A 144,179-nucleotide genomic window follows, 5' to 3' on the forward strand; every position below is an offset into this window, starting at 1 on the left:
TTTTAGCCACGTCATTGTGCCCAGGTTCCTTCGATTCTTGCTTTGTCTGTGTCTTATTCTCCAGCTAAAAGCAATTCTCCTCCTGTTTAAATCTGCATAGTGTAAGTTGATTTCTCTTGTTTGCAATCAGTTGCAATCCATTTCCCTAAGGTTTAATTAAACATTAGGGATTTTAGCTCTGCTTTATGCAAAAAAAAATTTATCTTGGCAATTCTCTGAAAAATCTGCATTAGAAGTCCAGGGAAGAGAAGGTTGGGGAATTCTGAGAAGTGAAAGTTTAATTGGGAGATTGAGAATGTGGCTTGCTGGTGAGACATTAAGTTGAGGGAGAACCCATCTTGGAATTTCCCACTTTTCTTTTCCAACTAGCTTCCTCATTATTTCCCTTCTTATTGTCAAAAACTCGGGGGGTACTAAAATACCAAGATTCAGAGTGGAGGAAAGGAAAGGCAGTCATAGGCAAAGAAAGGAAAGGGAACCCAAGTTGCCCATTAGGGAATAAAAGCAAGCTGTTATGGTCACTCCTGGAGATAGACTTTCACATGCAAGAGGGCAGTCCTGGGTATGTATGAGTAGAGAACTATACAGGAAGCTAAAATACATTATTACCCATGAGCATTTATCTGAGTATAATTTATTATTATTAAATAACATAAATAATTAAAATTATTATTACAGTATTTTGTCGACACACTGTGATATCCAGTTTAATGCTTCCCAATCAAGAGCTAGATTAACAGTATAAATTCTCCTGGTTGATTCATCCAGATGGTACTCAATTTCTATACCCCAAGTACAAAGATGCAGGTTTGTTAGGGCAAACACTCATTAAATTCCATTGTTGCTTTCTTCTTTGAAACATTATGTTTTGACACTTCAACTGTCCTCGTTTCACAAGAGATTTCAGACTAAATGTTTTGTGTATAAATCTAGTGCAATATGTTGAAAACTTTAATTCACACCCCAAATATCACTGGGCTACCAAATCTGCACTGGATTAATGCACATGTGTAAATGTGATGACTCTTTATGCTTGCTTCTAAGCTAAATGAGCACAAATATGTTCTTGTAGCAAATAAGTGCTTTTGAAATATCTAATGAAACAAACATGAAATACCAATAAATTCACAAAAAAGCAGAAAAAAAAAGATGCTGTAACAAATAATTTCATTTCAACTTTGACTAATTTATCTCAGGCAGTGGACATATAGGTACAATTAATATAAATATTGTTTTAATATCTAAATATCAATTTTAATATTTAAAAAATTTGGAAAGGTAATATTTACTGGCATTCATCTCATGAGTTTCTATTTAAGAAAAATACAGTCTTAGAAATACTTATTTTCTTAGAAAATTTTCTTTTCCTAAGACTTTTCTTCACCTGCATTGTTATAATGAGATATAGATGTAAGGCACAGATTTTGTTCATGTGGATTTTCATGCAGTAGAGATTTTGAACAGTATGAATAAATTATCAAAAAGTATCACCTGTCGTTTCGGACTTGAGTATAATTAAGGCTGTTCTGCCTATGTTTGCCGCTGTTCTGAGATGTGAAGAGACAGAATTCTTGGGGACATCATCTAGTTTATTCAGTAAAGTATTAAACTTTGGAAAGAATAATTCTTGCTCATGAACCAAATGCTAAAGGTAGCTCCCAGAAACTGACAGATAAACTTATCTTCACAAATAGTCACATAATCAAAAATGAGAAGGAAAATACTTAAAAATTTTAAAGTAAGAACAAATAGTTTTAATCTTTGATCCAACTGATAAAAAATAATTAAGCATTTGTCACATTTAAAGATCTTCATAGGTTTTTGAGTGCTACCTGTTTTAGGAATGGTAAGCGCAGAATCTAAGCCTGTTTAGAGTTAAGAAAAATGAAAATGAAGTAAATTCTGTTTCTAGAAGAGTCATAAATTAACTTTGGAAATTATTTCAGGAGATTAATTACCTGTGTGGCTATGGCTAACCAGCTTCTCTGGGTCTGCTTTTCCTCATTTGTGAGTCCTGAGCCAGTTGGTGTTACCCTAATACCTGATAAGACTAAACAATACCTGATAATATAATGCAAAGAAAGAAAGAATGGATCATATTTACTAGAAACTTAGGATGTGCTACACAGTGTTGTTCTTTATGTTGTCTCATTTAAGGTCCATAGTAGTCTTGGTGGTAGGTGTCTAATGTAAAACACAAAGAAGCCAAGTAACTTTGCCATGTGACACAAAGCCTAGGTGAAACCCAGGTTGTATCCCCTACGCTTTGGTATGAGAAAGTTCAGAAAAGCTCACTTCAAATATTACTTCCTTTAAAAAGATTCCTCTGACTCTCCCAAGCAGCTCAAGAAATCTTTCCTTTTGCCCCTCAATACACTTTATTATTTCATCCATTATATAAACCATCATACTAGTTGCTTCCTTCCTGTCCATCTCTCTTTCCTGAGAGGGGACTGTGATATTTCATGTTGTATCCCCAGAATCTATCAATATATGCTACACAGTAGGTACTAAATGTATATCCATTTAAATAAATGAATGGCATATTTAACATTTTTCTATGGAAATAAAAGGTAGTAGGCTGACCATCAATTTAAATAAAATAAGACAGTCACCCAATACCAATAACTTGGCTCTGCTTTGATGAGCAGAGCAGACAGGAGTTCGATTGAGCACTGGCATGAGGAGTGCTGCTACATAGTCCAACTTGGCCAGTCCAAACCATACATGAGTGAAATCAACAGCAGAGCAATGTGTTTCTCTTCTTAAGAGCTGCCTAGTATAGTAAGACATAGCTAACCTGAGTGCTCCTGTGTCTGCATCCTGACAGGCGTGGACTTCTTTCTCAAGATGAAAGGTTTGTTTGGAAATGTCCTCACTTGCTGAGCAAAATGGTTCACCAATGTCAAGTGTCCCTTATTAATTCTCTTAGAATTTATACTTTCTTGTAAATGCATCTTCTTCAAGAAGAGCCAATCTTCCCTCAGTAGATGAAATGCATTTGAGTGAAGCATGCAATTTTGCTGCTCCAGCTAAAGTTGCTTGTACTCACAGAATTACCATTAGGGTGGATAAAATAATAATGTTTAATTAAATTACTTTATAATGATAATATATTTATAATTATACATATTAAGAATAATCATATTTAGGTGAGAAGTTAAACAATACATAAGAAACAAATTGCTTAATAGCTTGGTAATTTATCTTACTTATTAATGTATTTGGAATATACAGGAAAGAAAAAAAGATAATATAATGGCAAACCTACAGCTTTCATTGACTCAAGGCTTTCATTGTTTCATATTGTCATATTTCAACAATATGAAAAAGATAATGGACTTTAGTTTCATTAATAACATTTCTGATCCTTCACTGAATAGTTTACATTTTACAAAGTAGGTTCTGATACATTAACTCCTTAAAACTTTACAGCTGCCTCCTATGGAAGTTTTATTCTTAGTTACAGGAAAAAAAAAAAAAAGAAAATCCATTGAATAATGGAGTCAGCATATATGATACAGCATTATGTTAATATTCTTAAAAGCTTTAAAAAAGTAAAGAGCAGGATTTTCATAAAATAGTTAGTTTTTCAAAGAAAGTGAAAAGAAAAATAAATTTTACCATAGATGCTAAATAATTATATAGCAAAAAGGAGCAGGACTAAGTGTAGGTAGTTATGAAAGTAATTTTGTTATATAACACTCAATAATAACATTTTCATTGGAATAGTTTTTAAATAGATTTCCTATTCATTCAAAGCTAATTCCTTTATATAATATTCTCTTTATTCTGGAAAAAAGGAAAACTGACAATCTTTTGGAATTACAATATAATATAAGTACTAATCTCTCTGTACATCAAAAATTTAACAGCTAGTACACAGAGTTGTGGGTACTTCTTGAAAGCAATAAAAATGGTTTTGAGAGGGAAAAGTAAGAGTATACCTAATTTTTAGTGATAAGGAAATCCTGTGAAGAAGACTTCTGCTTCTGGTTAAGATAGACTAATATGATTGGATTAAATCTCACATCTGAAACAACTTAAAAACTGGACAAAGTATATCAAAAAATGATTTTCAAGACATTGGATATCCAGCAATGAAGAACAGTAATCCTTGAGTTATAAGGAGTAAATGAGATGAGCCCAATAGTTGTGCCAGCTTATTGACTGGAAAGAGTTCCAGGGCACAGAATGAGAAGGGAGAGCAAGGTGGAATCTGGCAGTCTCTCTGAGTTGAAGAGATGGAGCTCAGAATCCTGGGAGACCAACATGGTTAGAGGTTGCAAGGCATAGTATCAGGGAGGAGAAAGATGCCAAGAGTAACTCTGAATCTGTAGAGGGTAGTACTTAAAATTTCAGCTGAGTTCAGATCAGTGAATGCATGTGAATAAAGTATTGAGGTTGGGGAATGAGCCAATCAAAAGGATATGAGGGAGCAATATGCAAAGCTTACTCAGGGCCAGGAATACTTCCTATTTTGACTATCCAGAGTGGAAAATCTCATTATTCACAGGGCATTGGGTAGAGAAAGTGTTTTATCTCAGTAGTGGGGCAAACTTAGCACTAAAATAATCTTTGCTCTAGTTCTGCCTAACAAGGCTTAAAACAGGTTTCCAAAAAATCAAACTTTATTTGTGTTTCCTAACTGCATCCCAGAAAATAGGTTAATACTTAAAGAAATACAAAAATATTCAGCACTAAATAAGTTAAACTCACAATGTCTAGCATCCAATCAAAAATTACCAGGTATGCAAAGAAAAAGGAAAATATGACTGATTTTCAAGAGATAAATCAATCCATTGAAATTGATACAGAAATTACATAAGTGATGGAATTAATAAGGATGAGTTAAACAATAACTATAATTGCATTCCATATATTCAAGAAATTAAAAGACAGGCTGAGTATGTTAAGTAAAAACATAGAATATATAAACATTATTAATGTTTATATTAATATCAAAGTAGATTTAAGAGGAAAGAATATTATCAAGGTCATTTAATATGATAAAAGTATTGATGCATTGAGAGGACATAACAATGCTCAATGTTTATTCATCTACTAACAGAGTTTTAAAACACATGAAGTGCAAATTGATAGAATCACAAGGAGATATAGATAAATGCACAAATATAAAGATTTCAACACCCATCTTCAATAAATTGTAGGACAATTAGTCAGAAAATCCGTTATGCCATAGAAGATGTGAATAACACTGTCAATCAACTTGACCTAATTGACATTTATAGAACTCTCCATCTACCAATAACAGAGGATACATTATTTTCAAGTGTCCTTGGAACATTCATAGATCATATTCTGGGTCATAAATCGAGTCTTAGTAAATTTAAAATCATACTAAGTGTGTTCTCTAACCACAATGGAATTAAATTTGAAATCAGTAAGGGAAAGGTATCTGGAAAATCTCCAAATATGTAGAAACTAAACAACAACTTTATAAAATACCCATGAGTCAAAGAATAAAAAGGGATCAGAAAGTATTTTAAATAGGAGGAAACTAAAAACACAACATTTCAAAATTTGTGAGATGCGCTAAAGCAGTACTTAGTAGAAAATCAAGGCCCTGAGTTCCACCTTAAGAAACTAATAAAGAAGACCAAATCAAACTTCAAAGAAACGGAATAAAGAAAATAATAAACATCAGATAGGAATTCATATATAGGCTCATCTGGATAATCCAGGATAATCTCCCCCATATCAAGATCCTTAACTTAATGACATCTGCAAAATCCCTTTACTATGTAAGGTAGCATAGTCACAGGTCCTGGGTATTGGGGACTTGGACATCTTTGGTGGGCCATAATTGTGTCTACCACAATATGTAATACTATGCACAACTTTATACCAACAAATTAGGCAATTTAGATGAAATGGACACATTCATTTAAAAAACAATCTACAAAGGCATAATGAATAAAAATAGATAATCTAAGTAAACCTATATCTACTAAAGACATTGAGTAGTTGTAGTTATGAAACTTCTCATAAAGAAACTTCCAGGGCAATATCACTTTACTGAAGAATTCTATCAAACATGTAAGAACAATAACCAGAAAACTGAAAAAAAAAATACTTCCTAACTCATCCCATGAGGAAGGTATTACCCTGATACCAAAACTGATAAAGAAACTATAAGGAAAGAAAGGAAGGTAGAGACCACTATTGCTCATGGACAAAGGTGAAGAAATTCCTTACAAAACATTAGAAAATCAAATTCAGAAATACATACAAAGGAAAATATATCATGACTAAGTGAAGCTTATCCTAGGAATGCAGTGTTGGTTTTTACGTAAGAAAATCAATGAAAGTAGATTTAAAAACAAAGGCCATAAGATCATCTCAATACATGCAAAAAAGCACTTGACAAAATCTTTTTTTTTTTACTGAATTACCATTTTATACCTATCATATTGGCAAAACAATTTTTCATATATAAATCAGGTTCTTATTAGTCATCAATTTTATACACATCAGTGTATACACGTCAATCCCAATCGTCCAATTCATCACACCACCACCCCCAGCTCCCTATCGCTTTCCCCTCTTGGTGTCCATACATTTCTTCTCTACATCTGTGTCTCAATTTCTGCCATGCAAACCGGTTCATCTGTACCATTATTCTAGGTTCCACATACGCATTAATATATGATATTTGTTTTTCTCTTTTTGACTTACTTCACTCTGTATGACAGTCTCTAGATCCATCCACATCTCAACAAATAACCCAATTTCATTCCTATTTATAGCTGAGTAATATTCCATTGTATATATGTACCACAACTTCTTTATCCATTTGTCTGGCAATGGGCATTTAGGTTGCTTCCATGACCTGGCTATTGTAAATAGTGCTGCAATGAACACTGGGGTGCAAGTATCTTTTTTAATTATGGTGTTCTCTGGGTATATGCCCAGTAATGGGATTGCTGGATCATATGGTAATTCTATTTTTAGTTTTTTAAGGAACCTCCATACTGTTCTCCATAGTGGCTGTATCAATTTACATTCCCACCAACAGTGCAAGAGGGTTCCCTTTTCTCCACACCCTCTCCAGCATTTGTTGTTTGTAGATGTTCTGATGATGCCCATTCTAACTGGTGTGAGGTAATACCTCATTGTAGTTTTGATTTGCATTTCTCTAATAATTAGTGATGTTGAGCATCTTTTCATGTGCTTCTTGGCCATCTGTATGTCTTCTTTGGAAAAATGTCTATTTAGGTCTTCTGCCCATTTTTGGATTGGGTTGTTTGTATTTTTGATATTCAGCTGCACGAGCTGTTGATATATTTTGGAGATTAATCCTTTTTACGTTGATTCGTTTGCAAATATTTTCTCCCATTCTGAGGGTAGTCTTTTCATTTTGTTTATGGTTTCCTTTGCTATGCAAAAGCTTTGAAGTTTCATTAGGTCCCATTTGTTTATTTTTGTTTTTATTTCCATTACACTAGGAGGTGGATAAAAAAAGATCTTGCTGTGATTTATGTCAAAGAGTGTTCTTCCTATGTTTTCCTCTAAGAATTTTATAATGCCTGGTCTTACATTTAGGTCTGTAATCCATTTTGAGTTTATTTTTGTGTATGGTGTTAAGGAGTGTTCTACTTTCATTCTTTTACATGTAGCTGTCCAGTTTTCCCAGCACCACCTATTGAGGAGACTGTCTTCATTACTGTAGCTTTGTAGTATAGTCTGAACTCAGGGATTCCTCCAGCTCCGTTTTTCCCCTCAAGACTGCTTTGGCTATTCGGGGTCCTTTGTGTCTCCATACAAATTTTAAGATTTTTTGTTCTAGTTCCGTAAAAAATGCCATTATGATTTCATAGGGATTGCATTGAATCTATAGATTGCTTTGGGTAGTATGGTCATTTTCACAATATTGATTGTTCCAATCGAAGAACATGATATATCTCTCCATCTGTTGGTATCATCTTTAATTTCTTTCATCAGTGTCTTATAGTTTTCTGCATACAGGTCTTTTGTCTCCCTAGGTAGGTTTATTCCTAGGTATTTTATTCTTTTTGTTGCAGTGGTAAATGGGAGTGTTTCCTTAATTTCTCTTTCACACTTTTCGTCATTAGTGTATAGGAATGCAAGAGATTTTTATGCATTAATTTTGTATCCTGCAACTTTACCAAATTCATTGATTAGCTCTAGTAGTTTTCTGGTGGCTTCTTTAGGATTCTCTATGTATAATATCATGTCATCTGCAAACAGTGACAGTTTTACTTCTTCTTTTCCAATTTGTATTCCTTTTATTTCTTTTTCTTCTCTGATTGCCATGGTTAGGACTTCCAAAACTATGTTGAATAATAATGGTGAGAGTGGGCATCCTTGTCTTGTTCCTGACCTTAGAGGAAATGCTTCCAGTTTTTCACCATTGAGAATGATGTTTGCTGTGGGTTTGTTGTATATGGCCTTTATTATGTTGAGGTAGGTTCCCTCTATGCCCACTTTCTGGAGAGTTTTTATCATAAATTTGTGTTGAATTTTGTCAAAAGCTTTTTCTGCATCTATTGAGATGATCATATGCTTTTTATTCTTCAGTTTGTTAATATGGTGTATCACATTGATTGATTTGCGTATATTGATGAATCCTTGCATCCCTGGGATAAGTCTCACTTGATCATGGTGTATGATCCTTTTAATGTGTTGTTGGATTCTGTTTGCTAGTATTTTGTTGAGGAGTTTTGCATCTATGTTCATCGATGATATTGGTCTGTAATTTTCTTTTTTTCTAGTATCTTTGTCTGGTTTTGTTATCAGGGTGATGGTGGCCTCTAGAATGAGTTTGGGAGTGTTGCTTCCTCTTCAATTTTTTGGAAGAGTTTGAGAAGGATGGGTGTTAGCTCTTGTCTAAATGTTTGATAGAATTCACCTGTGAAGCCATCTGATCCTGGACTTTTGTTTGTTGGAAGATTTTTAATCACATTTTCAATTTCATTACTTGTGATTGGTCTGTTCATATTTTTTATTTCTTCCTGGTTCAGTCTTGGAAGGTTATAACTTTCTAAGAATTTGTCCATTTCTTCCAGGTTGTCCATTTTGTTGGCCCAGAGTTGCTTGTAGTAGTCTCTTAGGATGCTTTGTATTTGTGTGGTGTCTGTTGTAACTTCTCCTTTTTCATTTCTAATTTTATTGATTTCAGTCCTCGCCCTCTCTTTCTTGATGAGTCTGGCTAGTGGTTTATCAATTTTGTTTATCTTCTCAAAGAACCAGCTGTTAGTTTTATTGATCTTTGCTACTGTTTTCTTTGTTTCTATTTCATTTATTTCTGCTCTGATCTTTATGATTTCTTTCGTCCTGCTATCTTTGGGTTTTCTTTGTTCTTCTTTCTTAGTTCCTTTAGGTGTAAGTTTAGATTGTTTATTTGAGATTTTCCTTGTTTCTTGAGGTAGGCTTGTATAGCTATAAACTTCCCTCTTAGAACTGCTTTTGCTGCACCTATAGGTTTTGGATCGTCATGTTTTCATTGTCATTTGTCTCTAGGTGTTTTTTGATGTCCTGTTTGATTTCTTCAGTGATCTCTTGGTTATTTAGTAACATATTGTTTAGCCTCCATGTATTTGTGTTTTTTATGTTTTTTTCCCTGTAATTCATTTCTAATCTCATAGCGTTGTGGTCAGAAAAGATACTTGATATGATTTCAGTTTTCTTAAATTTACTGAGGCTTGATTTGTGACCCAAAATGTGATCTATCCTGGGGAATGTTCCATGAGCACTTGAGAAGAAGATGTAATCTGCTGTTTTTGGATGGAATGTCCTATAAATATCAATTAAATCTATCTGGTCTATTGCATCATTTAAAGCTTGTGTTTCCTTATTAATTTTCTGTTTGGATGATCTGTCCATTGGTGTAAGTGAGGTGTTAAAGTTCCCCACTATTATTGTGTTACTGTCGATTTCCTCTTTTATAGTTGTTCGCAGTTGCCTTATGTATTGAGGTGCTCCTATGTTGGGTGCATATATATTTACAATTGTTATATCTTCTTGTTGGATTGATCCCTTGATCATTATGTAGTTCCCTTCCTTGTCTCTTGTAACATTCTTTATTTTAAAGTCTATTTTATCTGATATGAGTATTGCTACTCCAGCTTTCTTTTGATTTCCATTTGCATGGAATATCTTTTTCCATCCCCTCACTTTCAGTCTGTATGTGTCCCTAGGTCTGAAGTGGGTCTCTTTTAGACAGCGTATATATGGGTCTTGTTTTTGTATCCATTCAGTAAGCCTGTGTCTTTTGGTTGGAACACTTAATTTATTCACGTTTAAGGTAATTATTGATATGTATGTTCCTATGACCATTTTCTTAATTGTTTTGTTTTTGTTTTTGTAGATCCTTTTCTTCTCTTGTGTTTCCCACTTAGAGAAGTTCCTTTAGCATTTGTTGTAGAGCTGCTTTGGTGGTGCTGAATTCTCTTAGCTTTTGCTTGTCTGTAAAGCTTTTGATTTCTCCATCGAATCTGAATGAGATCCTTGCTGGGTAGAGTAATCTTGGTTTTAGTTTCTTCCCTTTCATCACTTTAAGTATATCATGCCACTCCCTTCTGGCTTGTAGAGTTTCTGCTGAGAAATCAGCTGTTATCCTTATGGGAGTTCCCTTGTATGTTATATGTTTTTCCCTTGCTTCTTTGCCATTTAATTACTATGTGTCTCAGCATGTTTCTCCTTGGGTTTATCCTGTATGGGACTCTCAGCACTTCCTGGTCTTGGGTGGCTATTTCCTTTCCCATGTTAAGGAAGTTTTCAACTATAATCTCTTCAAATATTTTCTCGGGTCCTTTCTCTCTCTCTTCGCCTTCTGGGACCCCTATAATGTGAATGTTGGTGCATTTAATGTTGTCCCAGAGGTCTCTTAGGCTGTCTTCATTTCTTTTCATTCTTTTTTTCTTTATTCTGTTCCACAGCAGTGAATTCCACCATTCTGTCTTCCAGGTCATTTATCCATTCTTCTGCCTCAGTTATTCTGCTATTGATTCCTTCTACTGTAGTTTTCATTTCAGTTATTGTATTGTTCATCTCTGTTTGTTTGCTCTTTAATTCTTTAGGTCTTTGTTAAACATTTCTTGCATCTTCTCGATCTTTGCCTCCATTCTTTTTCCGAGGTCCTGAATCACCTTCACTATCATTATTCTGAATTGTTTTTCTGGAAGGTTGCCTATCTGCACTTCATTTAGTTGTTTTCCTGGGGTTTTATCCTGTTCCTTCAGCTGGTACATAGCCCTCGGCCATTTCATCTAGTCTATCTTTCTGTGAATGTGGTTTTTGTTCCACAGGCTGCAGGATTGTAGTTCTTCTTGCTTCTGCTGTCTGCCCTCAGGTGTATGAGGGATCTAAGAGGCTTGAGCACGTTTTTGGATAGGACGGACTGGTAGTGGGTAGAGCTGACTGTTGCTCTGGTGGGCAGAGCTCAGTAAAACTTTAATCTGCTTGTCTGCTGATGTGTGGGGCTGGGTTCCCTCCCTGTTGGTTGTTTGGCCTGAGGCAACCCAACACTGGAGCCTACCTGGGCTCTTTGGTGGAGCTAATGACAGACTCTGGGAGGGCTCATGCCAAGGAGTACTTCCAAGAACTTCTGCTGCCAGTGTCCTTGTCCCCATGGTGAGCCACAGCCACCCCCACCTCTGCAGGAGACCCTCCAACACTAGCAGGTAGGTCTGTTTCAGTTTCCCCTGGGGTCACTGCTGCTTCCCCTGGGTCCCGATGTGCACACTACTTTGTGTGTGCCCTCTAAGAGTGGAGTCTCTGTTTCCCCCATTCCTGTCAGATTCCTGTAATCAAATCCCACTAGGCTTCAAAGTCTGATTCTCTAGGAGTTCCTCCTCCCATTGCCATGCCCGCAAGTTGGGAAGCCTGACGTGGGGCTCAGAATCTTTACTCCAGTGGGTGGACTTCTGTGGTGTAAGTGTTCTCCAGTTTGTGAGTCACCCACCCCGCTGTATGAGATTTGATTTTATTGTGATTGCACCCCTCCTACCACCTCATTGTGACTTCTCCCTTGTCTTTGGGCGTTGGGTATCTTTTTTGGTGAGTTCCAGTGTCTTCCTGTTGATGATTGTTCAGCAGTTAGTTGTGATTCTGGTGTTCTTGCAAGAGGGAGTGAGAGCACGTCCTTCTACTCCACCATCTTGGTTCTCCTCCCACTTGACAAAATCTAACATCCCTCCGGATAAAAGCTTGCGCTGAACTAGATGTAGATGAGAATTTCCTCAACTTGGTGAAAGGTAGCAATCAAAAATCTACAGTTAACATCACACTTAATGGTGAAAGACTTAAATGTTATCTTCCTAATATCAGAAATGAGACAGAGTTGTCCTCTCACCACTTCTATCAAATATTGTACTTCAAATTCTTGGTAGCACAGCAAAGTAAAACCAAAGAAATAATAAAGGCATCCAAACTGGAAAAGAAGAAGTAAATCTATGTTTATTCATTGATGACATGATTATCTGTACGGAAAACCCAGTGGAATGTGCAAAAAAGTTATTGTAACTAATAAATGAGTTTAGCAACAGTTCCAGGGTATTAGATTAACATATGCAAATTGATGGTATTTCTTTATACCAGCAAAGAAAAGTCAGATATTGAAAAATTTTATAAATACTGTATATAGTAATATCAAGATTATCAAATGCTTATATAAATCTGACAAAAGCTGAGCTGTAACTGTGCAACAAAAACTACCAACATAATGTTGACAGATGTTAAAGAAGACTGAATAAATGGAGGGATATATTGTGTTACTGGATTCAAAGATCAGTATTGTTAAGATGTCTATTCTCTCCAAATTATTCTATAGATCCAGTGCATTTGAATAAAAATCTCACAGTCTTTATTTGTAGAAACTGACAGACTTATTCTAAATTTCAAATGGAAATGCAAATGATATAGAAAAGCCAAAGCAACTTTGAAAACGAAAATTAATGTTTGAGGATTAATGATGTATTTTAAGATTATAGCTAGAGTAATGAAGATACTGAAAAAATTCTGTACCGGTACACAAATAGATCAATGGAACATAATAGAGATTACAAAAATAGAACCATTCATATATAGACAACTGATTTTCAACAAAGTTGCAAAAGAAATTCAGTGTAGAAAGAAGTCTTTTTAACAAATGGTGCTGGAATAGATATCAGTATACCCAAAAAATGAAGTTAAATCCATACCCTGCACTGTATAAATTATTAACTCAAATGGATCATAAATATAAAACCTAAAACTCGTATTTGTCAAGTAGAAAGTATAGGAGGAAACTTGTTTTGTGAAACCTCAGGCAAAAGACTTTTAAATGGGGTGTAAAAGGCATGAACCATAAAAGAAAAAAATGGTAAATAAGACTTAAACAGAATAAAGTACTTTGAAAGACATTCTTAAGAAATCTGAGGGGGAAAAGCAGACAAACTGAAGCCCAGGAGAAAATATTTGCAAAGCACATATTGATAAGGACCTTTTGTCCAGAATATATATAAAAAGAGCTCTCAAAACTCTATAAGAAAACAAAAAAAATCCATGCAAAATAGGCAAATGATTTGGATAGACATTTAAGCTGTATGAAGGCAAATTAGCACTTGAAAAGTAGCTCATTATTACTCATTAGGGATATAAAGTCAAAACCACAGTGAGATATTTCTACACAGATATTAGAATGTCTAAAATGAAAATGTTTTAGCTTACTAAGTGTTGATCAGGCTGTAGAGCAACTGAAACTCTCATTCACTGTTAATGAGAATAAAAAGTTGTCCTAGCACTTTGGAAAACGTTTTGGGAGTTTCTTTGAAAGTTAGATAGATCCTTACCCTATGACTCAGCTATTCTACCCCCAGCTATTTATTCAAGAAAATTGAAAGAATATGTCCAGGCAAATATTTGTACAATAATGTTCATAGCAGCTTTACTTATAATGACCAAACACTGGGAAAACACTAAAATTTCATTAAAAGGTGTATGGATAAACAAGTTGTAGTATATCCATTCAATGTAGTACTACTTATCAATATAAAGAAATAAACCACTTCTTTTTGTTTTTAATTGGGGTATAGTTCTTTTACAATGTTGTGTTAGTTTCTACTGTACAGCGAAGTGGAGTTCCCTGTGCTATACACCAGGTTCTCATTAGTTATCTATTTTATACATATTAGTGTATATATGTCAATCCCAAGCCATTTCTACTTGTAGCAAAATAAGTTAATCTAAAAATAATTATGCTGAGTGAAAGAAAACAGACCAAACAAAAGTGCACATTATATGATTCATTTACATGGAATTCTAGAAAATGCAAATTAATATATAATGATAGAAGGAACTGTCAGGATTTGCTTGGGGACAGGGGTAGGGCAGGTGTGGTGGGGAGTGGCAGGAAGGAGGGATTCAAAGGAGGACACTTTGAGGGTTGATGATGTGTTCATTATCTTGACTGTGGTGATGATTTCTTAGGCATATACATATGTCAAGACATTAAATTTTACACTTTGAGTTTGTACTGTTTCTAATTATTATATATTATACTTCAGTAAAGTTGTTTGAAAAATAAGATATTCTCAAGAAACTCTCTGAGTCACCTAAAGAGCATTTAAATTTGAATAATAATAATATTTATTATTGATATTAGACAGTGAAAGAATATACATACATGCACACACATATATATGTATACACACATAAGCTAATTCTGAATTATTTACCTTGTCATGAAGTTAGAAGAAACAAAAAGAACCCATATATTACTTGTGAATGCCTCAGTTGTAGATACTTCTGTATATGCATGTTGATGAACCTCTATTTTTAGTCTAGTGAATAAGCATGCTTTTACTTATTTTTCCAAAATCTTTTGCAACCAAGTCTGAGCAGGTGTCAAACAGTTCATTAAAGCACATCAGAAAACAATCTACTGGCTTTGCTTAAAGCAGAAGAGGAGCTGCTGAAGCAAGTAGGATAGTAAATGGGTGGGTTAGCCTTCGACCGGTGGTTTAAATAAACCCTAGCAAGAAAATAATTTGTATTTTCTAGTCCTTTTATTCTATCTTCTAAAATCTGTTGAACCAGTCTTTTAACCCTCAAATGCATTTTTAAATAATTAAGTTGCTTTAAGAAAAAAATCCTCATTCATATTTCCTAATCCCTTCCTCATTCTGGCTCCATAATGAAGCTCCAGTAATCCCTATATTTACTCCACCCTTCTCCTAATCTAGTGTGAGGAAATATACCAAGCGTTGAGCCTGGGAAGAAAAATGTTGGACTCTTTGAAAAGTTTCCATTTTGCTAAATGAGGTCCCTGCCTCCTCCTGCACCTTCCCCTGCTCCACTTGACCCTGTGCTAATGCTCCTGTTTTATATTAAAAGGATAGATTGACCTTTAAATTCTATTTGCAGCTTAATGTTGCCCTGCTCCCACAATTGGGTCTGCCCCTTCCCTGCCTCTGGCAGCAATACTGCTGGATTAATTGTCTTACACACATTCTAGTATTTGTCTGACAGCCTCTGGAAGGTACAAGGGCAAGCTTGAGGTATTGGTAGCAATACAGGGAGACGCAAAAGGCAAAACAAAACAAAACAAAAACAAAAAGCGGAAACATTAAAGAACTTCTCAATAGCTCAGCAAATCATCTTTTAGTAAATTAAATATTGGTGAATGTGTCACTCATCAAATTGACCTTTAGCACTGTGGTAGTTTAAGGATCCATCAAATGTAAGAGTCAGTGGGGGATGGCCAGTTGCAGGAGTTGAAAGACCCACCTACCAACCTGCTGATATTAGAGCCTGAGGACTTCTAGGGGAGAGGCCCAGCAGTGAGTGCCAGCAGTGACATTTCTGTCACATGTGGGCTGAGGGCCCCTCAGATATGAGGCAGAATCACTCATCAGTCTTCCAGTAGGTGCTCTCTGTTAAAGGAGGGCAGGCTGGTCCCCTTGGTGTTCTGCTGATTAAATGAAGCCAAGGAACTACTCAAGTTTCTTATATGCTTGAGGTGGGCCTACATCCCTCCCATTCCACCTGATACTACAATTGACCATTGTGGTTATGTGAATACAGGATTATCACATCATATATCCTAATCCTTTAGTCTTAATATTGAGGCTGGTGAAGGAGAGGTGCAACCAGTTAGGACTCTGTGGGGTAGTGATGGGAGGGAATGGTGCAGGCCAGGGTTCAGTCTTGGGAGAAAGGAAAAGAAGGCAGAAGTTTTCCTGGGGTATTAGCTTGGTCTCTAAACATCACCCAAGGAAACTCTTCTTTATTTAATGGAAGGTCCAGGTAGGATGGTTATGGAGATGTGAGAGCTATTGCTTATGCCTACCAAGACTCCTTGATGTGTATGGACCTGGAGAATGTATGCCTTATTGGCTATGGTTATCTATTTCTGATTTACCTACTTTGAGCCCTTTTATTTGCCATGCAGCTTCTCTAAATCTTGGCCTGCTATTAGAATAGCCTCAATGACATTGAAAAGGATAAAAAAATGTTACGATGAAGAATATGTACTTAGTAAATGCCTGGAGAGAATTAGACTATGCTAACTTTGTCCCACTAGGTGATACAGCACTGAGGTACCCCTCAGTTTACAATTTTCTCTGCATTTGTTATTGGCATAGGAGGGGGTACAATTTAGAGCTGTATAAGTACATGGAATTTTTGAAAAGGGCCCACCAAGAGAAGAATATGAATTAGAATTCTTTAGTCTTATCATGTGATCTTGGAAGCCAGAGGACATAAAGACCTGAGTGTGACAATCTGAGGATTTTTCATATCAGGGGGCTGAATTGGGCAACCTTCGCTAATATGAGTGTAAAGACTTACATGTAAGACTGCTGAGACCAAATTCCAGTGTACTTGGCGTTGAAGAGCAGGTAAGAAAACTATTTAGTTCACCTGGTCTAGATGACAAGGTCAGGTGGGTATCACCAGGTGACCCTGAAGCCCAGATTGTATGCTTAATTTCACTGGTGATCTACCAGTATTATGCCAGGGCGCAGGGAGAGCGCCATTCATAAGCTTCCCTGGTGAGAAATGACTTAATTAACATTCCCTGTAGAGCCTTGTCAAAGATGGTCCTGAGTTGCATGAGGCACTCCTGTGCCTAAGCTTTGACAAATTATGTGGTCAGATGGCAGCAGCGAGAGCTAACCGTGCTTCTGCCCTCCCCTGGGTAAATCCTCTAGCCAGAGGTTCTGTCAGCGTGTCATTGCCAGAACTCGTGTCTCTTGTATTCTGATCTTTAAACAAGGGTGTCAGTCACTGTGTTTATTCTGGTTCTCATTTTGTTGAACCTGAGCCACAGAAACTGGCATTGACTGTCTGTTGGAAACTCACAGCTGTGATGGAGTAGCAGGCTTTCTACATCTGTTATTGGGTATCTTTCATTAACAGTAAAATACATAATCAAATCTGTATTCTATTCATGAAATTTCCACATTGAGAAAGGTCCATATTAGGCCTTTTGTAATCTTTCTAAGGGTTCAAAAGCTGATTTAAAAAGTCGACAGGTTTTTCCTGTTGGCATGCATCAGAAATTCCTTGTCTGTAATCTTTAGGTTTTCATTTGGTATTATATTATGCAGTTCATGGATATCAACTATTAAACAAGGCAAAATTTGTATGTACCTCCTGTAGCAAATAAGAACACACATTCTTATAATAATTTGGAGAACAGTATCTCTTTGGAGTGTGGCCTGGATTTAGAGGCCACATTGCTGCCATATTTCTCAACTCTGAAAAGGTCTGTTAATTTAATTTAGCTTTTGTTTTAAATATGTTTTTCTAATTTACTGTATGATATAGGCTGGAAATTCAGTATCATCAAAATCATAAAACATATGAATTTTGAATTAAATAGTATCATGTAAAGTAAAAGAAAAGTTTACATTTGATAGGCATGAAACACTTCCATAATAGCGTTACAAGACAGAACAAAAACCTTTACAATATATAACATGAACTAACTTGTACGTATTTGTGTAAATATGATATGTATTCCCTGATATTTCCAATTTAATGAAAGCCATTAGTAACTGCTTTTGTACTTCCCAGATAATTTCATACACTGATGGTGAACATGCCAATGATACAGCTGATATGGAGGGTAAATTGGCAATATCTAGAAAAATCACAGATATGTTTACTCTTTCACTCAGCAATCTCATTTCTAGGAAGCTATCCCAAAGTTACACTGGCAAAAGTATATACTATGTGCACATGCTCATTAACTGTAACAATATTTGTAATGGCAAAAGACTGAAAACAAACCCATCAGCAGAGAGTGAGTTGAGTAGGTTGTGATAATAGCACACAATGGAGTATATGCAACCACACACACAAAAAATGAGGATTTCTGCATAATGACAGACTGTAATCACAGGGACACATTAGGTGGAGGAAGCAAGGTGCCGATCAGTGTATACGGTAAGCTACATTTCATCATCAATAGTGATGTGCTATTTCAGGACAACTAGGTATTATGTTTATCTTGATGTACTACAACCTAAAGTACATAGAATCACCTATAGTCTCCCCCAGAATGTTTAACCTGAGCCTCATCAAGCCCTTAGGTCTAATTCCCAGTTTATTTGGAATACAGGGGACAAAGGAACATGTTAAAGGAGACATGGGGAAGCATCAGACCAGTGCAGAAGTTGGGACACTCTGCAAGACCACTGGCCTTTAACTAGAAAATGTCTTGGCAAAAGATACAGTGGTTGTGATAAGGTCTATTCAGATTAAAAGAGAAAGAGCTTGAGTTGATTCTGGTTTAGACCAACCAACTCTAAAAAACATTTTGGAAGGAATCAACTATGGACTAAGTATTAGATAGTACTAAAGAATTATTGTTAATTTTATCTGATGTAATTATTGTATGGCGAGTAGGTAGGGAAACATCCTTTTTTCAGAGGTACCCAGAGGTATTTAGGGTAGAAATACTCTATGTTGTCTGTAATTTAAATACTTCAGGAAAAAAATAGTTGAAAAAATTGGGCAGAATGTTAACAATCATGAAACCTAGATGATGAGTATATTGGGGAGGATATTGTGAAACCAAGTCCCCTAAAACCAAGTTGCCTTGCCAAGTCTGTGATGAACCTTTCAATCAAAAACTTTATTTTCGGGCTCCCCTGGTGATGCAGTGGTTGAGAGTCCGCCTGCTGATGCAGGGGACACGGGTTCGTGCCCCGGTCCGGGAAGATCCCACAAGCCGCGGAGCGGCTGGGCCCGTGAGCCATGGCCGCTGAGCCTGCGCGTCCGGAGCCTGTGCTCCGCAACGGGAGAGGCCACAACAGTGAGAGGCCCACGTACCACAAACAAAACAAAACAAAACTTTATTTTCTTTCTTGCCCTGCCCTTGTTCCTCTCAGGATTGAGGAGTAGCAAAGAAAAGGGAGGATTGAAACTAAGTAGAACCCTGCAGGGCCTTCCTGGGTAAAAAAGCCCCTCCGTGTCCCCTCTATATTTGTAGAAAAAGGCTTTGGTCTTCTAGGCCTTCCCCAAGTTCCAAAGAGCAGACTCAAGCAGTTACTAATTAGAGAAGTGGGGGAATGCAGAAACACAGGAAAAGCAGTTAAGCAAGAAAAGTATGATAGCTTGAAAAATAGTTCAGCAATGAAAGAGTCCTAGTTCCTCCTGAAGGGATATGTATAATAATCTGATACATATCTTTGAGTTGTTCTGTAGAACCTAAGACCCTCACCCAGGTAGAGGATGGGGACTACACACTCACCACGGGCAGTAGACGCCAGACTGATCGGAATCAGAAGGCTGATAATTGAGATTTGCAAAACATCACCCTGTTACCTCACCACCAGCCCATCAAAGAAAGTCCATGAGCTGATCAGGTACCCTACAACCCTTACCCCTAAGGTCGACATTAAAAACCCTTCCCTGAAAGTCATCAGGGAGTTTGGGTCTTTTGAGCATGTTCTCCTTGCTTGGCGTCCTGCAATAAATACTGAAATTTCTCTCACCTCAACCAGGTGTCAGTAGATTGGCTTTGCTGCATTTGGGCAAGTGGACCCGAGTTTGGTTTGGAAGCAATATTTGTATTATTTCTATCTTTATGTATGTTTGAAACTTTTCACTTAATAAAAAGCTAAAAAATGAAACCTAAACAAAGAAACACCAACTGAGGTGTTGCCTGGTCCCATCCTCTCTTGGTCGATGACTGGGTACAGGCAAGAGCTGCAGCAGCTGCCTTGCTTTTCTAAGTGGAAGGCACAGGTTGAAGTCTGCAGAGTCATGCCAACTCTGGACCACCTACCTGCCCAGGGAGAAATGATTATTATAATTAAGGCTTTGGTGGAAATTTTTAATTTTAAGTGTTATAAATTTGCAGGATGTGTCAAGAAATAAGATATACACTCTGAATCTCAGAAGTCCCACTCTCCCTGCCCGTACCTTCTAGACTAAATCTTAGACCTTATCAGATATGCAAAAATAGGGGCCCATGGAACAACTCACTGCAATATTCAGTACATTGTTAATTCCTAATAAAAGCTGCCAAAGACTTTCTTCGATTTATCTCATTAATGATCAGATGACCTGCCTCCACATAGGTGGCTTATAAAATAGAAATGAGGCTTACGCTGAGGACTCAGAGTCAGTGATAAAACTTTATATAAACATCTTTTCCAAATAGTACATGTCACCAGCACTGAGGAAGGGGAAGTTATCATAAACAGAAGTATCCAGATGTATGCAAACTGTTTTTAAAAGCCATGAATAAAATATGAGTGTAAAATGTCTTGGCAGAATTCTGACTGGCATGACTTTCTAGGCATAGTTTGTATTCTGTGGCAAAAATGATAATTATATAGTTAATTTGTTTGGGAATTGTTCCCCAGACCATTATTACTGAATCACTTATTTGGTGCTATAAAAATTTTCTATTTCAGGAAGTGTTTGGTGTATCTAAGACATGTGGTAATGTTAATACCACCCAACTCTCTAACAGGAAGCCTCATCTTTAATGTTGAGTTCGCTTCATGAGTCCTTGTGAGGAATACTATCGTGGGCAATAATTGTTCATTAATACAAACAAACAGATTGTAGGATGAGTAAGCTTCCCATTAAAAACCGAACTCAGATCAGAGAGTAAAACAGTAATTAAAACCTGAACAAAACCCTGTTCTTGGACAGAATTTTAAAGTGGGTGAGTCTTACTTACAGTCAGCATTTCTCACTCTCATTTCACCATCTCTCTTCCTCATATACTCCATTCCACCCCAACCCTTTCCCCAAGTGCCAGCTGCAGTGTAGGAACTCAGTGCTTCTTGGCCCAGTGCAAACACCTGTTATGGTATTTTGGTGCCAATGTAGCATCATCTGGGGCCTTTCTAAACCTCTACCTTCTTCCCCAAACCTCCCATAATCCAAAATGTGACTGCGGTAGGATTTCATCAGAAAACATATGGACACAAGTAACTGATCTTCACAAAGTAAAAATTTTCAACTTACAGTGCTAAAATCCTATGGGCATAAGTCATGGCTCATCATATGATGCTTTGTTTCAGTTTTACTTTGATCTACTCACTAAACAATTCATCCCCAACGTAACTGAGGGTAAAGAGTGGGGTGGGAGTGGGTTAGAGAGGAAAGTCAAATCAGAAATGGGAAAGGGGTAGAGTAGAGCATATTTGGACTGAAAATAAAGCAAGATTTTCTTTTACATGGGGCTAATGTAGGAATACACACAATACTTCTAGCTGTCCCAAGATGATCATTGATTCCTTCTTTGTGGTGAGATTTCAGGCATGGAATTGGCCTTAGCCAATATAAATTTTGGCAACATATGTTTTTAGTTCTCCTAATAAATCAAACTGTCTCACATTTATGGTGCCAAATATTTTCTCAGCTCACTTATGTCAATAGTTGCTAAAAATTTTGTTCCATAGGTCCGTGATATGAAAAATCAGTGTAACACATGAGTTTTTCATGAAGTTAATTTTATTTATTCTCAAAGACTGTCTTTTATTTTAATGGTATTCCCTTCCTTCTTTAATGCTGAAATAAATTCTTCCCTTTATGAAATAGTGGTGACAGTAGATGGTAATTGTTTTAATGTGCTTAATGTTTTTAATTTTACACATTAAAAAGATGGCAAACCTATGTTTTGTTACTCATTTTCCAGTAGAGGTGGACAGATTTTACTTGTATTGGAATTCAAAAGTCTGAGACCAACTGCTCCATATTATATTCTCTGCTTCAAATATTGTTTTCTTGGAGGTGACTGATTCAGACTAGATCTAGGAGAGAAAAGCATAGAATGTCAAAGATGCTTTTCAAGCTGTAAACTAACTTCTCAGTTGTAAACTACTGGGTACTAATACTTTTCTTTAAATGGAAAGGTGTTTCTGAATTGAAAAGCCCAGAGTTTCCAAATAAATTTAGAAAGCATTTTCTTGATCTACACAAAAGGGTTTTAAGGGCTTGTCTTTCTTTTGGGCTCTTCACTGTGACTTCAAAGTAATCATTTTCAGATTATTAAACCAGTCTGCCTTGGAGTTATCAGTTTTTTCTTTATGAGGAAATCTGAGGTTAGCTAGAACCCAGTTGCAGAACATAAGACTGAAGGAGGAAAAGCTGACAAAGTGAGGCAATGCTTAATCATTTCAATATGTGCAATTAACCATTTATACACTTCTTAAAAGCAGAGAGCTGGGATGGTGGTATGTGAAAGAAAAAAATGTGTAATTAAACACCCCTCAGTTTATCTTCAGTAAAATTTCACCATTGTCTAAAATTTATTGTTATTTGCAATTACCTGTTTCGGCTCCTCTTTGCCCTCCCCCCTTTTGGAATCCTTAGTTTGAAGTTCTGTTCATTTTTTAAATTATTTCAATGGAAAAAAATTATTTTATGCTTTTAAAAAATATATGGTTGTGGGTATGGACTTAAGCTCCCACATCAATCAGTACTGGAAAATTTTATAAAAAGCACTATCAGGGCTTCCCTGGTGGCGCAGTGGTTGCGAGTCTGCCTGCTGATGCAGGGGACACGGGTTCGTGCCCCGGTCCGGGAAGATCCCACAAGCCGCGGAGCGGCTGGGCCTGTGAGCCATGGCCGCTGAGCCTGCGCGTCCAGAGCCTGTGCTCCGCAACGGGAGAGGCCACAGCAGTGAGAGGCCCTCGTACCGGGAAAAAAAAAAGCACTATGAAGGCACTCTAAGGATAGAATTCTAGTATAAATGTCAATACCAACCTACTGATACAAGTTTTCACAAATACTTTTTGTAGAACGGCAAACCAACTTTGTGATGTTTCATGAACAAAGAGTTCAAATATTCCTTGATCTGTCCAATTCATAAATATCTTTTTTGTTGTTGCCTGTCTCCCTGTTCCCTGCCTCCCCCCTGACCCCTACGGCAGTTTTGGGGTTTTTTCTTTAATTCTTCCCCTCGCCTCTCTAGCCTAGTTTCCTTTATTGACTATTTATTGAATGAATGAACTCCCCGACCCTGTTCCAGCAGCCTGGTTCCCCTCGACCCCATGCCATGCGACTTTCCCTCCTGGGAGTCCGATCGCAGCACACTCGCCGGGGGGCTGGACATGACGTGAGCCAAGGGAGGAGCCGGCGAGGGGGCCAGAGTCTCTCAAGCGGCCGCGGTCTGAGCAGGGGTTGGCTGGGAGCCTGGAGGCGGGCGGGAGGCGGGCAACAGCTCCGCCGTGGCTCGGAGGAGAGCTACACCGGCTTCAGAACTCTCGGAGCGGAGCCGCGGCCGGCGTAGAAGGCAACTCTTCCAGCGGGCGCGGCGGTCACCTGGGAGCCCCGCGGGGACCAAACGTGCCCGAGGGGAGCTCCCGGGCGCTGGGCTGCGGCTGCGGCGCGGGGCGGCGCGGCGGGGCCCGGATCCCACGAGACCTGGGACACCCGGGACGGAGGTGTGGCCGCGTCACCCTGCGCGGTTTGTGGTTGATCAAGCCGGGAAGCCGGTGCGTTTCTAAGCAGTCGCCACCCCAGCTTCTCTCAGCTCGAATTCAGCCTCCAAGTTGCAGGCACCGGAAAGACTACCTCGACGAGGAGGGCATCTGCCCCTGACTGTGGTGGGGTTTGCTCAGGGGCTTAGAAGGCACCGGGGACTGACCCAACCAGCCCGGGGAGGGCTGGCAGGCGCCTGAGAAAGCCGCAGGGCGTGGGCGGCCGTCGGGGTTCGGAGGCGAGGGGGCTGTGCTTGATTCATAGATCCCGAGGCCCTGAGCTTATCTCATGGGCTGTCTGCTCATCCACCAGGTGTCCCACGCCTGATCCCCGGCACTCCTTGGGGCGACTTCTGTGCAAACTTCTGATTCTGTTTCACAAGATTCCCTTCTTCCCGGAAAGTTTGGGACGAGCTGCAGGTGCTAGCCTTGCACGTTGCGGACCAGGTGTCTCTGAGGAGAGGTGCACCTAGAAGAGGGCAATGGCAGGGCCGGGATCAGAGCTGCCTTCTAGCCCTATGGCCCCCATGCTCTTGTCATGGCTAACAGGACTAGGGGCTGGAATGGTCTTCCTGAGCTTCATGCAGAAACTCCTGTACCCTTACTTCTGGGACGACTTCTGGTACCTGCTGAAGGTGGTACACTGTGGACTTCGGTTGGAGATGTACAGACTGCAAGGGGAGCTGGTCACTGTCCTGGATAAATTCCTGATGCATGTCAGGAAGCAGCCTCAGAAACCTTTCATCATCTATGAGGGAGACATCTACACCTATCAGGATGTGGACAAGAGGAGTAGTAGAGTGGCCCATGTCTTCCTGAACCATTCCACGCTGAAAAGGGGCGATACCGTGGCTCTGCTGATGAGCAATGAGCCCGATTTCATTCACGTGTGGTTCGGCCTGGCCAAGCTGGGCTGCGTGGTGGCCTTCCTCAACTCCAACATTCGCTACGTCTCCCTCCTGCATTGCATCCGCAGCTGTGAGCCCAGGGCCCTCGTGGTGGGTGCAGGTAGAGTATGGGGTGTGGTCGGCTTGTGCAGAATGGCAACCCTGCCTCCTACCCCTACCCCCTCATTTTTTTGTTAGAACCAATTCACAACTAATATTCTGGGTGTGTGATGAAGTGTGCATGTTAAGGGTACAAAATAGTTTCATAATTCTATGCGAATGGTTTAATTCCCCCTCTCCCACTTCAATCACTTACTCTGTTGTAAATTACTAATTATTAGCACAGCTTTTGAAGACTTCTGAAATCTCTGCTGCTTATTATTTTAGCGAAGGCGGGGGGGGGCAGGGGGGAGGGGTAGGGGCGCGCATTTTACCTTTCTTGATACCTTCAGTGAGTGCAAGAACGCAGAGATATAGAGTTTGGTAAGTTCTAAATTTTGTCAGATCTGACAAGATTATTTGACGAGGAGGAAAGTGATCCTGATTTCATTGTGGAACACCTACTGCCTCGAATAGTAACATTATCCGGGTTGACTGCCTTTGCAGAAAAAACATGTTTAATCGCAAGTGCATGAATGCCAGTCTTCATGTCTGCTCTTATTCTGCACTGCCTGCAAGCTAGGATTTGCCTGGCAAGGTTGGGCTCCCACCTCACAGCCAGTGGCGGGCTCTTGGCAGACTCTCAGCTTCTCTCTCTCCCTTCTCCCACCCCAACCTGTGCATCATTTTCTTTATTTCAGTAAGTGCTAACCTTCTTCCCGCTCCCCTTCGATTTAGGCTTTGCATAAATATACTGACAGTGAACTACAAAGAAAAGTCTTTGGTTGAGTGCCTAACTAATGAAGGACCTAGTAAGATGGGTTGCATAACAAAGTGGAAGTGCAGTATGAAAACTGATGCTTTGGTATAATCTAAGTGGTTTATGCTTATGCTTCTTGCATGGGGGTAGGAAGGTGGAGCATGAGGAGGATCATGGCAAGGACCTCAGTGAAAATATTTTAAGTATTTTAGGTTAATAGATATATACTGACACCTCATATAGAAGTTTTAGATTCACAGAGAAGTATGGGGGGAAAAATCTACATTTCTACACCAGTGGTGTCTAAAGTACAGTACCTTCCGTGTAACCTTTATTATATAATAATTGCACATCACATGAAAATGAATTAGGCAGTATATAGTAGAAAGGTTAGTTATTCAAGGCTTTCGCTTTTGCTTGTTCCAGTTGTCCTTCCAGCTCAGTTTGTGACATGATGAAATAGCTAAAATGCTTACTCTTTTTATTTTATGATGATATTTTTTTTCATAGAAAGGCATTTTATTTTAAATATAGCAGTGTGTACATGTCAATCCCAAACTCCCAATCTATCCCTTATTACTCTTAAGCACTGATTTTATCTTATGTTATAGGAGTGGAGAAGCCAGAAGGCCTCTATTGTGTATTTTTGTTCTTTTTCTTTTTTCCATTCAACAGTAATATCCTCCAAGATTGATATTCAGCTCCTCTTCACCTTGGAAGGAAGTTAACTAGTATGATAAAATTTCTCTGAACTGTAGCAATAAGTAGGATAAAGGAGTCACGCAGAATTTTGATAACATGGTGAAGCAATATTTACCTCTAGTGCAGGGGCAGTGATAATATGAATGCAGCAGGGAAAACTATCACAGTGCATCTCTGGATATATTCTGACATTTTAGTTGCTCATTCTAATTTAGATTGCAGTTTCTGGAGCAAATCTAAACTTTAAATTGTGCAAAAAATTAGTAAAGCCATAAAGTCCCTTTAGAAGAGCAAACTAGAAGGGCCACGATATCTCTGAAAAGATTTCTGTGGCCGTGATGTTGAGGCCAACCTGAGAAGCGTCCCATATCCTGTCTCCTGAGGGACTCGGCTTGAAGTGCATAGGGCTGGTTACCTCTCAAAACAGAGTTTTCAAACTTTTCTCTTGACCATGTTTTTGCCTAATTAGGACCAATTAATTTTGCAGTTTTACTTGCACCAGTTTTTGCTTTGCTTGCCAATAACTAATTGCATAGTTTCCTGGTTTTTACCACTACCAGTCAGGTTTTGTTGGAATTTTAAGCCAAAAACATTTAATTGCTCTGCTCAGTAAGTAGGTACCTGGAGAAATCAACCTTAAATCCTAGTAACAGTTCTTTTTAGCATGCCTCCAAAATACATAAACTGCTTATGTTTTTCAAAGGTAGGACAGTTCTATTTTTATTAATTACTAGTTTTGTTTTGTTTTGTAAAACAGCACGGCTTAGATCACGGTCACTTTTTTGTATTTGAAGCTCTTACCCTGAAAACTGTATTCTTGGCATCTTGCGTCTCATCCATGAACAATTTATATATATAGCTTTTAGAACTTTCCATTTCAGAGGTCTTAAATTCTCATTGGATGTTTCTAATGGAGATGTATTATGAAATCATTATATCCCCAGGGAGAGTGTATCAGGTGGAAAGACCAGTCAAGTGGTTTAGATCAAGATAAGCCAGACAGTCCCAGGTTTCACTTATGATCTGCCACTTCTTAGCTGTGTGATTGAAGATAAGTTTATCAGCTGCCCTGAGTCTCGCTTTACTCAGCTGTAAAATGGTGATAATACCATCTCCTTCACAGTGTAATTCTGAGGATTAAATGACAACTTTTGTAAAGTGACTAGCTGAGTGCCTAGTATGTACAAAGTAAATCCTTGGTGAATTAACATAATTGCTGTTATCATTATAGATTCATCGGGGGCTTTTACTAAGGGATCTCATTTGGATTTTGCTGCTACATTCTAATTTGGTGTTAGCTGTAAGAAAGACTAGTAAGTCGGACTATCTGTTTGGGATAGGACCTTTAACGTTTCACTTTGCTGTGTTTTAGCAAAATGTTGTTTTTCATAAATTATATAAAAACAGTGTCAAACAGGTTTTATAGGCAGGCCAGATATTGTCCAAGGTGGTCCATGGTGATAGGTGATGTTTTAATCATGGCAGGTGTCTGATAGTTCTGTCTGTATCAACTAAGCCACCAGGGAAATAGATGTTATTCTTGCTCTAATTGTCATTAACAGAAATACGAATGTTGCCATTTACTCAAGGCTGACTGTGTAAAAGGTACTCCCAGTGATTCTGAGAGGCAGGCACAGAGCTATATTTTGGAAACTGAAAGGGAAAGAAATTCATCTAGGGTGTCTAGGATGACACAGCTTAGTAGGTACAGAGCAGACTCAAAACCTGGTATCTGATGTTAAGACTCTGCTGTATTATACACTATAGCCCAATGGTTTCTGGCTCTGTTAATCCCCTTTTGATATAACCATGAAAAAAATTGCATTCCAGTTATATAAAAATAGTAAAATTAAAGTTGCCAATATTAAGACATCAGGTTTTTCATGCACAGATAACTAGAAAAAATTTAAATGTTTATAAAACTATTATTCCTATTTCTCATTCTGAAGATTCAAAAATAGTTGCAAAAAAGCTTTATATCTGTATAGTTTCATTTAGAAGATGTATCAGGTGGCATCCCAACGTTCCCTGGAAAATTTCAGCACTTACTGAAAATTAAATAGTCTTGTATTAAACCTAGTTCTTTACCCCCAATATTTCAACACTGATATTGCAAATAGTGCCTGCTGCCAAGATTATCATCCACCTAGATATGCTCTTCTCTTTACTTGGAACAAACAGAAAAATGTTGAGATGTTTGTGTATGGCTTTTAAAAGTTTTTGTAATTATATCCTTTGACATATTTAGCAATAATAAGAATAATGATAATAATAAATAATAATCTCTTCCATTTTTAAAGTACTGTGTAAATAACAAGCTGTTTTTAGACACATTATCTTATGTCATCCTCACCACAGCCATAGCCTGGTTTTAAAGATGAGGGAAGCATGGTTGGGAGTAGGCAAGTAATCTTGTTAAGCTCCTACTTCTAGGAGAGGCAGTATGGGAACTGGAGCCTGGATTTTCTGATGCTAAATCTCAAAACCTGTTGGGTATACCTTTGTCTTTGTCCTCATTTCTGCTCCTGCCCATTCCCTCATCTCCATCTTTTCCTTTCCTCTTCCCTTCACGTTCCACCCCTCCCTCTGCCCTGCTCCTTTTCCTTCTCTCTCTGTCATCTTCCATCCATTCGTCTACTTTGTTTCATCACTTTCCCACCAATCCTCTTGCCTCAGTCACTGTATGCTGTGGCTATCCCAGTGACTCAATGGAATGGTAAAGATCTGTTTGCCAATTCACGTATAGATATTTGTGTGGCTCTGAGGAATAGGCCAAGAACTCAGATGTAAGCTCTTAGAGAAGGAAGTTTGTTTTGTTTGCTGCTAAATTCTCAGAACTTAGTGTAAAGGAGATGCTCAATAAATATTTACTGCCTGGATGAATGAATAGGTGATTGAATGACCTAATGAAAAACTGTAAGGTACATCTGGGCATTCACTAACTGTTTACTTACTTGCCTATTTTTGCCCATGAATTGTCCCTCTGCTGTTCTTTTGATAGCTGATTTTGGCAGTAGATATATCAATGGAATTTCTGGTTGTGTTGTTTTATATCAATGTCGCTAAATGTTAGAATCATGACTCCCCAAAAGTCAAAGCATTTTAGACTTTGTAGTCTTTAGTGTTTAGACTAAACATCCACAGAATCTCAGATTTACTTGCACGTGTGTATTTTGCACTCTCTCCTTTCTCAATATATCACATATTAAATCATTATAAGTGGATAACTAAAAAATATATATTGATATTATCCAGAACCTTTTTACTTTATATTCAGTAGTAGTTTGTGTCTCCACATTCTCAGAAGGGTTTTGTGTTTTTGTTCACAAGAAGTACAATCCTATGTCAGCTCTCTAAACTTACAGTAATGCATGCAGCATTGCCCTGTTCGTTTTTATGATCTGTTGCATTCAGACTGTGCAGGGCAAATATTCCAGTTAACAATCAAGCCATTGTAATTCTCCAAATGACTTTCAACCATAAAGGCATCTTCTTTTCAAAGACCAAAAGGAAGAGGTAGAGGAAAAATAAGACCCTTTAAATTCTGTAGAAAGTTCTATAGAAAGTAATACATATTCAGATAGATAAGACATGGCTCGTGTGAACCTGTAGTATTGTATCCATGTACTATGATAGCCTCACATATCTATTTTAATTTTTATGTGTAGTAGAATGAATGGCTGTTTTGCAATTTTTTTTCCCGTTTTAGACTCAGCTCTGTCAAGGATTACCTCCATTCCAAAAGAAAATAACTGATTTTGATTGGAAGTTTAAGTGGCTTCCTGGTTTACTAGTTGGAAACGGTAGTGTTCTAAGCATGTGTTATTTTCTTCAGTGATCATGAGGATACCAACCCTGGGATTCTTATGTACAGTATATGTTGAACATGTGTTTGCTGTAAGGGAATGGTGCTTGAATACTGACAGGAGCAAAAACAATTTAAAGAGGGATTGTGCCTCCTCAGAGAAGTGGCAAGGCTGAATGGGAGAAACACACATCTGAGTAATAATTATTTACTGGCAATAGGAGATGTGTTGGAAATAATGTCAAATGAAGTATTCTACTTTTTATTTTCTTGCACAATTTTGCCAATAATAAATACACTGTCTACTCCCCAAAAGATGTGGGGACAGCTGAAAGTGAAAACCCATAAACCCATTTACAAACTTGTGTGCTCGTATTCAGGGCAGTTAATAAAGGTGCTTCAGGGAAGAATATGTTATCACAGTTGAAAGGCTTATGCCCCAGTGTACTTCCTAGGGTTATGATTATCAGTAAACTAATATTTGTAAAAATAGCTGGCACATTGTTGATGATGAAATTAGTTTCTGGCCTGATAAGAAGTATTGTTATCTACATCATGATGTACGTTGCTTTAGGACATTGCTTACTTAAGCATCAGTTTTCTTAGACACCATAGCTTACCCATGTGTTCTTTGAGAAACCTGTTGAGCTGCTGTTAAGCAGTAGGATGGTAATTATGAGCATGTGATGAGACCTACAACTTCACTTTGGTTTCTGTGTGAATATTGCTTTGCATTATGGAAAGCTCAAGTTAACCCTGTGCAGATGAATTTCATATTAGTTGTATTAACACATAAAAGTTTAAAGTTAAATGTTTGCCAGTGTTTTAAGAGCTACAAGCAATACATTTGAGATGACTATTAGTTTGTTTTATGTAGAATAAGATAATTTAAAAATAATTTTTGTAAGTCAGAAACACAAACATCATATGATATTACTTATATGTGGAATCTAACAAAATAATACAAATGGACTTATTTACAAAACAGAAACAGACTCACAGACATAGAAAACAAACTTATGGTTACCAAAGGGGAAAGGGGGGAGGGATATATTAGGAGTTTTGGATTAGCAGATACACACTACTATATATAAAATAGCTAAACAACAAGGTCACAGGAAACTACATTCAATGTCTTATAATAACCTATAATGAGAAAGGATATATAGGTATGTATAACTGAATCAGTTCTCTGTACACCAGAAACTAACACAACATTGTAAATCAACTATACCTCAATTTTTTTAAAAAGTTGGTGTTTTTTTTGTTTTTTTTTTTTTTTTTTTTTTTGCGGTACGCGGGCCTCTCACTGTTGTGGCCTCTCCCGTTATGGAGCACAGGCTCCGGACGTGCAGGCTCAGTGGCCATGGCTCATGGGCCTAGCCACTCCGCGGCATGTGGGATCCTCCCGGACCGGGGCACGAACCCGTGTCCCCTGCATCGGCAGGTGGACTCTCAACCACTGTGCCACCAGGGAAGCCAAAAAAAAAGAGTTTTTAATGCAGAATGAATAACATAATTCACACTAATGGCATATTAGAGGAATATATTACATTTTTACTCATTGATTTCATAGTCTTAGAAATGTGAATAAGAGGCATAATAATGATGTAGAAACAAGAAATTAATTTGTACAAACAGTACTAAAGGATTGTAAGCAGAGATCATAATTTACCTCTTTTTATGCTTGCAACTCCTCCTAACACAGTACCTTGCATATGCATATTTCCTGGAAGAATCTGTTGCTTTGAAAAGAGAGATTCAGTCTTCTCCTGTAGTGCAGACTTTGTTAAATCTCGTAGAATTGTCGTCTGTCTCATTTTCTTATGGTAATTTACTGATAAGACCTGCACCTACAGTGGATCCCATGGACAGAGCTCCATTCCATATCCAGCACCTATGGTGTGTGTGCCAGGCACAGTCAGTGAAAGGATGGAGTAGGACAGGCATCATTTTGAGGTGCTTACAGTTCTATGGGTTTCAATGGTAGGACACTTCACTAAAGAGTAAATCTTCATGAAACACAAACAAGTTTCCATGAAGTATTTAAACACATGCTATGTTGTGGTGGGACTTAATATTTAAAATTTACTTGCAAAATGACACTAAAACTTTCCATTTGATTAAGAAAGATTGACAGTGATAAGTAAATAATGATTCTTTATCCCGTACAAGACTTTTCAAATTTTTATTTCAATTTTCACTATCCTCATCCACACTTCCTACCACTATTGAAGAAATAATTTGGTTAGATAAAATTCTATTTGATAATTCTAAATGTCTCAGCTAAGTCAATTTAATTGTAATGTATGAAGGAGATTAAATTGTATCTCCTCTGATTCCTAGGAAATCCACTCACTTCCTTTTTCTTGTAAAAGTCATCACTCTGTAAGTACTCTGATTTTTTGGACTCTACAATTCTAACAAAGATTTAGGACCACAGTTAATCATATTGTAACTTTCTTTGTACTTATTTTGCCAATTTAGACACACATATTATTAAGAACACACAAAGTTTGTGCTGTGAATTTACAATTTCAGGTGAGAAATTTGAAATTAAGGTAATGAAATGGGTCAAGTCAGAGACTTAACCTTATATGTTCAGAATGCCCAGGAGAATCATTTAAACAAAATCTAGTGCTAAAAATTAAAAAGATACAAAATGCAGATGATGTGCTTGTCCTGCTTTTTCATTTATTTATGACTCGTCCTTCCCCTGGCATTCCTTGTAATTTTTCACTTCTCCTTCTCACCAAAGCAATCTGTATACAGCAGCATGCTGTGTATGCTCAGTACAAGTAGATTTTTCTCTGGAATCTTACAGGTTATTTTATTTGGATTTGTTAAAGAAATAAAAATTAACTCAGAAAATTTCAAGCCCCAGTTTGCCTCCCCAACCCTGATATTTCAACTCCTTATCATTTTTCTGTGTTTTCGCAGTTTTCTTGCAGGTTTTATTGTGAATTTCCTAGTCCTATTTGATGTATTTCTCTTGCTGCTTCTTTGTGAACAATTTGGGTTATAGATTTTGAGGTGGTAAATCATGAGTTTTTTTTCAAATGTTTTGTATTATAGTAGAACTAAGGGCTGACAGATGGCTTTTTGAAATAACGAGACAGTGATTTACATTTCGGGGAAGATGTTTAATGCATCACCCTGAATTCAGCTTCATAATAGAATATATCTGGCGATTATTTTTTATTTTTTGTTTAAAAATTATTTAAAAATGTAATTATTTAGATGGACAGGTTTTATTTACATGGACCTTATCATTCTGACCAGGGTATATTTTACATTTAATAATATTTTTTATCATTGATTTCTTTAATGAGGTAATATATAGATTTTAGAGTTAGGTTAGACTAACAGTTCTGTCCACCAACTTGTGACCTTGGTTGAATTAGTTTCCTAGGGCTGGTGTAATAAAATAACACAAACTGGGTAGCTTAAAATGACAGAAATTCATCCCCTCACAGATTTGGGGGCTAAAAGTACAAAATCAAAGTATCTGCAGGGCCATGCTCCCTCTGAAGGGTCTAAGAAAGTATCTTTCCTCACCTCTTCCTAGCTTCTGGTGGTTGCTGGTAATCTTTGGCATTCCTTACATTAACTCTAAAAGGCCACTGCTTAATATCCCCGTGGATGTTAATGTAGATTTTAAGATAAATAATATAGCACTCAGAAATCGCTTTTATCTTAGAAAAGTGTGATGTATTATAATACGAAAATAAAACTGGAGCACCCATGTAGAACATGAAAGTGGATCTTCACTGTTAAAGATCCATGTTGAAGGAAAGGAGTGTCACATTTTAAAAGAATTTAAAGAATATAAATACCTGTTTGTCTCTCTACTCTGGAAAAAAAAGTGATGCCTCGCTCGCTTCCACCTCATCCAAGGAATGCCGATGCTCTGCTTCTTTTGTACCTCATAGAGTGCTAGATACCTTCACGCTGAATATTTCCTTCTCCAGGACCTGCACCCACTCTCCATCTCCCTCCTTCTCTACCACTACCCTCCTCCTGGACAGACGACAGTTTCTCCTATATTAAAGATCAAATTAAGAAGGTCTAATTCAATCTCCCAGAGTGACTCAACACAGTCTCCCTTCCACAGTTGCTCGTTTGTTAATGTGTACAGTAGATGCTTCCCGAGAGAAGTATCCCTTTTCCTTTCTCCAGTCTGAATTTCAACCCAGACCCTTGACCTTGTGAGGACCCCTAAGCTCTTCAGTCCTGAAGACACCCGTGTTTCTGGCTTTTCTACTCCTCTGCCTTCTTTTTTGCTTGACGTGTGTTCTAGCCAGGCCTCGGATCCCACTGCTGCTGACACAGGCTCTGCTTTCAGCAGCCCGCTCTCACCTGCCATTGTCATAGCCTGCTGTGCACCGTGGATCCTACTGCCTTTTCTGGAAGGTGTTCTTTTTCTCCTTTTGCTTTCAAAGACCTTTTACCTTTAATTATTCTAATCCAGAGGAAAGAGCATCTCTGAATCTCCTCATTTAACTTTTCACTCTGAAATGGTCTCTAAGCCATAATCTTGTGAATCCAGTCAGGTGTTTCTCCTGGATCATTACATTATAGTAGAACTAAACAGTGACAGACAGATGGCTTTTTGGAATAATGAGCTACTGAGTTGTATTTCAAGGAGAATGTTTAGTGCAGTGTCCTGAATTTAAATGTAAAGCAAAGTACGAAAATAGAGTTTTATTTAAAAATTGGGAAAAAAACACAATCCGGATAATGGAATCTCCAAAGTTCAATTTGAATTGGGCTATTTGCATTGATTAAATCAGGTAATAACTAGATTTTCCTTTCTGCTGGTCATGTTGAAACATACTCATGAAATGGCTGGGATGTTACTTATCCAACATGAAAAGGAAGTAAGCGTTGTATTTACATATCATCCCTGTTCCAACATGCAAAAGAACACACAAGGTGAGTGCTTTGAGATTTATGTCTTATTTACTTACTCCTAACCCTTTGGCTTTCAGATTTGCTTGAAACTATAGAAGAGATCCTTCCGAGCCTCCCAGCAGATATCAGTGTTTGGGCAATGAAAGAGTCTGTTCCACAAGGCATAATTTCACTCAAAGAAAAACTGAGCACAGCATCTGACAGTCAGGTGCCACATAGCCACCATGCTGCCTCAAACCTCAAGACTCCTTATCTTTATATTTTCACTTCTGGAACAACAGGTAAGATCCATCTGTTCTTGAAACTTAAGAAGAATGCAGCGTATTTGCAAAGCAGCAGTTTCAGGCAAATCTCTGCCATTTGTAGTTGTAGCTGAGCAAAGAACTCATGTGCCCTTGACACAGAAAGCCAAACTCTGACAGTGGGAGTCTGCAGCCCAGTAAGGATTTATTGCAGGGTGCCCAGCCTCAGATCCACTCCAACTTGATCTTTGAGTTAGGGGTTTCTTAAAGGGGAAGAACAAAGAAGCTAGGGTTAATCATCAGCTTGTGACATTTCTGTGACATTTCTGTGACAGTTTCCGGGGAGTCAGGCTGTCTCTGGTTTACAACTCTCTGACCAGGTGGTTCATGGCTTGAGGGTCTGTGAGCTCATCTCACCCTGGAGAAACAACACATTAATGATATCTATAATAGCTCCTTTAGTACATTAACAATGTTATCCGCAAGAGCAATTTTAGTCATCTGACTCTGGTTGATTATTGTTCAGTTAGCCCAGAATTGAGGTCAGAGGGGACAAGAAAGGGAACGAAGCTTTGGATGTAGAGAGATTAGTCATAAAGTTGGTAAGAGAACTTGGTTTTAGGGGGGCTCGGTTTCATAGTCACCAGACATCTCAGCAAGCATGCATCCAAGAAGGCCTGGGGTTCTTGGATCTTTGAACTCCCAAACTTGGATGAGAAAGGTAATTGTTTTAACTTTAACTTGACAAGTCACCATGTTCACTTGGCCATTGTCTCATGTGGAAAGATTTTCTTCAAGTTTGGTAGTACAAATGGCGCAGGAAGGTGTGAAGACTTGACCCAACCCGGTTGCTCAGAGTGTGGAATTTGGCCAGCTTCTTTGGCAGGATCTTTGCTAGCTTCCCTTAGTTGCCTAATATATAAAATGAAAAGATTAGTTTAAATAGTTTCTAATTATCCTGCTGCATTAAAAAATCCATTAGTCTACTTTAAAACCATTTTCTTAATTCTTGTATAAAATGTTAAATCCTAAGCACAGTCCAAGCGTAGCTGCAATTTAAGCACCTGTAGCTGGCTCTCCTCGTTTTGCATAAATTGATTGGAACATGTGAGAAACAGGAAATCTTGAAGGCGTTGCAGGTTTGAGGAAGGATACAAAATAGAATCAAGTCACTAAACTTTCCCTTTTTTAGGTAAACAACAACACACACACACACAAAGAATGGGAAACTACCTGAGAATTCGAAAGAAATGTTAAACTTAATTGATTCTTAAGAAAAATTGAATGATATCTTTGGTAGTCTAAGTAAGCTTTTGTAATTAATTTGAAGATGACTGGGAGTTTGAATTAGAGGCATATTAAAAATATTGGTACTAATTTCTTATGCACAGGTAGTATTGTAAGCAAAACTACTGTTGCATTAGTAAAATTTTCTTACTTTTTTCTTTTCCTTTTTCCTATTTGGAGGCTAACAATGATCTCCTCTATACTGGAGAGTAGACTATGGTTTTCTTTTTGACTTTGTTTGCAGCAGCTTTGATAAATGAACTAGGAAATGCTAATATGTATCAAGTCGCCAGCATAAATTCAGACTGACTTTGGACTTTGAAAGAGACAATAAAATTTTGGAAATTATATGCTTTGAAAACTTCCAACGGAAGGTACTTGACAAATTTGTTTTTATTGTGTTTTCTTGTAAAAATAGAAAGTGACTCTGGTCTTCAAAACAATCTTTACCTCTCCCTGCTCCCTCCGACCCCCCTCCCCACCCCAAAAGAGAATAGTGTGGAGCAGACTATTAACATCTTTTGTTCTTGAAGATTAAAACCAGAGTGTTTGATACATTTGCACAACAGGCTGAAAGCAAAAGTGCTATTAATTTTTTCTGTTTGATATTTATTTGTATTAAAGTTATACAACACAGAGATGAAAAATTCTAATAGTTTTAAAAATTTTAGAGAAAAGTATCCTGCTTACCCCTCTATTTCTCCATCCTGAAACCAATTACATTCAGTATTTTTTAGATCTTTCCTTCTGTAATCACCTCCATTTATCTAAATAGATTTATGAATAGTATTTTACTGGATACTTAATAGGTACCTACTAAAAAGTATGTACTGCTTTTCCACAATGGAAGATGAGGATTTTATCTTCTTTCTTTACCACTCTCTCCCTCCACTCATTTCTTTCTCTCTGGTGCAGATACTTTCTCTCCCCAATATCACCCTAATATTGTTTCATCATAAATTTTTGTTTGATTGGTATCAGTATCATAACTTAGTAAGTACTATTTCTTGCTGAGCTCTATAGTATAACAAAATTATATTTATTTCCTTTCATGTAAAACTCTCCCCAACCTTGGATTAATCATTTGGTTTTGTTTGTTTGCTTGCTTAGTTTTCTATACACCTATAAATGGTTCGTACCCATCCCTTTATTAAAAAGTAACTCACCTTTAGATGTTGCAAAGCTAGTCTGTATTCTGTCAAGCCCACGTCTTGGCTGCACCCTTCCCAGAGCTTTCCTCCCTATGATTCCAGTCTTGACATGTTGCTCTCTTACTGTCCTGGGTTCATTCCTCACCATCACCCTGAGAATTCCCTTCAACTCTTTTCTTTTTTTCTGATCCCCTGATTCTTAGATTCTAAATTCATTTCCTTAGTTTGCTTTTCATTTTATCACTGCACTGCTTTCATTAGCTGCTTGATAAAGAGTATTTAGCAGGTATGTTTTAAGTCCTTATATGCCTGAAAGTGTCTTTTTCTACCCTTACACTGGTTTGTATAGAATTCTAGATTAGAAATGATGTTGATGCAGGGGCTTGAAGGCATTGCTTTTTTATCTTCTGTCTTCCAGTACACATATTGAGAAGTCTTTTGCTTTCTGATTTCTAATCCTTTACTTGCAACCTGGTATTGTTTTTCTTTCTTTCTTTTTGGGGATTTTTAGAATCTTTTATTAGCCTTCAGTAGTCTATGATATCATGATTATTTGTACTGGAACCAGTCTTACTTATCCATTTTGCTGGTAAATTTGTAAGCCTTTTAAATCTAGAAACTCATGTCTTGCAAGTCTAGGTACTTGAAAATTTTTTTTTAAAGGTGTCTACATATTCTTCTTTTTCCTTCTTTATTTCTATTCTTTCTGCCCATTCCCTCCTTCTATTATATTTGTTTGCTTGTTTGTTCTTTTATCTTTGGAACTCTAACTTTTTAAAGATTGGCCTCCTTGCACTTAGTTATTAATTTTCTAATCTTTTGTATCCTATTTTCCTTCTCTTACCTTTTGATTGACTTTTTTTTAAGTGCAAAACAATAAATTTTTATTTGTTCACAGTTAAACACAAGCAACTGCCTTGACATTTTAGAGCATTCTAGGAAGGACAGCAAACCCTTTTGATTCCAATTCCCATTCACTAAGATTGTACCATTTCCTCTTGCTGTTCACGTTTATGGCATCTGATGTGGATTGTTTGACATGCTTTTAAAATCAAGATGGGAAGGTGTAAACCTTTCGACAAGAGATGACTTTCTATAATTTAGCTTTTAGCAGTCAGCCAAAAAAAAATCTGTTTTTCACTGATGGGACCCCTTGATTTACTTTTTGAGAGATTTATCTTTTAACCCTTGTGTTCTCTTACTATTTCTCATTTTGTAACATGTTATTTTTGTATTATTGATACTTCATTGTCTCATATCTCTCAGAATATTAATATTTTTTGAAAATTTCTCCTCTCTACCTTGTCTCTATTTTCTCTGTCATCCTTTTATCTTTTGTTTTATGTTGCTCTCTGTCCTTTACCCTAGAGGATTTTCTCAAATATCTGGTGACCTTTGGCTGTGCATATTTAAAATGCAGCCACCAAAACACACACCCACAAAAACAAACCAAATCCTAACTAGAAGCTCTGTGTGATTGAGTGGGATTGTGGGCTGGTTAGTTTCATTGCTCACGACATTTTGTTGGGAGATTCGTGACTGTCAGTTTTTACTTCTGGGTGCCTTAGATTCCTCAGATAAAAATCTTGAAGGGAAAACTAGTCAAGTGTGAAAAGGGAGCTGAAGAAGGATGCAGACTTTCTTTTATTCTCCCTACTTGTTCAACCTCTCTTCTTCCTGGTGTTTCCAGAGGCTCATCTTTTTCCAGAGAATACACATCAGATCTTATAGCAGTGTGGAGGAAGCAGTCTGGGGCTGTAATTTTATTTTATTTTTTGCATTTTAAAATATCAAAAGCATTTATTGACATTCTTCCAAATTTGGATTGTGAATGATCTTATACAGGGAAAGTTATACAGATAGCATCTCCTGTTAGCTTGAAGTTCTGAGCAACATGGGGTCTTGTAGAGATCAGAGCAGAGCAACATACAGAATTAGGCATATAGTAGATGTCATGCTTTAGAAATACAAAGCTATCAAAGAATGTAACAAAATCATACTTTTTACTGACTAGGGCCCTTGGACTCTTTAATCAATAGAAATTGATTAAGTTCTGCTCAATAGAAATTGATAAGAGGTCAGATGAGGGATTCATGCTAGGCTTTATCGGGACTTGTGCTGCACATGAGGAAGTGAAAACAAGTAACAGGTGCCCTTACTCCCTGAGGAGGGACTGGTTCCTTAAATGGGGTGAGGGTGGGGGTGGATTGGTGGGTTGGGCTGGAGGGTGGCTTAGGTGTTCTGCCCACCCCCTGGGTGGTACTTTGTGCAGGGATCACGTGCAGTGCCCTGCTTTTGCTCTGGGCACCTCGGAAATAGCAGTTGAGCTGTGGCCTTTTTGTATTTTATTGTTCATAATTGCCTCAACTGTGCATGCGTGCAGTTATTTTTAGTCCCTTATAGTTTCTTTGTATTCTGTTGCTCAAGGTGAAGCAACTCCAATAAAGGATCCCAGGCGCCAGCTCCCAGCCTGTCTCACGTTGAGCCTTGTTAGAGGCTTCATTGACATTTTTTATTAAAAGCATCTCTCTTGTTCTCTCTCTCTAATATAAGCTGATGTTTTGCAACTCAAAACCCAGAGCTGAATTAAGTGATGATAATTGTAATGAACATGAGAATTAATATTAGTATGTCACCTATTATCATAAAAATCACTTGATTCTCACATAAAAATCTTATAATGTTGATAACGATGAAGGTGTTGGTGCAAGTTACGAAGTGATGTAAAGAAATGAGACTTGGAAAAGTTAGATGACGGCAGTAGAGTTTGCTCATAGGCCCTTTCAGGCAGGTTATAAGGGAGCATTTTGGATTATATTGAATCTTTCCTAATCATTTTACTACTATGAAGTTCTGTTTGCCCAAGCTCACCAAAATATTATATCCATGGACCCAGGAACAGACTTAGAATGTCTCTGAGTAAGGAAAGGATTGAGGTCAGTTTTTATACCATTCACATGTCTTTGACCTGGGAGATTCTGTGAGATCTTGATGAACAAGGGGTGATTCCCTTATCTATGACTCTGATGGAATTGCTTCTTAAACATAACTCCCACTTAGCTCCCTCTTTATAGTTCCATATTGATATTCCACCTGGGGGGGGTACCTGGTCATCAAGTTTCTGAGCCTCGCTGGGGTTCTGTGGGAGCAAACCAACTTTCTTCAAGGCTTCAGCTTCGGTTTCATCTTCTTGGGTCTGCTGTGTCAGTCACCAGTTGTCCATCTGCCTTTCCTTCCTTCCTTCCTTCCTTCCTTCCTTCCTTCCTTCCTTCCTTCCTTCCTTCCTTCCTTCCTTCCTCCCTCCCTCCCTCCCTCCCTCCCTCCCTCCCTCCTTCCCTCCTTCCCTCCCTCCCTCCCTCCGCCGGGTCTTCGTTGTGGCATGTGAATTCTTAGTTGCGGTATGCATGTGGGATCTAGTTCCCCGACGAACCTGGACCCCCTGCATTGGGAGTGCAGAGTCTTACCCACGGGACCACCAGGGAAGTCCCCATCTACCTTTCTAAAATTGTGTTGCTGTCATCTCCAATTCCATTCTTTTGGCCTATGTATGTGTTCAGTCTGCCAGCTTCTGGTTCTGTTGTTGCTCACTGAAATTGGTTAGGTGCCTGAAGATCTCTAGGAAAGGCTATTTAAGCCTGGTCAGAGCAGCCTTGCCTTCAGCCACTCCGGTAAGTAGTGGGAGGGGGAAAAAGACAGAAATGCCTTCCACGCTGCGCCTGGGGCCAGTTGCTATCACCATCTATGTCTCTATTTACTTTTGTCCCTCCTTCTCCTTAATCCTATGGATTCTTTCCTTTTTCCAAAATTATCCCCGAATTCCCCAGATTTTTTCATCCCTGCCCCTAAATTGGTTTTCTCTTGATATCATCTGTTCCTCCTTCTTCCTGCTAATCCCCAATTCACTGGACACAGCCTCACTCCCACCTTTATGCCTGGACCTTATCCCAGTGGTCTCCTCACATCTGCGGACATGTGGGGAGTTTCAATGCTAGGGATTCATAGAAGGTTAGAAGAACAAAGGACTTCAGAGACCATCTAAGGTAGCATTTCTCCAAGCATGTGGCACAGCATGTCCCTTCATGTCTACAAAGAAGGGAAATAAAAGTTGTAAAGGGGCTTTATGACCACATGAGCTTGAGAAACATCATTGAAAAAATAGTAACATTTCTGTACTGTTGGGCTTGTCGAAAGCTTTAATATGTTAATATGCTTTCTAACTCTTCCAAGAAGGGACTCTAACTTGCAGTTTTAACACACTTCATTTATTCTGTTGGTTCTTCTTTCCGTCTTTAAAACTTTAAACTCCATGAACCTTCTTTGATCACTTTCATTTGTTGGATAAGCTCCTATCTGTTGTCTCATTTATCAAAAAGTCTGAGTACCTTGAATGGTTTAATAATAAATTAATGAGATCATTATTCACTTAAAGCTAACCAAATTAGGAACGAAAACATGACTTATTCGCTCACTAAAGTGCTTTACAGGAGTGACATAAGCACACAGGTGGAAAATAACTAGATAAAGCATCCTTCTTTTTTCGACATACGTCCAACTGAAAAGTTATTTTTAAGGCTGGGTTGCCATGAGGTCAGGAACAATATGGAAAGTAGGGAATATGGTGACTGAAGAACAGTAGGTGGGAACTTCTCGGAAGCAGAAAATGCATAAATATTTGATTCTCTCAATGAAGAAGAGAAAGGCATTGCATTATCAAGAATCAAGGATGCTAGTCTCACTCAAAATCTTTATACATGGCTTTGAGAAGAAATTTTGGAGGGATTCCCAGTACATGTGGATGACAATAAACTCTTTTAGGGTGTGAGATGCCAAACTATCAGGAAAAGCCACAGAAACTTCTTTTGAAAAAATGTAATAAATGAGTTTTGGTTAGGATGGTAGGCAAGATCATGCCAATTTTGTGTATGAGATCTTCCAGTTAATGGAAATGGAGCACAAAGCCTGTCAGAAAATATCAAAGCAGGTGCAGCAGCAAGGCGGACTTGAGGCTCACCCTGGTGAGTGTCTGGAAGTCACCGTAGACTGGGGTTCATAGCTACATGTGCTGTCACCAAAAACCCATGACAACTTGGGCTTTATTCGGTAAATATGTTGAACCAGAGAAAGAATGATATATTTTTGGCATCTTTATAGCAGATATGGCTCTTTGAACCTTACAAGATCTCAGACTCTATGTAATTTTATAGTTTTAATCCTTCTGGGTAGATCTAAGATTCTAGAGATTAATTACAGTTGTAGCTGACATTTGTATGGCCCCTTTTACCAAGGATATAGACCATTTTGATGTATTTTTGTCTCAACTGCTGTTGTAGTTGATACCAGCATAGTATCTATTCTATTCTTTCTTTCTTTCTTTCTTTTCTTCTAGGTCTCCCAAAAGCAGCTGTGATTTGTCAGCTGCAGGCTATGAAGAGTTCTGCTGGATTATGGGCTTTTGGTTGTACTTCCAATGACATCATTTATATATCCCTTCCTCTGTATCATAGCGCAGGATCTCTCCTGGGAATTGGTGGATGTATTGAGTTAGGTAAGCTTTTATTTTCTGTTTCATAAGTTCTCAAAATGCCTAATGATTGGAACTTGCCTTCATTAAAGTGCAAAACTCTATCAGTAGAATTCAGAGTGATCGTGTGCATGTTATACAATTATAAAAAAATATTTATTAAAAGGACACAATTTCATCACATACTTCAGCATATGCCTGAAGTGGCAAGAGCAGTAATTTGGCCTTGTGGTTGGATCTGGCTGTAGACAGGGCTTCCCTCTCCATGTGGTTGCTCACCCTTGAGTGGTTGCCGCCCCTGCCCTTAAATGGTGGTAGGAGCCTTCCCAGAGGGTGAACTCAGAAGCTGTGTAGCTCTTAAGTCTTAGCCTCCTCGGAAGTAACATGGATCATTTCACCTGCACTTTGTTGATCAAAGCAAGTCAAAAGCCAGTTTAAATTCAAGATTTGAAGAATTGGGAAAGAGACCCCACTTCTTGAAGGGAAGGGTGGCAAATTCACACTGCAAAGGTAAGGGCGTAGGAGAAATTGTTGAGGCTATCTTTGCAAACAGTGTACCCCAGATACCCAAGAAGTCAGTTGGTAGAGCTGGTGACTCAGTAGATTCCATTCATAACCATGCTGAGATTATGTGTCTGTTACTAGTTAGCCCAGAAATAATATACAGAGATAATTCACCATTATTTATGTTTGTCTAAAATACTATAAAGTAATCTTATAGAATAGTATATTTCAAATATGATCAATGTCCACAATAAATAAAGATGAGGGTCAAGACATTAGTATTTTCCTTGGAACATATTCATATGACTTACATTGTTATTAAAATTAGGATGTTACAATTAGCAGTCATCAATGAACCTTTTTTGTTGGTGCTTTCATACTAACTCTACCTTACCAGCTCTCAATCTCAAACTATATTGAGACTGCTTAAAAGTTTTTAAAAATGAATACTATGTATATATTCAACGTTGAAAGCAAGTGAATATTCTTGGTTTCTGTGAAGAAGGATGACCTTATCTATATTCATGCTCTAATACTTGTAATTCTCCTACATATTTTGACTGCTTCTTTCATCCCATATATTGCAAAAAGTGTATCTACAGTCAGAATATAAAATTACAAGATGAATATTTTTTAAAGACTTATTGGACTGTAAGATTAATGTTTTCAAATGAGCTTGATATAAATGGCCACTGATGGATTATAAAAGCCTTGAAAGTGAGCAAAAGTGTTCTAGACAGAGCAACATCATTTGTGTTTTACGTTAATTCTGCCCTTGAATTTTTTTCCCTTTTGCCTTTTTATACCTTTTCTTGTAGGTGCTACTTGTGTGTTAAAGAAGAAATTTTCAGCAAGCCAATTTTGGAACGACTGCAAAAAGTATAATGTGACTGTGTTTCAGTACATTGGAGAACTTTGTCGCTACCTTTGCAAACAACCTAAGGTAAGAGTAATCGTTGTCAGAGAGAAAATGTAACTTCAGAAAGAAAAAGAAAATAATTGAGAGAAAATAGTTTTTGTTTGCTTATACTCCATTTTCTTCCAGAACATAGTTTAAGTGACTTACAAAGATGTATGCAAAACCCCAAGATAAAATGAGTATAAAACAAGTCAGAGAAAATAAAAGGAGAATATCAGGAATGTACTAATGTGTTTTATATTGAGGCAGGAGAAGACAGACTCGCAATCCAGTCCACTTCATGTTTAGACAGATTAAAATTTCTGTAAACATAGCATGCATCTGATTATGAAATTTTTTTGTGTTTACAGAAAGCAATTATTCCAAGGGTTGAATTAGATCATCTTTTAAAATGTTGGTCTTTAAATAACACACAAAAACTAATAACAATGATTATACTTGTTTTTCTATTTGTTTTCTTTTGAATAAGTGATTACATCAGAATATCTTTTTGTTTGGTTTTGCTGTAAACTTAAAAAGAAACTTTGCTTTGATTTGTACTTGTCTCCCTGCCACCTCAAGCAATCATTTCCATGAACTTTTGATAAATTGCCCCCTTCTGAAAATAGACCCGCAGAGACAGTTGCATTAGCCTAAAGCTTGTCTTTATTAGTTCGTTTGCTTTTTTGCCCTCAGAAGTTGTTGTCCTTTTCCTGGTCTCATTTGTATTTTGAGATGCTTATTTTTTCACTGTCTGATTGTCTAAGCATTCTTGAGGCTACAAGGAAGTTTCTCAGCCTGTAATCAAATCAAAACCAGCCGCCCTTGAAGGATGGTGACAGAGGTTGCCTTTCTTTACCCACAGCACAACTGAGACAAGGCTGGAGGCATTTAAATAAGACTTTATTAAAGATACGGAATTACACAGGAGAGATAACACAGAGAAGAATCTGAAACTGGATAATCTTATTTACAAAATGCCTGTAAATTTAAGCTTGGAGTTTGCCATGGAGAGACCTTCCATCTAACTCCTGACCTGCCTCCTTGTGGGAGAAGCCATCCTTCCTCTTTCTTTGGTCAGGAGTACTTCAAATAGCTAAAGATTCCCCACATCCTTAGCTAAGACAAGGAGTCCCAGAAAAGTGTTTTAGCTTTTTGACCTTTATTTTCCTCCAGGAGATTTTGCCAATATCAGAGTTGTGGTCTTACCTGAGGATTCCCAGTAGAATAATTATAATACCACAAGCTACATATTTTCTCTTATAGTTTTCATTGTATTCTTTGATGATACGATATCTGGACTATGTAATTTAAGGAATTAATGCCCTCCAGTAAAATGAAAGCCTCCTTCAGTATAGGACATAGTAAGCACTACCTAATGAACTTCTTCATGGCTTTTCTAGACCATGCCCCCAGCCATTCTTATTTCCTCTCATCCTTTATTAGCAACATTAACTTTTGCAAGATCATTTGCTCTGTAAGTATCTATTGAATGGTTGGATTCATGCATTAATTTTTTTCTGAAGTTTTACCACCTTAAACGATGCTGTACTTAGTAGCTTCATGTAGGGCCTCAGAAGTGAAGGTAGTCAAAGGGCATGGGTATTTTGGTGATTTTTTTATGGCATATTTCCAGACTGCTGTTCAGAGTGGTGGATGTGATTTAGAATCTCATCAACAATGTGGGAGTATGCCCACTGCACAGTCTCTTATCGATACTGAGTGGTATTAAAAATAGTGGTCTTCCAGTGTCCTTCATGGAAAACTAGACACTAGTTGTTTTTGTTTGTTTGTTTGTTTGTTTTGCCGTACGCGGGCCTTTCACTGTTGTGGCATCTCCCGTTGCGGAGCACAGGCTCCGGACGCGCAGGCTCAGCGGCCATGGCTCACGGGCCCAGACGCTCCGCGGCATGTGGGATCTTCTCGGACCAGGGCACGAACCCGTGTCCCCTGCATCGGCAGGCGGACTCTCAACCACTGCGCCACCAGGGAAGCCCGACACTAGTTGTTTTTGTTGTTGTTGTTGTCAGTCAATAACGCTTACATTTTACTTACGTGGGTAACACCTAAAACACGTTATGCTTTTTAAGCTTCCTCAAAAGTCCCTGTAGGATGGAGAACAGGGAGAATAGGCCAGTTTCCATGGCCCACCCTGTCAAATACGGTTGATGAAACCCAACTTGCTTGGGCTTCGTAGTGATATTCTGTTTGAACAAAGAATGTCCTATTTAAAAAAAAAAAAAAAACGAGGAAAAGATTTCTAATTTTATTTATAATTTTATAGACTAGAAACAAACATTTTTAATTTCTTTGTTATTTATAATTTTATAGACTAGAAACAAACATTTTAAATTTCTTTGTTAAGATTACTGGCAAGGTGGGATAGTTTTCTAGCTGTATTTCCCTTATAAAATACCTCTTCTGAGTCTTTTACTCATTTATCTCTTTGGCACATAATGTTTTATCTTATTCATTTGAGCTCTCATTTCATGTAATAAAGGAATTAACAGTTTGTCATATTTGCTACAAGTCTTTTTTCAAGGTGTTTTCCTTTGACATTTTAAAATGAAATGAAATAGTCTTTTCACCTCTCTGAATTTGTAATGCACTGATTTGGGGGAAATACTATAGCTGCAGAGAATTTGAGAGAACTGAGAATTGAAAGCAGAACTCCTGGTTGCTTTTAGTTATTAAGTATTCTAACTCTTAATTAAAGTTCTTTGAGGAAAGACTAGTGTTTGTGTAATAATCTCTAACCACTTACCTGAAGACAAGTTGAGGAGGAGAGAGAGAAATAAATATAGATTTGCCAAAGGAAAACTGAATGATTTTTTTTTAGCAGAGATGCGTTGTATTACCTAATCCTCCTTGTTGATTTCTCACAGAAAGAGTACAAACAGTTCTTGGCATTAAAGATTGGGAAAGGGAGAAAGTCATTTTGTTATGACATCTTATCCCTTCAAGGAGATCTTGCTTTCTTGCTGTCCAGTGTTCATTCCTTTCAGTGAACTTCCCCTGAAAGGAAGTGTCAGTGTCTGCTGTGCAGCCAACATAGCAGGGGGTTCAAGTAGGGCCACAGAGTGAACAAGTGACATGGTCCACATCCTCAGAGAAATTAAATTGCGTGTCTCATGAGTCATGGTTTGAAGCCCCATAGATATTTAATATAAATCTTTAAAAGAAAGCGAAACCACATATTCCCTAAGTATATCCAGAGTTGTTGTCAATCTCAGGTAAGTAATATATTCCAAAGGACATTTACCTGCAGGAAGAAGCCACAGTCTGAGTTGAGTGTTTGTATATAGCTGTATAAAAACATCCTAGGGTTGGTTTTCCCTGGCTGGAAGCACTTAGCACCCCCACCCAACCCCATCTTTTTTCTCTTTTTAAAAACTCCAGTTACAAAATTTCCTTTCGCATAAACACTGGATGTGCCTCAAACTGCTGGCAGCCACACTGTCCTTAAAAAAAAAAAAGCTGAGGTACTGGCTTCTCTTAGTCATGGAGTGTTGGGGTAATTATCCTCTTCCCCTGAGACTAGGAAGGCAGCTCTTTCCCCACTTTCCAATCTTCTATATTTTCTACATTACTGAAGACCATCCTACATTTTATGATTGGGTCTAGCTCTATATTTTCTTAATATTAATGCTGCATTTAATATCAATAGGTGAGGAATGTGGTGGAACTCTAGACATCAGTGATCCTCTGGGGGACTCTTGCTGCACAGTTTATCTTATTTAAATAGCTCTGCCGTACCTAGGGATTTACCTAGGAATAGGATCATGTCACTCATTCATTCATGCAAGTAATGTAGGTTTGAGTTGAAAGGGGCACAGAAGACAATCAAGACCCCTTTTCTCATGTAACTTACACTCTGGTTTGAGGAGAGAGAAAATAAGCCAGCAAACACATGAAGAAAAGTGATTACAGATAATGATAAATATTATGAAGAAACAAAACCAGCTGAGGTGATGGAGACCAATGAGTGGCGAGAGTGGGGCATTGCTAATTATAATAGATTGAATGGTCAGGGAAGACTTCATTGACATGGTGACCTGTGAGCTGAGGAATCGTTATGACAGGTGGGATCCAGCCGTGGAAAAGCTGGGGGACTGCAGTCTGGATGGAATAAACTGAAAACGGAGCAGCCCACAGAGGACATAGCCTGAGTGTTTAAAGAGAAGGAGCTGGGTCATCCATAGACCAGATCTTATGGGGCTCAGTAGACCCTGGAGGAGAAATTTGATTTTGTTCCCATCAGAGTATTTGGAAAAAGATGAAGGCAAACTGGAAAATACTATACCAATTTGGGATCTATTTTGAAGGAAAGATAACAAGACTTGTTAGTTCAAGAATAGGGAGTGAAGAGTGAAGAAATGGATAGAATCAAGGATGCGTCCCAGGTTTCTGGTTCAAATGTCTAGGCAAATTGCAAACCATTTGCTGAGATAAGGAAAACTGAGATTTGGGGAATGAAAATTAAATTTCTTTTGGACCTGTTAAGTTTGGTGTGTTAATTAGACATCCAGGGTAAGAAGTAAAATAGGCAGTTGGATGCAAGAATCTGGAGCCCAAAGAGTGCAAGGGATGGGACCTAATTAGCAAAGACCTATGTTATAATGCATAAGTATGATGCCTGTTTTTCAAGTTAACATTATAGTTTATCATTTACACTATATAGTTTGTCTATAGCTCTCAATGTGGAACACCCACGTTTTGACACTCAAGGCATAGCTTATATTCTTTAGTATATATTTGTATATATGTTTTCTATTAATTATATCCTGTTTCTTTATTCTATTTTCTTAAAATCTAAGATATTTATTGGGAGCCGGAAAGTATACTTATGATTCTGTATACTGTAGTGAAAATATATTAAAACTTCGACAAAACGGATTATGCTCAACTCCCATCATGAAAAGAGACATTTTTAAACACCTGAATGTTTGATGAATATTTATTAAATATTTTTCATTAAATATTATTCATTAAATTCCATATGGATTGTACTAAATTTGTCACTAGTAATGTTTAGACAGTCCTGCAGTGAACCCCTAAGTGTTTTTTGAGGGTAAAAAAATGAAAATGTTGAAATTGGTGACGTGAGATTTTTTTCAGACTTCAACATGAAAGGAACTTTCTTTCTCCAAAGAAAGTCTATCATTTCTTTCAAGCTTTAAGAGGTTTCCTTGTTATATTTAGATAAGATGTAAGGATAAAGACAATGCAACAGTACCAGAGAATAAAATTCCAGTAGGGGAGACTAAATGATGCTGACTTAACCTAAATCTCTTGAATTTGTTGTTTATTTGTTTTACCAGTTATATTTTGAATGGGTCTGAAGACAGGTAAAGGCTAAGTGCATTGGCATTACCTTGTCCCTGATTCAGGGCATTACCATTTATTCTTTTCTTTTCTAATTGAAAATGGATATTTTTAAAGCATTTGTTCTTTTTATCGTGTTTTCATTTGCTTAGTTTCTATATAACTTCAAGTGTTTTACCATTATGTTTTCCCCATTTCACATCTTGCGAAAGATGTAGTTTCTCAAAGCATTAAGCTGTGGAAACTTTTTCATCACACATAGTAACCTCTAAGGAATGCCGTTTTAAAACTATTGTGAATTTTAGTTGTTATTAAGATGTTCTGATTTAGTTTCATTACCATTGTTTTCTCGACAACACTCAAAACAATTGATTTTACCTCCAAGACCTAGTCGTTTAAAGATATTTTAAAATTTTTTCTTTTCCCCAAATATTTGAAGCATATTATTACATGGTTGAGAAAATCAACTCTCTTTTAAAACCCAGTTTTTCTTAAATAAATCAAAGATGTGTTTACTATTCTCACACTAAATATGAAAGCATTTAGAAAAGTCAGCAAGGCACCAGAACTTTCTTTTCTGCTTAGAAACTACAAATATAGAAATATGAGGGATGACAGAGGAGAAGGCCATGTGAAGACAGAGGCAGAGGTTGGAGTGATGCAGCCACAAGCCAAGGTCGCCTGGAGCTACCAGAAGCTGGAAGAGGCAAGCAAGGATTCTCCACTAGGACCTTCAGAGGGAAGATGGCCCTGCCAACAACCTTGACTTAAGATTCTGGCCTTCAGAACTTTGCTGATCATCTGAGCTGTGATCCTCAAACATGGTTCTTTGTCCCTCCTAACATCAAACAGTGAATTTCCTTGCTGCAGAGGGGAAATTGCACCTTTAAAGAGAAAATATCACAGGCTGCTTTCCACAATGCAGTTGCTGTGGTTATCTACAATAATAAATCCAAAGAGGAGCCAGTCACCATGACTCATCCAGGCACTTGACATATTATTGCTGTCATGATTACAGAATTGAGGGGTAAGGATATTTTGAGTTACCTGGAGAAAAACATCTCTACAAATGACAATAGCGGTTGGAACTCGAACGCTGCCAAAGAACTTCAGCTGTGGCTCTCTAGTCTTCATGTCAATATCCTTCATTATTTTGATGATTATTTCTTCAGCATGGCTTATATTCTACTTCATTCAGAATATCAGGTACACAAATGACGGGGACAGGAACCAGAAGAATTCCAACTAATAAATGATGAAGGGGACTTCCCTGGTGGTGCAGTGGTTAAGGATCAGCCTGCCAATGCAGGGGACACAGGTTCATTCCCTGGTCCAGTAAGATCCCACATGCCATGGAACAGCTAAGCCTGTGTACCACAACTAGTGAGCCTGTGCTCTAGAGCCCGTGAGCCACAACTACTGAGCCTCCTCACCACAACTCCTGAAACCTGTGCGCTCTAGGGCCGGTGTGCCACAACTACTGAGCCTGCGTGCTGCAACTACTGAAGCCTGTGTGCCTAGAGCCCGTCTTCCTCCACCACAAGAGAATCCACTGCAACGAGAAGCCCACGCACTGCACCCACTCGCTGCAGCTAGAGAAAGCCTGAGCGCAGCAACAAAGACCCAACGCAGCCAAATAAATAAATAAAGACAGAAGGAAAAAACAAAAAGAAATATGAGGGAGTAAGATAAAAAAAAAAAGCTATTAGCAACCTAAATGTCAGTAGAATTAGGAGGGAATTAATGTTTTGGAAAGTTTTAGAACTGCGTATATATTAAAGACTTTTTATAAGTGCCAATTTTAATACTTAATGATTCGTAGTTCGTGGGTAGTGGTACATATAAAGTATACATATCTTTTTCTGTCTATCTGCTTATACCTTTCTTGCTGTCATTTCCATTAAGAATACATATATCCTTTATTTATTAAATTTCCCTACAAATTTAGCTTTATGTGGAAAGCCATCAGATAGTGTGTTGGCTGTGGAATCAAAAGACAGGCTCAGTTTCAAGCTCTTGTTGTATGACTCTGCTGATCTTTTCTCTTTGAGCCATAGTTCCTGTCTTTATATAAATACCTACCTCTCCTAATTCGGCCTTTGATTCTCACCATCTGGTTATGAGATATATGTGAAAAAATGTAAACTGGTAAGCCAATACAAATGGAAGGATTTTATTTTTATGCAGAACATGGTAATGTTTTCCATGAATGTCATTATAAAATTAGAGTAATTTTTGTGGCGTTAAAAAATAATTGGCCTTTGACTAACAAAAATCATACAACGTTGATTGTAAAAGTCAATTTAGATCATGATTATTTTAAAATAAAACTTTTTAATAATGTTAAAATATTAACAATTTTATATTATACTTGTCACACAAAAACATTAGAAATAAGAATAAAATAAGAAACCCTGAAAACATTATACCTGTTTCCCCTTGGGGTATATCCTGCTGTTACTGTAAATGTGGTATGTTAGTAAGGTTTTCCTACATTGCAGACTGATTTAACATTTTAAAATATACCTTCAAGATTATTTATTTTACTGTTTATTTGCTGTTTTTCACATTGCCTATTCCTTTAATTGTGTGTTCCTGATACTCATGCTACGGACATGGGAAGTCAAGGTCAGAAATGGTTGATCTTTGCCCTTCCAGTAAGGCTTACCAGCAAATACAAGAATCTTTAGCAAATTATTACCAACTAGAATTTTCCAAAAGATGATTTTATTCCCAATGAAAAAAAGTAACAATGAATTTAAAGATGAGGGTTTTTTTTTCCAGTACCCGAGCCTCTCACTGTTGCAGCCTCTCCTGTTGCGGAGCACAGGCTCCGGATGTGCAGGCCCAGTGGCCATGGCTCACGGGCCCAGCCACTCCGCAGCATGTGGGATCTTCCTGGACTGGGGCACGAACCAGTGTCCCCTGCATCGGCAGGCGGACTCTCAACCACTGCGCCACCAGGGAAGCCCAAGATGAGGGTTTTAATTCCATCTTTTCCATTAATTCATCATGTGACATCAGGCAAAGCATTTAATTTCTTTGCCCCCTAGAGTTGGGGAGCTTGAAGTTCAAGCCTGTCTTTCCTGTCTTACAAGCTCTCTGATCTTGGACAAATTTTTGCTTTTCTGAGCAGCCTCCACCCCAGTTTTCTCATCTATAAAATGAGTGTAATAACAATTACATCCAGAGCTGACATAAGGATGAATGAGTTAAGTACTGAAGTACAAATGAAAACAGATTGACCGTAATGCTGGGGGCTCTCTGGAAGAGGAGACAGCCTTCTCCCAAGAGGCCTTGCAAAACAGTTTTGTTATCATAGCAGATGTGCCAAAATTGTTCTAGCCTCCAGCCTGACAGGTTCAGAACTGCATTTATCAGTACCTGTCTTTACATTAGACTCATATAAACCAGGTTCAGGAATGCCAGTTTATGGCTTTAAGTTGTCTCCATTGCTGGATCTTCCTCAATCTTCCTGACCTCTAATTGTTAGTGTGTCCAGGACTCTCAATCACGCTTTTCCCTTTTCTCTCTGGACATGTTCCCAGCTGCAAATACCATCTACAACTTAACTCTCAAATTTATATCTGTAGCCCTGTCTTCTCCCTTGATGTCAACTTTTATGTGTCTAGATTCCTACTTGGCATCTCCACTTAGAAATCTGATTGACATCTCGTCTCAAAAGTGGCGAACTTTGGGCTTCCCTGGTGGCGCAGTGGTTGAGAGTCTGCCTGCCGATGCAGGGGACACAGGTTCGTGCCCCGGTCCGGGAAGATCCCACGTGCCGCGGAGCAGCTGGGCCCGTGAGCCATGGCTGCTGAGCCTGCTCGTCCGGAGCCTGTGCTCCGCAACGGGAGAGGCCACAACAGTGAGAGGCCCGCGTACCGCAAAAAAAAAAAAAAAAAAAAAGTGGCGAACTTTGTCAGCACCTCCCGCCTCAGCATGTACTCCTTGCTTCCATCTTGACTGTCTCAGTTAATGACAACTCCATTCTTCCAGGTACGCAGTCACAAACACTCTAGAATGTCCCTTGCAGCTTCTCTTTTTCTCACACCTCCTGTCCAGTCCATGAGCACATCCTGCAGTTTCAACCTTTAAGTATATCCAGACTCAAACCTCCTCTTACCACCTGACCTGCTGCTGTCATCTCCATCAGCACTACTTCTCCCCTGAAATTCCAGCAATGGCCTCTTCTTAACTCCATTTTGCCCCCCTAACTTCAATTCTTACGTAGCAATTGGAATGATTCTGTTAAAATGTAAGTCAGATTTTGTTACTTCACTACTCAAATCCTTCTGATAGTTTACTTGGAGGAAAAGTCCAGATTCCCTTGGCATGGGTCACATAGCTCTATGTGATCTGCTTCCCCTGCTGGGACCTCCTCCCCTATCCGCTCCCTCACCCCACCAGACTACTTGTTTACTCCACCCCAACCTCACTGACCTCCTCTCTTTTTCTTCAGTGCGCCAGGGTTCTCAGTTTCCTCCCACTGAGTGTTCCCCCGTATATTTGCATGCCTCACTCCCTGATCCATTGAAATCCCCTCCTCCTCCTGTTTGGAGAGCATTTCTCTGGCGACAACCCCTATAAACGTCTGGTATGGTCACCTTCCCAACTCCAGTGGACCCCGTACCCAAAATCTAGTTCAAATGTGGAGACTGATGACGATGCCACACATGCAGTAAGAGAATATGAACATGTTTATCACTCCTATGATGGGGCTTTCTGGGGAGAGTAGGGCAGGGGCCCAAGCAGGCCAAAAACTGGCTTGAGAAAGCAGGGGAAAGAGACAGGTTCAGCTTTTATTGTGATAAGAGGCAAGCACTAGGCTGAGGGACCTTATGCATGCAGGATTGCTCATGCGCTTTGAATTTCCTGTTGCTGCCAAAGGAAGGAGCCCTGGGCTTTCTCAAGAGCTTGCCCAGATATAGGGCAGAAGAGGAAAGGGGATTGGGGGTGGTTTGAAAGCTCTCAGCAGTCAAACATCAAGAATGGAGTCAGCTCTTTATTACGGTGTTTGTCTCTGAGTCCTCTTTCCTTGCTCTATTTTCCTCATAGAACTTATTACCCCATTACATATTTTATAGATAATTTTTATTTGTTGTCACTTAATCTCCCCACCCTATTATATAAGTTCCAGGAAAGCAGGGAGTTTATCATTTTTATCTCTAGTTATATCCTCAGTACTCAGAATGGTGCCTGCCATATTAGTGCTCAATAAAAATTTGTTGAATTATTTTAAAAAATAAAAACAAATGTAATGAGACGAGTTGCTGGGACACCTATGTGTTCATGATGGGCACAATCTTTGCCTAGTCCAGACCTGAAAGGAAAGCTCAATTGTAATGAGAAAGTCAGAGTTCCTGGGGAGGACAGAGTTCAGGGAGAGACTTTGGAAAAATCAAAGTCAGCATCATTGCGGGAAGGGTGTCAGGCCATTGCTGCTTCCAGCTCACAGCAGAAATTATCCTGCACTTTTAATGGGCCCCTGAACTTTTCAGAACATTCATTAGTGACTTGTGGTAGCTGTGGCTCAGGTGACCTCTTTCTGGGTTTCCCGGGAAGATTATCCTCCCTTTACATCTGCACAGCCTTTTTCTAGGTGAGTGAAAACAGTCATTTGGGTCAGAGGTGAGTCCTGCAGACTCCTGGAGCTGGTCTTTCTCTACAAGGCAACTGTGCAATGCCTCTGGTCTGAAGCATTGATTTCCTCCCATTTTCAGTTCTCACCAGTGCTGCCAGGATAGAAAGCACCTGTGCAGAGTGAGTGGCCTGCAAATGGTAATCTCAATTACTTATTATTTCTAGAAAATGAATTGGAAATAAGCCCACTATGTGGTACATCTTTCTGCTGTAACATTTGCAATCACAGAGGTCTTTTCTAGCTGTTATTTGTGACTTAAAATGGTTTGTTGAACTGATGACTGTTATCTCTGAAACCGTGGCCTGCCCGTAACCAGACTGGAAAGGCAGCTACACCAAGACTCGGGCAGCTGAGCCCACGCTATCTTAGCCTTGGGGGCCTCTCCTTTTAAATCCTCTTATGTCCTTTCTCAAAAGAGTCCCCTGCCCTCTCCCCTCCACCATGCCTTTCCTGCTTCAGTATAAGAAACTGCTGTTTTGTGCCTATTTTCTTGTTAACAGGATTCTCTCATATCCTGTTTGCATTTAAGGTTTCTTTGTCCCTGCTCTGTGATACCCACTGGGCTTGCTGCCTTTATTTTTCCAGTGTGTAGTAGTAGAGTGTCCATGAAAGAAGCAAACTGTTGGAATGTATAGTTATTCTTCTTATTACAGGGTTGTGTGGTTGTGATACATGTGCGTATGTGATTATCAGTGGGTGTTAGGGAAAAGAGGTCTTCTGTTAAATAGAATCATGATGGAAGAATCATAATCCCTAACACATGTTGTTAATATGTTTTAGTAAAGGAATTAGACCATACTTTTGTTTTGTGCATTAAGCTGCTAATTATCCAGGGCTGAAGGCAGAAATGATTTGTCCCTTTTTTTCCACTTTGAGTTTATGTTTCTCTTCTGTCTCTCCATGAGTTTATGTTTCTTTTCTGTCTCTCCATCTATCAGCCATCTTTGTTTCCTGAGAAATCAGGGTTGATACACAAAATTACCTGTATTGAAACAGAGCCTCCAGAGTTTCACTTTTCACAGGCATACAAAGAGCCTCTTCAGCCTGGGTGTGTTATAGATTCACTGAGTAGGATTAAGCACATGGTCTGGAAGAAAGAGGTTTTGTTTCTAAGAGGTGTTGTTAGAGACCTGCATATTTGGCTAGTGAATAAATCTGTGACTGGGTAGGAGGTAACTGTAGTTCAACCACTGCCTCAAATATAGCAGCTCAACAGACACTCCTGGAAAACAGCTCTCAAAGGATGTTTTGAAGAAACAAGAGCCTTGGTACAAAATAACGTGACTCCTTCACTGCTATCCGCACACCATTGTGATGCGTGGTACTGAAAGCCAGAGGGAGTGTCTACTGAAATCTATAACCCTGGGGTCACTACATTAAAAGCTCTGACCCATTCAGCAAATTCTCTCTTAAATTTCAAATGGGATTTTAAAGGGCTGACAATAAAATGAGTCCTTTCTGTGTACTGTAAAATGGCTTACTGTGTGTGTGTGCCAGTGTATAAACATTTAAGCACTTACTGCTGAATTAGAAACCCAGGTTTCAATTGCTTCCTATTACTGAAATCACACGGAAAGGCTTGGAAAAATAGAGCAGGGGCTGTTAAGGGTTTTTGAGCTGGTTTTCTCCCTCCGCCCCTTTTTCCTTCTTCCCTTCTTTCCTCTCATCCCTCGTTCCTTCCCACCCTCTCTGCCCACAGAGCACTTACACTTTGATGAGTTCAAATTCTATCTTTGTTTATCTGGTGTATGACTTTGGACCTGAACTTCATTATCCCCATGTGCAAAACGGGGATAATGCTTCTTATTTCATGAGGTTGTCATGGTGATTAAAATGAGATAATATAATAACCTGGTCATGGAGGTACAGACATATTTCACTCCCTTGCTTCTTCTGATACGGCTGCAGACGTGTCTTTTGTTCCCGTCCCACTCTCTCTGGATTTCTGCTTTTCCCCCTTTCTTGGACTCTGTTTGCCTTGATTTCTGTTTGTAAGTCTCTTTATTTGCATGTATCCCTTTCCGTGTGTCTCAATACTGATGTCTCTGTGAGCAGCTGTGTGTCTTTATGTGTGTGCCTCTCTGCCTTCTGGTATATGTGTCTAGTTTATTTATTTATTTATTTATTTTTTGCTGTGTGTGTTTGTGTATGTGTGTGTTTGTGTGCGTGTGAGAGAGAGAGTGACAGAGAATATCCCTCTGTGTGCATGCTTCTTTGTCACTGTCTTTCACTTTGTGTGTGTTGTGGATCTCTGTGCTGTGTGAATGTGTCTCACTTTGCATCTCTGTGTGTGTGTGTGTCCAGCTCTCTGAGTGTCTCTGTGTTTCTCTCACATGCGGTGGGTCTCTCTCTGCCTCTGCATATGTCACTCTGTTTCTATGTTTCTGTGTATCTCTATTTCACTCTGTCCCTTTCTGTTTTGTTCATATTCTCTCTCTCTCTCTTTCACTTTCACTCTCTGCCTTTCCTGCTTTCTATCTGTCTTTTTGTCTCTCATGCACTCTCTCAGACTCTCCATCTCTGTCTCTCTGTGTCTTAGTCTCTGCCACTCTTGTGTTTCACTTTTCACAGGCATACAGAGAGCCTGTGACTTTCTCTTGTGTATGTACATATGAAGGTGCTATGTGTTCATTAGTTCATTTAATCGTACATGTATTTATGCATGCTCTTCTCATTCTGTCCCCAACACAGCTTAGATATCCAGTGGCAGTTAGGTAGTAACTTCATAACTCAGGAAGAAGTGAAAGGAATAGGAATTTGTTCTAAAGAAGCCTTCAGGGACTTTCCTTGTGGCACAGTGGTTAAGAATCCACCTGCCAATGCAGGGGACATGGGTTTGAGCCCTGGTCCGGGAAGATCCCACATGCCGCGGAGCAACTAAGCCCATGCACCACAACTACTGAAGCCTGTATGCCTAGAGCCTGTGCTCCACAACAAGAGGAGACACCGCAGTGAGAAACCCACACACTGCAACAAAGGATAGCCCCCGGTCGCCTCAACTAGAGAAAGCCCGCATGCAGTAACGAAGACCCAACACAGCCAAAAATAAATAAATAAATTTATAAAAAAAATTAAATTAAAGAAGCCTTCAGGAGACTTAATGGACAGAGAGGAGATTCTTTAAATTATAGATGGGCATTAGGAAGATTTGGTTGTATTTTAGATGATTTACCACTAATTTCACAAATCACCTTCAAAATGGACGCATATAAGACCAAATATAATTAGCAACCTCAGACCCTCCTCTTAATTTCCATAAACTCCAGGGTGACGTTTGAAGGCTCCCTTTGCCAATCTTGATGATTTTTTTCTTCCATACATTTGTCGTTCTGCTGACCCTCCTTTTCCATTTCCCTGACCATAATCTGGGTTCCTCCTCTAATCATCTTTTATCTGGACCACTTTAGCTGCTATCTCTGACTCCTGCCAACCTCCCAGTCCATCGTGCCAGTTGATGCTGGGTTAATGTTGCTATTACTTCAGGCTCTGCTTGATCCCTTCCCTTGGCTTCCAGTCATCTTCCAGGGTTACCAAGAGAGCTTCACAACATCACTACTTGGGTAGGATTTTTTAAAAGGCTCATCTGAACAATATTTTGCCCTCCTACCAATATGCTCAATGAGTATAAGAAACTCTACACCTGCTTTACAAATAAAACCAACTCACATTTATTTCCAATGAGATAAAGCATTTCTTAAGAAGACATAGAATGAACTTAAATGGGAATCTGGATGAGGAAGCTTCAACAATTTGTAGCACCAGTGTGTTGTCCAGTTTACCTGGTGGTGCTTAACGCATGTAAATATTAAGTTGATTTTTTTTTTACTTTTTTTTTTTTAATAATTTAGGGCAGAGGTCAGCAAGCTTTTTCTGTAAAGCACTAGATTAATAAATATTTTAGGCTTTGTGGATCATGCTGTCTCTGTTACAACTACTTAATTCTACCTCTGTATTGCAAAAGCAGGGTAGACAATCCATATAAATGGGTGTGACTGTGTCCTAATAAAACTTTATTTACAAAAACAGGAAGTAGGGACTTCCCTGGTGGCGCAATGAGTAAGACTCTGCACTCCCAATGCAGGGGGCCTGGGTTCGATCCCCGGTCAGGGAACTGGATCCCACATGCATGCTGCAACTAAGAGTTCACATGCCACAGCTAAGAAGCCAGTGAGCTGCAACTAAGAAGCCCGTGAGCCGCAGCTAAGGAGCCCACCTGCCACAACTAAGACCCAGTGCAACCAAAAAAAAAAAAAAAAAAAAACAGGAAGTAGGCTGGATTTAGCCCCTGCTAACCCTTGATAACATTTATGATAACACCTTATTGTGTATTATATATCTTTTAGGTAAAGTTTCCATTCCTGGGCAAACTAGTTTTTTTAAAACTTCTGTTTATCTCTCTCTCTGTCCATTATGTATATACATGTGATTGTGTGTGTGCCAAAAATAACTATAGGCATGTACTGTATGTGGAGCAGTGTACAGTGAAGCGGAGGCAGAGCGGCTCCGCGAGCTCCTCTCTCTCCACTTTGCCATAGAGAACCCCTGACTGGCCACTGAGGGCGAGCCACACATACGCCATCACGCCCGGCAAACCCGTGAGGTCACTATCATATGGCAAAGGCTTTGCTGCAGTTCATCTTCCTCCCTGTGTACTTTCCTTTTGCCTTCCTGGAATTCTGCTGCATCACAGAAGCTGGAAGTTCTGATGTTCCATTGAAATCACAATGGAAAGTCTTGACTTGACCGGCTCTTCGTACTGCAGCCAGGAGTCAGTGTTGTGCCTCTGAGGTGGGAGAGCCAACTTCAGGACATGCTCCACAAGAGACCTCCCAGTTCCATGTAATATCAAATGGTGAAAATCTCCCAGAGATCTCCATCTCAACACCAGCACCCAGGTTCACTCAATGACCAGCAAGCTACAATGCTGGACACCCTGTGCCAAGCAACTAGCAACACAGGAACATAACCCCACCCATTAGCAGAGACGCTGCCTAAAATCATAATAAGTCCACAGACACCCCAAAACACACCACCAGACATGGACCTGCCCACCAGAAAGACAAGATCCAGCCTCATCCACCAGAACACAGGCACTAGTCCCCTCCACCAGGAAGCCTACACAACCCACTGAACCAACCTCAGCCACTGGGGACAGACACCAAAAACAATGGGAATTACGAACCTGCAGCCTATAAAAAGGAGACCCCAAACACAGTACGATAAGCAAAATGAGAAGACAGAAAAACAGAAGAAGAAGGAGCAAGATAAAAACCCACCAGACCTAACAAATGAAGAGGAAATAGACAGTCTACCTGAAAAAGAATTCAGAATAATGGTAGTAAAGATGATCCAAAATCTTGGAAATAGAATAGACAAAATGCAAGAAACATTTAACAAGGACCTAGAAGAACTACAGATGAAACAAGCAATGATGAACAACACAATAAATGAAATTAAAAATACTCTAAAAGGGATCAATAGCAGAATAACTGCGGCAGAAGAACGGATAAGTGACCTGGAAGATAAAATAGTGGAAATAACTACTGCAGAGCAGAATAAAGAAAAAAGAATGAAAAGAACTGAGGACAGTCTCAGAGACCTCTGGGACAACATTAAACGCACCAACATTCGAATTATAGGGGTTCCAGAAAAAGAAGAGAAAAAGAAAGGGACTGAGAAAATACTTGAAGAGATTATAGTTGAAAACTTCCCTAATATGGGAAAGGAAATAGTTAATCAAGTCCAGGAAGCACAGAGACTCCCATACAGGATAAAACCAAGGAGAAACACGCCAAGACACATATGAATCAAACTGTCAAAAATTAAATACAAAGAAAACATATTAAAAGCAGCAAGGGAAAAACAACAAATAACACACAAGGGAATCCCCATAAGGTTAACAGCTGATCTTTCAGCAGAAACTCTGCAAGCCAGCAGGGACTGGCAGGACATATTTAAAGTGATGAAGGAGAAAAAGCTGCAACCATGATTACTCTACCCAGCAAGGATCTCATTTAGATTTGATGGAGAAATTAAAACCTTTACAGACAAGCAAAAACTAACAGAGTTCAGCACCACCAAACCAGCTTTACAACAAATGCTAAAGGAACTTCTCTAGGCAAGACACACAACAGAAGGAAAGACCTACAATAACGAAGCCAAAACAATTAAGAAAATGGAAATAGGAACATACATATCGATAATTACCTTAAATGTAAATGGACTAAATGCTCACACCAAAAGACACAGGTTGGCTGAATGGATACAAAAACAAGACCCATATATATGCTATCTACAGGATACCCACTTCAGACCTAGAGACACATACAGACTGAAAGTAAAGGGATGGAAAAAGATATTCCATGCAAATGGAAACCAAAAGAAAGCTGGAGTACCAATTCTCATGTCAGACAAAATAGACTTTAAAATAAAGACTATTATAAGAAACAAATAAGGACACTACATAATGATCAAGGGATCGATCCAAGAAGAAGATATAACAATTGTAAATATTTATGCACCCAACATAGGAGCACCTCAATACATAAGGCAAATACTAACAGCCATAAAAGGGGAAATCGACAGTAACACATTCATAGTAGGGGACTTTAACACCCCACTTTTACCAATGGACAGATCATCCAAAATGAAAATAAATAAGGAAACACAAGCTTTAAATGATACATTAAACAAGATGGACTTAATTGATATTTATAGGACATTCCATCCAAAAACAACAGAATACACATTTTTCTCAAGTGCTCATGGAACATTCTCCAGGATAGATCATATCTTGGGTCACAAATCAAGCCTTGGTAAATTTAAGAAAATTGAAATTGTATCAAGTATCTTTTCCAACCACAATGCCATGAGACTAGATATCAATTACAGGAAAAGATCTGTAAAAAATACAAACACATGGAGGTTAAACAATACACTACTTAATAACGAAGTGATCACTGAAGAAATCAAAGAGGAAATCAAAAAATACCTAGAAAGAAATGACAATGGAGACACGATGACCCAAAACCCATTGGATGCAGCAAAAGCAGTTCTAAGAGGGAAGTTTATAGAAATACAATCCTACCTTAAGAAACAGGAAACATCTCGAATAAACAACCTAACCTTGCACCTAAAGCAATTAGAGAAAGAAGAACAAAAAAACCCCAAAGTTAGCAGTGGAAAGAAATCATAAAAATCAGATCAGAAATAAATGAAAAAGAAATGAAGGAAATGATACCAAAGATCAATAAAACTAAAAGCTGGTTCTGTGAGAAGATAAACAAAATTGATAAACCATTAGCCAGACTCAACAAGAAAAAAAGGGAGAAGACTCAAATCAATAGAATTAGAAATGAAAAAGGAGAAGTAACAACTGACACTGCAGAAACACAAAAGATCATGAGAGATTACTACAAGCAAATCTATGCCAGTAAGTTGGACAACCTGGAAGAAATGGACAAATTCTTAGAAATGCACAATCTGCCAAGACTGAATCAGGAAGAAATAGAAAATATGAACAGACCAATCACAAGCACTGAAATTGAAACTGTGATTAAAAATCTTCTAAAAAACAAAAGCCCAGGACCAGATGGCTTCACAGGCGAATTCTTTCAAACATTTAGAGAAGAGCTAACATCTCTCCTTCTCAAACTCTTCCAAAATATAGCAGAGGGAGGAACACTCCCAAATTCATTCTACGAGGCCACCATCACCCTGATACCAAAACCAGACAAGGATGTCACAGAGAAAGAAAACTACAGGCCAATATCACTGATGAACATAGATGCAAAAATCCTCAACAGAATACTAGCAAACAGAATCCAACAGCACATTAAAAGGATCATACACCATGATGAAGTGGGGTTTATTCCAGGAATGCAAGGATTCTTCAATATATACAAATCAATCAACGTGATACAACATATTAACAAATTGAAAAAGAAAAACCATATGATCATCTCAATAGATGCAGGGAAAGCTTTCGACAAAATTCAACACACATTTATGATAAAAAGCCTGCAGAAAGTAGGCATAGAGGGAACTTTCCTCAACATAATAAAGGCCATATATGACAAACCCACAGCCAACATCGTCCTCAATGGTGAAAAACTGAAAGCATTTTCACTAAGTCAGGAAGAAGACAAGGTTGCCCACTCTCACCACTGTTGTTCTACATAGTTTGGAAGTTTTAGCCACAGCAATCAGAGAAGAAAAGGAAATAAAAGGAATCCAAATCGGAAAAGAAGAAGTAAAGCTGTCACTGTTCGCAGATGACATGATACTATACATAGAGAACCCTAAAGATGCTACCAGAAAACTACTAGAGCTAATCAGTGAATTTGGTAAAGTAGCAGGATACAAAATTAATGCACAGAAATCTCTGGCATTCCTACACACTAATGATGAAAAATCTGAAAGTGAAATCAAGAAAACATTCCCATTTACCATTGCAACAAAAAGAATAAAATATCTAGGAATAAACATACCTAAGGAGACAAAAGACCTGTATGCAGGAAATTATAAGACACTGATGAGAGAAATTAAAAATGATACAAATAGATGGAGAGATATACCATGTTCTTGGATTGGAAGAATCAACATTGTGAAAATGACTGTACTACCCATAGCAATCTACAGATTCAATGCAATCCCTATCAAACTACCACTGGCATTTTTCACAGAACTAGAACAAAAAATTTTGCAATTTGTATGGAAACACAAAAGATCCTGAATAGCCAAAGCAATCTCAAGAAAGAAAAACGGAGCTGGAGGATCAGGTTCCCTCACTTCAGACTATACTACAAAGCTACAGTAATCAAGACAGTATGGTACTGTCACAAAAACAGAAAGATAGATCAATGGAACAGGATAGAAAGCCCAGATATAAACCCATGCACATATGGTCACCTTATCTTTGATAAAGGAGGCAGAATGTACAGTGGAGAAAGGACATCCTCTTCAATATGTGGTGCTGGGAAAGCTGGACAGGTACATGTAAAAGTATGAGATTAGATCACTCCCTGACACCATACACAAAAATAAGCTCAGAATGGATTAAAGACCTAAATGTAAGGCCAGACACTATCAGTCTCTTAGAGGAAAACATGGGCAGAACACTGTATGACATAAATCATAGCAGGATCCTTTTTGACCCACCTCCTAGAGAAATGGAAATAAAAATGAAAATAAACAAATGGGACCCAATGAAACTTCAAAGCTTTTGCACAGCAAAGGAAACCATAAACAAGACCAAAAGACAACCTCAGAATGGGAGAAAATATTTGCAAATGAAGCAACTGACAAATGATTAATCTCCAACATTTATAAGCAGCTCATGCAGCTCAATAACAAAAAAACAAACAACCCAATCCAAAAATGGGCAGAAGACCTAAATAGACATTTCTCCAAGAAAGACATACAGACTGCCAACAAATACATGAAAGAATGCTCAGCATTATTAATCATTAGAGAAATGCAAATCAAAACTATAGTGAGATATTATCTCACACCAGTCAGAATGGCCATCATCAAAAAATCTAGAAACAATAAATGCTGGAGAGGGTGTGGAGAAAAGGGAATACTCTTGCACTGCTGGTGGGAATGTGAATTGGTACAGCCACTATGGAGAACAATATGCAGGTTCCTTAAAAAATTACACATAGAACTACCATACGACCCAGCAATCCCACTACTGGGCATATACCCTGAGGAAACCATAATTCAAAAAGAGTCATGTACCAAAATATTCATTGCAGCTCTATTTACAATAGCCTGGAGATGGAAACAACCTAAGTGTCCATCATCAGATGAATGGATAAAGAAGATGTGGCACATATATACAATGGAATATTACTCAGCCATAAAAAGAAACGAAATTGAGCTATTTGTAATGAGGTGGATGGACCTAGAGTCTGTCATACAGAGTGAAGTAGTCAGAAAGAGAAAGACAAATACTGTATGCTAACACATATATATGGAATTTAAGAAAAAAAATATGTCATGAAGAACCTAGGGGTAAGACAGGAATAAAGACACAGACCTAGTAGAGAATGGACTTGAGGATATGGGCAGGGGGAAGAGTAAGCTGTGACAAAGCGAGAGAGTGGCATGGACATATATACACTACCAAACATAAAATAGATAGCTAGTGGGAAGCAGCCGCATAGCACAGGGAGATCAGCTCGTTGCTTTGTGACCACTTAGAGCGGTGGGATAGGGAGGGTGGGAGGGAGGGAGATGCAAGACGGATGAGATATGGGAACATATGTATATGTTTAACTGATTCACTTTGTTATAAAGCAGAAACTAACACACCATTGTAAAGCAATTATACTCCTTAAAAATGTAAAAAAAAATAAAAAATAACTATATCTGTATATTTTGATCTTGCTACAGAGCTTCATATAATTTTTATATCATTATTATAGATAAAGGAATCATTATTTTCATATATATATATGTATATATATATTTCCATGCTCATGATTTTAATCTGGTAAACAAAAATCTGAATAATGTCACTGAAACTAGATTATATCTCAATAAACTGAAAATAACTAATTTATATCCCTTATATCAATTGTCATTTGTATTTTACTGTTTTAGGAGTGCATGCATATCAACAACAGAAGAAATATGCATTTTCTTTTTTCCCACAACACTAAGTAATGAATCTGTTGATCTTTCTTCATACTCCTCAAAGCATGATATTCTGGGCTTTCTTTTAAATGAAAGGAAAATAGAATAAATATTTAAATACTGTAAATAAATACATATCTTGAGAGTTAAATACATGACTTTGAAATTTCTAGACAAAAGCCTTATCCTAGTTTTGATGATTTTATTTTCTATATCAGTTGAATGACTTTGGATGAATATTATTATTTAGTAAGCTTGTATAGCTATATATCCCACACAGGTTAAAGTCTATGGAATTTGGTGTGTCAACCACCTTCTTATTGGTTTTCCAGAGTGTGCCAATTCAGTTTATAAATAATACTTGCTAAAACTCATCTCTAACCTGAAAAGCATCCAAGAATCATGCCATATAAAAGACTGTTCTTTGGACTTCCCTGGTGGTGCAGTGGTTAAGAATCTTCCTGCCAATGCAGGGTTTGATCCCTGGTCCAGGTAGATCCCACATGCTGCGGAGCAACTAAGCCTGTGCACCACAACTACTGAGCCTGTGCTCTAGAGCCAATGAGCCACAACTACTGAGCCCATGTGCTGCAACTACTGAAGCCAACACTCCTAGAGCCCATGCTCAGCAACAAGAGGAGCCACCACAATGAGAAATGAGAAGCCGCAACAAAGAGTAGCCCCCGCTTGCCACAGCTAGAGAAAGTCCACGTGCAGCATTGAAGACCCAACGCAGCCAAAAAAAATTAATTAAAAAAATAATAAATAAAAATAAAAGATTGTTCTCTGTTAAAGCAGAATAAATCCTTAGATTTTCAACACTACTGTTTTATATATGAAAATGGCAGTGAAAAATCCAAGAGCTAGTTCCATGCCAGGTCAGCAATACTGGGCATGCCCGTGGGAGTTGGAACCAGGACAGAACTGCTCCTGGTAGTATTTAGTGGTAGAAAATAATCCTCTGTCTTGGAAGTAGCTACTTTGATTGAGTGAGGTTTTTTGTTTGTTTGTTTTGTTTGTTTGTTTTTTTCTATCAGTGGAATATTTACCTTAAACCCTTAAGGGTTTAAGGGCCTAATGAAATCCACAAGTCAGATTCTGATGTATCCACACCTCGGCTCTTATTTTATTTTTTTAATTTAATTTTTATTTTATTAAATTAGTACTTTTACAATTCTGAAAAATCAAATAGTACTCTCAAGAAAACAATACCCCCTCCTATCAATACTTGACCTCTAGAGGTAAACATATTTAATTATTTTAAGATATTTTGGGTTTTATTTACTTCCATATTTCTTAATAAAACATGTATGTTACTGTTTCTTGATTTTTCAGTCTTAACTATCCTCTACCTGGCTTCTTACTCACATATTCACACACATATGTTTCTTCTCCCTCTATGGCACCAATCTAATTATGATAATTTTAAAATACTTTGATAATAAGTTTTTTCATTATAAAAATTATATATATATTATTCATAGCTGACACATAATGTATTTAAAATATAATAACAATTTTAACTTTTTATTACTGAAAATAATTGACTTTTTAAATTTTGCCTTCTAAATGCCTGTTACTAATTCATCTCTCCATCGTAGCCCAAATTTCTGAATATGATTTAACAACACTTCAAGTATTTTTAATGAATTTTATTTATTTTCTTCTTGAAGATATTCCCCCTGGTTGTCATAAAAAAAAATCAGTCATTGTCCTACCAAATGTGAACAATATTCTGATTTCTACCTCTGTAGATTAGTTTGGCTCTGAGATCTCACCATTTAGTATTCAGGCTTGCATTGAACTTACTGTTTTCAGTAGATTCCTGCATCTGAAATGGTATCTGGTTGGGCTTCTCCAGAGAGTGTCTCCAGTGTTTGACCAGTGTGCAGAGGTCAGACTCCCAGATGTATTATCTGAATCAGGGTGTCTAGGGGTGCAGATGCTTCTTAAACAAATTTCCAACCAAGTCTTCTGCCTTCCTCATTTTTTTGTTGTTTCCTTGACACTCTTAGGAGCATGTGTTGCGCACCCAACTGTGGGCTTAGATTTCAGAATTAACTACTCTGCTTAATCTCATACCTTTTATCTATTCACCTTTCAGTTTGTGAAATTACCTTTCTTTCACATTCTCTTTTTTCTTGAGAGTTAATAGATTAAAATCTCCTTTAAGACGGAGAAGGAACTAAGGTAAAGAATGTGTTCATTGGACCATTTTTAACTGTGTCAGGGAGAATTGATTTCTCTATTATTGTTGTCTGTTTATTGTTATTTCTTGTTATTTTGTATTACTTTTGTAAGGTTGGAGGTACTTCAGAAGGAATCATGGATTTACCATGACTAAGCTGATATTATATTCTTACTCTAATTTTTTAATTGAGGTATAACTGACATAAAACATATAGTTTCAGGTGTAAAATGTAATGATTCAATATACTGTATATATTGCAAATTGATCACCAGTATAAGTCTAATTAACATTCAACACCATACATAGTTGCAAATTTTCTTTTTCTTGTGATGAGAACTTTAAGATTTACAGTTGACCCTTGAATAGCATGGGTTTGAGCTGTGCATGTCCACTTAATATGCAGATTTTTTTTCAGTAGTAAATATCACAGTACTACATGATCTGCAGTTGGTTGCATCTGTGGATGTGAAACCAGTGATACTGAGAACCAACTAGAAATTACATTTGGATTTTCTACTTCATCTCCATGTCCCTAATCCCTGGTTGTTCAAGGGTCAACTCTACTCTCTTAGCAACTTTCAGATATGCAATTCAGTATTGTTAATTATAGTCACCACGCTGTACAGTACATCCCCAGGACTTATTTATTTTATAACTAGAAATTTGTACCTTTTGACCCCCTTTACCCATTTTTGCCCACTCCTCACCCTGCCCCTGGCAACCACCAATCTGTTCTCTGCTCAGGGTTTTGGGTTTTTGTTTTGGCTGTTGTTTGTTTTATTTAGATGCCACATATATGTGAGATCATACAGAATTTGTCTTTCTTTGTCTGACTTATTTCACTTAGCATAATGCCCTTAAGGTCCATCCATGTTGTCACAAATGGTAAGATTTCATTCTTCTTTATGACTGAATAATATTCCATTGTGTATATACCACATTTTCTTCATTCATCTATTGATGGGCATTTAGGTTGCTTCCATGTCTTGGCTATTGTAAATAATGCTGCAATGAACATGGGGTGCAGTATCTTTTTGAATTAGAGATTTTGTTTTCTTCAGATAAATACCCAGGAGTGGAATTGTTGGATCATATGGTAGTTCTACTTTTAATTTTTTGAGGAGCCTCCATTCTGGTAAGGAAGAAAGCATATTTCAGGAAAAATAAGACTTCAGCATCTCAAATTTAGGAAGCGATTTTGCCAGATATAGGGAAATAAAGCTCTATTACTCTGGACCAGTGTTAGTTTCATTAGCTATTGGACTTAGTTCTGCCATGGACTTACATGATACTTTTTTTACTCCTTTGCATTATTGCACACATGCAACTTACTTCTGGATGGTTGCTATTTAAGTAATAGCAATGAAAGAAAAAATTGGGAACTGGAAATAATAAATTACTAGTAAAATCTTTTCTTCTAACAGAGAGAAGGAGAAAAGGATCATCGGGTACGTTTGGCAGTTGGAAATGGCATACGGAGTGACGTATGGAGAGAATTTTTAGACAGATTTGGAAATATTAAGATGTGTGAGCTTTATGGAGCTACTGAAGGAAACATTTGTTTCATGAATCACACTGGGAAAATTGGATCAGTTGGGAGAGCGAATTTCCTTCACAAAGTAAGTAAAATATTTTCTTTACAAAAGAAATATATTGAGATCTGCTAACCTCTCCTCTAGACTTTGTGCTTGTAAATTATGCTAAATGTTATCACCTTTTTTTTAATTTGAGAACTTCTATAAATAACATAGTGGCCTCTAGATGAACTGTGGTGCCATAGACTGTGAAAACCTCAATTATCTCCCATCTTTTCCCACTGTCATATGGGAATAATGATAGTTAGTTCTTTTGTTCAGTTTTCAAATTTAATGTATAAACAAGCATAGGTCCCAATATATATTAATTTGACTCCATTTTCTGTTTTTAATCCACTATTTCTACTTTCCATTCATTTTTATATCACTCAAAAATTATATGTAGGCTTCTAATATATGGTTTCCTTAAAAACTATGTCAAGATATCACTAAAATTTTTAAACTAGCCAAAAAATTACCTTCTTAGGAGTAAAAGACAGCTAATTTCTCAATAGCAACCATGGAAGACAAAATATAGTGGACAGATATCTTCAACTTGTTTGGAGGAAATAATTATCAAAATAGAATTTATATTCAACAATAATATTTTTAAATAATAAAAATGAAAATTTTAAAAAAGTATCAAAATTTATATAACCTCAAGGGGAGATAAACAAATCCAGAATCATAGTAGAATATTTTATTTTAGCTCTTTACTATTTGATAGAACATGCAAAAATTTTTTCAATGACATAGTGTATTAGAATAATACAATAACTAAACTATTTGAACTAATGAACATATATAGGACACTGCATTTAAAAACTGCAGAATATCCATTATTTTTAAGCGTTTATCACACATTCACAAATATTACAGGACTGCATAGGGAATTCCAGCAAATTTCATAGGCTTGAGTATATATGGATTATGTTCTCTGACCACAGTTTAATTAAGAGAGAAATGTTTAAAATAACAGCTAGATCATCTCCTATATATTTGGAAATGAAACAGCTCTAAATTTCTGAGTCAAAGAAAAAAATCATAATAGAAAAATAGAAATAGAAAATAATTTAAGCTGAATCATAATGAAAATGTTACATTTCAAAGCTCAGATAAGAATAGCTGAAAATTAGTGAGCTAAATATCCATTTCTGTAAGTTAATTTTAAAAAACAACTAAAATAAACTCAAAGAGTATAAAAGGAAGGAAGTAATAAAAAGCATAATTTAAAAAAGTAAAAAGAAACATTTAGTGAGGATTATCAAAAGTGATAAAAGTATAATTTTTAAAGAGTAAAGAAATAGATTCAAAGCTGGTATAAATTGCCCTAATGTTTGAAACTTAGAGAAGGTACAAACTATTTTTATAATGCGTTTTATGGGACTGTGAGGGTCTTGTTGACATTTCAGAAATACATGTGTGTTGCGAACAAAAATAATTGGGGGAAAGTAAGTGCTGATATTACCGAGTATTATTACATTCTTTACAGTTAATTTTCTCAATGGATTGCACTGGTTCCGTTAAAAATTTGGTATTCATAATTAAAGCTTTTTGGTGAAGCTGAGTCATTCCTAAGTAATCATGTAATAGGAATACAATGAAGATTTATATTTTGTATTACTGGCTTGACCTCATTATAATTTTCTAATATCTTAAAGTCCCTGTCAGACTGTTATAATGTTCATAATGCAGGAAGTTATGATTGTCTCCAGTTTATTTGGGCAACTTCTGATTTTTTTTTCTGGTTTTTTTTTTTTTTTCAGTTTGAAAATGAAAAAATAGTACGCAATGTCATATGAATTCTAGTCTTTTATCATTTCATTTGCATGTTGTTTCATCACATAGCAGGTAATCAGAAAAAGATTGGACCAATAACTGTTTCATAACTATGTGAGGAGATTTAAGTGCGTCTCTCAAAAATTTAAACTTATTGGAGGCTTACACTTACCATCTGAGAGAGGAATCAGCCTCTAAATGGAGATAGGATGTTAAAACTGAAAGAAAAAGATGAAGCAGCAACAGAGTTCCTCTAACCCAAATGTCCTTCTTCTGTGCTATGCTTACTATTTAAATGCATGAAACTGAAGGGAGGTGTGTCCCATATACGCCCCCAAAGCAAAAAATATAAAAAATTTAGTGACAGTGCATTTGAGAGACAAATCCAAGTAAAAATTGGGGACTGCCGTCTCCTTTTCTATGCCCAGTAATAATAATTGGGAAGGAACAAACATGAAATCCATAGAGGAAATAAAACTTGAAAGAAAGGGAGAAAATGAATCTAAATAAAAAACAGCTAAAAATATATGGATGAATATCAAAATAATAAGTCCCCCCAAATGGCCAGAAAATGTTTAGAAAAACAATTTCCCATAGGTTCAAAAAATTGTAATAATATTCTCTTTAAACAATAAGAGCTCAAAGGAAAATGCAAGGAAATCATAGATCAACAAATGGAGTTGGAAAGTAGGCATGCTCAACCCAAAGGAAAAAGAATAAAAGGGAAAAATGAAAATATTACAGAGTTGAACACCACACTGAAGGACTTAAAAATAAACAGTACTGAAAACATTGTTAGCAAGATGGATGGGATTAAGGAGTCACACAGATGTAAAGAATAAGCAAATAATAATATAAAATAAATTAGAAAGGTAAATTTTGAAAGCATAGACAATGATCTGACATGTGCTTCATTCATGTTCTGGTAGAAGAAAACAAATCAAAGTGAAAAAAACTATTTGAAACCTAATAGAAGAAAACTTCCTGAAAATAAAGATTTGAATCTTTAGCAAAAGAGCACATTATGTTCCAGGGGGAAAAAGTATGGTACAGAATGATCATCAGGAAATATATATATTCTGGCGAAATTACTGAACGTAAATTAAAGAACCATAAGAAAATGCTAAGGCAGAAAAAGCAAAAGATGTACAAAGTATATGGTGAAGATGGGAAATGTCTCAGGCATCTTTCAAAACAAAAACATTACACTCGGTGCCCCCCCAAAAAGAGCATAATGTTTTCACCTAAGAATTTTAGTTCTAACAAACTTGTCCTACAAGTCTAAAGGCAACAAAGTAGTGTTCTCAAACTTTTAAGAAATCAGAGAATATAATTCCCATGTACTTACAGGAATATACTACTTCTTTATATTCACTGAATGAAAAATTCTAGTGAACCTGAAGATAAAGCAGTTTAGAAATTGAAGGAACCACCTTCAGTTGAAAGGTTTGCTTGAATCCACTTAAATATAGAGGATTGAAAAGCTCTGAATTATGTTTATAGTTCGAATGGAAGTATAAATCCTGACTATAAAAATACTTATAACTAAAAAAAATGAGAATTGTGTGGGAGGAGAGAAGAAGGTATAAGTATTGATTATCTCATCTTTTATGGTGGTAAATCCATAGATACAAAGTAAAGATAAAGTATGAGACTTATTAAAAAGGTTCCTTTTGCTCACATTTGTATAAACTTTTTTTATTGTCTTAAAGTAGGCATCTTTTAGAGACTAAGAAATTTAGCCAACTGTGAAGTTAGAAAACAGTTCACGTGGGACCACCGTCACATCTAACATCAGTTGCAGCTTGGGAGTCCCTAAGACCACCTTTAAGTTTGATAATTCACTGGAAGGAACACAAAACTCACCAAAAGCCATATAATAGTTACAGTTTATTACACCTAAAGGATATAGATTAACATCAGTCAAGGGAAGGAACATCAGTCAAGGGAAGGCCAGGGTAGAATCCAGGAGGGTACCAAATACAAGGCTTCCAGTCGTCCTCTCCTGTGAAGTCAGGAGGATATTACTCTCCTGGAATTGATGTGTGACAATACATGGAGTATTGCCAACTCAGGAAGCTCACCCAGGCTTGATGTCCAGAGTCTTTTGCGGGGGCTCAATCTTTTAAATCTAGTTGGCTGCCTCTGTGGTCAACCTCCACCTCCAGTCCCTCAGGAGGTCAAGCTGGGTGACCCAAAGCCCCAACCCTGCATAACATTATTGGCACGGCTCAGAGACCCACTCTCAATCATAGAGTTACTATCTGGTTGCCCAAGGTCCTTAGGCAAATAAAAAGTCCTGTCCCTCATGACATTGTGAGAAATTATCTCCCAGAAGCTGAGAGCAAAGGCCAGGCCTCTAATTAAATTTGTGGTTAAAGTTAAATTCTTTGACCCCATAGGGACTGGTATCTGTTATGCTAAACACACATTTTAGTTTAACTTTGGTTCCATTTTCTTTTGTTAAATTCAAGAAAATTTAAATTGATTGCATTTACTAGAATGGTGTGGTTTCATTTTTCATAAATTATTTTACTAATCAGTTTCATACCTTTCCCTCTATTGATTTAAATGCATTTGTAATGATTGTTCATCAAATGACTTTCTTTATATATATTTATAATGTTTCCAGTATGCCTGACACAAGTGAGCACAGTGAACAAAACGCACATAAATTCCTGCCCACGTGCAGGTCATGCTCTATTGAGGAAGACAGAAAACAGACGAGATCAATAAATAAAATACAGTCTATAGCACATACTCATTAGTGCAAAAGAGGAAAATTAAACAGGGAAAGGAGATTGTGTGTATGTGCATGTGTATTGGGAGGCGTTTTTTGAAATTTTAGATAGAATGGCCAGGGATCACTTTGTATTGAGAATATATTACACCATGTTAAGAATGGTTTACTTTTGGTTAAAATTTGGGGAAATTTAACTTTTTCTTCTTATTTTTCTGTTTTACTTGATTTTTAAAAAATGATTATTTTTTAAATACAAGTCTGCAAACCATTCAGAAAACTATTCTGTTGCATAATAGTGCATCCTAGAAATGAGTATTCATAATGTCCCAAGTCTATATAATATTACATGTTACTATAGGTATATAAATGTATATTTATGATAGATGATAAGTTTATGAGTGTGTGTGTTTGTATATTTTAAGGGTCTTCTGTTTAAGGAAACAGAGAAACCACCCTTTACCTATGGTGAGGGATAAATGAGCCTGTACTGTATAGGTCAAAGCAATGTAGTATAACGCTGAGGCAAAAAAATCCTGAATTCGAATCACTGTACCTAGGGCTCTAGTTCCAGCTCTGCCACTACTTGACTTTTTGACTTTGACAAGTCACTTTCTTCTGGATTCAAAGTCTACTCATTTATTTATAGAGGAAATAATTTTTGTGTTCCCTTTCTAACTTCTAAATTTACAAATCTGAATATGCAAAAGCATACAGGTATGTGTGGGAACTCCAAGGGCCAGTGTGCACAGTCACATAGATGTATGCTGTACAGTTCTGGGGACCCATTTGTCTAGACTGTTACAAATGAGAACCCCTGCAGCTGTTTTCTGGCCATGTATACCTCTTCCTATACCTATACCTGTACGTGTATGTATACTATACATTTAGGAGATATTGAAGTGTGGCATCTGTTTCTTTATTTGTGTTATTATAACATAACCGTTTTTGTAACCTCATGGGTCCTCTTGAAGGCAGGAAAAAAAATAGAAATTCTTCTAGCTGAGACTTAATGCTCTGATCCAGGCTACTTCTAGAAGGTGCTGTGATATATTTAAATTTCATTTGTACTATAAAATTACTCAATTTCTGACCATGAAGTCCCCTGTATCTGAGAACAGGCGCACTGAACAGTGATTTGGTGTGGAATGAATCTTATCCATGCGTGTGGTTGCCAAATTAATGTAAAAGAAATAATGTTAAAGATGATATTACCAGTTGCTGGGCAAATTTTTCAAAATATAAAGCATGTTAAAACACGAGAGAGTAATAAACAGGACTCTGTTCTAGTTTGGCTGAAATGATAAATGCAGTTCTGGAACCTCTGGAATCTTTCTTTTGACCAGTCATTAGGCAAGTAGCCAATATCCTATTAGCCCAATTACAGACAAAGACCAACAAGATGCAAGCTTGCATTTTAATAAGAATCTTTATGTCAAGAGTAACAATTGTTTTGTTTTGCTGTCTCTTTCATTGGCCCTCATCTTAAAATAGGATAATATTAATTTCTACCTTATAGGGTTTTTGATGATTAAATTAAAAGCTCTTAGCACAGTGACTGAGACAAAGTAAGTACTCAATCAATATTAGTTGCTCTCAGACTTCCCTGGTGGCACAGTGGTTAAGAATCTGCCCGTGAATGCAGGGGATACGGGTTCAATCCCTGATCCGGGAAGATCCCACATGCTGCAGAGCAACTAAGCCCGTGTGCCACAACTACTGAGCCTGTGCTCTAGAGCCCACGAGCCACAACTACTGAAGCCTGAGCGCCTAGAGCCTGTGCTCCACGGCAAGAGAAGCCATCTCAATGAGAAGCCCGCACACCGCAACAAAGAGTAGCCCCCATTGCCCCAACTAGAGAAAGCCTACACGCAGCAATGAAGACCCAATACAGCCAAAAGTAATAAATAAATAAGTAAATAAATAAATTTATAATATATATATATAAGTTGCTCTCATTTGTATTTTAATTCAAACAATGAATTGTGATTGTAGTTACATGTTGACTTTCCTGAGATGTTTGTTTAGTCTTTGATAATAAATTATACTATTACATTTATCTCATTAATTTTATTCATATTTTCCCATTTGTTCTTTATTTGTTTCTCTCCTTCTCCTCATGCTCCTCCTTCTCTCTTTCTCTCTTTTGTTTGTCCTTCCTAATTATTTTTTCTCACTTCATTTTATCACCTCCATTTTAGTTTAGTACGTGCTGGTTCAGCTTAATAAGATTGCTTGTTTAATTGATTGGGAAAACCTCAATTTTCTTATGCATGAAATGAGGGAGTTGGATTGAACCAATCTGCAGTTCTCTCCCAGGGTCAGATTTTGAGGATCTGTGAATCTGCATGACATGGTAATACGAACGTTACAAGAGCAGAGGAGCTGGAAATATTGGGGGTCAAGGAGAGATGTCCAATTAGCTTGTTTCCTGATGTGATGAGGATGTTCCAACAAATTTCCATCTTACACCACAACTGTGTACAGAAGTACTGAGGGTTAGTTTAAGGACATTAAATTGAAAGGCCTGGGGAAAAGGTCTAAGTAAGTGACAAAAACAAGTACTTTTGAGGCATCTAGTCCCTTTACAAGGGATGGTAAGTTAAAATACACAACACAATCCTTGCATTCACATAGTTGACATTTTAGTTCTATTAAAACTTTCCATTTCAAGGGATGTTTGAAAGATTGCAAAAAAGAGAAGGCAAGAAAGTGTCCTCTTAACTATAGTTAGCAGAGTATGTGATTTCGCGCAGGGATTGCTTCCTGGTACTCAAATTAGGGGAGTTCCCTGGCTGGCCAGTGGTTAAGATTTTGATCCCTGGTCGGGGAGCTAAGATCCCACATGCCTCGGGGCCAGAAAACCAAAACATAAAACAGAAGCAATATTGTAACAGATTCAATAAAGGCTTTAAAAAATGGTCCACATCAAAAAAAAGAAAAAACTTAAAAAGAAAAGATTAGAATTAGTAAGGCTTTTCTAAGGTAAGGTGCAACATAAAAGAAGTGAAAGTAAATGCCAGTACATGAGCGCTGGTTACTAACACCTTCAGTTTTGATTTTTAAACATTTATTTAACTTTTTACCAGGAAAGCTCACTTGTTTTAATAAATCCACATTCTAATTCTGTATTTCAATTGACTGAGATTTAAATCTACTACCAGGAGATGTCATTGCACAAATAAATAACTAAATCTTGTTTTTGTTTCATTCTGTTTTTTGCAGCTTTTTTTCGCTTTTGACTTGATAAAGTATGATTTTCAGAAAGATGAACCCATTAGAAATGAACACAGCTGGTGTAGTCGTGTGAAAAAAGGTAAGATTCTTGTATTTGAAGATGTCTCCTCAGGCAAAGTTCTTGAATTTCTCTTTAATTACTGAATTTAGAAGAGAAAGAGTGGTTATTTCTAATATGTGACTTATTTGGAATTTTAATGCAGGTAGAATGGTTTAATTATTAGAAGTTAGAGGCCCCACGTGGGTCACTCAGATGGTAATTACGAAAATTTAAAAGTGATTACTGTGGGCTTATAGTTCTCTTAATCCACCACTCTTACAGTGGCATATGTCTGATGTCCTGTACCACCAAGATATAATATAAAAATGCATGGCAATTTATGATTCTACGTATAGTGGAAAGTGAGACAGACTTTGATTCAAATCTGGGCTCTCACACTTAGAAACTGTCCAACTTTGTCAACCTGTCTGAGTCTCATTTTCTTCATATGCAGAGTAGAGGTAGCAGTGTTTCTTTCGGGCGGTGATTGTTGATACTTTAATGAGATGATGTATGCAGAGCCCTCTGGAGGGCCTGTCATGTGGCCAGTTACCTCCCTCCCTTTCTCTTCTTGCTCCCACTTCCCCTCCACCAGGCTAGTCTTTCTCATAGTTTTGGGTTAGAAATTTTAAGGAAAGCGAGTGCCCCAGTTAACATGCGGCTGCGTATAATCAATCTAGAAAATTAAATGTAGAGATGTGCCCTTAGAATTGGTTTGAGATCCAGTCTGAAAGAATCAGGCCCAAGTTACTTTTTACTGCCTCAGAATATGTTTAAACTACATTTCAGAGATGACTTCAAATATGGAGATAAAGGTCACAGACCCGGGTTTCTTTATTTTGGTTTTGGGGTTTTGTTTTCCTGGTAGCTGAAAGATTGGACAAAAATATAAGCCTTGTCTTTTAAAAAGCAAATTTCCCAATCCTCTGAATTTCAAGAGCATTTATCAAATATCTTTCTCTAATTCAACTCTATAGACAGCATCTAAGAAAAAAGTCACTTCTAAGGAGATTGCAAAGAACTTTATTTAAGCACTCTTTTCTAGTGTGTTTTATTTATTACAATTACAATAATATCTGATATTGGAACTTGAATCCCAGAACTGCTTATGCAACCTCAGGGTTTTTCAAAAACAGATTGTCCCCAAATACCTGCTTTACAATTTTGTAATTCTCATTATGGATTGCTCAATTTTATTTTACATTAAAGCATTTTGTCTTTCATAAAGTATTCCTGGGAGGGAAAGATAAGTATACACTCTGACCTTTTTAAGCATTTGCAATAATTAATTTGTCAGTGAAGAAACTATCACCTGTGTCCTGAAGAAGAAAAATAAAGAACATAAATTTTAAGGGAAATATAAGAGGCTTAGAAAATTCTGAAATGTATATAGGGGGATGTAGATGGATGGGATATGCGAGGCAGGACAGCCTTTGGAGTCAGATGGACCTGGTTAAAAACATTCCAACTTCAACATTTGGCAGCTGTGTAATATTGGGCAAATTACTTTTTCTTCCTCAATTTCACTTGTAAAATGAATACAATATGAGGCCCTGTCTTACAGGTGTGTGATGAGGATGAGATGGGATACATATGTAAAGTGCTCAGAATAGTGACGGGTACCCAGAGAGTGCTCAATAAGTGTAACAATGGCAGTGATTATGCTAACGATGCTAATGATGGTGTCCCTGATGACAGTGACAGTGAGGGGTCCCTGCTGAGTCAGGGCAGGCTAGTTTTGGCCAGTGGTATGTGTGCCCTTGGAACCCATAATGTCCAGAGGAGTGAGAGCAATAAGAATTGAAAAGAGAGTGTTAAAATGACATAAATCGCTTTAGAGTTTGCAGGAATACAGCCTCATCTAACCCATCACATAGATGTTAGTTTTCTTCACAGTGGCCAAAACAAGTCAGCAATGGCCTTGAAATCTTCTGGGGAAGTGATTGCTGGTCCCCTTTGTCTTCTACTCTTAGTAGTTTTTTACCTTGTTGATGGCTGGGCAGTATCTTGATTAACTTGAATAAGTCCGATTAAAAATTATTTTAAATAATGTGTCTAAATGTAATTAAAACTAATAAATTTCGTGGCTTATCTCCTGTCCATTGAGGATTTCCAGAGTAACATGCTAGAGGAATAAAACTTATTCTTAAGCTTCTAATAACATATGTATTAAATCAGAGATAATATTGTACAGAAAAATCATAGGGACTTGAATTTGAGTTCTAGGTCCATTCCTTTTTATCTGTTGGACTTTGCTAACATACTTCCTTCTTCTGGACCCTAGTGCCTTCCCTGTGAAATAGGGATTATAATGATCAATTTCAAAGGATTTCTTTGAAAAATTAATAAGGTGACAGTTGCATTTCTCTTGGGGCTTGCTCCATAGTAAGTGCCCAATAAATAAATATTGCTACCATCATAATCTTATTTAAAATTATTATTGTAGTTGTTATTTATATAATTGTCATTATTATCAGTGTTAGAATCTACATAATCAAAAAAAGTAGCCATTGCTGTATCCACCCAGTATGTAAAATAAATTTAATATTCCTTTCTTTATATTCAAGTTCCTTTTTGTTAGTTTTTCCAAAGTGATTTGTGCTTTGGCAGTCCGTGAAACGGTGTTAGATTTAGGCACCCAGAGTAATTGATGTCAAATATAATAAAAATAAGTTCAGAGGAAAGTAATATAAGCTACACTGGATGTGTTGGTCATATGTAACTTAGGTACATGCGTGGTGTGTGTAATAATAGTTTTAATCAAATCACTGAAAATACCTCTCTCCCAGGGGAACCTGGACTTCTCATTTCTCCAGTGAATGCAAAGAATCCCTTCTTTGGCTATGCTGGAAATAGGAAGCAAACAGAAAAGAAATTGCTTTGTGATGTTTTTAAGAAGGGAGATGTTTACTTTAACACTGGAGATTTAATGGTCCAAGACCAGGAGAATTTCCTTTATTTTTGGGACCGTATTGGAGACACTTTCAGGTATGAAATAGCGTCGGTTGCAAAGCTTGCTCCATGATTGTGAACCCTGCTCTGAGTGAGGCTCTGTGGAAACATTATACACCACCTGCTGCCTACCTTCAGGGAACGGAGAGCTTTTATCTCAATAATGTCTCCCAGTTTAAAAATTCACTGCCCATCTGTTTCTAGATTGAAATATAAGTTACATTTTGATGTCATTTTTGTAATTATCTTAACGAATCTTTTGGGTCCAAATCAGTGAGCTCCTTTTTTTTTAGCATATGATACAGGCAGGCTGATGTGAAGTCTAAATGGTAGGGTAAAAACAGAAAACCAATTTAGTCAAATATGGTCTAATTCTTGACCTAATGGCAAAAATAGTGAAACAGCAAAATTTCCCTTTCTTATATTTGCTTTTTTAATTCCTTAGGGTTATTTTAGGCTTATGAATTTATTTTGCTTTACTAATCAATGACCATAGAACAGTAGAGGACAGACAGTAGACAGTCCAAAAACGTTGAATGAATAAATGAATTATATTTCCTCACCTTCTTTGTGTCATGTTAGGAGGTCACCTTATGTAAAATCTTTTTTTTTTTTTTTTTATGGTACGCGGGCCTTTCACTGTTGTGGCCTCTCCCGTTGCGGAGCACAGGCTCTGGACGCGCAGGCTCAGCGGCCATGGCTCACGGGCCCAGCCGCTCCGCGGCATGTGGGATCTTCCCGGACCGGGGCATGAACCCGTGTCCCCTGCATAGGCAGGCAGACTCTCAACCACTGCGCCACCAGGGAAGCCCGTCAATTCATTTTAATTAAAACATTCATATGCATTAAAAGAGCCAAAGGGGTTAATTCCTAGAAATTAAAGGGGGTCAGTACACCAAAAGACAACTATAGCTTTCCTTTCAGTTTTTTCTATCATTAGAGATAGAGAATGCTTTCTTTGTACTTCACTGTTGTTATATTACAAAACAAAGAGGGATTTATTGTTATCTTATTTTTTATGACATATTAAAAAAAAACCTTTTACAGTAGCAGTTGGTACCAATGAGACACAGATAATGTAATTTTAAATAAAAAACAGATACTGATGTAATTTTAAATAAAAAATAGATACCGACTTTGTTGACTTCTCAAAAAAGTTCTTCCTTAGAAATGTTTTTCATTTTGAAAACTGCCATTATTTTTTATTATTAGGTGCTTGCACAGAGCCAAATGCAAGACACTAAAACTTAAAGCTGGGCACCTCATTCTTCAAGTATAGGTAACTAACTGAAACTTGTTTTTTTGTTTAGATGGAAAGGGGAAAATATTGCAACCACAGAGGTTGCCGATATTGTTGGAATGTTGGATTTCATACAGGACACAAATGTCTATGGTGTGGCTGTACCAGGTATGAATATGTTTCAGGTTTGGAAATGGTTCTCAGAATGTGCCACTTTCCTTTCACTTTGCAACAATTTTATTAACTCAGCATTTCATTTTTCACATATTAAAATAAATATTTTAGTTTTGGGTTGGCAAGTAATGTCCTAGACCAAGCTAGCAAACTTCATGGTCACACCAGGGGAAAGGTACCCACTGCATTTTAATGTATGTGTGTATTTCTAAGCAGATCTTGAAAACTCTGATCAGTGACTCACTGCTAGAATATTTACAGCTTTTCAATGGTCTATTATTTTTCTCTTGAAGACTAGAGTTTATACATACCACTAAATAGGAACATGTTCTAATTTAAATGTTTAATAACACTGACTTGTAGTTAAGTTGAATCTTTTTCAGAAATTATTTTAAAATGTGGTTGGCCTCATTTATCGTTATAAATATGCCTATGAGGATTGTCTCCCGTTGGTGAAAATGGCAAAGAAAAGTGACCAACTTGAAATCACAGGACAGCTATTCCCCTTTACTACCTTTTTTTTTTTTTAAACAAATGACAGTATTTTCCAATTAATGTTTGTAGGTGCAGGGGACACTGAGTGTGGGAATGTTTGGATAGGGGGGCAAAGAAAGAGGATATTAACTCTAATAGACAGGCACTGGGTGCTGGCAAAATGCTACAAGAGATTCCAAAGCCCTGGAAAAAAGGTGGCATGATAAACAGTAAGCAATCTGTGGAATTAGTTGTGGAAATACCTGCCTCTAGTTTCTTAACTTGAATAATACCCTTTATTTTTTGCATTGATGCTTAACATGGACATTTCTCTAAAATATATTTGCCTTTAAAAAAATGTTTCCTCTTAATATTTTATAATAGTGGCAGGATGCATATTATGGGTCACTTATGGTGTTTTCTATTCCATCTATTTTGTTTCTGTAGTTTAAACAATTAAACATAGACTCTGTACTTCCTTTCTCCTAATTCATTTCTAGGGAGTAAATCATATGCCCGGAAAGACCCACTCATTTATGCTACTGTTGCATTGTTATTGCTGCAATAGATTTAATGTCTATATTTGTAACAATTAGTGTGTAATTAACTGGATTTTTTAAAAAGTTCACCTACCACTTGTAAAACTGATGCTATTACAAACTTTTTTTTTCAGATTATGAAGGAAAAGCAGGAATGGCTTCTATAACTTTAAAACCAAATATGTCTTTAGACTTGGAAAAAGTTTATGAACAAGTTGTAACATTTTTACCGGCTTATGCCTGCCCACAATTTTTAAGAATTCAGGTAATTTTACCTACCCATAAAATTTAAGACCAGGAATCTGGAGATGGTTTAGTTATAAAGTAATATTTACCGCTTAGATAATAGGTGCATTTTATTTTTATTAGAAAATTTCAAGAACAATGAAAAACATTGGGATGCTAAAATATGCTATATTTGAAGCCTAATTATAGAAGGGAGGACAATAAAATGCTAGGAAGTCTTTGTCGTTGTCCTACTTGTTGCTCTCCTCCTCTTCAATCAGATAGATGAGGGTCCCAGTGATGGTGGCAAGCCAAACCCAAATCTTACACATGCCTTCATGCTTTGTGAAGACATTTGGTGCTGTGTACCTAAAATTAGGTTCCACCAAGCTGACATCAAAGTGTCTGCAGGATGTGTTTAGACCCTCAGGGCAATTGGCTTTAAGCAATTTTGCCTTTAATTTTTTGTTTGTTTGTTTTTGTGGTACGCAGGCCTCTTACTGTTGTGGCCTTTCCCGTTGCGGAGCACAGGCTCCGGACGTGCAGGCTCAGCAGCCATGGCTCACGGGCCCAGCCGCTCCGTGGCATGTGGGATCTTCCCAGACCGGAGCACGAACCCCGTGTCCCCTGCATCAGCAGGCGGACTCTCAACCACTGCACCACCACGGAAGCCCCTGCCTTTAATTTTTTAGCTTCATTCTGTCCAGTCTCCTTCGGGGACCTTATATTTTGCAGGAATTCTGAACTCACTGGTTTTGAGAGGTGGGCTTTCTCTTGTTAGGCTGCTGGAGTAAAGTCCAATAAAAAGGAAACAAAATTTCTCAGCTCCTGGGTAACTCTGCCTGCTCATTTATCCAGCCATTTATTCATTTAATACTGTGCTCAAATATAATTTCCCAAAGCCAGTCCTCATCATCTCTTAACATCCAATCACATAGAACTTTTCTGGATATGTTTGTCATATCACTGTTACATCCCTGATAGAGCAATAGCTGACTTAATATACTTTTTTAAAGCATTTGCTGGGTAATCCTTGTGGCCAAGTCACTGCTTGGCCAATGAGACACATCATCTAAACTGTCATAAATACATATTCCATTTACATAATATTTTAAGAGCTTTTACATATATTGTCTCATTATTTTCATAGCAGTCCTCTGAAATAATAAAGGTAGCTAAATATAAAAAAGAAGTAACATGGTTTTAATTGAAATTTTTGAAATAATTGTAGATTCACATGCATTTGTAAGAAATAATACAGAGAGATCCTGTGTAAATGATTACAAACAGGATATTGACACTGATACAATCCACTCCATCTTATTAAAATTTCCTCTGTTTTACTTGTACTCATTTGTGTGTATGTGTGTATTAAGCTCTATACATTTTTATTACCTGTGTAGCTTCATGTATCAATGACCATAGTCAAGATATGGACAATTCCACCACCACAAGGCTCCCTCACGTTACCCTTTTATAACCACACCCAGCTCCCTCCTGCCCCTCCCATCTTGCCCCAGAAAGAATGGATTTTAATTCTTAGTAGAGTAGAAAGTTGATGGATCAAATAATATTTTAAACATTTTCCTCCAAGGGCAACTTAAAATTCACTGTCGTTAAGCAGAAGAAATATTTTGTCACAGGACTCCTCTGTAAGATTAAATCAGTCTTGTACAAATTTAGAAAATATTTTAGGATCATTAAACACCTAAAAGAACTTGGCCCATGAGTGTTACGTTTACTACAGTATTTACTATAGTTAGCACTATGAATGACACTTAGTTGGCACTAAAAGTATTATTATTATTATTATTATTTTTTAGAAGATGTTGGGGGTAGGAGTTTATTAATTAATTAATTTATTTTTGCTGTGTTGGGTCTTCATTTCTGTGCGAGGGCTTTCTCTAGTTGTGGCAAGTGGGGGCCAGTCTTCATCGCAGTGCGCGGGCCTCTCACTATCGCGGCCTCTCTTGTTGTAGACCACAGGCTCCAGATGCACAGGCTCAGCAGTTGTGGCTCATGGGCCTAGCTGCTCCACAGCATGTGGGATCCTCCCAGACCAGGGCTCGAACCCGTGTCCCCTGCATTAGCAGGCAGATTCTCAACCACTGCGCCACCAGGGAAGCCCCGGCACTAAAATTATTTAATGAATTATAATAAATGATCTGATATAAGCAATGCAAACATATAAGTTACTTCTGACAAAATGAATAAGACAACTATCTTATTAAAGATCTGTTTAGCACAAATTTAAAAAGGATTCTTTTTAGTAATAAATTTACAAAAAATTTTTAAATGTGATATTACTCAGTATGGCTGAGATGAAATTAAACTGATCCTTTCATTTTGCTTCTGGGAACACAAATTGTTATCATCTCTCTTGAAAATAAGTTGGTAAATATGTGATCGTGCTCTTAGAATTTGCATATATTTTGATTTAGTAATTTCATTTCCAGAAATTTACCCTTAGGACATAATTAAAGATGTACAAATGTTATATATAAAATGTTATTATTTATGTAGTAAAATTTTTTAATATTCTCTATATAAGTTCAAGAATAAGAGTAAGGTTAATTAACATATATAATTAGATGAGATCCTATGAAACCATTAAAAAGTGCCATTTTGATGAAAATTACCTAACCTGGAGAAACATACCAGGTTAATTTTTTTTTTTTTAAAGAAGGCAGACTGTCAAATTGTATAATGTGAACTAATTTTTTTAAAAAGAGAAAAGAATATGTGATTTTACACAGTTACATCTCATTCTGTGATGACAGTGTTGGGTAGAGGATGAGAGCAGGGAAGAAGGTTCAAAGAGAGGTTGACTTAGTTGCATTCGTTCAGAAGGATGCATATAAGTGGCCAAACTATTCATAGAACCTTGTATGGACCCTGCATGTCATCTGACTTAAAACAAGGTTGCTTCCCTATGCCTGAAACTACCACAGAGATAATATCCTTGTCTCCTTTAAATTTCTTAAAGCAAAAATTCTTAAACTTTCTCGATTCATAACGTCTTTAGTGTCTTAGTAATTAATTCATGGCACTCTTGGGCCAAAACAAATACCTAAACATTCATTTATTCAGTACTTAGGGCAAAGCAAAATAACTATTTAGGTCTAATAAATTAGTTGCTGTTTGAAAAAATAATGCATATAAATGGAAAGAAAAATGCTTTTATTTCATATTTAAATAACCACATGTATTAAGGAGATGTAAGTTGGGCATTGCACAGCTCCTCAAATGTTGGAATGAGATTGTGCTGAACAGGGCCAGACTAATTCCATAGTCCACCTTGACTTTTGGTTATACTTGCTTTTTATCATAGCAACCACCAAAAACCCTGTTTCTCAAAGATATGACATCATTGAAAACAATGTATCATAAACTAATATTGAAACTGAACTACCTTGACCAAGTAGTTGGTAGTGTGACAACAGATGTCACTGGGTTTACCTTGAAAAATTTAAATATCCTATGGGGACTCTGGCAATTCACTGAGGTACTATGAGGCACCTCAGTGCATAGTTTGGGAACCCAAGTTTTAGATCATTCCTTACCCCCTCTGGTTCTTGCAGTATTCTGCCTTATGGAATAGATTGCTGTCTTTTATAGCTTTTATCTTCTTGCCGTCTAGTAGCGTTCTTAGTACATAATATTGCCTTGACATTGGATTGAAGAGATAAACCTATATGTTTTAGACATATTTGTAATCAGTTATTAACTATGTTCATAATTCTTATATGTTGAATGAAGCTCACAGGAAAATCAAGGTAAAGATTTAAATGTTCTAAAGAGCATTTTAAAATTTCTAATATTAAATTATTAGTAGTGAAAATAGAGATGGTCACTGGATATAAAAATGCTTTCATTAAATATTACAGTCTATATTGTTGAATATTTTATTTGTATATTATACATAATATTGAGTGACTCCACTAATCCTGGTCACTGTTTTATAGGAAAAGATGGAAACAACAGGAACATTCAAACTACAGAAGTTTCGGTTGGTGGAGGAAGGATTTAGTCCATTGAAAATTTCTGATCCACTTTACTTCATGGATAAGTTGAAAAAATCATACATTCCATTGACCAAAGAAATTTATGATCAGATAGTATTAGGGGAGATTAAACTTTAAGCTTTTTTATATATGGGATTTTCCTATGCTGCTTAGAAGAAGTGAAAGGGAGAGTATGTGATTCTTTAATATGAAATGGGGAGAGGGAGCTGACATTAAGCATGTGCTATATTTCCTTAACATGCAACAAGTTTTCTTTAATTAAGTACTAACTTTAATTTGTTTTAATTGATAACAAACTTTGGGTGATTATTCTTTTTACCTATTTGGGATTCAGTGCATAAGTAAATATCTGCCTTAAAGTTTTTAAATAATTAATAAGTGGTTAACAATTTAGACATCTGCTAAAAACTTACTTATTAATATTTAAAATTTCTAGTTTTGAGTAAAGGGTTAAATTTTAATCAAATATTTGATTTTTATGTGCCCTGTCCTATAACTCAATAAAACCATCTTTATTAATATGAGTTTTGAAGTTTTGTTTTGATGTTTTTAATTGTAAATATTCATTCAAAGGAAGGTAACTAACTAAATGTATGCACTCCTGTCTCCCTTATCCTAAAATCACATTAAGATGCTAGAAGAAATGTAAAAGTATGAAACAAAAAAGCACAAAAACTGGTAAGCCCAAAGCATTTAGGAATTTGGGGAAGATATATAAATGGGATCAAATTGATGCTAAAATCCAACAGAGCTGTAGGAACCACTAATAATACAGGGAAAGAATAGACTAGACTAGGACCCATGAGTTAACACTAAGATCAGAGGCATAAAGGCTTTGAGTGTGAACAGGTTTTTGAGTAGTTAACTGGGAAGTGTATCATAAAGATAGTGTAATAAGCACAATGGTACTTATCTCCATGTAGAAGCACCAGCCTCCAGTGTTTGCCTCAAGCCAAAAACATATAAGAGACTCTCTTACCAAAGTGAGCTAACTTCCATGGGAGGGGGTGGTGGAGTTGGACTAAGAAGCAGAGTAGGGGACAATGGCGACTGCATCAGCCTAAGTGGGCCTCCATTTTCAAGTGGTTTCTGGACGTTGCCGTGGGAGCCGCAGTTGTCTCAGACCCGATAGGTGGCGGCAGCTCGTGTGTGCGCTCCTGCCATGTTCTGGATCGAGCGGCGGCGGCAAGACCTGGCAGGGTGAACCAGTGTCAGCTTGGCCTCTTTGCTCGCCTGGACCCTGCCCCTGGGCTAAGTCGTCAACATGAGCGGCAACAACTTGGATGCGAATGACGAGTTTGATGAGCAGTTGTGAATGCAAGAATTGTACGGAGACACCAAGGACTGTGATACCCAGAAAGATCCCAGTGGAGAAACCAATTCTTTCAGGCAGCAGCCGAATGACACCCCGTATGAATGGGACCTGGACAAGAAGACTTGGTTCCGCAAGATCACTGAAGATTTTATTGCTACATATCAGGCCAATTATGGATTTTCTAATGATGGTGCATCTAGTTCTACTGCGAGCGTCCAAGATGTCAGTGCTAGGACTACAGAAGAACCTCTGCAGAGAAAAACTCCCAAACCCAGTTATCCCAAAAAGAGGGGAGAAAAGAGAAAGGTTGAATCAGGATGGTTTCATGTTGAAGACAGAAATACAAATGTATATGTGTCTGATATGCCTCCAGACATTACGGTGGATGAATTTATACAGCTCATATCCAAGTTGTGCATTATTATGAGAGATCTTCAAACAAGAATTTAAGGTCAAGCTTTACAAAGATAATCAAGGAAATCTTAAAGGAGATGGACTTTGCTGTTATTTGAAGAGAGAATCTGTGGATCTCGCATTAAAACTTTTGGATGAAGATGAAATTAGAGACTACAAATTACATATGGAGGTGGCAAAGTTTCAACTGAAAGGGGAATACGACACCTCAAAGAAGAAGAAGAAGTGCAAAGACTACAAGAAAAAGTTGTCTGCAACAAAAGCAGTTGGATTGGAGACCTGAGAGAAGAGCTGGCCCAGACTGAATACACCACGAGCAAGTTGTCATCATCAAAAATACGTTTCATCGTATGGATTTTGAGGATGATCCACTGGTGCCAAACGAGATCAGAGAAGACCTTCAAGTAGAGTGTTCAAAGTTTGGACAAATTAGGAAGCTCCTTCTCTTTGATAGGCATCCTCATGGTGTGGCCTCTGTGTCCTATAGGGACCTGGAGGAAGCTGGTTATTATATTCAAACCCTCAATGGAATGTGGTTTGGTGGCCATCAAATCACTGCCCAAGTGTGTGATGGGACTACAGATTATCAGGTGGAGGAGACCACAAGAGAAAGGGAGGAAAGGCTGAGAGGATGGGAGGCTTTCCTCAACACTCCTGAGGCCAACAGAGGCCTTCAGCTTTCAAATTCCTTCTGTGCTCCAGAAGGGTGGGGCCTTCTAGAGTTAGGCATTTTTCAGAGCACCCTGGCACATCTCAAATGAATGTTCAAGAAGCCGCAACTGAAATGGCATTTGAAGAACTTATAGATGAAAAGAAGTTTGAAAAGACAGAAGATAGGGGAGAGGATGAAGAAGCTGCTTCTGAAAAAGATGCTAAAAGAAGTGGCCCTGAAAAAGAGGCTGAAGAAGGCTGTCCCCAAAAAGAATCTGAAGAGAGCTGCCTCGAAAGAGACTTTGAGGAAGGCTGTCCCAAAAGAGAGCGTGAAGAAGACTTCTCCAACGGAGAGTCCAGAGAAGGCAGCCCCGAGATGTAGCATGAAGAGCATAGTCCTAAAAAAGAGTCGAAAGAGAATGGCCCTGAATGAGAGTCCAAAAAGAAGAGACCCAAAACGGATCCTGATGAGAATGGCCTTGAGCAGGAGTCTGAGGAGGAGGCCAGCCCCCAAAAGGCAGCTGAAGACAGCAGCTCAGAACAAGGGTCTGAAGAGTGCTCAGAAAAGCAATTTGAAGATGACTCTGAAAAAGAGTTAAAAGAGAACGGCCTTGAGAAAGGTTTTGAGGAAGAGGGCTCTGAAAAGGAATTTAATGAAAACGTTTCTGAAGAAGAGTTAGAAGAAAATGACTCTGAAAAATCAGAATTCAAAGATGACAGCTCCAGGAAAGTGTTTGATGAAGAAGGCTCTGAGAAGGAATTTGACGAAGAGTCAGATGAGAAGGAAGAAACATATGAAAAAGTATTTGACGATGAGTCGGATGAAAAAGAGGACAAAGAAGATACATAAGAAAAGGGGCTGGTAGATGCAAATGAAAAGAACGAAGAAGATGATGCAGATGAAAAGGTGTTTGAAGATTCAGATGGAAAAGAAGATGAGGAAGATGTAGATGTAAAGGAAGATGAAGACGTAGATGAAAAGATGTTCAAAGATGAAGATTCCAACGAGAAGTTGTTTGATGACAGTTCCAGTGACAAGTTGTTTGAAGATTCTGATGAGAGAGGGACTGCAGGTGGTTTAGGGAATGTTAAGGAGGAAGGGCCTCTGTCCACAGGCAGCAGCTTTGTCCTCAGTAGTGATGACGATGATGACAACGCTGTTTAATTCCTTAAACTTGCTTTGTAGGGCAATTCCTCCATCTCCATTTTGCCTCTGCTCCAGGGTAATTACTAGTAGTGTTACATGAACGTGTGCCTAGAGGTAGGATGCCATCAGATTAATGCAGTGAAGTGTTCATGGCTACCTGTACTTAACAATTTTAAATATATGTGAATTGGCTGTTCAATTCAAACTTCATAGCATAATACAAGTCAACTGGATCCTTGCCCTTTGTCAAATTTGTTAAGCGCATGCAGAATAATATTTTTTAAAGTATTCTGATTGAAGTTTGTGATATTCAAAAATAAAAAATAAGTTGTTAATATGAAAAAAAAAAGGAAGAAGTAGAGTAGGACCCAGCAGCAAACTCCTTTGCCCATAAACCTAATTCTCTGTACAACCAGAAGGAAAGTTGACTTTGCCATGTTGCCTCCACATGCTAAAAAGTTTATTTTGGTGGGAAGAGAAGTTGCAGATAGTTCCTTTTTGTCATTGTTAGGAAAACATGTGTTATAAAGTTAAAACATTTTTTAAATGTAAAGATTAACCATAAGTAGCATAGAAATAAAAGGTCACACTTTCAAATGAAAAAAAAAATGAAAGAGAAATAATATCAGTTTTGCAAAAATCTGTAATTTTAAGAGAAAGAAATTTTTTAAATGAATAGAAATAGAAAAAGTTAAATAAATCTAAGGATATCCATGTTACCACTATATAAATGAGAATGGATTAATTGTCTTTATTTAAAAGTATTAAGTAGGGACTTCCGGGAAGATGGCGGAAGAGTAAGACGCGGAGATCACCTTCCTCTCCACAGATACACCAGAAATACATCTACGCGTGGAACAACTCCTACGGAGCACCTACTGAACGCTGGCAGAAGACCTCAGACCTCCCAAAAGGCAAGGAACCCCCCACATACCTGGTTAGGGCAAAAGAAAAAAACTAAACAGAGACAAAAGGATAGGAACGGGTCCTGCACCAGCGGGAGAGAGCTGTGAAGGAGGAAAAGTGTCCACACACTAGGAAGCCCCTTCGCGGGTGGAGACTTCGGGAGGCGGAGTGGGGGAGCTTGGGAGCCGCGGAGGAGAGCACAGCAACAGGGGTGCGGAGGGCAAAGCGGACAGATTCCAGTGCAGAGGATCAGGCCGACCGGCACTCACCAGCCGAGAGGCTTGTCTGCTCGCCCGCCAGGGTGGGCGGAACTGGGAGCTGAGGCTCCGGCTTTTGTCGGAGCACCGGGAGAGGACTGAGGTTGGCGGCGTAAACACAGCCTGTGGGGCGTTGGTGCGCCGCGGCTGGCCGGGAGAGAGTCCGGGGAGGGGTCTGGACCTGCCGAAGAGGCAAGAGACTTTTACGTCCCTCTTTGTTTCCTGGTGCACGAGGAGAGGGGATTAAGAACGCTGCTTGAGAGAGCTCCAGCTCCAGGGACGGGCGCGAGCCGCGGCTAAGAGTGCGGAGCCCAGAGATGGACATGGGACGCTAGGGCCGCTGCTGCCGCCACCAGGAGGCCTGTGTGCGAACGCAGGTCACTAGCCACACGCCCTTCCAGGGAGCCTGTGCAGCCTGCCACTGCCAGGGTCCCGGGATCCAGGGACGGCTCCCCCGGGAGAACGCACGGCACGCCTCAGGCTGCAACGTCACGCCGGCCTCTGCCGCTGCAGGCCCGCCCCGCACTCCGTGACCCTCCCTACCCCCCCGGCCTGGGTGAGCCAAAGCCTCCGAATCAGCAGCTCCTTTAACCCCGTCCTGTCTGAGCAAAGAACAGACGCCCTCCGGCGACCTACACGCACAGGCGGGGCCAAATCCAAAGCTGAGCCCCTGGGAACTGTGAGAACAAAGAAGAGAAAGGGAAATCTCTCCCAGCAGCCTCAGAAGCAGCGGATTAAAGCTCCACAATCAACTTGATATACCCTGCATCTGTGGAATACCTGAATAGACAATGAATCATCCCAAATTAAGGAGCCCTGTGGATGAAAGGCTCTTGGTGCTGCAGCCAGGAGTCAGTGCTGTGCCTCTGAGGTGGGAGAGCCAACTTCAGGACACTGGTCCACAACAGGCCTCCCAGCTGCACATAATATCAAACAGCAAAAATCTCCGACAGATCTCCATCTCAAGGCCAGCACCCAGCTTCACTCAACGACCAGCAAGCTACAGTGCTGGACATCCTATGCCAAACAACTAGCAGGACAGGAACACAACCCCACCCATTAGCAGAGAGGCTGCCCAAAATCATAAGTCTACAGACACCCCAAAACACACCACCAGACATGGACCTGCCCACCAGAAAGACAAGATCCAGCCTCATCCACCAGAACACAGGCACTAGTACCCTCCACCAGGAAGCCTACACAACCCACTGAACCAACCTTAGCCACTGGGGACAGACACAAAAAACAACAGGAACTACGAACCTTCAGCCTGCAAAAAAGGAGACCCCAAACACAGTAAGATAAGCAAAATGAAAAGACAGAAAAACACACAGCAGATGAAGGAGCAAGATAAAAACCCACCAGACCTAACAAATGAAGAGGAAATAGGCAGTCTACCTGAAAAAGAATTCAGAATAATGATAGTAAGGTTGATCCAAAATCTTGGAGATAGAATGGACAATAGAATGGACAAATTGCAAGAATCAGTTAACAAGGACCTAGAAGAACTAAAGATGAAACAAGCAACGATGAACAACACAATAAATGAAATTAAAAGTACTCTAGATGGGATCAATAGCAGAATAACTGAGGCAGAAGAATGGATAAGTGACCTGGAAGATAAAATAGTGGAAATAACTACTGCAGAGCAGAATAAAGAAAAAAGAATGAAAAGAACTGAGGACAGTATCAGAGACCTCTGGGACAACATTAAATGCACCAACATTCGAATTATAGGGGTTCCAGAAGAAGAAGAGAAAAAGAAAGGGACTGAGAAAATATTTGAAGAGATTATAGTTGAAAACTTCCCTAATATGGGAAAGGAAATAGTTAATCAAGTCCAGGAAGCACAGAGAGTCCCATACAGGATAAATCCAAGGAGAAATACGCCAAGACACATATTAATCAAACTGTCAAAAATTAAATACAAAGAAAACATATTAAAAGCAGCAAGGGAAAAACAACAAATAACACACAAGGGAATCCCCATAAGGTTAACAGCTGATCTTTCAGCAGAAACTCTGCAAGCCAGAAGGGAGTGGCAGGACATATTGAAAGTGTTGAAGGAGAAAAACCTGCAACCAAGATTACTCTACCCAGCAAGGATCTCATTCAGATTTGATGGAGAAATTAAAACCTTTACAGACAAGCAAAAGCTGAGAGACTTCAGCACCACCAAACCAGCTCTACAACAACTGCTAAAGGAACTTCTCTAGGCAAGAAACACAAAAGAAGGAAAGGACCTACAATAACGAACCCAAAACAATTAAGAAAATGGGAATAGGAACACACATATTGATAATTACCTTAAATGTAAATGGACTAAATGCTCCCACCAAAAGACACAGATTGGCTGAATGGATACAAAAACAAGACGCATATATTTGCTGTCTACAAGAGACCCACTTCAGACCTAGAGACACATACAGACTGAAAGTAAGGGGATGGAAAAAGGTATTTCATGCAAATGGAAACCAAAAGAAAGCTGGAGTAGCAATTCTCATATCAGAAAAAATAGACTTTAAAACAAAGACTATTAGAAGAGACAAAGAAGGACACTACATAATGATCAAGGGATCGATCCAAGAGGAAGATATAACAATTGTAAATATTTATGCACCCAACATAGGTGCACCTCAATACATAAGGCAAATACTGACAACCATAAAAGGGGAAATCGACAGTAACACATTCATAGTAGGGGACTTTAACACCCCACTTTCACCAATGGACAGATCATCCAAAATGAAAATAAATAGGGAAATACAAGCTTTAAATGATATATTAAACGAGATGGAGTTAATTGATATTTATAGGACACTCCATCCAAAAACAACAGAATACACATTTTTCTCAAGTGCTCATGGAACATTCTCCAGGATAGATCATATCTTGGGTCACAAATCAAGCCTTGGTAAATTTAAGAAAATTGAAATTGTATCAAGTATCTTTTCTGACCACAACGCCATGAGACTAGATATCAATTACAGGAAAAGATCTGTAAAAAATACAAACACATGGAGGCTAAACAATACACTACTTAATAACTAAGTGATCACTGAAGAAATCAAAGAGGAAATCAAAAAATACCTAGAAACAAATGACAATGGAGACACAACGACCCAAAACCTGTGGGATGCAGCAAAAGCAGTTCTAAGGGGGAAGTTTATAGCAATACAAGCCCACCTTAAGAAGCAGGAAACATCTCGAATAAACAACCTAACCTTGCACCTCAAGCAATTAGAGAAAGAAGAACAAAAAAACCCCAAAGCTAGCAGAAGGAAAGAAATCATAAAAATCAGATCAGAAATAAATGAAAAAGGAATGAAGGAAACAATAGCAAAGATCAATAAAACTAAAAGCTGGTTCTTTGAGAAGATAAACAAAATAGATAAACCACTAGCCAGACTCATCAAGAAAAAAAGGGAGAAGACTCAAATCAATAGAATTAGAAATGAAAAAGGAGAGGTAACAACTGACACTGCAGAGATAAAAGAGATCATGAGAGATTACTACAAGCAACTCTATGCCAATAAAATGGACAATCTGGAAGAAATGGACAAATTCTTAGAAATGCACAACCTGCCAAGACTGAATCAGGAAGAAATAGAAAATATGAACAGACCAATCACAAGCACTGAAATTGAAACTGTGATTAAAAATCTTCCAACAAACAAAAGCCCAGGACCAGATGGCTTCACAGGCGAATTCTATCAAACATTTAGAGAAGAGCTAACACCTATCCTTCTCAAACTCTTCCAAAATATAGCAGAGGGAGGAACACTCCCAAATTCCTTCTACGAGGCCACCATCACCTTGATACCAAAACCAGACAAGGATGTCACAAAGAAAGAAAACTACAGGCCAATATCACTGATGAACATAGATGCAAAAATCCTCAACAAAATACTAGCAAACAGAATCCAACAGCACATTAAAAGGATCATGCACCATGATCAAGTGGGGTTTATTCCAGGAATGCAAGGATTCTTCAATATACGCAAATCTATCAATGTGATAAACCATATTAACAAACTGAAGGAGAAAAACCATATGATCATCTCAATAGATGCAGAGAAAGCTTTTGACAAAATTCAACACCCATTTATGATAAAAACCCTGCAGAAAGTAGGCATAGAGGGAAGTTTCCTCAACATAATAAAGGCCATATATGACAAGCCCACAGCAAACATCATCCTCAATGGTGAAAAACTGAAAGCATTTCCACTAAGATCAGGAACAAGACAAGGTTGCCCACTCTCACCACTCTTATTCAACATAGTTTTGGAAGTTTTAGCCACAGCAATCAGAGAAGAAAAGGAAATAAAAGGAATCCAAATCGGAAAAGAAGAAGTAAAGCTGTCACTGTTTGCAGATGACATGATCCTATACATAGAGAACCCTAAAGATGCTACCAGAAAACTACTAGAGCTAATCAATGAATTTGGTAAAGTGACAGGATACAAAATTAATGCACAGAAATCTCTGGCATTCCTATATACTAATGATGAAAAATCTGAAAGTGAAATCAAGAAAACACTCCCATTTACCATTGCAACAAAAAGAATAAAATATCTAGGAATAAACCTACCTAAGGAGACAAAAGACCTGTATGCAGAAAACTTCAGGACACTGATGAAAGAAATTAAAGATGATACAAATAGATGGAGACATATACCATGTTCTTGGATTGGAAGAATCAACATTGTGAAAATGACTCTACTACCCAAAGCAATCTATAGATTCAATGCAATCCCTATCAAACTACCACTGGCATTTTTCACAGAAGTAGAACAAAAAATTTTGCAATTTGTATGGAAACACAAAAGACCCCGAATAGCCAAAGCAATCTTGAGAACGAAAGAAGGAACTGGAGGAATCAGGCTCCCTGACTTCAGACTATACTACAAAGCTACAGTTATCAAGACGGTATGGTACTGGCACAAAAACAGAAAGATAGATCAATGGAACAGGATAGAAAGCCCAGAGATAAACCCACGCACATATGGTCACCTTATCTTTGACAAAGGAGGCAGAAATGTACAGTGGAGAAAGGACAGCCTATTCAATAAGTGGTGCTGGGAAAACTGGACAGCTACATGTAAAAGTATGAGATTAGATCACTCCCTAACACCATACACAAAAATAAGCTCAAAATGGATTAAAGACCTAAATGTAAGGCCAGAAACTATCAAACTCTTAGAGGAAAACATAGGCAGAACACTCTATGACATAAATCACAGCAAGGTCCTTTTTGACCCACCTCCTAGAGAAATGGAAATAAAAACAAAAGTAAACAAATGGGACCTAATGAAACTTAAAAGCTTTTGCGCAGCAAAGGAAACCATAAAGAAGACCAAAAGACAACCCTCAGAATGGGAGAAAATATTTGCAAATGAAGCAACTGACAAAGGATTAATCTCCAAAATTTATAAGCAGCTCATGCAGCTTAATAACAGAAAAACAAACAACCCAATCCAAAATGGGCAGAAGACCTAAATAGACATTTCTCCAAAGAAGATATACAGAGTGCCAACAAACACATGAAAGAATGCTCAACATCACTAATCATTAGAGAAATGCAAATCAAAACTACAATGAGATATCATCTCACACCAGTCAGAATGGCCATCATCAAAAAATCTAGAAACAATAAATGCTGGAGAGGGTGTGGAGAAAAGGGAATACTCTTACACTGTTGGTGGGAATGTAAATTGATACAGCCACTGTGGAGAACAGTATGGAGGTTCCTTAAAAAGCTACAAATAGAACTACCATACGACCCAGCAATCCCACTACTGGGCATACACCCTGAGAAAACCATAATTCAAAAAGAGTCATGTACCAAAATGTTCATTGCAGCTCTATTTACAATAGCCCAGAGATGGAAACAACCTAAGTGTCCATCATCGGATGAATGGATAAAGAAGATGTGGCACATATATACAATGGAATATTACTCAGCCATAAAAAGAGACGAAATTGAGCTATTTGTAATGAGGTGGATAGACCTAGAGTCTGTCATACAGAGTGAAGTAAGTCAGAAAAAGAGAGACAAATACCGTATGCTAACACATATATATGGAATTTAAGAAAAAAAAAAAAGTCATGAAAAAGCTAGGGGTGAAACAGGAATAAAGACACAGACTTACTAGAGAATGGACTTGAGACTATGGGGAGGGGGATGGGTAAACGGTGACAAAGCGATAAAGAGGCATGGACATATATACACTATCAAACGTAAGGTAGATAGCTAGTGGGAAGCAGCCGCATAGCACAGGGAGATCAGCTCGGTGCTTTGTGACTGCCTGGAGGGGTGGGATAGGGAGGGTGGGAGGGAGGGAGACGCAAGCGGGAAGAGATATGGGAATATATGTATATATATAACTGATTCATTTTGTTGTGAAGCTGAAACTAACATACCATTGTAAAGCAATTATACTCCAATAAAGATGTTAAAAAAAAAAAAAGTATTAAGTAAATGAAGAAATTGGCATTTAATTTTTATATTGATGATCTGGCTGTTCTTTACCTTTCCCATTAAAAAACTGTTTTGCCTTTATATTTTTAATTTAGATTAAAATGCTATAAATCTGAATTAACTTTTTTTACTAATTCATACCTCTTTAAAATCTCTGGAGACTAGATTGGGAGACAAGGTTGTGGAGTAGAAGGACACAAGCTCACCTCTTCTTGCAGAAACACCAAAATCAAAATTAAATGCTGAAAACCATCAACAAAAAACACTGGAGCCTACCAAAAAAAGGTACCATACATCCAAAGACAAGGAAGAAACCACAATGAGACTGTAAGAGGGGTGCAATCATGATAAAATCAAATTCCATACATGCCAGGTGGATGATCACAAACTGGAAAATAATTATACCACAGAAGTTCTCCCACAGGAGTAAAAGTTCTGAGCCACATGTCAGGCTCCCCAGCCTGGGGGTCTGGCAATTGGAGGAGGAACCCCCAGAGAATCTGGCTTTGAAGTCCAGCAGGGTTAGATCACAGGAATTCCACAGTACTGTGGGAAACAGAAACTCCACTCTTGGAGCGTCCACACAGGGTCTCATATGTACCAAAACCTAGGGATAAAAGCAGTGAACTCATAAGAGACAGGGCCAGACCTAACTGGTAGTACTGGAGGGTCTCCTGTGGAGGTGGGGGGGTGGCTGTGGTTAGCTGCAGGGACAAGGACACTGACAGCAGTAATTCTTGGGAATATTCACTGGTGTGAGCCCTCTCGGAGGCCACCATTTTCTCAACAAGACCTAGCCCAACACAATAGCCTGTAGGCTCCAGTGTTGGGACACCTCAGGCCAAACAACCAAAAGGGCAAGAACACAGCCCCACCCATCAGCAGACAGGCTGCTTAAAGTGTTCCTGAGCACACAGCTGCCTGATATACACACTCCATGACTTGGCCCTGCCCACCAGAGGGATAAGACCCAACTCCACCTACCAGTGGGCAGGAACCAGTCCCTCCCAAATGGAAGCCTGCACAAGCCTCTTAGACAGCCTCATCCACTAGGGGAAGACAAACTACAACCTTGCAGCCTGCATAACGGAAACCACAATCACAGAAAGCCAGACAAAATGAGACAGCAGAGGAATATATCCCAGATGAAGGAACAAGATAAAACTCCAGAAGAACAACTAAGTGAAGTGGAGATAGGCAATCTACTGGAAAAAGAATACAAAGTAATGATACTGAAGATGACCCAAGATCTCAGAAAAAGATAGAGGCACAGATAGAGAAAATACAAGAAATGTTTAACAAAGACCTAAAACAACTAAAGAACAAACAGATGAACAATACAATAACTGAAATGAAAACTGCACTAGAAGGAATCAAAAGCAGAGTAACTGAGGCAGAAGAACGGATAAGTGAGCTGGAAGACAGAATGGGGGAATTCACTCCACGGAACAGAATAAAGCAAAAAGAATGAAAAGAAATGGAGACAGTCTAAGAGATATCTGGGATAAACACACCAACAATTGCATGATAGGGGTCCCAGAAGGAGAAGAGTGGGAGGAAGGACGTGAGAAAATATTTGAAGAGATAATAACTGAAAACTTCCCTAACATGGGAAAGGAAACAGTCACCCAAGTCCAGAGAGAGTCCCAGGCAGAATAAACCCAAGGAGGAACACACTGAAACACATAGTAATCGAACTGACAAAAAATAAAGACAAAGAAAAAGTATTGAAAGCAACAAGGGAAAAGCAAAAATAACATACAAGGAACTCCCATAAGGTTATTGGCTAATTTCTCAGCAGAAACTCTGCACGCCAGAAGGGAACAGCACAATATAAAGTGATGAAGGGGTAGAATCTACAGCCAAGAATACTCTACCCAGCAAGGCTCTCATTCAGATTTGACAGAGAAATCAAAAGCTTGACAGACAAGCAAAAGCTAACAGAATTCAGCACCACCAGACCAGTTTTGCAACAAATACTAAAGGAAATTCTCTATGTGAAAAAGAAAAGGCCACAACTAGAAACAAGAAAATTATGAATAGAAAAGCTCACTGGTAAAGCCAACTACACAATAAAGGTAGGAAATCATTCACACACAAATATATCAAAACAAGCAATTGTGAGATGAGGAAAACACAACACAGGATATTGGAAATGCACTTGAAATTAAAAGACCAGCAACTGAAAACAATCTTGTTTATATATAGATGGCCACATCAAAACGTCATGGTAACTGCAAACCGAAAATCTGTAATGGATGCACACACACAAAATAAAAGGGAATCCAAACACAACACTAAAGTTAGTCATCAGATCACAAGAGAAGAGAACAAAAGAGGAAGGGAAGAAAAAAGACCTATAAAAACACATCCAAAACAATTAACAAAATGGCAATAAGAACATACATATCGATAATTACCTTAAATATACATGGATTAAATGCTCCAACCAAGAGACGTAGACTGGCTGAATGGATACAAAATATAAGACCTGTCTTATTTTGTACACTGTCTACAAGAGACCCACTTTAGATCTAGGGACACATACAAACTGAAAGTGAGGGGATGGAGAAAGGTCTTCCATGCAAATGGAAACCAAAAGAAAGCTGGAATAGCAATACTCATATCAGACAAAATAGATTTGAAAATAAAGACTGTTACAAGAGACAAAGAAGGAAATTACATAATGATCAAGGGATCAATCCAAGAAGAAGATATAACAATTGTTAATATATAGGCACCCAACATAAGAGTGCCTCAATACATAAGGCAGATACTAACAGCCATAAAAGGACAAAGTGATAGTAACACAATAATAGTGGGGGAGTATTAACACCCCAGTTAAATCAGTGGACATCTCATCCAGGCAGAAAATCAATAAGGAAACACAGGCCTTAAATGACACTTTAGACCAAATGGAATTAATTGATATTTAAAGAGCATTCCATCCAAAAGCAGAATACATATTCTGCTCAAGTGCATATGGAACATTATCCAGGATTGATCAAATGCTGGTCCACAAAGCAAGCCTCAGTAAATTTAAAAAAATTGAAATCATATCAAGCATCTTTTCCTGCCATAACACTATGAGATTAGAAATCAACTACAAGAAAAAAAAAACACAAACACGTGGAGGCTAAACAATATGCTACTAAACAACCAATGGATCACTGAAAAAATCAAAGAGGAAATCAGAAAATACCTAGAGACAGATGAAAATGAAGGCACAATGATCAAAAACCTATGAGATGCAGCAAATCAGTTCTAAGAGGGAAGTTTATAGCAATATAGTCTTACCTCAGGAAACAAGAAAAATCTCAAATAAACAACCTAACCTTACACCTAAAGCAAATAGAGAAAGAAGAACAAACAAAAGCCATAGCTAGTAGAAGGAAAGAAATCATAAAGATCAGAGCAGAAATAAATGAAATAGAGATGAAGAAAATAATAGAAAAGAAAAATGAAACTAAAAGCTTGTTCTTTGAAAAGATAAACAAAATTGATAATCCTTTAGCCAGACTCATCAAGAGGATTATAAGAGACTACTACAAGCAACTATATGCCAATAAAATGGACAACCTAGAAGAAATGGACAAATTCTTAGAAAGGTACAATCTTCCAAGATTGAACCATGTAGAAATAGAAAATGTGAACAGGCCAATCACAAGTACTGAAATTGAAACTGTGATTAAAAAACTTGCAACAAAAAAAAGTCCAGGACCAGATGGCTTCACAGGCAAATTCTATCAAACAATCAGAGAAGAGTCAACACATAGACTTCTGAAACTATTCCAAAAAATTGCAGAGGAGCACTCTCAAACTCGTTCTGTGAGGCCACCATCACCCTGATACCAAAACCAGAAAAAGATATCACAAAAAATGAAAATTATAGACCAATATCACTGATGAACATAGATACAGAAACTCTGAACAAAATACTAGCAAACAGAATCCAACAACATATTAAAAGGATCATACACCATGATCAAGTGGGATGTATCCCAGGAATGCAAGGATTCTTTAATATACACAAATCAATCAATGTGATACACCATATTAACAAACTGAAGAATAAAAACCATATGATCATCTCAATCGATGCAGAAAAAGCTTTTGACAAAATTCAACACCCATTTATGGTAAAAACTCTCCTGAAAGTGGGCATAGAGGGAACCTACCTCAACATAATAAAGGCCACATACGACAAGCCCACAGCAAACATCATACTCAGTGGTGAAAAACTGAAAGCATTTCCACTAAGATCAGGAACAAGACAAGGATGTCCACTCTCGCCACTCTTATTCAACATAGTTTTGGAAGTCCTAGCCACGGCAATCAGAGAAGAAAAGAAATAAAAGGAATTCAAATCAGAAAAGAAGAAGTAAAACTGTCATTGTTTGCAGATGACCTGATACTATACATAGAAAATCCTAAAGATGCTACCAGAAAAGTAATAGAGCTCATGAATGAATACAGTAAAGTTGCAGGATACAAAATAAATACACAGAAATCTGTTGCATTTCTATACACTAACAACAAAAGATCAGAAAGAGAAATTAAAGAAACAATCCCATTTATTATCACATCAAAAAAATAAAATACCTAGGAATAAACCTACCTAAGGAGGCAAAAGACCTGTACTCTGAAAACTGTAAGATGCTGATGAAAGAAATAGAAGATGACACAAACAGATGGAAAGAAATACCATGTTCTTGGATTGGAAGAATCAATATTATGAAAGTGACTATACTACCCAAAGCAATCTACAGATGCAATGCAATCCCTATCAAATTACCAATGGCATTTTTCACAGAACTAGAACAACAACAACAACATAAAATCTTAAAACCTGTATGGCAACACAAAAGACCCCAAATAGCCAAAGCAATCTTGAGAAAGAAAAACAGCTGGAGGAATCAGGCTCCCTGACTTCAGACTATACTACAAAGCTACCATCATCAAAATAGTATGGTACTGGCACAAAAACAGATATACAGATCAATGGAACAGGATAGAAAGCCCAGAAATAAACCCACGCACCTATGGTCAATTAATCTACAACAAAGGAGGCAAGACTATAAAATGGAGAAAAGACAGTCTCTTCAATAAATGGTGCTGGAAAAACTGGACAGCTACATATTAAAAAATTAGAACATTCTTTAACACCATACACAAAAAATAAACACAAAATAGATTAAAGACCTAAATGTAAGACTGAACACTCTAAAACTCTTAGAGGAAAACATAGGAATAACACTCTGACATAAATCACAGCAAGATCTTTTTTGATCCACCTCCTAGAGTAATGGAAATAAAAACAAAAATATACAAATGGGACCTAATTAAACTCAAAATCTTTTGCACAGCAAAGGAAACCATAAACAAAACGAAAATACAACCCACAGAATGGGAGGAAATATTTGCAAACAATCCGACCAACAAGGAAATAATCTCCAAAATTTACAAATAACTCATGTGGCTCAATATCACAAAAAAAACTTTGCAGAAGATCTAAATAGACTTTTCTCCAAAGATGACATACAGATGGCCAAGAGGCACATGAAAAGATGCTCAACATCCCTAATTGTTAGAGAAATGCAAACCAAAATGACAATGAGATACTCCAATAAAGATGTTTAAAAAAATAAATAAGACAATGAGATATCACCTCACACCAGTCAGAATGACCATCATCAAAAAGTATGCAAACAGGGCTTCCCTGGTGGTGCAGTGGTTGGGAGTCTGCCTGCCGATGCTGGGTACATGGGTTCGTGCCCCAGTTTGGGAGGATCCCACATGCTGCGGAGTGGCTGGGCCCGTGAGCCATGGCCTCTGAGCCTGCGCGTCCGGAACCTGTGCTCTGCGACAGGAGAGGCCACGGCAGTGAGAGGCCAGCATACCACAAAAAAAAAAAAAAAAAGTCTGCAAACAATAAATGCTGGAGAGGGTGTGGAGAAAGGGACCCCTCCTACACTGTTGGTGGGAATGTAAAGTGATACAGCCACTATGGAGAACAGTATGGGGGTTCCTTAAGAAACTAAAATAGAGCTACCATATGATCCAGCAATCCCACTCCTGGGTATATATCCAGAGAAAACCATTGTTCAAAAGTATACACGCACCCCAATGTTCATTGCAGCGTTTTTTACAATAGCCAAGACATGGAAGCAACCTAAATGTCCATCAACAGATGAATCAATAAAGAAGATGTGATACTTATATACAATGGAATATTAGCCATTAAGAAGAATGAAATAGTGCCATTTGCAGCAACATGGATGAACCTGGAGATTATCATACTAAGTTAAGTATATCAGACAGAGAAAGACAAATATCATATGATACCATTTATATGCGGAATCTAAAAAGAAAAGTTACAAATTGAACTTATTTACAAAACAGAAACAGACTCACAAATTTAGACAACAAATTTATGGTTATGGGAGGGGAGATTGGGCATTTTGGGTTGACTTTTACACACTGCTATGTTTAAAATAGATAACCAACAGGGACCTACTGTACAGCACAGGTTTGAGGGTTTGAGGGTTATTTTTGAAAGCAATCTTGGCAATAGACATAAAATTTTTTCAGTATACCAGAAGCTCAGCAAACCTCAAACTGGAAAAATACAAAGAAAACCATACCTAGGCACATTATGATCACACTGCTGGAAACTACAGATAAAGAGAAATTCTTGACAGTAGTTAGAGAATAAAACAGCATGTTACATTAAAAATAATAATAAAGGACTTCCCTGGTGGCACAGTGGTTAAGAATTCTCCTGCCAATGCAGGGGACATGGGTTTGATCCCTGGTCTGGGAAGATCCCACATGCCATGGAGCAACGAAACCCGTGCACCACAGCTACTGAGCCTGCACTCCAGAGCCTGTGAGCCACAACTACTGAGCCCATGTGCCACAACTACTAAAGCCCACGCACCTAGAGCCCGTACTCCACAACAAGAGAAGTCACTGAAATGAGCAGTCACCACAATGAGAAGCTTGTGCACCACAACGAAGAGTAGCCCCCTCTCTCTGCACCTAGAGAAAGCCCACGCGCAACAGCGAAGACTCAACACAGCCAAAACTAAAGAAATAAAAATTAAAAAAAAAAATAGAATAAACCACCAGTTTGAATTATGACTGACTTCTCATTGAAACTATGAAAGACAGAAGAAAATGGAATAATATTTTTAAAATGATAAATAACTGAAGCCAGAATTCTATATGCTGGAAATGTATTCTTTAAGGATGAAAATGAAATAAAAGAAGTGTCAGATAAAAAAATTTATAGCCAGGAATCATGTATTAGAAGAAATACGACGGTAGCTTCTATAGACCAAGGAAAAATAAGAGCAAGTAGAAACTCCTGTCCTCAGGAAGGAATGAAGAATATTGAAAATGGTTAATATGTGGGTAAATATAAAAGATTATGTTATTTCTTTGTTTAAAAAATATTATTTCTTTGTTTAAAGCGTAATTTGTAATACTGTTTTGGAGGCTTATACTCTGTGCAGATGTAATGCAAATAATAATTATAGCATAGAGAATGTGAAATTCAATGGAAAAATTATAGATGTCTATGAAGCACTGGGGAAAGAAATCTTAAGATTCATTACAAATTAGGAAACTGTAACTTAAAATAAGGATGAGATACTTTTTACCAATGAGATTTGAACAATTAAGAAGATTGGATCTGTCTAGCTCTGGCAACATACTAAAAATAGAAGTCTTATAGGCATTGTTGGTGGACCTATAAGTGGGTTCAACTTTCTGGAGGATAGTACCTATCAGAATATAAAATGCATGTAACTTTGACCCAACAATTCTACTTCTAGGAATAAAAAAATATTGATAGTGAGCCAGTATTTATGTCAGATTATATTCAGTTCAGGGCAACATTATTAATTGAAGAATTGAAGACAACCTAAAATATAGAAAAGTAAAATAAATATTGGTAGAATCCATATTTTGTGTTGCTCTGCAATGATTACAAAGAGTGACTGAAAAGTCAGCATGTGCTGACATGGAATAATTTCCATGTTATATCAGTAAGAATGGAGGTTATTTATTTAAAGGGTATTTATCATTCGTTAAAAATACATTGAGAAGTAAAATATTTACAAGGACAGTTTCAAATAGTTTAATTAATTAAGTATAGAATTGGATGGGGAATGGGTGGGGTTTTACTCTTTACCCTCTGTGTCATTTGAAGTGAAAACTGCCATACACTGCTTATGTATGCTTTTAAGACAATTTTAAAGTTAAGTGTCTTGGCATCTTTAAGGAAAGCATAAGACAGCAGAGAATTGAATTAGGTGTTATTACAGGGGGGAATTTAAGATACTCAACCTTTCTCAGTAGAAATAATTTTTAGGTTGTCATTTTCTCTCTCAATAAAATTCACTTCTCTGTAGATTGTACCACTTCTTGACATATTTAAGATGAATTAAGACAGTTCAAGAGAAGAGGAAAAGCATCTGATATTTTTTATAAACTTCATACATGAGTGTTATCTTCTTGAGGAAGAACACTGGCTGTTAATTCTGTCTACATATCAGTAAATTTGTAAGTAAAATTTTTAATGTGTAACAAAAATCAAGTTTGAACCACATTCTTGATGATCTTTCATAGTTTGTTACATCTGCATTTTTACTAGTGAAAGGATTTATTATCGAGACTGTGGTTTTCAGACCAGAAAGCTCTGAGCAATGTCTTCACCAAATTAAAAGTCAAAGTTAAAATGCAGTACTAAAACTGTCTGTGGAGTTTACTAACCTCTTGCAGTGCTTTCATTGTCTTTTCCTTAGTCAGAATTTTGGTCTCTTGATTTAATCTGACATTTAGTCTATGTAAACTATTTGACTCACATCCTTCTGGAGACAGGGGCATAGCTGTACGATTACCATACAGCTGTGTACTCTGTCACATTTCAACAGTGAGGTGAGAGAGTGAAAGTATGATTGCGTTTCTCAGTCAACACAACCTGACCTTGTGAAGAGTGATGCTTCCTCTTCATCAGACTACTGCAGGAAGCTCTTATTGCCACAGTCCCCAGCCTCCAACAAGAGACATGGTTCTCAAGGCCAGAGTGAGTAACAATCATTTTTACATCTTTTAATATGCAGATTCTCAGGTGCTACCCAACTCTACTGAATCAGAAACTCTGTTGGATATAGGTCCTGGGAACTTGCATTTTAACAACTCCCCTAAGATTCTGAGCTCTGGCTATGTATTGTGTTCCATTTCTTTATTCTCATTCTCTAGCTCTCCCTGCTGCCCAGAGTTTCCTCTAGGCCCTCTTAGAACCCAGATCTGTGCATACCAAATCCCCTGTAAACCCTCAGTGTCTTATCAAACCCATCCATCCAACTATTTGCCTTATTGGAAATGTAGCTTTCCCTGGAGGGTACCATTTTCCCTTTGGTCCACTAAAGTGGAGGTTGTAAATACTCATATACCCCAAATGTTGTGGTCCAGAGGTTATGCTCTGTGTACCTCATGGTCCCTTCTGGACTATTATGATTCCTGGTCCTGTGAGGACCCTGAAATCTTGCTATAACATCCTCATGTTTTGGTACAGCCACCTCATCCTCTGAAAACTTCATCAAAGGGCTCACAGCCTTCTTCTCTCTCTAATTCGTGTCATCAGTCAATCCCAATCTTCATTAAACCAATTTGTTTCTCATGTTTTCTTCACCATATAATACTTCCTCATGCTTTCCCAATCTTCCATTCCTCATCCACACCACTCCATTCAGCTGATAGCTCCCCTCACACTTAATTGAGAATACATAAGTCACCATATGGGAACACCATCATTTTCATAGCATTCAAAAAATGTAAGTCTATATGCCAATTACTTTCATTTTTCTAGCCATGAAATGAATGTTCCTTTTACTATCAAAAGCCATTCTTATTATATATGTTCTGGAACTCATCTTCTCTGCCCCACTTAAGAATTCTTCCTGATTATCTCTCTTTCTCCTCTGAATTTAACCTCTCCTCTCTATTTGATTATTTTCCTCAGTGTATAAGTATATTCTGTTATTTTCCATATTTAAAAAGACTTCCCTTTTCTAGAACTAGACAAGGTGATTTTAAAGTATGTGTGGAAAAATATCTAAGATAATTTTGAAAAAAGAAGAGCCATGAGGGCTAATGAGTCATATCTCATATTAAAACATATTATAAGAGCTTCCCTGGTGGCGCAGTGGTTAAGAATCTGCCTACCAATGCAGGGGACATGGGTTCAATCCCTTGTCCAGGAAAATCCCACATGCCATGGAGCAACTAAGCCCATGTGCCACAATTACTGAGCCTGTGCTCTAGAGCCCGTGAGCCACAACTACTGAAGCCAGTGAGCCACACCTACTGAAGCCAATGAGCCACAACTACTGAAGCCCACACACCTAGAGCCCGTGCTCCACAACGAGAGAAGCCACCACAATGAGAAGCCCTCGCGCAGCAACAAAGACCCAATGCAGCCAAAAATAAATAAATTAATTTTTAAAATAAATAAATAAAAGATATTATAAACTCTCAGCAATTAAAGCAGTGTGTCCCTGGTTCATGAATAGACAGGTAGGCCAATGGAAAATGATCAAAAGTTTGAAACAAAGACAAGAATTTAGTACACAGTATGACAGCAATAGGACAAAGATGAAATTTTAAATAAATCTTCTTGAAACAACAAGATTGCCATCTGGAAAAGATAAATTCATACCACACACTGTATATGAGGATAACCTCTAAGCACTTAAAATATTTAAATGTGAAACACTGAAAGAAAATATGGACCAATTCCTTTATAACACTGGAGAGGCAAAGGCCTTTCCAACTATAACTCAAAATTTGCAAATCAAAATGGAAAGATAAAGATATTTGACTATATAAAAGGAAGGACAGGAAAGAGAAGAGACTGAAAGGGGTGGGAGAGAGTGGGGAGGAAACATGAAAGAGAGAGAAGAAGAGAAGGAGGAGAAAGAGGAGGCGGAGAAAGAAAAAAAAAGAAAAGAAAACGAGAAATTTCTGCTTGGGAAAAAAACACCACAAAATCAAATGACAAATGAAAAACTGGGGGAATATCTGCAACTTGTATCACAGATACGAGATAATCTCTTAAATAAAGATCTCTTAGAAAAGATAAGTAACACAGTAAAAAAAACCAAAAAACAAAAACAAAGGTTATGAACATAAGCAGTTCAGAGAAAATAAGTGTGTAAAAAATGTTCAACCTTATTCATAATAAGGGAAACATGTACTGGAAATACACTTTGCTTCTATTTTTCACTTATCACATTGGCAAAATTCAAAAGTTTCACAACAGTTGGCAAGGGAATAAGGAAGCAGGCCCTCATATATTGCCAATGCAAGTGTAAAGTTATATAACCCCATAGAAATCAGTTTAGCAATATCTATTAACATTTTAAAACATGTATCTTTGGTCTGGTGATCTCATTTCTGGGAATTTATTCAAACAGATGCACCTGGCTGTATGCAGAAAGAAATATTTACAAGGTCATTGACTTGGGCATTGTCTGTAGTAACACGGTACTGGGAACAATCCAAGAGTGCATGTCCCCACCAGGCTAGAGCTCAGTGGGTGGTCTGAGTTACAGATAAAATTTTGGAATTGCCACATAAATGTAAATGTTAAGGAGCTCAAGGACACCTTCTAGTAGCAGAATGAAAGATGACCCAAGACCAAGCCCAGAGAGCCTAGGACCAACGTATAAGGAGAACCAACAGTTAGAGCTCAGATGGAAGTGGAAACACCAGAGTGATCAGAGAAGTAAGAGGTGAGTGAGTGCTACAGTGTCACAGACCAAACAAGGTAATAGTCAATAGTGTAGAATGATACAGATTGATCTAGAAAGACAGGGCTAGAAAGAAAACTGTTACATGGGTTTGGCAAAATACGTATCATTAATGACTTCAGCAAGAGTACTGGTGGGGGGGGGCAATAAGACGGGTTCAAATAGGTTGAAGAGTGAATGGTAGGTGAGAAAGTGGAGATAATTTTATGAAATTTTGCATTAAATGGGGACAGAGAAATAAAGAGCTTGAAGTGTATGTGGCGTCAAGAGAGAATTTAAATATTTTATTTGTATTTTCTTTTAAATAGACCATCTGGTTTTAAAGAAAACAATACATAAAACAAGATGAAAAGATACATTGGTAAGTCTTGATTCCATCCTGACTTGTCTCCTGCCCTTAGTAGAGAACCATTTTTATTCATTTCTTGGGAAAACTTTCAGTGTGTCCTTATGAAGATATAATAAGTATAAATACATGTTCTTATTTCTGTGCCCATTTCAAGCATATAAAATACTATTCTGTACCTCAAGTTTTCCACTTAATAATGTATATGGGAGATCTTTCCAAATTAGTATACAAAGAGCTTTCTCACTTTTTACAGTAGTTTTTGATGCCTATATCATACTTTATTTAAGCAGCCCCAATGCCCCCCTCCTCCCCAAGTATCCTTAGCACACTCTCAAAAACTTAAGACCCAATGTCAAGAGAAATGATAGATGGAAGAGAAGCCAAAATTGCCTGAAATTAAGTGCTGCAATCTTGCCTTTTCAAATGGAAATTAGATTAATTCTGGCTTGAACTTAAATTCCCTAACTTTTAATTCTTGACAGAATTACAAAGAAGCCTCTCTACCGATAGATACTCAGAGGACTGTTCATTGACTGTGCTTCTTGGGGTCTTCTAGGATGATTCACAATTGACGGCTATTTTACTTCTTTCTAGTTGTTTGTGAATTACGTCTGGAATAGGAAGAGTAGCCAAGCAATTACTATGGCTTCAATGTGCACGATGAATGAGAACAAGGAATGCGTTATCAGTAATGGGTGGGTCAAAGATAAACTTGTGCTGACCCCCAGCTGCCAGATGTGGGAATGGAAATAGGTAACGCATTTGCTATCCTTTTATATTGTGGCTCTTTGTGCTATTTCTTGAATGTACTATTATCTCTAACTGGACATCTGGGACCCAAAAATACCATTTTCTATAGATATATGCTTTATAACTTGTCAATAACTTAATGGAAAATTAAAGCAATTCTCCATATATTAAGAGCTGCAGTATTGAGACCAGATATTATATTCTCATGAAGACAAGCTAAAAATATTGAAGATGATACATGAAAGCTTATGCCAAAAAGGCAATAACATAATGAACAAATTTCTGTCAGACTGAGGTAAGTAAACAAAAAGGCGATTCTTTTTTGATGGCGCCAAGAAAACCAGTAAGGGAGAAATATGAACTAATTGGTTTATATCAAAGCTAATGATCAAACCTATGCCTGTAAATCCTGTGTCAGTCAAATATTTTGGTGATTGGTAAGCAAGCCAAACTATTAAGCTTAAAGAGGAAGTCTATGAATGGTCAGTTGTCTTTGATCTGCATCAAAACACCTGATTTAACTATTTAATTACCTTCATAAACTATTTAAATCCAAAAAGAGAACGTTATTTGAAGCTATTATGATCTAATTTTGTGCTGTATGAAAACATGAAAGATGTTTAGATCAAACGGAGTTTTGTAGTAAAATGAATCAATTTTTTACAGGACATGTGGGAAAGTTCTCTATATGAGAAGAGCAAAGCAATAATACAGATTTCTCATATGCTTTCCTTAGATGTTATTTATTGACACTGGACTAAAAAAAGACAATATGTAGGCAATAACCTATAGACAACCCCAGTCTTACCATGAAAAAGAAATCAGACAAATCCCAGTTAAGAACATTCTACAAAATACCTGTCTTGTATTCTTTAAAGCTATCAAGTTCAGTAAAAACAAGGAGTTTAATTAAATAGCAATTAAATGAATGAATAGTATATAGTATATTTATTTACTTTTATTTAGCAAACCCCCAAGGAGAGAGAATGTGCTTGATGGGGAAGGTTTGCAGGAGGGGCATGAGAAGGAAAGATTTGGATATAAGAAATTTAGAAAAAGCCTGCTTGAAGCTGCATGCTTAGGGAATAGGTCCCTGGAGTGTAACTGTAAAGATGCAGGAGTGGGGGTCTCTAGTAGAAAAAATAAGTCCATAAATGACCAATATGTTTAATTTCCTAAACCTATCTGAAATGCTGATTATAGTGATGGTGATGATAATGATGATGATGATTTTCTCCTTCCATTTGTAAGATTTGTGTAATGATTTCATGGGCTAGAAGTGGTTGGTCTTGCTATTGCCTTTACCAGTGACTTGTTAAGAATAGAAATGAGCCTCATATTCTAATTAATGAGACACCAGGGCAGATTTTCTGAGAAAGTTCTTCCTTACTTTTTTTTTTTTTTTTTTTTTTTTTTTTTTGCGGTACGCGGGCCTCTCACTGTTGTGGCCTCCCCCGTTGCAGAGCACAGGCTCCGGACGCGCAGGCTCAGCGGCCATGGCTCACGGGCCCAGCCGCTCCACGGCATGTGGGATCTTCCTAGACCGGGGCACGAACCCGTGTCCCCTGCATCGGCAGGCGGACTTCTCAACCACTGCACCACCAGGGAAGCCCCCTTCCTTACTTTTAATGGACAGCAGTGGAAAGCCAGACTTTCCAGCCAGATGTGAATGAGGACGCAGGTTGCCATAATTGTTGATGGCAGTTCTGTTACAATCATAAGGGGAATCAAGCTAAAAAAAAAAAAACCCCAAAAAAACAAACAAAAAAAAAACCCTGACACATACATACGGAAGCGCAGAGTTGACAACTGCAGAGAAATGGAGCAAAGGCCCTAATTGGACCACTCTACAATTTGTTCTTCATCTGGACTTTTATTTATGGGAGGCAATAAAGTCCCTTTAGTTAGCTGTCATTGAAAATATCCTGAGAGGGGCTTCCCTGGTGGTGCAGTGGTTAAGAAGCTGCCTGCTAATGCAGGGGACACGGGTTCGAGCCCTGATCTGGGAAGATCCCGCATGCCGCCGAGCAACTAAGCCCGTGCGCCCCAACTACTGAGCCTGTGTTCTAGAGCCTACATGCCACAACTACTGAGCCCATGTGCCTGGAGCCTGTGCTCCGTGGAAAGAGAAGCCACGGCAATGAGAAAGCCCGCACACAGCAATGAAGACCCAATGCAACCAAAAATAAATAAATAAAATAAATGAATTTTTTTAAAAAAGCATCCTGAGAACCCTTCTATACTGCTGGTGGGAATGTAAATTGGTGTAGCCACTATGGAGAACAGTATGGAGGATCCTTAAGAAAATAAAAATAGACCTACCATATGATCCTGCAATCCCGCTCCTGGGCATGTACCTGGAGAAAAATATGGTCCGAAAGGATACATGCACCCCAATGTTCATTGGAGGGCTGTTTACAATAGCTGAGACATGGAAGCAACCTAAATGTCCATCAGCAGAAGAATGGATAAAGAAGATATGGTATGATAAAGAAGATATACAATGGAATATTCCTCAGCCATTAAAAAGAATGAAATAGGGGCTTCCCTGGTGGTGCAGTGGTTGAGAGTCCGCCTGCTGATGCAGGGGACACGGGTTCGTGCCCCGGCCCAGGAAGATCCCACATGCCGTGGAGTGGCTGGGCCCGTGAGCCATGTCCGTTGAGCCTGCGCATCCGGAGCCTGTGCTCCACAACGGGAGAGGCCACAACAGTGAGAGGCCCACATACCGCAAAAAAAAGAATGAAATAATGCCATTTGCAGCAACATGGATGGACCTAGAGATTGTCATACTGAGTGAAGTAAGTCAGACAGAGAAACAGAAATATTGTATGATATCACTTGTATGCAGAATCTAAAAACATGATACAAATAAACTTATTTACAAAACAGAAACAGACTCACAGACTTAGAGAACAAACTTATGATTACCAGGGTGGGAAGGGTGTGGGGAGGGATAGTTAGGCAGTTTGGGATCGACTTGTTCACACTGCTATGTTTAAAATGGATAACCAACAAGGACCTACTGTATAGCACAGGGAACTCCGCTCAATATTCTATAACAACCTAATGGGGAAAAGAATTTGAAAAAGAATAGATACATGTATACGTATAACTGAATCACTTTGTGGTACACCTGAAACTAACACCACATTATTAATCAACTATACTCCAATATAAAATAAAAAGTTAAAAAAAGAAAATATCCTGAGGTGCTCACTATCTATCAATACTAGGAAACACATCAGGGACTTTCAGGAGAGCAGCTAAGTCAGGTTCACATGTAAGTCAAGCAGAAAGTCTGACAGTATTAGCAGCAGTAATAAACCATAACCAGAAGGAAAAAAGGGGAATGAAATTAGAAGTGGCCGTTATTGTGCAAAAATCACTTATAAGAACATATTTTGCCACATAGTACCTTGCATAAATGGTACTTTCAAAGATGGATGAAATAAACTTTCAAATGCCAAAATAGATAACCTGAGTAAAGATATCGGTATACTGCTTTGCTGCTCCCTGGTATCAGTAGCTGGCACCCTAGTTTCTGAGTGCCCAGTAACGGCTGGGGTTGGCCTGTGTGGCCCAGGCAAGCATACCTAGGTTGCCAGTTTCAGACTGTTCCCTTTATGGAATTGTAGCTTTACATTCTCCATAGAACTAAGCAGATTGTGTACTTATACCAGGAGACTATAATGCTTTCATGGGCTGGTGTCTGAATTCTTTTCCCATTCCTGTATAAAATAAAATTTACATTGTCATTTGAAAAATACAATCGTCTAGCAAGAACACAAGTATTACTTTAGTAACAATACAAAAATATACATTTAAGAAAAAGAGAGAAAGAGAACTCCATCCCATAATATTTGGTAGCATCTGAGATTTAGGATTGAATGTCTTCATTCAATAAGAAGGGGAAAGGATGTTGAGGATGAGATCTCTGTATTTTATTTTTCAATTTTTCCTGAGTTAAATTTTGTTATCACCATGTGACCAGAAGACAACAGGCTATAAAAATGAGTGAATTTTCTGCCCCAGCACAATTCCATTTCTCATAGCATTTAAAAAACTTAAATTTTAACTTATTTCAAGAAAAATTACAATTAGTAAAATTATACACAAATTTAAAAACTAACTAATTAACTAGCACTTTTCTCTCTCTTCCCTGAACAGATAAAATTCTTTCCTAGCCTGGATTTAACTCTAATCCCATTCCCTTTCAAGTAGAGCCATTTACACTTCACAACTCTTCTAATATCAATAATTCCACATAATTGAAGAGCTTCCTCTCCAAACATCCACTCTCATAGTTGTCCTTTTCCTAGTCTATATGAGTTTGAGACTAAGACTGCACTATGGATCCACCTCTTCGTTATCCAAGAACCACCCTTTCACCCCTCTCCCTTCCCTCCTCACCACCCTCTTAAAGAGCTAGGGCAAGAGGCACCTGTTCCATCAAAGTGGGCCTATTAATTATAGCAGAACACAGAACAAAGAAGTCAGAACTTAGCTTCTGTGCTTCAGAATTGCAAGCTGCAAAGTCAGTCAGAGCCACTGTTTCTTGTCTCTGGAGATAATATTCGAGTTTGCTAGACTGGAAAGGGGATGGGCAGTTACAAAAGGGTTGGATATTGGTGTGATTCCCAGAGAATGGACTCTGTGCCTTGGCTGATGTCTGAGGCCAAGTACCAGGGAAGTGAAGAACAATAGAAACCCTAATTAGAACAGTGGGGCATCTGAACCCCAGTTCAAGTAAAGCCCCTGGAGGCAGCAAGACATCAAGGGCCCCTTTATCCAAACTGGTGTGGTGTGGGTAGGAATTACCTGTTGCACGTTTAGGCAAAAATGGTCTGAGATAGCATGGGAGAATTTCTTCTTGTGCCAGCATGGCTTGGGAGCACAGCAAAGTATTTTCCCAAGCTTTTAAGAGGGGCATGATAGTAATGAAAGAATTGGAATAAAAAGCTATAAAGTTGGGGAGAAGGACAACTCAGCTGCCACTGATGTGCCACAGGTCTGATCTGCAGATCAGATGGGCTAATGGAATGATGGACAACTCAGCAGGTGAAGTGAAGTGCAGTGATCAAAAGTTAACCAGAACTAGTTTCACTTCCTGTGCACCTGAGTTTGTGACCTGATTCACCAGTCACTGCTCATGTTTTCCCATCTTCTTCTGTGTTTACTTTACTAAAGGAGAGGAATTAATTACTTCTTGGTCATAAAACTTTTAACACAAATAGCATCTGCTCACTTACGTATCAATTTGGAATTTTAAGAATATGTGTATATCTGAAATATAATAATAAAACAGAGATTTGAGTCTCTGGAAAAAGTTGAGACAATTTAGAGTGTCACCTACATAATCATTTGCTTAAAAATTATCTTTTATTTTAAAATATCTCCTTTACTACTCTTATTGCAGCATAAAATTGCAATATATTACAAGTTTAGTTAAAAATAATAGAATTAGGGCTTCCCTGGTGGCGCAGTGGTTGAGAGTCCGCCTGCCGATGCAGGGGACGCGGGTTCGTGCCCCGGTCCGGGAAGATCCCACATGCCGCGGAGCGGCTAGGCCCGTGAGCCACGGCCACTGAGCCTGCGCGTCTGGAGCCTGTGCTCCGCAAAGGGAGAGGCCACAACAGTGAGAGGCCCGCGTACTGCAAAAAAAAAAAAAAATAAATAATAGAATTAAAATTCTATAAATGATTACAGTTCATGGTGAGAGATATTTGGGAGGAATATAAGCAAAACTAAAACAAAAAGGAAACAATTTTCAAACTTGATGATGTTTGAACATTTTGAAAAACAGATGGTTTAAAATCATAATGTTGCATTATGTAGATGATAATAAACATTGTAAAGTGCATTTTTGCTAATAAATCTTTATGATCAGTTGTAATAATTCAGAAAAATTGTTGCACAAAGATTTTATTGAGTTTAAAGTTTAAGTGTTTTCCTATAACAGTAATGTCATTTTTTTATCCAGGTTATATTAACCTAACTTTTTCTTTTTTTTTTAATGAAGACAGAGTAGCAGAACAAAGTGGAGAGTATCTCCATTGTCTAGCATAGTACTTGGCACATAGATGCTTTCAAAATGATCTTTTATGAATGAATGAATGTTATCCCCTTTTCTAAATATAGCACTATTAATGCAGCTTAAAATTGCATTATCTTAAAAAAACTCGTATTCATCATGGAGTCAGCCAAAAAAACTATAACAGTTTATTTTTGACAATATTTCTGTGAAGTCATGTCTTTCTCATTGCATGTTCATGGTGTTTTTTACGCATTAAGTGCAAGAGCTTTGATTGATTACATTGTACTTTTAAGATAAGCTGCCCACTACTTTGTTCTTTTTCCTTTTTAAAAAATAAATTTATTTATTTAAATAAATTTTTATTTATTTTATTTTATTTTTGGCTGCCTTGGGTCTTCGTTGCTGCACGTGGGCTTTTCTCTGGTTGCAGTGAGCGGGGGCTACTCTTCGTTGTGGTGTGCAGGCTTCTCATTGTGGTGGCTTCTCTTGTTGGGAGCACGGGCTCTAGGTGTGTAGGCTTCAGTAGTTGTGGCACATGGGCTCTAGAGCACAGGCTCAGTAGTTGTGGCTCACAGGGTTAGTTGCTCCGCGGCATGTGGTCTCTTCCTGGACCAGGGATTGAACCCATGTCTCCTGCATTGGCAGGCAGATTCTTAACCACTGTGCCACCAGGGAAGCCCCTACTTTGTTCTTTTTCTATATTTTCTCAATTGATCTCAAAATATAGCATCATTAGACCATGTTTCCATAGTGTACAGGTTTTACATTAGAGAATTGGAAGCAAAATTATTAACTTGTGGCTACCAGCATATAATTTTAGAAGTTTTTCACAATTCATTGGAGAGGCTGTTGTTAGAAGTAATAACTTCTACTAAGTACTGTTAGAACTTCTAACTTCTACCAAATGTTAGAAGTAAGTTTAAGATATTAGCTGAAATCCACAGTTATTATTCATTTTATTTGACTGGTCTTGAAAGTAAAGGTAATCAAACAAGAGCTAGTGCATGTTAGAAAGATGTAAATGAAATGAATCCTGGGGCGGAGAGAATAATGTCTCCCCCACATACACCCTAAGATTTCTATGTCCTAATTTCTACAACCTGTGAATATGCTACCTTAAGTACAAAAGGGACTTTACAGATACAATTTAGTTAAAGATATTGAGATGGGAGGTGTAGCCTAGCTTATCCGGGTGGGCCCAGTGTAATCACAGGAGGCCTTATAAAGGAAGAGAGGAAAACAGAGGAATCAGAATCAAAGCCAGAGGCAGGAAGATGAAAGCAAAGAGATTTGAAGATGCTAAACTATTGTCTTTGAGGATGGAGGCCCATGCCATAGACCAAAGAATGCTAGTGGTGTCTAGCAAGAATCTGGAAAAGGCAAGAAAACAGGCTCTCCGAGAACCTCCAGAAGGAAGGAAGCCCTGCCGACACTCTGATTTTAGGACTTTGGACTTCCAGAGGTATAAGATAAATCTGTGTTGTTTTAGGCCACAAAGTTCATGGTATTTTGTCCCAACAGCTGAAACTAATATAGATGCTGAGTTCTAGGACAAAAGAGGATTGAGTTAAAAACAGAGACTGTCTGGTCAGTAGGCGCCTGCCTTCTGATGTTGAAATCTTCTCAGATGTAGCCTGTAGGATTGCGAGACTGCTCGTTCATCAGGAAGGGATCAACCTGAAGCACTGAGAGCCAGAGGTTCTGAATTTGGAAAACATAGATCCTGCAGGAGGTCTCTGTTTCCCCAACGAATTGGATGCACCGACCTGGGAAAAGGGGCCATAGCTTTCCTCAGTTTCTCAAAGTAAGTCTGGAACCCCCCCAAAAATTTAAGAAGCACTAAATTAGAACGGTGGTTTACTGTTTAATTTTATTAAGTAGTCTTTAAAATCGCCAATTATCATTAAAATTGCAGTCCTACGAGGATGTGAAATAACTGTCGCTTCAGTGACTGCCCACAAGTTCTTTCTGGCCTGCTGAGATGTCCGAGCTGTGCACGCTTAACACAGGATGCTCTCATTTACGCTATTTGTCTCCTACAGGCATTGTGTTGGTAACAATGGACTTTTGGATTTGTGATCAGGCAGCTTGGTAGCCATTTAACTTAACATGTTCTAATTTAATTCTTACAAGAGCATCCTGAGAGTCACAAAGAGTCTCCTGAAGCACGTGGCTAATCGGGAGTGATCTGGGATTTCAATGCACACCTGAATTTTCATTGACTCTAAGAAGCCATGTGGTGGGGGGAAAATGAATGGGGATTTCTCAAGTACCACACAAGGAAGAGGGTATTTTGTGCAGCTACCTAGAACTAGGCAGTGGTTCTCAGGTGTGGTTCTGGGGCAGCAGCAGCAGCCCCTGGGAACTTTAGAAATGCAATTATCTAGCTCTTCTCCAAACCTATTGAATCAAACTCTGAAGGCAGGCCCAGCAATGTGTTTTAACAACCCTCCAGGTGTTTACAGTGTGAACGTTGGCAAATCATTGAGCTAAAGCATAAAATCCCTTACCTGCTTATTGAATATTTTGCATTGATTTTTGTATTCAAGAAACAATATTCAAATTATAAGTTAGTTTTCCAGGGTGGGGAGGGAGATGGGGAAGGAAAAGAAGGAAGGCAATGCAAGTTAACAGGAGAAGAGGAGAAGTTAATTTGATCTTTCTTTTCTTTCTTCCCCCCTTTTCTCTCCTTAAAAAAAAAATGTTAATACAATCCTTTCCTGATCACTTGTGGTGGCAAATAATTACTTCTATCTAGGGCACTGGCTCTTAACCTAGGAGGCCCTGAGAAAGCTTCCAGGGGTTTATGAGCCTCTTAGGCATTTTTCCTGAGATTAGATTTTTACCATCAGGTCAATAGTTCAGCCTTAGCTAATTTCCTATCATCTGAGCAGCTAAATTTATAATACCAAGCATAACAAGGTCAAATTAGATTAAAGCAAACTGCATTGGTTAGGAGTGGCTTAGGACAAACTCCAACAGGCATGGCCATCTGATTTAAATTTCTTGGCTCTCCTAACTTGGCATATTCACTCAACTCCAGCGTGACCTTTCTTAGTTTTAACATTCAGCTAGGCGTGCCTAAATCTAGGCTCTCCATATGACAAATGCTGAATAGAAAAGGAGGCTGGGACAACACTTGTAGACCAGGCAAACAAGGATGTGTGATCTCTATCTAAATAGCAAAGGCTAATATAAATAAAAGATTACTAGGTGCAGTGAGTTGTAGTGAAAGCTTCAAAACGCCTTTTCTGAGCTCTTATGTTGTATCCTATCTTTAGGCATGTCCTCTTCTTTGATTTCTGCCGTCTCATATATTCGCTGTATCCTGACAACTGGCATTTTCTTTAGTTGACGGACTGGATGTCCTTGAAGTCTCAGGGTAGCCTAACTGATGAGAATGTAACCTTTGTGGAACATTAGCAACTCCCTTATATCCCATAATGGTCGTTCAACTTCAGTCTTGCATGCAAGATTTTTATGAAAATCTATTATTGGATTTGTTCGCCGTATAATTTATCTTATTTAGAGACTTCATTATGTGGATGACTATTACAAATTGTCATTCCTCATAATTATAACATTTATATTAAAATCAACTGAGTTTTCAGAGTGCAGCTTAATCAATATATCTTGCTTGGTTTAGCGTCTGATCATGCATCATCTACACAACTAATCTTCTACAAACATGTTCACATCTTCATCTTCATTAAGCAGTTTCGCCTATCCTCAGTTGTTAAAAATGTCCTCTCCTTTTTACGGCCAACCACTTTCTATTACTTCCGATCAAGACTCCTCTTTCTCACTTGATATTTTCTCCATCAGTTATGAACTTTTTCTCTTATATTTATCCTGTCTCTCCCTTGGGTCTTTCTCAGTCTCTAAGTTTATTCCTTCTGGAGGAAAAAAAACAAACAAACCCTCTGTCAATCTTGCACCTCTTTATAGCTACCATCCCGTCTCACTATAACTAAGATAAAGTCTTGAAAGTCTACTCTGACCTTGTTATTTCCAGTTACTTACTTCCTTTGCATCTTAACTCTGTGATATCTTATTTTTGATGCCAAAATTGCTCTATAAAAGTACTTAATCAACTTATTATTAAATCCAATATTTATTTATTATTTATTGGGTAACAGTAAACAAAATTTATTGTTAATTTTTTTCTTTAGATATATAGGGTTTATTTGACATCTTTGAGTGCTTATTTCTTCTCGAAACTCTCGAATCTCTTGGCTTCTAATACACTACTTTCTCTGTTTTTTTTTGTTTTTGTTTTTTTTTTTTGCGGTACACGGGCCTCTCAACTGTTGTGGCCTCTCCCGTTGCGGAGCGCAGGCTCCGGATGCGCAGGCTGAGCGGCCATGGCTCACGGGCCCAGCCGCTCCACGGCATGTGGGATCTTCCCGGACCGGGGCACGAACCTGTGTCCCCTGCATCGGCAGGCGGACTGTCAACCACTGCGCCACCAGTGAAGCCCTCTCTGGGTTTTCTATGTTATCTTAAAGTGCTTTGCTTCTCTTTCTCAACTCAGTTCTTAAATATGGATGCATCTCAGTATTTCAACCTACTGCATTTCTGATAACAGTAAACGGCACCATTATCCACCCACCCAATTACTCAAGTCAGAAACTTTTGTCTTTTTAGAGTCAGAAATTGCTCCTTTGGTTCTCAAATAATGAGATCTTAAAATATATCTCTTAAATGTCTCCCCGCATCGATTGCCCTTCCCCCATGCCCTTTTCAACCTTTCTAATTCATACTCATTATTCAACAGTCATCAGAGACTTTGTCTTAACCAGGAAATCTTCCCTACTCCATAAGCAGTTTCTGAACAAATCTGCATTAAGCAAAACTTGAAGTATTAAAGTAACTGAGTCCATCTCTTGCCAACTGACTGCACATTGCTTATTCACACTAAGAAAAGCAACTGAAAGCCTTTGAGTTATTTAAGACTAACTTCTATTTATTTAAGTTCTGGTAGCTGTCTCATCCAGCCTGTTAACTGGCCATGCAATCTGGCCTTGTTTTCATTATCAAGAATAACCAAGCATAAAGCTGTGAAACTGAGATGGGAGAAGGATTCATATGAGTCCACAGTTCAACATTATTTGCATACTAGGAGAACTGCCAGCTATTCTAGAACAGCTTCAAAGAGCCATAGTAGATCCTAGGAAAACTGAGAGAAAGTGGAATTTGTCTTCTGCACATATCTACCTTTATTTCTATCCTTTCTTTCAGCTTCATGGTATTTCTATCTCTCGTGTGTCTTCTAAGCTATAAATATTTGGAGTCTACTTTTCCATATCCCTAATATTATATCTATGTTCACTATGTTTTTCCTTAGAGTTAGCTAAGGTAAAGGAAATTGATGTTAAATGTGCTTGAATGAAACTTATGCCCATTTTAATATTGATAGAATTGGGTATGGGGCATTGCATACCATGAATCTGTTAAACCCTTGGCTTATAAATATTAAATATAATATTAATGATTGAATTCTGAGATTCTGACTTTCAATGGATCTTATGCTATTCTATTAAAACTCTTATTTTTAATAAGTTTAAGAAATGAAGAAACCATTTTAACTAGATTAGAAAGAGATGAAATGACATGTAAAAAAAACAAAAGGGGAATTATCTTTACTGATAGTAGCAAACTAGGTAATTAAAACCACTCTTCTCACTGAGAACAGCTAGAAAACTTGCATAAAATTTGTTGTAAAACATTTACTTGAAGTGATCACTGTCCTAACAAGACAGTAAAAAATTAGTGGATGAGAAGACAGAAATGCAGAGAATTAAATCTTGACACAAATGCAGAGAAATGCAGCATCCCTTTGGGACTGCTTTGGCCCAGAGGTCTTTGGTCAGCCCTGAAGTGGTGGTAGAGAAGCTGAGCAACACTATTGAAGAAATTAGGGGATATGGAAACAAAAGTTATCCTCCAGAGCCCACCAATTGTGGGGACCCTTATAAACACCCAATGCCATAGATTAAGGATCAAAAAATTGCATTCTAGGAGTTAGCATAAACTGGGAATGAATCAGCTCTTGCAGAGACTATAGAACAGCTTTAAGGCATCTGAGACGTTCTGAAAAGTCCCAATCCTAGCACTTAGTAATTTACATTTAACGTAACTAGTACTTAAAATTATAACCAGTATCAATAGTATTTGAGTTAAAATTTACAATCTTGCTACTTGCTTTCTACATAGTCTATCTCTTTTCTTTTCCTTTCTCTACTTTTGTGACTTCTTTAACCATCTTCCTATTTATCTGTCACTAACTTAAATTTTATCTTGATTAGAATTTGAGTTTCTTGAATCTAACGATTGAAGTCTTCCATTAGTTTTAGGAAATTCTTAGTTGTTATCTCTTCAAATACTCCTTCTATCCCATTCTTTCTTTCTCTCTTTTTTCTTTCTGTAACTTTAGCTAAATGTATGTTAGACATTCAGAAAAACACAACTTACTTAAAGTGATACAAAAGAAGATAGTAAATCTGAATATTCTATTAAGTAAATTCAATCTTTAATTAACGATCTATCATACAGTTAAAATACTTAATATATTATCATAGCATCACAAACAGAAAAATAAAAGAAAAAAGAAAATACAGAAACCATTAACATACCTGTGTACATATAGACATTTGAGTTATGAAAACAGTAGCACTAGAGAGTGGTGGGAAAATTACATTGATTTCAAAATATTGTGCTGTGAAAATTGGATATCCATGTGGGAAAATAATGAAGCCTGTTTCAGCATCATGCCACAAGCAAAAATCAATACAAATTGATTGCAAATCTCAATGTGAAAGCAAAAACAAGAAAGTTTTTAGATGATGAGAGAATATGAACTCGGGAGGTGAAAAATTTTAAACAGAACCAAAACAGTAGCTATGAAGAAGGCTAATATCTCTAATTCAATTCAAATTAAGACTTTATGTTTTTCTAAATCTGTCATTAAGAAGATGAAAATTCCAGCCACAGATTATGAGAGAACATGTACACACACAGAGAAAACTCACTTTTTACTGAAAAGAATATAACATTAGGTAAATGGCTAGAATAGCAAAAATCTATAATCCTATATTAAAATAAACTTATTTTTGCATTTTGCATTTTACCCTCTATGTACACAAATATTCTTATATGGTAATCATGGAATACATAAAATTTTGGATTACTTTAGAATAAATATGTTTTAATTTTCTATATTCCCTATTTTTAAAGCCTTCATAGATGTAAATAATAAGGTATTATGCATAATAAAAGCTGGTGTTAATGTATATTTACGTTTTAAAGCAAAGGAACTTTACTCATGAAAAACAGTATGGCATAAGTGGATAACACATGGAAAATATTAAATAAATTAGTTTTATCACTTTATGTTTTATGGTTTTTGTTATAAAAATTAAATAGATTAAAATAAATCAAGTATAAGAAAGCTTTCAGATTTAAAACTTTGTGATAACATTTAGTAAAATTTAAATTTCCCTGAGATAAAGCCTTAACATTCAAATTAAATTTAACCCATTTTATTTAGAAAGCAGAAGAGTAGCCCATAGTCATAAAATAACAAATATTAGAAATATATGATTATAAATAATGAAATATATTTTTAAACTGAAGATGAAATTTTTATTTATTAGTTTAAAATTCCAGAAGAACATGACCATAAAAACAAACCATTCAAGCTGTAACTTGATTCTTGTTTGAAATTCATCATGGAATACTACTGTAATTAACCTTAATTAAAATATTTAAGCCTCAAAATTATTAGATATAATGTAAGATTATGATCAGGGGAACTAGATCCTATTCCATATTCTGCCACTTATATGTGATGTATACACTTATCCATCTCTGTGTCCAAGTATCCTTTATTGTTTTTAAATATCTATTTATTTGGCCGCGTTGGGTCTTCATTGCTGCGCACGGGTTTTCTCTAGTTGCGGTGAGCTGGGGCTACTGTTCTTTGCGGTGCGCGGGCTTCTCTTTGCGGTGGCTTCTCTTGTTGCGGAGTGCGGGCTGTAGGCACGCAGGCTTCAGTAGTTGTGGATCGCGGGCTCTAGAGCGCAGGCTCAGTAGTTGTGGTGCACGGGCTTAGTTGCTCCGCGGCATGTGAGATCTTCCTGGTCCAGGGCTCGAACCCGTGTCCCCTGCATTGGCAGGCGGATTCTTAATCACTGTGCCACCAGGGAAGTCCCAAGTATCCTTTATTATATAAAAATACTTAGTGACAAAGGTTATACTTTTATTATTATTTTTTTTAATTTAATTTTATTTATTTTTTTATACAGCAGGTTCTTATTAGTCACCCATTTTATACACATCAATGTATACACGTCAATCCCAATCGTCCGATTCATCACACCACCACCCCACGCCCCCGGATATACTTTTAAATTTATATAACAATTTTACTTATTTGTATACATGATTTATTTATGTGTACATGGACAGGAATATGTAAATATACAAATGGTAAGAAATTCCTCTACTTAAAATTGTTTTTCAGATTTTATGTTATTGCTTAGCCATCCACATATACTTTATCTCAGCAATTATATTCTACACAGGAAAAGAAATACTTCTAGTCCAAAAGGGATAGTTTGATCTTAATAATAAATAGTCACTGATAACCAACTAGTTGTCAGGCATTGTGTTCGATGCTGCTTTCTGAAGGCAAGAACATATGAACAATTATATTTTTTCATTTTAATAACTTTTAATAATTATAATCTAGATGAGTGCCAACATTGAACCACACATGAATCACCAGATGATGAGGTTAAAATGCAGATTCTGATTCTGTAAGTTTCAGGACCCAAGATTATCCCCATGTTGCTAGTGCAAAGGTCATGCTTTGACAGCAAGGGCAAGCCTCCTTCACTGACTTCTGTTTAAAAGTTCCCCACGTTTTTTTCTTTTCAATTGTTTATTCCCCTTGGTGTTTGGCATTCTGTACTTGTTACAAGGTTATTTCCTTACTTCCTGGTGTTACTGCTCTTGAAGTGTAATCTACATATTAAAAGATACCCCATACTTTCTCATTTATCATTTATTTTTCAGCCAACTGTGCCATCAGTTAATGAAAACAGTTGCTCTGTGAAAGTTCCCCATCCTTGTGAAAAATATTCCCTCTCTTTTTATAGATCTATCTTCTGTAGGGGAAAACTCAGTTGGGACCAAACAAACTAGATGCCAGAAGCACAGATATGAGACTTCAGTTCAAATGAGCTCAGGGGCTGTAGACTGCACAGGCAGGACAGACAGGAAGAAAATGAGGTAGAAATAGATGAGAAACGCATTTGCTAAAGGAGTCCTGGAGTTTAAATTTAGTTAGCCCACAAGGGAATTTAATTTTGCAGACTTAGAAACTGACAGACATCCCTGGGATAAAAGTAAATTGTGTCATATCCTGCTGCTTATCTATCTTTATACAGGCTACATAGGGTTTTAACTTCATCATATTAATTGGCAAAGCATTGGAAGCTCCTTGTGTCTATCCTTTCCAGGTATCACCCTAGGCCTAGTTTAGCATGAATAAAATGCCAGACTGCTTCCTGATCCTGCTCATTGATAAAAGTCACAGAAAAATCACTAAACCTGTATTTTTCAGCAGTTCTTAACTTCCTGAACTGGCCTCCTATTGCTTCCAGCATTAGCCTATGTATACCCTAATGTGTGTGTGTGTGTGTGTGTGTGTGTGTGTGTGTGTGTTGGAATTTAACTTGTTTTAGTTGGCAGGTCTCCATTTCTAGAGTAGCCACATCCAAATTTGAGGTAGAGACTGATGAATGCAATGTAGAAAGCCAAGGTATTGAGCTTAATGCCATGACAGAGTGGGATTTTTTTTTTTTTGGCTGTGCCATGTGGCATGGGGAATCTTTAGAACCTGACCAGGGGTCAAACCCATGCCCCCTGCAGTGAAAGTTCACAGTCTTAACCACTGGACTGCCAAGGAAGTCCCATGAGTGGGATTTTTGGACTGTCTTTCTTGGAGTAGGGGTAGATGTATTCTCCTCGTGGGACAGAGAGTGAAGCAGTTGAACCACATTTGATAAACAGAATGATGGTTTTATATAGTCACTATGCTGTTTATCAAATATTTCCAATTTCTTTCCAGGCATATCATGGAAAGCCTATCAGTTCCCGTTGAAGTTATAGGTGGCCATGAGATTTGCTAGGGACAACCAAGTGTGGTCAGAAACGATATATATCAATTTGGAGAGAAAGCTCTGATGATCACAGAAGCTTTTACCTCCCAGATAATTACATTGGTCAGAGCCTTCTCTAACCCATGCTGAATATGTAATGTACTTAAGGAAAAATTATTTATTGGGTTAAGTCATTATATTAGGGTTTGTCTGTTATCGTTGTAGCATAAACTACCACCTATTCTGGCTAAAGTAAACTTAATTTGCTCCATCTCTGTTCTAATCTTTTCTGACTCTTCTTTCTCTCATACTTTCTTTCTCTCATCCCCTACCTCTCTCAAACTCTAGAGTTTCTTTCAGTCTGTACCTCATAATCTGTGATGAACGAGTAGGCTTTTTCAGAGTCTCCCAATAGTCAACACATAAGGAGCCACCAATATCTACTTTTAAGGTCAAGCCTGGGAGATGCCACAGTACTCAAGCGGAATTCATAGGGACGATATAAATGATCTCTTTATCATCTGGAAATGACTCACATTAGCTAATGTCTGGCCTTCCAAGTACTGGCCATATGTTTTTGTTGTAAATACTATTAACAGATGGACTGTAGCCATTATCTCAATTAGCAGATATTTAAGCCTGGATGAGCAGTACGAAAATCCTCGACAGTTGGCAGCATGTTTAGATTCTGTTATGTTTAGCTACAGGGAAGGTGAATTATAAGAAGTTCAGTGCTTGTCTTTCTTTGATCTGTGTGGAATCTATGTCCCAAGAAATCCCTTTAGTGAACTACATGTATTAATGGCAATAAAAACAACTTGAAAATAATTATAATTTCCCACTAGAGTTAGCAAATATCAGTTTGACTTTTAGGTTAATTTGTCAAGCAATATATCAGACCACAAAATCAGCAATGACATGTGGGATGCTTATATTTTAAAATGAGTTGAGTTTTGAGAATATATATATATATATATATATATACACACACACACATATAGAATGCTGGAAATCAATTAGTAAAAAATAAACACAAATGGCAAAGAATTAAAATAGGCAGTTATTAGATGAAATCTAAATGTCTAACGAAAATATAAGAATGTTTAACCTTATAATTAATCAATGAAAGGAAAATTAAAACCACAGAAATATCATTAAATGCTGTAAGACTGGCAAAAATAGAGAAAAAGTCAAAGAATTGGCCAAAAGGTATGGAAAATTGAACCTCATATTTTCCTAGTAGAATATGGACTCAATAAGAAACCAATTTGGCCATATTTAATAAACCTCCATATGATCCTAACCTGTGACCGACAGGGAATCTATCACAACAAGTTCACAAGGAGCATATAAAAGAATGTTCACTGCAATATTTCTTTGGAATAGCAAAATATTGAAGACCCCTAAATATCCATATATAGTGAATGAATGAAGGGATTGTATTATATTCATTCAATGAAACACTATGGAAGTGTTGGAATAAATGAACTAGAGCTGTAGAATAAATGTGGATATATATTGAATAGATAATGTTACATGGAAAATAAATAAAAAATGGATACCATTCAAGTAATTTAAAAAATTCCAGTAATCATAGATTTTTATTCAAACATACTTGCATACCCAGAGTAAAATACTTGATCAGGCAAAATATACACCAACTCCAGAAAAGGTTTTCTCTGGGGTGAGGAGAGGGTTCTCAGGAGACATTGTAAAGGGATTTCAACTACATCTGTCATATTTTATTACTTAAAGGAACTTTTATGATAAGCAGGCAAAAAAACCAAGGGAAAAGCAGTAAAATAATCACTAAAAATTTAAAATATAAAAAGTCAAAACAAAGTGAAAAATCATAGATAATATCAGTTAAAATTTTGTTGCATTAAAAATTTTTCCATAGATAAGAGTATTTTAACCTAATTAAATTTATTCTCTTTACAAATGTCTCTTGCCTTTAAATTTTTATATTTTAAATGTTTTCATATTGTATTGTATAGACTTTGCATCACTTTTACCAGTGGAAGGTGGGGGAAAGTGATATCTGTCACTTCTGGATTAAGGCTTTAAGTGAATATAGCTTCCCCGTGCTCTCTTGTGGCTTCTGTTTTCCGGGTGCAGATGATGACATAGGGGATGGCAATGCTTTAGAAAGAAGCCTCCTCATCTTTAAATCAGAATGTCTAGGAAAGTCACCCTACCAGTGCTGTCACATGAGTGAGAAATAAACCTCTTTTGTGTTTAAACCAGTTTTCATGTTTGGAAGCAGTTACAGCACCTTAACCTACAGCAATTTACACAATAGAATTCTTAGATCAAAGATCATTAATATGTTCAAGGTTTTTGATACATGATGTCAAGTTGTGTTTTAAAAGGATTATATTAATTTACATGCTGACCGGAAATATATGAAGGATTGTCTTATTCCACCTACCAACATATATTATTTTAAAAAATATTTTTATATGATGTGGTATTATTCTTTGAATACATTTTTCCAGTATTTTGTAGAATAGCAATACCTGTGGTATCTCAGAACTGGTGGGACAGCTTAAGGCTATATACTGAAGTGCACATGAGCTCTTGTGCTAGTTTGGTCAAAGGAGAATGAGATTCTGTGGAAGGAAGATGTGGCCTTTGGGCCAAGTGACCTGACCCTAAGAGCGTGGTGATGTGAAGAACTATGAAATTTGCTTTGGTGAAACTGGGTGTATGGGGGAGAGAAATAGAAAATGATTTGGTTTGAATGGTGCTATAAAGAATGTAGACTTGGGAAAGGATATAAATATAGAGCTTCCTGGAAGAGAAAAGCTGAGCAAGAAAAGCAGCGATAGGTAGGTCAAAAACTTCAAAGGGCAAAGGCTATAGGTCTCCATAGCCCAAAGGTTACAGGATTGTCTACGAGAAGTGTGACAGATTTGATACCATGGGATGTTTAGTCTAGAAAACCCTTCCCTGGGTTCTATGGGTTACCGAAGAAGATTTAGGGCTGAAATATTGGGAGTACAGAGGTATAGAAAGCTTTTCCAGAAGGGTCTGTCTGAAAAATTTTAAATGATAAGGAGTATCTAGCTTATTTACTGCTTATTGCCAACAATGGTGTTCCTTTGATAGATTGGTTGAAAGTCCATTCATTCAGCAAATACTTTAACTGGATACAGTTTATATAGCATACTTTTCTCACATTATTCTAAAAACCCTGCACTTAAAGTGATTTTGTGTATATAAGATGATAAAGTACACAATAGAACAAAGAGTCCTGCCAAAGATGAGAAAGTGGAGAAACTCCATAACCTAGGAGTACTGCCTTTAAAGGAGAAACTTCTTTTCATTTGATTTCTATCTTGGCACATCAGTCTGGAGAATTCTTCTATAGGAATGATGGAACCTGGGTTCAAATCCAGATACTGCCATTTAATGACTATCTGATCTTGGATGAGTTGTATAATCTCTCTCTGTCTCAATTTCCTCACCAGTAAATGGAGATAATAACTATATTTCTCTCAATGGCTGTGTGATTAAGTGAATTATAATGTGTAATGTGCTGTAGCGGTCTGAATCATGGCTCCCAAAGATATCTGGTCCTAATCCCTGGAACCTGTAAATGTCTCTTTATATGGTAAAAAGTGACTTTGTAGATGTGATTAAGTAAAAGATCTTGAGATGCCGAGATTATCCAGGTGGACACTAGAAGTGATCACGTATATAAATGTATCACAGGTATATATAAGAGGGAGGAATATTTGACCACAGACAGACATAGAAGAAGGTGATGTGAAGATGGAGGTGGAGATTGGAATGATATGACCACAAGCCAAGGGATGCCAGTACCCACCAGAATCTGGAAGAGGAAAGAAGTAGATCCTCCTCCAGAGTCTCCAGAGAGAGCATGGCCTTGGTGACATTTTAATTTCAGCCCAATGATACAGAGTTTGGACATCTGGCCTCTAGGACTGTGACACAATATATTTCCTTTGTTTTAAGTCACCTAGTTTATGGTAATTTGATAAAGGCCACAGGAAACTAATATGAATGCTTAGACCCATGCTTGTAACATACTAAGGATTATAAAAGTATAGTATAAATACTATATGCTATTAGTATTCTAAGAAAATGGCCATAGGGTCACACTCTGAAGTACAGAACTGGACAGCTCAAAGACCACTAACTGTGTATTTTCAAGGAACTTATCTGTGTCTGTTTGGGTACAAAAGTGAATTCAAGAAAGAAGTAAATTCTGGTGTGGGAAGTGAATAGAACATTCTATGTGGCTCCTTCCACCAGAAGACCTTTCAATCAGGTGCAGCAAGGAAGAGGGACCTGTGGAGCCTTAGAGGGAGACAGTGGCCATACTGCAATGCCCTCTCCTTCTGCTCAACTAAAAAGATATCCCATTTGTATTCCAGGCAGCAAAATCACCTGGGAGGTATGTGAAGTATTTTTCAAAGCCTTGAAAACAGTGGCCCTGAATAGTATCTTGAGCTAAAATTTGCTTCCCAAGTAACAATGCGAAACCCATTCAAGAGAAGGTGGCCTACTGCAGTGATTAAGAGCCTTTAGAGTGAAACTGACCTCTGACTGAACCCCTAATCTGTACTTACAAATTACATGACCCCATACAGCCGTTTCTCTTCTCTGGACCTCCATTTTCTCTGTAAACTTGGGGTTGGGATGGGGAATTAAGGGAGAGGAAGACAACATTGCCTCATTGGATTATTATAGGAATCAAATTAAATAATACATGTAAAATGCTTAGTCTTGGACTGGTAAGCAGTAAATATTCAATAAATAGTCTCCAGAAAAGGTGAGGCCAAAGCAGCAATTCATTCAGAAACATTGAGGATTAACTAGACAACCAAGTTCAATAAGGCTAAGGGATTGTAAAAAATCTGTGCACAAAAAGTCCCAATAGGTTTTTTCTTTATTTGTTTTAGCCCCATATATTGTTTCTTTTTAACATGTTTATCAGAGTATAATTGCTTTACAATAGTGTGTCAGTTTCTGCTTTATAACAAAGTGAATCAGTTATATATATGCATATGTCCCCATATCTCTTCCCTCTTGCATCTCTCTCCCTCCCACCCTCCCAATCCCACCCCTCTAGGTGGTCACAAAGCACTGAGCTGATCTCCCTTTGCTATGCGGCTGCTTCCCACTAGCTATCTATTTTACGTTTGGTAGTGTATATATGTCCATGCCACTCTCTCACTTTGTCCCAGCTTACCCTTCCCCCTCCCCGTGTCCTCAAGTCCATTCTCTAGTAGGTCTGCATCTTTATTCCTGTCTTTCCCCTAGGTTCTTCTGACCATTTTCTTTTCTTTTTTTATAGATTCCATATATATGTATTAGCATACGGTATTTGTTTTTCTCTTTTTGACTTACTTCACTCTTCTACTTCACCTATGACAATCTCTAGGTCCACCCACCTCACTACAAATAACTCAGTTTCGTTCCTTTTTATGGCTGAGTAATATTCCATTGTACATATGTGGCACATCTTCTTTATCCATTCATCTGTTGATGGACACTTAGGTTGCTTCCATGTCCTGGCTATTGTAAATAGAGCTGCAATGAACATTTTGGTACATGACTCTTTTTGAATTATGGTTTTCTCAGGGTATATGCCCAGTAGTGAGATTGCTGGGTCGTATGATAGTTCTATTTGTAGTTTTTTAAGGAACCTCCATACTGTTCTCCATAGTGTCTGTATCAATTTACATTCCCACCAGCAGTGCAAGAGGGTTCCCTTTTCTCCACACCCTCTTCAGCATTTACTGTTTGTAGATTTTTTGATGATGGCTATTCTGACTGGTGTGAGGTGATACCTCATTGTAGTTTTGATTTGCATTTCTCTAATGATTAATGATGTTGAGCATCCTTTCATGTGTTTGTTGGCAATCTGTATATCTTCTTTGGAGAAATGTCTATTTAGGTCTTCTGCCCATTTTTGGATTGGGTTGTTTGTTTTTTTGATATTCAGCTCCATGAGTTGCTTATATGCTTTGGAGATTAATCCTTTGTCGGTTGCTTCATTTGCAAATATTTTCTCCCATTCTGAGGGTTGTCTTATCATCTTGTTTATGGTTTCCTTTGCTGTGCAAAAGGTGTTAAGTTTCATTAGGTCCCATTTGTTTATTTTTGTTTTTATTTCCATTGCCCTAGGAGGTGGGTCAAAAAGGATCTTTTTGTGATTTATGTCATAGAGTGTTCTGCCTATGTTTTCCTCTAAGAGTTTGATGGTGTCTGGCCTTACATTTAGGTCTTTAATCCAATTTTTTTTTTTTTTTTTTTTTTGTGGTACACAGGCCTCTCACTGTTGTGGCCTCTCCCGTTGTGGAGCACAGGCTCCAGATGCGCGGGCTCAGTGGCCATGGCTCACAGGCCCAGCTGCTCCGTGGCATGTGGGATCTTCCTGGACCAGGGCAGGAACCGGTGTCCCCTGCATCGGCAGGCGGACTCTCAACCACTGCACCACCAGGGAAGCCCTTTAATCCATTTTGAGTTTATTTTTGTGTATGGTGTTAGGGAGTGTCTAATTTCATTCTTGTACATGTAGCTGTCCAGTTTTCCCAGCACCACTTATTGAAGAGGCTGTCTTTTCTCCACTGTATATTCTTGCCTCCTTTATCAAAGATAAGTTGACCATATGTGCATGGGTTTATCTCTGGGCTTTCTATCCTGTTCCATTGATCTATCTTTCTGTTTTTGTGCCAGTACCATACTGTCTTGATTACTGTAGCTTTGTAGTATAGTCTGAAGTCAGGGAGCCTGATTCCTCCAGCTCCGTTTTTCTTTCTTGAGATTGCTTTGGCTATTTGGGGTCTTTTGTGTTTCCATACAAATTGTGAAATTCTTTGTTTTAGTTCTGTGAAAAATACCAGTGGTAGTTTGATAGGGATTGCATTGAGTCTGTAGATTGCTTTGTGTAGTAGAGTCATTTTCACAATGTTGATTCTTCCAATCCAAGAACATTGTATATCTCTCCAACTATTTGTATCATCTTTAATTTCTTTCATCGGTGTCTTATGATTTTCTGCATTCAGGTCTTTTGTCTCCTTAGGTAGATTTATTCCTAGATATTTTATTCTTTTGGTTGCAATGGTAAATGGGAGTGTTTTCTTAATTTCACTTTCACATTTTTCATCATTAGTGTATAGGAACGCAAGAGATTTCTGTGCATTAATTTTGGATCTTGTGACTTTACCAAATTCCTTGATTAGCTCCAGTAGTTTGCTGGTAGCATCTTTAGGATTCTTTATGTATAGTATCATGTCATCTGCAAACAATGACAATTTTACTTCTTTTCCAGTTTGGATTCCTTTTATTTCTTGTTCTTCTCTGAATGCCAGGGCTAGGACTTCCAAAACTGTGTTGAATAATAGTGGCAAGAGTGGACATCCTTGTCTTGTTCTTGATCTTAGTGGAACTGGTTTCAGTTTTTCACCATTGAGGACGATGTTGGCTGTGGGTTTGTCATATATGGCCTTTATTATGTTGAGGAAAGTTCCCTCTATGCCTACTTTCTGGAGAGTTTTTATCATAAATGGGTGTTGAATTTTGTCGAAAGCATTCTCTGCATCTATTGAGATGATCATATGGTTTTTCTCCTTCAATTTGTTAATATGGTGTATCACGTTGATTGATTTGGATATATTGAAGAATCCTTGCCTTACTGGGATAGACCCCACTTCAGCATAATGTATGATCCTTTTAATGTGCTGTTGGATTCTGTTTGCTAGTATTTTGTTGAGGATTTTTGCATCTATATTTATCACTAATATTGGCCTGTAGTTTTCTTTCTTTGTGACATCTTTGTCTGGTTTTGGTATCAGGGTGATGGTGGCCTCGTAGAATGAGTTTGGGAGTGTTCCTCCCTCTGCTATATTTTGGAAGAGTTTGAGAACTATAGATGTTAGCTCTTCTCTAAATGTTTGATAGAATTCGCCTGTGAAGCCATATGGTCCTGGGCTTTTGTTTGTTGGAAGATTTTTAATCACAGTTTCAATTTCAGTGCTTGTGGTTGGTCTGTTCATATTTTCTATTTCTTCCTGGTTCAGTCTCGGAAGGTTGTGCATTTCTAAGAACTTGTCCATTTCTTCCAGGCTGTTCATTTTATGGGCATAGAGTTGCTTGTAGTAATCTCTCATGATCCTTTGTATTTCTGCAGTGTCAGTTGTTACTTCTCCTTTTTCATTTCTAATTCTATTGATTTGAGTCTTCTCCCTTTTCTTCTTGATGAGTCTGGCTAATGGTTTATCAATTTTGTTTATCTTCTCAAAGAACCAGCTTTTTGTTTTATTGATCTCTGCTATTGTTTCCTTCATTTCTTTTTCATTCATTTCTGATCTGATCTTTATGATTTCTTTCCTTCTGCTAACTTTGGGGCTTTTTTGTTCTTATTTCTCTAATTGCTTTAGGTGTAAGGTTACGTTGTTTATTTGAGATGTTTCTTGTTTCTTAATGTAGACTTGTATAGCTATAAACTTCCCTCTTAGAACTGCTTTTGCTGCATCCCATAGGTTTTGAGTCATTGTGTTTTCATTCTCATTTGTTTCTAGCTATTTTTTATTTCCTATTTGATTTCTTCAGTGATCTCTTGGTTATTAAGTAGTGTGTTGTTTAGCCTCCATGTGTTTGTATTTCTTACAGATTTTTTCCTGTAATTGATATCTAGTCTTGTAACATTGTGGTCGGAAAAGATACTTGATACGATTTCAATTTTCTTAAATTTACCAAGGCTTGTTTTGTGACCCAAGATATGATCTATCCTGGAGAATGTTCCATGAGCACTTGAGAAGAATGTGTATTCTGTTGTTTTTGGATGGAATGTCCTATAAATATCAATTAAGTCCATCTTGTTTAATGTATCATTTAAAGCTTGTGTTTCCTTATTTATTTTCATTTTGGATGATCTGTCCATTGGTGAAAGTGGGGTGTTAAAGTCCCCTACTAGGACTGTGTTACTGTTGATCTCCCCTTTTATGGCTGTTAGTGTTTGCCCTATGTATTGAGGTGCTCCTATGTTGGGTGCATAAATATTTACAATTGTTATATCTTCTTCTTGGATTGATCCCTTGATCATTATGTAGTGTCCTTCTTTGTCTCTTGTTATAGTCTTTATTTTAAAGTCTATTTTGTCTGATATGCAAATTGCTACTCCAGCTTTCTTTTGGTTTCCATTTGCATGGAATATCTTTTTCCATCCCCTCACTTTCAGCCTGTATGTGTCTCTAGGTCTGAAGTGGGTCTCTTGTAGACAGCATATATATGGGTCTTGTTTTTGTATCCATTCAGCCAGTCTATGTCTTTTGCTTGGAGCATTTAATCCATTTACATTTAAGGTAATTATCAATATGTATGTTCCTATTACCATTTCCTATTTGTTTTGGGTTTATTATTATAGGTCTTTTCCTTCTCTTGTGTTTCCTGCCTAGAGAAGTTCCTTTAGCATTTGTTGTAAAGCTGTTTTGGAGGTGCTGAATTCTTTTAGCTTTTGCTTGTCTGTAAAGCTTTTAATTTCTCCATCAAATCTGAATGAGATCCTTGCTGCCTAGATTAATCTTGGTTGTAGGTTTTTCTCCTTCATCACTTTAAATATGTCCTGCCACTCCTTTCTGGTTTGCAGGGTTTCTGCTGAAAGATCAGCTGTTAACCTTATGGGGATTCCCTTATGTGTTACTTGTTGTTTTTCCCTTGCTGCTTTTAATATGTTTTCTTTGTATTTAATTTTTGACAGTTTGATTAATATGTATCTTGGGGTATTTCTCCTTGGATTTCTCCTGTATGAGACTCTCTGTGCTTCCAGGACTTGATTAACTATTTCCTTTCCCATATTAAGGAAATTTTCAATTATAATCTCTTCAAATATTTTCTCAGTCCCTTTCTTTTTCTCTTCTTCTTCTGGGACCCCTATAATTCAAATGTTGGTGCATTAATGTTGTCCCAGAGGTCTCTGAGACTGTCCTTAATTCTTTTCATTCTTTTTTCTTTATTCTGCTCTGCAGTAGTTATTTCCACTACTTTATCTTCCAGGTCACTTATCCATTCCTCTGCCTCAGTTATTCTGCTATTGATGCCTTCTAGAGAAATTTTAATTTCATTTATTGTGTTTTTCATCTCTGTTTGTTTGCTCTTTAGTTCTTCTAGGTCCTTGTTAAACGTTTCTTGTATCTTCTCCATTCTATTTCCAAGATTTTGGATCATCTTTACTATCATTATTCTGAATTATTTTTCAGGTAGGCTGCCTATTTCCTTTCCATTTGTTAGGTTTGGTGGGTTTTCACCTTGCCCCTTCATCTGTGGGTGTTTCTCTGTCTTCTCATCTTACTTAACTTGCTGTGTTTGGGGTTTCCTTTATCGCAGGCTGCAGGTTCGTAGTTCCCGTTATTTTTGGTGTCTGTCCCCAGTGGCTAAGGTTGGTTCAGTGGGCTGTGTAGGCTTCCTGGTGGAGGGGACTAGTGCCTGTGTTCTGGTGGATGAGGCTGGATCTTGACTTTCTGGTGGGCAGGTCCACGTCTGGTGGTGTGTTTTGGGGTGTCTGTGGACTTATTATGATTTTAGGCAGCCTCTCTGCTAATGGATGGGGTTGTGTTCCTGTCTTGCTAGTTGTTTGGCATAGGGTGTCCTGCACTGTAGCTTGCTGGTCGTTTAGTGGAGCTGGGTCTTGGCGTTGAGATGGAGATCTCTGGGAGATTTTTGCCGTTTGGTATTATGTAGAGCTGGGAGGTGTCTTGTGGACCAGTGTCCTGAACTTGGCTGTCCCACCTCAGTGGCACAGCATGATGCCTGGCTAGAGCACCAAGAACCTCTTCTCCACACTAGCCCCATATATTGTTTTCTTCACTCCTAAAGCTTACAAATCCAGTAGCACAATATCTGGGGGTATCAGAATAGGATTGGAGAGGTTGTTTCTGAAAAGGAAGGTAATAGGAGATAGTCCAATCTTTCAGTAAGCTTAAATTGGGGGAAAGGCACTTTCCTGGTGGTGCAGTGGTTAAGAATCCACCTGCCAATGCAGGGGACACAGGTTGGAGCCCTGGTCCGGGAAGAAGAGCCCACGTGTAACGGAGCAACTAAGCCCGTGCACCACAGCTACCGAGCTGGTGTGCCTAGAACCCGTGCTCTGCAACAAGAGAATCCACCACAATGAGAAGCCCACGCACCACAACGAAGAGTAGCCCCTGCTCACAGCAGCTAGAGAAAACCCACGCGCAGCAACGAAGACCCAATGCAGCTAAAAAATAAATAAATAATTTTTTTTTTAATTGGGGGAAAATCCTACCTATGAAAGTAGATGCTGGCTTCAAAGCGATATTAATTATAGAAATTCTATTTTTGCCAAGTTTTAGCTCCAGAAAGGAAGTTATGAGAAATCACTTTAACTCTTCATAGCTTGATTTTAAAATTTAAGGAGATGACAGAATCGACAATTTTAAGTGGCCACAGAGCCCACATGTATTACCACAGTGAAGAAAGCACAAGGCCTCCCTGTCTGCTTCAATCACAGTGCTCATGTGTTGAAAACATTGCAGGTTTGCAGGTAGAGTAATGGACTGGAACCTGGGGCAATTGCCATCTGCCACCATTGCTAAGCAAAGCCAAAGAGGGAAGGCTGAAATTTGGCTAAAGTTGTGATAGTTTATAGCCCTTATTCTTTATTGTCCGCCAGAAGCTATTCCCTCCTTCCTCCTTAGTACCAAAATACCTACTTTTATTTCTACAGGTGGGTATGTGCCCCACTTCTGGCCAATGGGATGCCAGCACAAATTTGCTCAGGGGTTTCTGGAAAAGATTTTTTCCTTCAGTAGTGGCAAGGGAGTGACAGAAAACTGTCTCTGCCTTGAGTTACGCTTGCTTCCAGGCACTGAATATAATTGTGTGATGCTTGGAACTGCAGCACCTACTGTGGGACCAGGAGAGGAAAGGTGAGAGAATTAGATGCCAACCTTAAACTAGACATCACTGCAGCCACAAGCCTCCTCTGGACTTCTAGTTACATGCAAAATGTAAACTCTTTGCCCGGAATTCTATTTCTTGCAAGTAAAATGTATACAATACATATAAATAAATTCAGATTGTCAATAATTTAGGTTCAGAGACCTTGGAGCACACTATGATGTAACTAACTATATTACAACATCTTTGGGGAGAGAATGGGAAATGACTTTGAATTACTCAACCAGAGAATAGAAAAGAATGTTAAGGAGAATAGAAAAGAGTGTTAAGGAGAAAGACTAATCAATTAAATTTAGTTATTCATTAGTTTGTTCGAGTATTTATTGAGTTGTATTTGACTGGTACTGTGCTACTGAGAATAATTTGATGAAAGACGTGAACAAAGTATCTGCCTTTGTGTAGTGTGTACACTTCATAAATAGACTTATGGAAAAGATGAATACTGGATGGCAAGTGCTTAAAAGAAAAACAAAGATAATAATATGATGAGCGAGGGGGTTCCACTGCCGGAATCTCCTCTAGATAGAATTGAAGGATGAGAAGGAGCCCAGCATGGTAAAATCTTGGGAAACAACCTTGCAAGCACAGTAAGTACAAAGCTTTGAAGCAGGAAAATTCCTAGAGAATTCAATGTGGCTGGGGCAGTGTGATATAAGCACAGACATGAGGTGAGCACAGAGAGGCAGTGCCTAAGTCAGACTTTGTGAGCCCTAGCAGACCAAGGTGAGGAAATGGATTTTATCTCACTTTAAATTGGAAGCTAATGAGGGTTTTTAAGGAGAGGAGTAGGATGTTCTCATTTATGTTTTCAACAGTTCACTTTGTCTGGAGCATGGGCTAGGGGGCAAGAGTCGAATCAGGGAAACCACTTGGCAGTAATCCAATAAGAGCTGATGTACTTCAACTAGGAGTGTTGCAACCTGAGAGTCAATAGTTGGTAGAAGCAATGGACTTTGCTTGTGAAATGAATGTTGTCGTGCTGAAGGGGGATAAGTCAAAAAGGACTCACATGTTTCTAGCTTGATCACTGTGAGGCAGTCTCACTTTCTGAGTTAGTGCCACTTTCTAAGATGGGGAAGACTTCGAAAAAAACTATTTACAGAATGAAAATTAAAAGTTCTTCTTTGACCATGGTATGTTTGAGAAGTCCTGGAGACATGGGTGGAGGGGTCAAGCCGGCAGTTTGACACACGCGTCTGAAGGTCAAGGAGGAGTCGGCACTGGAGAAATAAATTTGGTTTTTGTAACATCTGGATGGCATGAAAATGATGGGAATAGATCATAATCGTTTGAGGAAAGTGTGCAGAGAAGAAGAGAGGATCCAGGACTGAGGCCTGCTGTGTGCTGACATTTAACAGTCAGATAATGAAAGAACAACATTAAAAAAAAAAAAAAACCGCTGGTGAAAGCAGTCAGCAAGAAGGAAAATTAGGGGAATATAAAGTAATGGCAGCTACAACCTAAAAAGGTTTCAAAAAGCAGAGAGTGATCAGAGATGTGTTGAATATATTTGAAAAGTCTGGTAAGTTCAGGGCACAGATATGGTCCTTAGCCATAGGCATGGTCACAGGATTTGGCAAAAAGATCACTGGTGACCTTGACAAGAGCAGTGGACTGAGGAAGGTAGAAGCCATAGCAGGGTGAGTTAAGGAGTAAATGGAAAGAGAATCGGAATTACCTCTTCCAAGAAGTTTTTCTATGGAGAGCAGAGAAATGGGTTCATATTTATAGGAGAAGAGGAAAAGAGTTAATTCATTATCACCTCACTTCATGTCTAATGAGAGAGATCAGTAAAGAGGGAGAAATTTTTCATGTAGAACAGCAGTGGGGATAATTGAAGAACAGAAATCTCTGACAGATGGAAGATCCAGAGCCCAAGTGGAGCACTTGGTAGGAGCAAGGGTGCTTCCTTCAGCTTCTGAGGAGGGAAGATGTGGATGGTAAACGCTGTGCTGACCTGAAAAGCTCTGCGTACTATGCCGTCTTACATAAGGGACTTCAGCATCCACAGATTTTGGTATCTGAGGTGGGGGGGTGTCTTGGAACTATTCCCCCATGGATACCAAGGGACAACTGTACTAACTTTTGTCAAAGAATGGCAAATCACAAAATTGCATTTGCCAAGCATGACACGGCCATCTGCAGCAGAGCAGTGAAGACAAGCAACAATGTGATTAAGGATTCCAAACCAGCCATAACCGAACTTGAGGAAATTAAAGCCATGCAAATTGTGATTAAAATTAATTGGGATTAGTGAGATGTTGCTAAATTGTCTTAGGTTGATGATTTCAAGATCTTAAGATACATTTTGGACACAATAGGAGTTCTGGATTTAGGAAAGAGTTTATAATTCTGCTTTTTCCTTTCTACTCTAGGAACCCCTTTATTGAAAAATGAGCCAGACTCAGCAATGCACAGAAACTTCCTGATGAGATTTGTGGACATTCTAAAATACGAAGTAGAATAAATTATAAACACCTTTCTGTCTTCAAAATATGATCATGGTAAGGTGAATGTTTTAAAATAGAAATGTGACTCTGAAAGTATGTTCTTTGAAAAGAAAATAAGGAAAGACAGAGTTAGGAATACCTGACCAGGCCAAAATTATGACTGCCTTTAATATAGTAATATATATCTAAATTATACCAAGAAATAAGGATAATAGACATTTAAGACCTTGTTGTAAATAATACAAAAGAAAATATAATTAAGCAGCTCCCTCATTTTCTTATTCCAAAATTATTAACCTGTCTGTATGTTTAACCAAATTTCATTCTCAATAGAACAACTGTCTCTGGTCCTACAAGAAGCCCGAACTCCCTTCAGTCTTATTCACTGATTGAATAAAGTGATGAAAAATTCAAACAATTCAAATTTATATTAATGTGAGTTTGAATAAGATTATGAGTGACACTCACAGCTGGATGCACCAGCAATTAACTGTAAGATCTTTGGTGATGTTGTGATCAAATAATAATAATAAATCCTAGCAATAAGGTTCTGGTAGATGTCTCTACTAAGTGATCTCTAAGGTCTCCTCTGGTCCTAAAATTTATCCGGTAGCTCTTCAAATCATTTGACTGTACCATAATCTATCTATGTATAAAATGACATCTTGATACGCTTCCCATTCCTTTGCAGAAAATTGTCAGAATTCTCCAGAGATGAGAGTATAAAAGCTGTTTTGATATTTGACTTTCTTTGCTTTCCTTACCACAAACTTTCCAGAAAACACAAATGGAGTCAGATAATCTTGTTTGGAGCCTGCTGAGAAATCCAATAATCCAATAATAGTTGTCTCAGGATTCATTTACAATGCAGACAGAGCAGTCACCTAGAAACAAATCCCCTTTGACTAAATATACCTTGGATTTGAAGTATGATAAGCTTGAAGACAAATTCAGTGTAACAACCGTTCACCAAATATTTGTAGAGAGCCTACTGTGTGCTGGGTTGTGATACAGCATGGAACAACACAAGCAAGTCTCTGCTCTCACAATCTATGCAAATGGTGGTAAGTGTTAAGAAAGAGAAGAAAAAATGAAGTAGGAAATGGGTATAGATTGTGATCACAGTAAGTGATCTATTTTATATAAGATAGCAAGGGTAGATGGCTTTGATATGAGGTCCTTATTTGAACACAGAACTAAATTAAATGAGCGAGCAAAAACTCATATAGACTCATATAAAGCTCAGCGAGTGTGGCTGTCTGGGAGAATAGTTTTCAGGCAGAAAGAGCAGCAAGTACAAAGGTTGAGACCGTCAGGGGGTCAATGGGGCTGGAGAAGAGGATGAGTGACAGAAATTAGAATCAGAGAAATAAGACATTGAACTGTACTTTTTATTTTTATTTTTAATTTTTTTTGCGGTACACGAGCCTCTCACTGTTGCGGCCTCTCCCATTGAGGAGCACAGGCTCCAGACGCGCAGGCTCAGCGGCCATGGCTCACGGGCCCAGCCACTCCACGGCATGTGGGATCTTCCTATACCGGGGAATGAACCCGTGTCCCCTGCATCGGCAGGCGGACTCTCAACCACTGCGCCACCAGGGAAGCCCTGTACTTTTTATTTTAAATTATTTTAAGATAAAAATTCCCATACAGTAAAATGCACAGATCTTAAGTACACAGATAAAATACAGAATATTTCCATTATCCCAGAAAATACTGTCACCCCTTCCAGTCATTCCACTTCTTGCCGCAGGGAATCGTTGTTCTGACTTCTATCACCAGAGATTAATTTTATCTCTTTTTGAACTTCATTTGAATGGAATCACACATCACACACTTTTTGGAGTCTGGCTTCCTGGTTTTGTTTTTTGTTTTTGTTTTTAGATTCAACCACATTCTTAGGGTATCAGATATTCATTCTTTTTTATTTCTGTGTAGTATTCCATTGTATAAATATATCACCATCTGTTTCTCAGATCTCATTGATATCTGGGTTATTT

The 144,179-nt window shown here is 37.9% G+C and overlaps 1 protein-coding gene and 1 pseudogene across 1 annotated transcript; both read left to right on the forward strand.

Moving 5' to 3' along the window:
- The first annotated feature begins 23,839 nt into the window (after positions 1-23,839).
- SLC27A6 (solute carrier family 27 member 6) lies at positions 23,840-87,986 on the forward strand. The gene is made up of 10 exons (XM_030869730.3): positions 23,840-24,923; positions 35,160-35,363; positions 43,149-43,307; positions 44,606-44,730; positions 69,911-70,105; positions 77,805-77,895; positions 80,646-80,844; positions 82,119-82,216; positions 83,370-83,500; positions 87,426-87,986. Exons 1-10 carry the CDS (start codon positions 24,398-24,400, stop codon positions 87,600-87,602), a joined length of 1,905 nt encoding a protein of 634 aa, XP_030725590.1. The 5' UTR covers positions 23,840-24,397; the 3' UTR covers positions 87,603-87,986.
- Positions 87,987-88,749: 763 nt separating this feature from the next.
- LOC115860176 (17S U2 SnRNP complex component HTATSF1 pseudogene) lies at positions 88,750-91,030 on the forward strand (annotated as a pseudogene).
- The last annotated feature ends 53,149 nt before the right edge of the window (positions 91,031-144,179 follow it).

The sequence above is a fragment of the Globicephala melas genome, chromosome 3 (genome assembly GCF_963455315.2).
Source record: "Globicephala melas chromosome 3, mGloMel1.2, whole genome shotgun sequence".
Classification (NCBI taxonomy): domain Eukaryota; kingdom Metazoa; phylum Chordata; class Mammalia; order Artiodactyla; family Delphinidae; genus Globicephala; species Globicephala melas.

Coding starts and splice junctions, on each gene's coding strand:
- SLC27A6 (XM_030869730.3), top strand. CDS start 24,398: ATGGCAGGGCCGGGATCAGAGCTGCCTTCTAGCCCTATGGCCCCCATG. Junction 44,731..69,910: donor ACCTTTGCAAACAACCTAAG/GTAAGAGTAATC, acceptor TTCTTCTAACAG/AGAGAAGGAGAAAAGGATCA. Junction 77,896..80,645: donor GTGTAGTCGTGTGAAAAAAG/GTAAGATTCTTG, acceptor CCTCTCTCCCAG/GGGAACCTGGACTTCTCATT.